This window comes from Biomphalaria glabrata, chromosome 14, assembly GCF_947242115.1.
Source record: "Biomphalaria glabrata chromosome 14, xgBioGlab47.1, whole genome shotgun sequence".
Taxonomy (NCBI): Eukaryota; Metazoa; Mollusca; class Gastropoda; family Planorbidae; genus Biomphalaria; species Biomphalaria glabrata.
In genome coordinates this window covers 17,847,733-17,967,937 of record NC_074724.1, presented here as the reverse complement: position 1 = coordinate 17,967,937, position 120,205 = coordinate 17,847,733, and the positions used below count along the sequence as shown (strand labels likewise).

At 35.6% G+C, this 120,205-nt stretch overlaps 5 protein-coding genes across 8 annotated transcripts; all 5 read left to right on the top strand.

Annotated features, from left to right (window-relative positions):
• The first annotated feature begins 6,332 nt into the window (after positions 1–6,332).
• Positions 6,333–26,318, top strand: LOC129922996 (histone-lysine N-methyltransferase NSD3-like). The gene is made up of 8 exons (XM_056011619.1): positions 6,333–6,940; positions 10,500–11,146; positions 15,053–15,281; positions 15,755–15,931; positions 17,133–17,318; positions 18,175–18,349; positions 23,888–24,016; positions 25,689–26,318. Exons 1-8 carry the CDS (start codon positions 6,541–6,543, stop codon positions 25,918–25,920), a joined length of 2,175 nt encoding a protein of 724 aa, XP_055867594.1. The 5' UTR covers positions 6,333–6,540; the 3' UTR covers positions 25,921–26,318.
• A 7,147-nt stretch (positions 26,319–33,465) lies between these two features.
• Positions 33,466–49,511, top strand: LOC129922985 (myosin-16-like). 2 transcript variants are annotated; one of them, XM_056011530.1, is made up of 5 exons: positions 33,466–33,750; positions 39,106–39,193; positions 40,309–40,373; positions 41,041–41,120; positions 48,354–49,511. In XM_056011530.1, exons 2-5 carry the CDS (start codon positions 39,118–39,120, stop codon positions 48,832–48,834), a joined length of 702 nt encoding a protein of 233 aa, XP_055867505.1. In that variant the 5' UTR covers positions 33,466–33,750; positions 39,106–39,117; the 3' UTR covers positions 48,835–49,511. The 2 variants fall into 2 exon arrangements, with proteins under 2 accessions (XP_055867505.1, XP_055867504.1); XM_056011529.1 differs by lacking the exon at positions 33,466–33,750 and adding an exon at positions 38,748–38,921.
• A 5,102-nt stretch (positions 49,512–54,613) lies between these two features.
• On the top strand, positions 54,614–64,307 carry LOC106052764 (uncharacterized). 2 transcript variants are annotated; one of them, XM_056011632.1, is made up of 5 exons: positions 54,614–54,758; positions 55,469–55,643; positions 56,942–57,021; positions 62,050–62,141; positions 63,554–64,307. In XM_056011632.1, exons 2-5 carry the CDS (start codon positions 55,577–55,579, stop codon positions 64,038–64,040), a joined length of 726 nt encoding a protein of 241 aa, XP_055867607.1. In that variant the 5' UTR covers positions 54,614–54,758; positions 55,469–55,576; the 3' UTR covers positions 64,041–64,307. The 2 variants fall into 2 exon arrangements, with proteins under 2 accessions (XP_055867607.1, XP_055867606.1); XM_056011631.1 differs by lacking the exon at positions 54,614–54,758 and having other exon boundaries at positions 55,311–55,643.
• Positions 64,308–77,450: 13,143 nt separating this feature from the next.
• LOC129922896 (uncharacterized) lies at positions 77,451–85,969 on the top strand. The gene is made up of 5 exons (XM_056011078.1): positions 77,451–77,620; positions 79,046–79,378; positions 82,154–82,420; positions 84,053–84,370; positions 85,252–85,969. Exons 1-5 carry the CDS (start codon positions 77,539–77,541, stop codon positions 85,467–85,469), a joined length of 1,218 nt encoding a protein of 405 aa, XP_055867053.1. The 5' UTR covers positions 77,451–77,538; the 3' UTR covers positions 85,470–85,969.
• Positions 85,970–91,797: 5,828 nt separating this feature from the next.
• LOC106051933 (uncharacterized) lies at positions 91,798–115,244 on the top strand. Of its 2 annotated transcripts, none has more exons than XM_056011546.1 (8): positions 91,798–92,135; positions 97,019–97,336; positions 100,657–100,923; positions 105,355–105,675; positions 106,090–106,434; positions 111,494–111,760; positions 112,846–112,965; positions 114,241–115,244. In XM_056011546.1, the coding sequence occupies exons 1-8, from the start codon at positions 92,066–92,068 to the stop codon at positions 114,510–114,512; spliced, it is 1,980 nt and encodes a 659-aa protein (XP_055867521.1). In that variant the 5' UTR covers positions 91,798–92,065; the 3' UTR covers positions 114,513–115,244. The 2 variants fall into 2 exon arrangements, with proteins under 2 accessions (XP_055867521.1, XP_055867520.1); XM_056011545.1 differs by having other exon boundaries at positions 106,090–106,440.
• The last annotated feature ends 4,961 nt before the right edge of the window (positions 115,245–120,205 follow it).

Here is a 120,205-nt window from a genome sequence, read left to right as displayed (position 1 = left end):
TTTTTTTTAATAGTGTTCTAAGGATGAACGTTGCTGCCAAGTCGTAGTGTATGTTCTCTGGACTGTTGACTCGATGGTCCTGGGTTCGAACCTGCCTGCTGCTAGTCTCCTCTGTCTTGAGGTAGATTTGGTTTAGGATTAATCATCTTACATTCTGAAGGAATATCCGAAACATGTAAAACAACCAGAACAAAGAAAATCCCTATTTTATAACAAATATATCAAGAATGAACATTTTTAATTTAAACATGGGGCGAAATGGATTTGGGGGAAAGAGAACATTGGGTCAACTGTACGACTAAACAAGAAAAATATTTTAATTAAAAAAGCTCATATAAAGCGTTGCTGCATCAATTAGTTTGGATCAGCCATGTAATTAAATTTGCCATAGATCTAGAATCTAGACTAACAATAATAAGTATGTGCGATTACAAATATTTGTACCAAATGTTTTTGTTTAGCGCTATTTCCTGCTTTGAGCTTTGTCACTATGTTATGATCGTAGCACTTGTCTGGACCAGTTGGAAAAAGAAAGGGATATCTGTGTGAATATTACCGTGACAGCTTTTGAAATGCATTTCTAAAAAAAAAAAAGAAGGAAAAAAGTTCAACGACCTGAATTCTATTTCAAGAGCTCAAGCCAATATAGGTACCACTGTACTAGTGAAATGTTTATGAAAATATAAGTCTTTATAGTTATCTATTGTTATTTTCAAACTTTAAAGCACCTACTTCTCAAAACAAGATTTAAAGGGGACTTATTCAACTTATACCACCACATCAGTCAAGTACAATTTCTTTCCCTTTTTCAATACCAAACAAAATAATTACCAATCGTTAATTAACTTAACTTTTTTTTTTTTTTTTTAAGATTCTTGCTTCGTCTAATAAAAGAGATAATTGTTCAGAATTTCAGCTTGACACGAGATGGGGTGTGGGAGAAATAACATGCACAAACTTTTACCAGACAGAGTGAGTTGAAATAAACTTTGTAAATATAGCTAGATCTACATAGTGAATTAATTAGAAACAATTTTTTTTAGTATTTTTTTTTAATTAGTAAAAAAGCAGTTACGTTTTTTTTCCCATTAAATTTACAGTGGGTCAATATTGGTTTATATCAGCATAGATAATAGCGGTAGATGGTGTCTGAAAGAGACAGTTGGAGAGCTCTCACAAAAAGCTTCGTGACACACATTTGAGACCCAAAGGAAAGCCGTTTGAGAAGACTGGCGCAAAAGACGGAAAGAAAATCGAAGACATTTCCATTATGTCAGCAATTAATATTTAAATGAAGTCCACGAAATGAGAGTTCAATATAGTGTGATGGATGACATGGGAAGGTTACAAGCACATTAACCTATCACCTTTACTCCCCACCAGGTACCCATTAGTGTTGGAGTTGGCTGGACAAAGAGGCGTATTAAAAATCCCCGAAATTCCAAATCAGTCTTCATCAAGATTTGAACTCGAGACTCGCTTTACAGCTCGTCAAACACGCTCCTGAACTTTGATTGTAAAACATGGAAGCCATCAGTGATTCGTTTGTTTTTTAATGGAATGCTTGATGTTTTAATAATGTATTTATACAAACTTAAACAGATTGCGAAGACATAAAAAAATAAACTATCTCTCACACAAATACAATCTTAGCCTTCACGGACACGCATAATCTTCTTCGCGGAATACCTGATAACCTAAATACAGTGAAAAAATCCTTTGAAATTAACTGGAACACATGTTATGATAATTTACCGGATGATAGTCTACACATCAAGATTATATATACGTGGCATGGGCGTAGCAAAGGGGTAGGGTTCAACCCCCCCTCCCAAAATGAAATCCCCCACCCCTCAAGGAGGGAGGTAATTTTGTGACTGATATTTTGCTTTGAATTTGTTTATTTTAGGTAAGATTTTAATGTTAAACTATCATTTGCCCCAGCGCAGCCAAGGAGGTTTTGAGATTAAAATCCCCTCCAGAGGTTTTTGAGGTTAAAACACCATTCTTCAATATAAAACTAAAGCATACAACAGTTAACGAATTTTATGAGTTTACCCTAGAAGGATTTTAAGTTTTAAAGTTAAACCCCACTACAGACGGCTTAAGTTTAACTCCTCCCCCTAGATGGTTTTGAGTTTAAACCTCCTTACAGAGTTATGAGGCTAAAAACCTTCTCTTCACATATCAATACGTAGTTTAATTTATATAGATATTCAACTAATTTTGTTCACAAACTATGATTCTCTATAAAAATAGGACCGCCCCCCCCCCCACTCAGAGGGCTAGAGTGGGGAGGACAGTACATGCAATCGACCCCCCCCCCCCCCAACCCTACCGAATCGGCCAAGATACCAGAAGGGGCGCGAAATATTATAAAATTTATATATTATTTCAACTAATTTTGTTCACAAACTATGATTTCTCCATAAAATTAAGACCGCCCCACCATCACTCACGTGGTTTAGGTAGGAAGGGCAGTAGAAGTATTCGCCCCCCCCCCCAATCGGCCAACAGGGGAACGACATAATATAAAGATTGGTTAAAATATCAATAACATGTTTTAATCATATAGATATTTAATTGATTGTTAGCAAGCTGTGATTTCTACAAATTAATTGGACCGCCCCCTCCACTCGAAAGTTTATAAAGGGGGGGGGGGGGCGGGATTGATACCATCGCCCCCTCCAGACCCCACCAAATCAGCCAACATACTAGAGGGGGGGGGGAAATAATCTAAAAATAGTTTGAAATATAAATAATTAGTATATATTATTAACATAAGTATAAATTCGTATACAAATTGTGTGAATTTATACTAAAATTCGTCCGCCCCTTTCTAGCTTGAAATCCGTTCTTTTCATCTTTAATTTTTATATACATTCCTCTCATGTCTCCCTCCTTTGCTAGTTCCTCAATTTGAGTAATCTTGGACTTTTCCCATTCCAGTTTTTTCTTTCTCACAACTTTTGTGGTCCTTCTTCTTGCTTTATTGTATTGCTGTCTAGTGTTTCTGGTTTCTCTCTGTAGCATTATCATCCGAGCATTGCTTTTCTCTTCTATAATTTGTCTGCATTCATCATCATACCACTCCATTCTCTCGTTCTTTTGTTTGAGTCCAACTACCTCTTCTGATGTTCTTTTGATAGCATGCTTTATTATTTCCCAATGTTCATTTATGTTATTTCCACTGTCCTCTTCTAATGTTGTTAGTTGCGTTTGTAGTGCAATTCTATAAGTTTCTCCCACAACTGGATCCTTTGTGAGTTTTTGACTATCATATTGCTGTGCTCTCTTTCTTTGGTAATTGTGTATGGTACTTATTCTTTGTCTAAGTTTAGCTTTTACTAGTAGGTGATCTGAGTCAGCATTTGCTCCTCTGAAACTTCTAACATTTAGTATATCTGATCCATGTCTCTTATCTATGAGTATATGATCTATTTGATTTCGGGTGTTTCCATCAGGTGAGATCCAGGTTACATTATGAATACTCTTATGTTGGAATTTTGTGCTGCAGATAGACATTACTTTTCCTGATGCAAAATCCACTAATCTTATGCCATTAATGGTGGTCTCTTCAAGTAAGCTTTCTTTGCCAATTGTTGGTCTGAATGCTGGTTCTTTTCCAATTTTCGAATTGAAAATATCCTAGAACTATTTTGATGTCATGCTTTGGTGCTTCATCATAATTTGTTTCCAGTCCATCATAGAAGGCATCTTTTGCGTTTTCATCTGCATCTTCAGTAGGGGCATGAACATTGATAAATGATATGTTGAAGAATTTTCCTCTCAAACGTATTGAGCAGAGTCTATCACTTGCAGGTTTAAATCCAATGACATTACCTACCATTTCCTTTTAAACAGCAAAACCTGTACCTAAGTTGTTAGTGCTTCCACCACTATAAAATATAGTATACCGGTACTCCTTGGTTCTGAGATTGTCCGAGTCTTTTCACCTGAATTCCTGAGTGATACGAGAGGTATCTTAGAATTCTTCAGCACTTCAGTGAGTTGGGCTAGCGCATCTGCTCTATAAAGGCTTAGCACGTTCCATGTCGCAAAACAAAAATCATGTCCTTTTCCAGGCCTATGTCGTTTTCCGTTGAGATCTGTCCGGGTTTTCTTGTGTGTAGAAGCTTTCGTAACAGTATTTTTTTTTATATGATAGAGTTGTTAGCCCTGTGCATAACCATCTGGGGGGCTGCCCCTCCCTTTCAGCTCTCTGGATAGCTGCCTTTATTTTCAGGTAAGGTGCCCTAGCCTTTGTGTATCCCTCCACTTTCTTCAAGGCAGCAGGTTTGATTTTGCTCCACCCCGAGTATTTTATTTCCCCAGTACCCACCATATCTGGAGGGAATTGCCCTATCCGTCACCTGGGGAAGCGCTCGATGGGAGATCAAAAACTTCAAACGATATTACATTGGTAACATCTTGTTAGAATTTAGTCGATTTATAAAAAGTGTATTTAGTATTCAAACAAATGATGAACAAGTTAAACTCTTATTTTACACTGAGGTTCGCTGGATTTCGAAAGGGAGTTGTCTTGCTCGTTTTGTTTAGCTCTTAATACGATACAGTTTTTTTTTTGTTTTTGTGAATCAGGAAAATTCATCGGTTGGCGATGACTTAAAGCAAGCTAAAAAAAGATTTGTTTTACATGGAAGGCATTTAACGCAAATTAATGAAACCATCTACCGACTGCAAGAGAAGAATCGACTTCATTGATTAAATAATTTTCTTTTATTGAGATATTAAATCTTTTTTAAAGGGCCTTACAATCTCACATAACTTGTTTGTTGACAAATGAGTTACTGCCCCAGTACATCGATGTCCATGCAATGGACCTTATTCACCAATCGTAAACAAACAACATATAGTCACGTGATAATATTGATAAAACAACGGAAAAAAAAACTGTCATTGTGTATTAAAAATTAGATCGTAAGTTGTATAGAAGAGAGAGAGAATCAAGTGGCTAAATATTGTTTGTTTACGATTGGTGAATGAGGTCCATTCACCTAACAATGCTATATAAAGAACTGACGATTCGCTTCTAGGGTGTAATAAATTTAAAAATTGAAACATAATTAACAATTTTTAAACATCAGTTATTGAGTTGAAGGGAAAAAAAATTAGATTTACAAAATTGTCTTCAGCAACAAGAATGTCAACACTGATGGAATAAATTCCAAAACTGTGGTCAAATATGAATTATTTTTAGCGTTTTCCCTCAACATACATGGTTAAACTGGATTTAGGGCTGCAAGAAACTTAATGAGTAGCAAAGAAATAGACTGGATGTAGCCACTAGAAAAGACCTTCGCCTTTCTTTGGATAATTTAAAGATTGACATTTCTAATATTTGTTAGAATGCATTAATAGGTAGATCTAAGCCTACAAGGTACCCATTAACTTCATTTCATTTTTAGTGAATTCATCATGAATAATATGTAGGCCTAGGCTACAATTAAACCTAAAAAAGTAAATCCAAATTTAATAATCAATAACTTAATAGGGGATTACTTAAATGACTTCAAAGAAAGTCATGACAATGACATAAGGATGGCTGCCTGGTCGTGCGGTTTGCTCGCTGGACTGTCGTTCGGATTTATCGACGGTCGAGGGTTCAAACCCTGCCCGCTCCCATCCCCCGTCGTCCTGCGGGAGGTTTGGACTAGGAAGTAAACTATCTTCAACTCTGAAGGAACATCCGAAACATGTAAAACAAACAAACATTTTACAAACAATTTTTGCATAATAATTATAAAATTAACGAGCTATTATTAAATAAATGACATTTTATTCAAATTTGCCTTCTCACGCTTTTTTTTATTAGTATTGTATTTTGGGGGGGGGGGGGAGAACGCGGACGGAAATACGGAAAATATGAAAAAAAAAGAGGGGGGGGGGTAGGGAAAAAAAAAGGTTGAAGGCCACTGATTTAAATTGTCTTTGCGACGTCTTCGTCTGTCCTCGGCTTCACAAAGACCGCCGGAGACATATTTGAGATTTAGCATAATTTTAACTGGCAATCCATGTAGGTAACTCTTTTCATTTCAAAGATTAAAAATAAAAGGAAGCTTACTTCTAGAGAGTAGATAAAATTATTAATGATACCAGATTAGTGACATTACAGATGAGATAGATCTAGATCATATTCATACTAGTCATACTTTTTAGACATCTGACATCTCATACTTACTAACTTAGTCTTAGACTGTCTTAGTCATAGATCTAGATCTAGTACTCATACTTTGATACTACTCAGTCATACTCATAGTCATACTAGTCATAGTCGTATATAATAATAATATTCATTGATGATTGACAGTCATGACAAAAATGATAATAATAATATGATTATTATATGACATCATAATATATGATAAATGATAGTAAGATAGTTACATCATAGTAGTCATAGGGTATACCAGTCATACTCATAGTTATCAAGTTATGATAGTTATCATAGTACTCCTAGACCTAGTAGATCTATAATTCTATAGTATAGAAGATAAGAGTCTACATCAGTATCAGCACATGCCCAAGTTGAAGTTGACAATGGAATCATCGAACACTGAGTTCAAGTCAAGTGAAGAAATTTCTAGATCTACAGCTTCCAATAGAAAAATTGACAAGGATCTTACACAAGAATCTCTGAAAGTTAAAGATGGCAATCTAATTCCAAGTTCAAGAAAAGTTGTGTATTTACGATTATCACAATTTCCTTCAAAAGCAAACTTGCACAAAATGATTCAAGATGCAGATCAAAATGAAGCTTCCCTTAGAAAGTCACAGAAACTGTGTTCCAGGAAAAAGGGCAGCAAATACCAGTTAGGTGACATGTTCTGGGCCAAAATTAGAGGTTATCCTTTTTGGCCATGCATGATTTCTAGAGATCCATTTAACAATATGCACACAAAATCTAGGCACACAACAGGTAACAAATTATTTTGTTTTCTTTATAATTATTTAATCCCTAAACTAGATCTATAGACAGGAATTGTAGATTTAGATTTATAAATAAGATCTAAAGTCTAGCTAGAATGTATTATATAAATAAATCTATAGATTTAAATATTTTGAACTTCTTGATATCAAAATGCTAGCCTGCCTAAAGCAGCAAATCAACTAATTGCCCTATTCATAGAATACATTGGAACCTGCTTAATTTGATGTGGCAGGGAACAGAGTGGTTCTTTAAATTTTAATCAGAATTTATTTTTTTTACTCTTTAACAAGGGAAATAACTTAATATTTTGATATTCTCAAACATTATTTTCCTTGATATTAAAGTCATAGAAATAGAGGGTATTTTATGTTTAGTTTTATTAGTGACAAATATGTTCTACGAAATATTCCTCTGTAATGATGCTTTTGAGCAGGTTTTTGTGGGGTTTTTTTTTGCTTTTTTTTTTTATTTCACTTGTTAGTGATTTGAACTTTTCTTTTTAAGTTTTTTGAATTTTAAGAAATTGAGGAGGCCTTTTTCAATTTAAAACTTTTAAAATATGGATATAGCAAGTGATAATTAGTCGAACAGATAACATATTTCATCTGGTGTGTGCATGATTGTAAAATAAGGGCTATTTAAATTACCAGGTAAAAGTGACTTCAAATCAACTAATTATTGATTATATTTATAAGATCAAGATTATAAGATTACAAGATCTTACTAAACAATGAAGGGAATTTGAATTGAGATGCATTTTATTTATGAATTATCAGTATTTCACAGTAAATTACCAGAACATGGTAAGACAAAAGTGCTTAAAATTTTTCAAGCTTACCAGGTCCTATCACAGTGCAGACTGTGACACAGATCACTCCTTAGTATGTTGTAAGATCAATCTTCTCCCCAAAAAAATCCACCATACCAAGCAGATCGGAAGACCCCAATGGGATGTAAGCAAGATGTGTCACCCTGATCTCCAGATACAGTTTGCGGAATCTTTTAAACGCGAGTATAAAAATATCTCTGGAAATACAGCAACAGAAAAATGGGAACACCTCAAGTCCACCATACAAAAGATTTCCCTGGAAATCTTCGGAAGGAAAATTACAAGCAAAATGATTGGTTTGACTCTTAATCAGCTATTTTAGGACCTGTCATCAGAGCAAAAAGAGATGCACTCGCTACTTAGAAGGCAAAACCTACCCAACGCAACCTGTTAACTCTGAAAGAAACTAGAGCCAATGCACAGAGGACATCAAGGATCTGTGCCAATGAATACTGGGTAGAGCTCAGTGAGAATATTCAGCTCACAGCCCAAGTGGGCAACATAAGAGGGATGTACGAAGGAATCAAAAAGGCTCTCGGATCCTCCCAAAACAAGACAGCACCTCTTAAATCAACAACTGGGGAAATTATCACAGACAAGTGCCAATAAATGCACAGATGGGTTCAACATTACTCTGAGCTCTACACCACAACAAGCTCAGTCTCTGACTCAGTTCTTAAGGCCATCATACAATTACCCACAATGAACGAGCTAGACGAAACACCCACCCTGTCTGAGCTCAACAAAGCCATAGACAACATTGCTGCCCGGATGTGATGATATCCCCCCAGATCTTCTAAAACAATGCAAAACTACTCTAATCCAACCTCTACACGAACTGCTTTGCAAATGTTGGCAAGAAGGTGCTGTGCCACAAGACCTGCGGGATGCTAAAATCATTACACTGTATAAAACAAAGGTGACAGAAGCGACTGCAACAATTACAGGGCAATCTCACTCCTAAGTATTGTAGGCAAAGTCTTTGCTCGAGTGACACTTCCCAAGCTACAAAAACTTGCTGATCGGGTCTATCCAGAATCACAATGCGGCTTTCGCTCAGGGAGATCCACGATTGACATGATTTTCTCCATCCGCCAACTCCAGGAAAAGTGCAGAGAACAAAGGATGTCTTTGTACATTGCGTTTATTGACCTGGCAAAGGTCTTCGATCTAGTTAGCAGAGATGGCCTCTTTTAAATTTTACAGATAATAAGCTGTCCACCCAAGCTACTAAATGTAATCATATCTTCCACCAAAATATGATGGGTACAGTGCAATTCAACGGTGACAGCTCTGAAAGTTTCAGTTTAAACAGCGGAGTTAAACAAGGATGTGTCCTGGCCCAAACCCTCTTTGGAATACTATTTTCAATGCTAATCCACGGTGCGTTTGACAAATCCACCGAAGGCATCTATCTCCATTCTAGATTTGATGGTAAACTCCTAAATATTGCCAGACTGAGGGCCAAAACTAAAATCAGAACCACCCTCATAAGAGATATGCTATTCGCAGATGATGCAGCGCTAGTGGCACACTCACAAGAGGAACTTCAGTCACTAATGTCCCGCTTCTCTCAGGCCTGTAAAGAATATGGCTTGACTATTAGCACGAAGAAAACAAATGTTATGGGACCACCTGCTACAGCACCACCCTCCATCCTCATAGACGATAACAAGCTGGCCCCGTAAACGAATTCTGCTATCTGGGATCCACAATTAAAGATGACCTGTCTCTAGAAGAGGAGATAAAAAACGCATAGGGAAGGCTGCCTCAACCTTCGCTAGACTCAGGTCAAGAGTTTGGGAAAACCACAAGCTAACTACGGTGACCAAAATGGAAGTCTACAAGGCATGCGTTATGAGTACACTGTTGTATGGCAGTGAATCATGGACCACCTACGCAAAGCAGGAGAGAAAACTGAACTCATTCCATTCGAGATGTCTCCGTAGGATTTTGAATGTCACATGGAAAGAAAAAGTGTACAATACTGAGATCCTTGCGCGATCAGGCATTCCCAGCATCTTTACAGCCCTCAGACAACGCCGTTTGCGCTGGCTTGGACATGTTCGCCGGATGGAGGACAAGCGCATCCCGAAAGTCATCCTCTATGGATAACTCGCGACTGGCACAAGAAAAACTGGTTGCCCCCACCTCCGTTACATAGACGTAATAAAATGTGACCTCAAATCAGTGAACATCAATGCTGACAATTGGGAAGACATATCTCTAGACCGCAACAGATGGAGAGAGACAGTGACCAAGAAAGCTATGGACAGTGAAAGTACATGGGTCTCAGCTCAGGAAGAAAAACGTACAATTCGAAAAACAGACAGCTCCTCTATCACCGAAGCAAAAGCCACCTTAATCTGCGCTATCTGTGGACGGGAGTGTCTCTCCAAAATAGGGCTCCACGGCCACATGAGGAAGTGTGCTCTGAGATGAAGCATAGTCGTTCTACGACTTAAGGAGGCCAATTCAGTAAATTAATTTTGAGATTCTAATTCACAGCTAAATATATCCAAAATCACTGGCATGGTTTGGTTTGTTATTGCTAATTAATGAATCTTTTTTAAATATATATATGGAATCTCTAGATTGAAATATGGATTGCATAATGGATTTTAGTTAAAACAGTGACTGCATGTTTCAAAAACATTTTTTTGTCTCAATCATAACATCATTATAATAAGAAAATAATTGCTTTCATTTCTTTCTTAGATGAAGAAAGATCTTCTCATGTTTTCCATGTGCAGTTTTTTGGTCGTGGCTATTACAGAAGTTGGGTCAATGAAACTTCACTTTTAGAGTATCATGGAAGAGAACATTTTTTTGAAATGGCTAAATATGGCCCTGAAGATATTTTAAGGAAGTGCTGGAGGCCTTCTGACTATAAGGTTAGTCCAGCCTGGTTTCCATCTTGGCATTTGGCAGTGATTGAAGCAGAGAGAGCTTTCAAACTATCAATAGAAGATAGAAGGGAGCAGTGCACCTTCCAGTATATGTACAGGATTGGGCGGAAAGAATACTCTGTCCAAAAAATGGTGGAGAGAGTTCGTAGAAAACTTTTTGGTTTACCAGAAGATGCCAGCTGCATAGATGAAGGCCAGCAGGTTACAGAGACTTCCAAGCAAGTCAGAATCAAGAGAAAGATCCCAAAAGGAAATTTTGATGTTTTTTATGAGCGTCGTGCAAGAATACTAGAAAACTTACACCCAGATTGGAACATGTTAACAGTGCTGAAACATTTACAAGAGGAATGGGCAGAACTGTCTGACACAGAGAAATGCCTGTATAAAGTTAGATCATCCATTGCATCTCATGTGCACAAGTATGTTACTGGTGGAATTAAAAAACATAAAGAAAAGGTTTGTTCGAATTTTATTTTAATCAGCATATATATATATATATAAGATCTGTTTAGATAATTTATCTTTCAGTTTTGTTAAAAAGGACATTTGCTTTTATTTTTCTCAAATATTTCACAATTTATTAATTAACATTAAAATTTATCATGCAGTGATGGGAATTTTCCGAAAATTTCATCTGATCCGATTTTCTAAAAAAAAAATTCGAAATTTCCCTGGCATTTAAAAAAAAAAATTAAAAAATCCAGATTTATTTCAATGAGAAAATAATCTGATTTTATTATTTTTCCATTTTGGGAAGAATGCAAAATAAGATTTTGATCTATGTTGAACATGCGCACATCCGGTCTTTTGACACAGTTAAAGTTCTATTTTTAGAAAAATCTCGTTTTGTCATATTGTCTTTTAGACTAGACCTAAGTCTAGACCTAGATTTAGTCCTTCAGTTACTAGAGTGGTTTGAATCAGTCTAGATAGATATCTTATCTTATATAATACAGACGTTACTTCAAAAAAGAAGATGACTACGTATATATATATAGGCCTATATATATATTCTAGATAAGATATTTAGTTTCTTTAATTTGAATACTTTTGATAGGTACTTCGATAAAAATTTCAAAATGATCACAATACAATGAAACCTATTTGGTTAGACGTTACTTCAAAAAGGAAGATGACTACGTATATATATATAGGCCTATATATATATTCTAGATAAGATATTTAGTTTCTTTAATTTGAATACTTTTGATAGGTACTTCGATAAAAATTTCAAAATGATCACAATACAATGAAACCTATTTGGTTAGACGTTACTTCAAAAAGGAAGATGACTACGTATATATATATAGGCCTATATATATATTCTAGATAAGATATTTAGTTTCTTTAATTTGAATACTTTTGATAGGTACTTCGATAAAAATTTCAAAATGATCACAATACAATGAAACCTATTTGGTTAGATAGAGCTTGAGAAATGCTTTCCAATGATACCAATTATATATATATATTAAATTTTTAGTGGCCAAAAATTAGCCTTCTTTAGCCTTTGTAAAGCGAAAAAAAATCTGTGACCGAAACAACTGACAGTTGAACTTTAATTAACCGTATTATAAAAAGTCTTAAAGATATGGCATTGAAACTTCACACTCTTTTTCATTAACCTGTATTCTGTTAAAACAAATTTAAAAAATAAGACCAAGCAATAAAATCTTTGAAAAAAAGTGAATTAATATATAAAAAAAGCCTTCGACAAAAAATTCAAATATATGTGATTTTGTCATCATATGAGCCCAAAAATCACAAATAAAACAAATCAGAGATCTGTAGTGTGTTTTATTTTGTTTAATTATAATTCTACTGTATTTAAATAGCTATTTATATGCATCAGATAGATAATTTTATAGATTAAAAATGAAAATAGCACTGCGCAGAAAAATATTTGCTAAAATTTTATGACTATAAGTTTAATAAACTTCATAAAAAACAGTTTAAACCTTTATGTAGAGCACTGGCAATTAATCATTTTAAAATGCCTGAATTTAAATGCTTTAAAAATTAAATTGTAAATGAAAAATTTCTTGCATCGGACAGTAAAATAAAAAAAAAACTTGCGATTTATTTAGAAGTTATTAAAAGATTTTTTACTTAAATTTTTGTGCAGTAATAGCTCATCATTTTAAAAATATAATGTACTCAATTATTAACTATTAATTTACATGTATAGGACTACTAATAGAAAAAAATAACACACAGAAAAAAATAATTAATTAATAGTTCGCAGAGCTAAAAATATGAAAAAAAAATAAATATTTAATATTATTATTTTAAAATATTTATTTTTACTTTAAAATTTCCACATTTCAAAGTCATTATAATAAAGACACATTTCCTCTCCATAATCTAGCATTTAAACATTATAAAAGTTAATCTAAAGGAAAAATTCCTATCTGTGCTTCTAAAAATAGGACGTGATAGATAGAAATTGACCATTTCCAGTAAATCAGTGTTGGTTGTTACTAAAAATAGATTTTAACCATCAACTTTGAAAATTAGTATCTAAAGAGTGCGCCAAGCTACAAAGTTCAAACTTAGCACACAGATATATGTTAACATGCTAAATTCAATAGAATTAGTGAGATTGTTGTAACTATAAACTTTTTATTTTATTTAAAAAATAAAATTTTACCCTTCTTTGTCTTTGTTAATTTTAATATCAAATATCTTTAAAGTGCGCCAAGAGAATTTAATGAAATTTGAAATATAGACATTTCATAATATGATAAATTATTGTAGCAAACAGCATTGTTGTAACTTTTATAGGAAAAAGTTGTAAAAATTTCACATAAACTTTTGTTAAGAAAAATTTAACAGATTGGCTTCAAAAGCAAATAAAAATGATCTCTGCTATCTTATGTTAACAAAAAGTAATCACAATTAGTCCTGAAATCAAATACAATGTGCTAAAACTTTGATGGAAATGACCACCCTTAAAAAAAGGGTAAAATGTGCTGACACACTTTATTTTCAGCCATTTTTTGGGAGAAAAAAAAATTGGATCTAGGTCAGTTTATCGAAGCACCTACTTTTGATCTAGAGCATCTAAACTTCAATTTCAATGGGCTGAATGGGTGCTTGCCAGCTTTTGAAAAGTATCGGAGTTAAGAGAGTTGCCTGGCCGCTATGCGCTGGCTTTGTCAGGCTTTGAATTTTTACACTGTTGTTACTAGATCTAGATCTAGTATGCCCACCATTCTCTATAATAGTTGAGTCTATAGGCCTATAGATGTAGGCCTACTTTACATGATTATAATATATAATGAGTTATTGAGTAGTATAAGTCTGATGGAATATAAATTATAATAGACTAGTAATATATTGGATCTAGAGTCACTAGAGATCTAGATCCAAGTTATTAGATTTAAGATGATCTAGATCTATAGTGAGAAATATGAACTAAAAGTTTTTTCTATATCTTACTAATAACTAATCATCACAAATTCTTTGAAAGCCCAGTGTAGTAAAGATCCCTCGTATGCTGAACAGGCACTCGATCACTTAATAAAATAATGACCCAGTATCCTATGAATCAGATGTCCTTTATGGTTCAAGATGACCGCATCCCTTTTATGAACCATGTGACCCGGGAAAGGCTTTTATCCTGTGACCAGGATGAGAAATTGGCTCTTCACCAACCCCTCTGTCAGGAGTCCCCTGGGACTAGGTGATCATGTAATCATACCTGGCTTGTCATGTTGCACGGTCCTCCAAGCCCTGACATAAGTTCCTCCTCTTATGCGGGGCCGGAGGCCCAAGCCCTACGTGGGGGCCCTCCTTGTGCCTATACTGTCCAATTGCACCTTTGGGGAGGACCATCACCATTGGGGAACAGGGCGATGGGGGTTTCAGTCTGGTTAGCAAGCCTTTTTCACATTCCCACCACGTGCAGGTACACTTGTTAGAGCATACATTGGTAGCTCACTGGGAGCCATGTTAGCTCTCGTTCTTGGCCTTCCCTGGGCTGACGTTTCCACGAAGGTGCCATGATGAGGCGATGGAAGCTGGTAATCCTCCGCCAGTATCCTATGAGATTTGTGGGATATGTCCTCAAACAGATAGAAGAGCACTTCCCAAGGATAGCAATAACATGGAGGACAATACTTGGCAATTACAGACAAGAACATCCTTATAGATCCTGGTGCCACATCTTCATAGAGGATCTCAAGGCATATGACACCAGATGAGAAAAGGCTGAAGACATTGCAGGAGACAGAATTCTAGGGGGTACAGCTTGCTACTTTTTGTGCTGAATGGAGTGGAAGTCTAAGTATTTAGTAAGTTATCTAAACATCTCAAATTTCTTTAACATTACAAATATAAATATTTTGTTCACTTTTGCAGGAGATTACAGGACTTAGACAAATTAAAATCAATCCTGACTCCTTGGATCTTCAGCTTGTTCAACTAGTAAATGTGTTGAGTGGCTTTGAAACAAAACAGGAATGTAAAGTTTGTAGAAGAAAGGGAAGACAATTACAGATTTGTAAAGGTGCTTGTCACCAATACATTCATTTAAGTTGTGGCATTCTTAAAGATACAGGAGTCACCTTTTGTTCAGAATGTTCAGCAGGTTGGTCATTTGTGAATTTTATGGTTAGTTCTATTATCATGTTTACTTCTTTTTTTTTTTAAATACAATAAAAAAATACAAAGCACACATCATAACACTACGCACATTAGATATTTCAGGTAAGGCTTTAATTGTAATTTAGCTATATTCAACATAGTATAGACAACATCATTTTTTGGATGATTATTTTTTTTTTCGACTGTTGTTTATTTTATACCCTTGAAAATCTAAGAGAATATTTTATTACATCATAAATAGAATTTCCTTCAACTTGGTCCTATATGGTTAAATTGTATGAAGTCCTTAACACAGCTCACCTTTAGTTATCTGACAGTTTCAGTAATCCCACACTCTCTGTCACTTAACCGTAGGACTTTCAAAAGTCAATTATAGTTAAATAATTTCAAAACTGAACTTTTAAAAATAATTCATATTCTTTATTATGTGAAATCAAGTTTTTGTTTGTATTTCAGTGGAAAAAGTTTGTTTTGCTTGCAAGAATCCAGATGGTACAACACTCAAGTGTAATGATATCAATTGTTGTATGTATTATCATGAAGATTGTGCCACTAAGTATCAACAAACTAAAGGTGCACTACCAGCATTTGTCTGCCTCTTACATAAGTGTTCAACTTGCTCTATTGATAAGGGTAAGGTTTTTGCCTCAGAAAGTGCAGTTTAAATAATTGATTTTTAAAAACTTGGTCAGTTTTAAATTTTAGGAAACTTTTCTATTCATGAATAATATTCTGTTTGAATTTACTATTTATTAATTAAAATGTTGCTTTAAAATATAAATGAATATTAAAACCTAATAAAACATAAAAACTCTAAATGTTAATAATTTTAAAATGATTTGTTGTCAAGTTTTTTTACAGTTGAGAATTAAAATACACCTTTAATGTTAATTTTTAGAAATATATTAATACATGTCTCTTGCCAGAAACATTTTTCATATAGTTACAATGAAATTTGAAACGCTCCATTTTTTTAATAGTAAAAATTCTTGATGAAAATCACCTTCACAATATAAACAAATACAAAAATAATTGTACAAATTTTAGCTTAAAGAAGATATCATAGTACCTGGTGCTCAGACCTTCAAATCAGTAATAAAGACCATTATTATAAAAGCATCATTATAACAGACCATGTTGGATGAAAATGAGCGTCTTTGTAGTTGCATTATTGGTATGGAGTGTATTTGCATGTTTAATTATGCTGTACCCACCAGGAAAGGGGAGCGATGTTTTGTTGTGTAGGCTGAGGAGTTTTTTACTTCAATATATGTCACAAGATAATTTTTGGTGAGATTTTCTTTAAATTGTCAATTCATTAGTGTTATTACTATATCCTAATTTAATCTATGTATAGTTATGAAACACAATTATATTCAAGTTTATTTCAAAGTTTTTTTTCAAGTCTATTTTACTAAGAATTTAATACGCCTACATTGGTTTACTAGCTGTTTGGAACCACAAAACAATGACCAAGCAACAATAACCTCCCATAGACTTAAAAGTAAAGTAGCAATTATACATATAACACTGAACCATAATCTTCATATATACAAAAGGAAAACGTATAAAATGCTCCCCAAGACACCAAGATAAAGGCATATTACTTGTTCCACATACTTCGACAAATCTTTACAAATAATCCTTATTCCCTAGTGCTATTAGATCATGGAATGGATTGCCTGATTCAGCCAGGAAAACCAATGACTTAGCAGATTTTAAGTCATTGACTAACATACATTAATAAAACAACAATAATGTCAACTTCTGCCATTACCTGCCAACTATTTTACCAGTGAGCTGTGAATTATAAATAAACTTTGTCTCGCTGCAGAAAATAGTCCGTTGGTTCGGTGTATCTTGTGCCCTACAGCATATCATGCTAGTGAGTTGTGCATTGCTGCAGGCAGTATAATGAAGACATCAAACACCATGGTGTGCAGTAAACACTACAAATCTGTTCAGCAAAGACATCAGCTGGATAAATTTAATGCAAACAGATGCTTGGACTGTCCTCAAGGTAATGTCTTGACTCAATCTAAAAGTTAGACTTAGTTTTGTTCACTGTTTCAAGGACAGATTATAACAGTATAGTTCTTTGACCAGCCTCCTTTTTTTTTCACTTGTTCAATCTAGCTAAACATACCAACAATTTGTCTGCCTCCTTCAGTCGTGAAATGACTATGGTTTATCTCGAACACTTTTTCATATGGCTGTGAAGCCCTATTTTGGAGAGACATTCCCGTTCACCTATATTGCATGTCAAGGTAGCTTTTGCTTTGGTGGTAGAGGGGGCTGGCTATTTTCCGTGTGGCACACATTTCTTCAGTCTAAGAGAGTAAAAAAAAAAAACCACAAAAAATCTTAGACCACTCAACCCAGAATTTTGAACTCAATCAGCCAGGTTTTCTATAAAAATGAGACCACTATATTCAATATAGTTACACAATAACTTAAAAAATGTGGCAGTGACCTCATCTGGAACAATCAGAAAAAGAAAAACAGAAAATTGGTTGGTTACATGACTCTAGCATGACATATCTATGTCAAGAATCATCAATAATTTCATTTGATACTACAATCCTTATTACTCCACTTAATACACCTGATTCTGAGAAGCTCAGAAAACATTACAATGTCTTTTCAATTGTAAAAATATTCAGTAAGTGTAGTTACAAACTACTTTTATTTTAAAATTAAGTTTTCTTTGTCAAAATAACTTGCAATTTCATGTTCCATTTGAATTAAGACATTTTTTTTTTTTCATTTTAATATTGTGTGTGTACAGTTTTCAAGTGATAGCGTTAGGGTTAGCTGCACATGCTCATCATTTTTAGTTCCTTCTTCTTCTAATGTATTTTGTGTGTATCAAATAGACAAAGTAGTCAACTGTTCCTTGTGTCCAGCTGCCTACTGTAGTGACTGTATGGGAGAAGGTCAAGCCTTAGCTAAGACCAAAAAAAGTAAAAACACATGGCTATGTTCTGATTGTAAAATGGACAAGAGACCTCTGTATGGAGACATTGTTTGGGCAAAAGTGAAATTTTTCAAGTAAGTTTTATTCTTAGCCAGTCAAGGGATTAATTTGTTTTTTATTTAATGGATAATAGCTTTAAATAAATTAAATATTTAGATTTTTTATTATTCTTCTTATATTTTTATGAATAAGATCAACCTTCAATGAATGTTATGTTTATGGTGACACAACAAAATAGCGCAAGACAAAATAGTGCGGACTTACATATGATGTTTATAAAAGTACCGGATTATTAGTAATTTAATGTCCTGGGATTTATTTTTGTTGATGTCTCTATCTTTATCAATATTAATAGATCTGAAACTATGCCATATTTGCAGAGAACGAGAGGACTTTAAATTTTATAGCATTTTCATTTTTCACCAATGTTTAAAATGCATAACTTGCTAAAGATAGGATTATGAAATGTGGTGACACTGTTCAAGCAGTGATGTCCACCTCAAGAATTATCAAAATAATGTTACATTATTAAGCAATTAACAATCACCTCTAATTTTCAGGTAAAATAAGAAACTAAAATGTTACAATCAAATTCGTTGAATTTATTAAGTATTCTTTAATGATAAGATGTTTGGAAACAAATAGTTTTTCGAAAATTTATGTTAAATTGAATTAGATGTGGTAATTTCGTTTATTATCTTCAAATTAGGCCTATTTTTCAAGTTATCTTTTAAGTTTATTGCTGATTTAATTGTTAAAAGTCACATCATAAATAAGCAATATGTTAGACTTACACAAAAATTATCAGTAGTTAATATTGTCATTCTATTTTATTTCAATAACCACTAGCTCCTTTTATATTCAGTTTATTCAGTACTTTCTGCCATCACATGACAATTTACACTAGTTTTCTGACAATTTAATCTCCCAGAATAATGGATTTTATAATGACGAAGAATCAGTAACTACAGCAGCAACTGCTACTAAAAGAAAAAATTAAGGACGGAAATAGATCACTGCTTAATTTGCAATTCCTGCATTCGTGTGTTTAAAGAGTACAATGTCTAACAACATGACGCTAATCACAAAAAGGCATATGATGCTTACACCAGAAAAATGAGAGATGACAAGCTACTTGAATTGAAAAATAGTTTTAAAAGGCAACATATAGTAGTTGTTAAACTGAAAAACAAGAGTGAGTCTGTATTGAAAGCCAGCTACATTTTGTCAAAAGTAATTGAAAGCTATAGCTAATCATTCAGTGAAGGTATTTTAATAAGGAGTGTGTCGTTAAAACTGCGGAAGTCCAGAAAAATGTGAAAGCATTCAAAGAAATGACGTTAACTAGAAACACTGTGGCAGATAGAATAAAGGACATGTCAGTCAGATTGCGTGAACAATTAAAGAACAAAATAGCTGATATAGAATTCTTTTCATTTGCTCTCTATGAGTCAACTGATGTAACGCGTGTAGCACAGGTGGCTATATTCATAAGGCAGGAATTTTGAGATACATGAGGAACTATTTGAGTTCTGTTCTATGCATAACACCACAACAAGCGAGGATGTTTTTGGAAAATTACAGGAAGTGATATTGCAATACAATTTACCTTTGTTAAAGCTAGCTAGTCTAGCAACAGATGGCGCAAGGTACGCACCAACCATGATTTAGTTAGAAATGTTGCTGATGCAAATCTGTTTGCAAAAATAAGAGAGACTGATGCTTATTTTAAATTTGATCATTTTCAGTGCATCATTCACCAATAAGCATTATGCCCATAGCAATTACAGTTCCAACATGTAGGGAAGGTGGGGCTAGTTGTCACAATTTTCAAGTTTTGATGTTTTAAACATATTTAGAATTCATTGATTCTCACCAAACTTAGCATTTTGTAACTTAAACATTCAGACAACAACTAGAGCAAATGAAATTAACTTTATCTCTTTATTTATCAGAATTATACAACAGAAACATGGTTGGGTTAAGGTTGTGACATCTTGCCCCACACCAGGGTAAGTTGACACAGGGCATGGGGTAAAATGTCATACATTAAAAAAAAATCGCCATATCTTGCTTTGTCTAAAAGAAATAACATATTTAGCCAATACTTTGTTCTTGTAGTAGTTTCCTTGACTTGTCGTCATGAAAGAATTATATATATGTGGAAATTCTTAAATGTTTTGGACCTAACATGGAAAGCTGTAGGTTTTTCTTCAAAAAATGTTTCATTTTTTTCTATATAATTTTTTAAAAATATCTGTTCACTTCTCCCTGCAATGCACCCCCAACCTATCTAAATAGTAGGACTAGAGAACTTTTTTCCAAAAATAATTGTTGTGCTCGGAGGACAGATATTGTCTGTATGTTGATGCTGGCATAACCTTTGTAAACAACATTTTTTACGGAGAAAGTCACTTAACACTGTTTAGGTAGCATCCATAAAAAAGAAAAAAAAAACAAATAATTATTAATAAACAAATATTAATATTAAAATTTGTTTCAAAATGCTTAATCTTCATTGGGGCAAATTGTCACAACTGTGACAAATTACCCCAACCTGTGTGACAACTTGCCCCACAACAATTTTCAGAACATTTATTTTAATAACATTTTATTGGGTCGAGCTTTAAGAAAAAAACTAATTTCAATGTGTAACTAATAAATAGAGACATGAAACAATGTAATGATGGACAATCATTTCAACAGTATAAGTGTTTACCAAGAAAATTACGAAAAAAAAATAAATTCCACTTTCAGAACAGTCAAAACGATGATTCCTGATAACTTTGAAATGCGAAAAGGTATCAGCTTCATTTTATAACTATTTGTATATGTTTCTGTAAACATCTCAAATGTAGTTTCACATTTTTTGATAGCGCATCAAATTATACCGATATAGTGTTTGTGACAACTTACCCTTGTGACATTTCGCCCCATCTTCCTAGTACTAAGACCAGTTCCAGTCGCTATCAATTTTATTCATCCCCGTGGTTTAAATCATTGCCAATTTTTTATGTTTCTGGATGACATTGGACACAAATTTGATTGTTTTTCCACTATGAAAGCTACAAAACACCTCACCTTTCAAGATTATCTGATTGAAATTTGTCATTAGTGATGAAAGTGTCAGTGACAAAAAAACTTCAACCTGAAATGAATAAACTTGTATCAAAGAAAAGATGTCAAGCATCATGACAACGAAAATAATGCGTAACCATAGTAATTTTTCATTAATACAGTAGCATTACAAATTTAGCTAACTAAGGGACAGGTATTCCACTTATTGCTGCATATTCTAATGTATTGTTTCTAATTTACATAAAATTAGTATGCAATGTTTTCCAACTGATTTTTGGCTGCGGCCCTTCAGGTCAGTTAGTTTTTTGTGCGGCCCATACACCATAATGAGTTTGACATGCCTGGTCTAGATCTATAGGCCTATCTTAGTTCTAATTTAGAATTATACACAAATGATAATGTTTTTTCGTTCTCTTCAGAATCAGTTGAGTCAGAATCATGATTGTGGTCCTAGGCCAGTTTTATTCACAGCCCATCCAGGACCAAAACTTGCATCAGTTCCAAATGTAAAGCCTATGTCAACCTTTTTTTGAGGGATGACATAGTAAATTTGGTTGTCAATGAAACCAATAACTCTGTGGCATTTTACGTTTCGAGAGACGATCTTTTCCCTTTGCAACTTCTTGTGTGACTAAAGAGGCCAATCCTTGATACACAGCTGCGATCGCAGATTGGGCATATATCACCAGGCGCCGTTGCATTTTCACCCTTCTTTCTGCTTCTGTTGTGTATGACATCTGCAATCCGAGACCCTTCCTTTATGCTCTCTCTCCATCTAGATCTATCCAGTGCCACCTCTTCCCAGCTGCTAGTGTCGATTTTGAAGAGCTTCATGTTGCATTTGCAGACATCTGTATAACGTAAAAGTGGGCGACCAGAAGCTCTCCTGCCTTCTATTAGATCCCCATACAGAATGTCCTGTGGAAGTCGACCTACTGGCATTCTACGAACGTGGCCAAGCCAGCCAAGGCGTCTGCTGCTGATAACAGAGCGGATGTCCTGGCACCCTGCTCTTTGTAGCACTTCCTCATTGGTTATCTTATCTTGCCACCTTATTTTAAAGATCCGCCTTAGGCAATTCATTGAAGACAACATAGAAACCACACCACCATCTCGTGTTCACAAATGGACACCTATCTCAAAGGAAGAGTTTAGGGCATCTATAGGAGTAACAATGAACATGGGAACATGAACAAGAAGCCCAACTATAATGCATATTGTGACTTGTGCAATCTGAGCCAACAAGCGCCATGGATCCCTGTACATATGAACTGAGATCACTGCCAGATCATTAAAAAATGTCTACATTTTGCAGACCACACTTTGTTACCACATAGCTTTATAAGGTGCAGGAACTCATAAAGCATGTCAATGGAAAGTTTAAATACTTCTACCACCCCCTCAGAGCATCAGCATCGACGAAAGCATGATTGGGTTTAAAGGGAAAACCCATCATTTCTGCTATTTTATGCCAAATAAGAGACATGCTAGATTCAGCATTTAGTTGTGCTGTCTGTCAGACAGTGCTAATGGCTATCTTTGCCAGTTTGAAATATATGGAGGCAGTCAAGGTAGAAGAATTGATAATGGCAGGACTTACACACATGAGCTTATTATATTAGACTTATGACTGTAGCAGATCTGTTGAACAAAGGACACCACCTAGGGAAAGACAATTTCTTTACCTCCATTTAGTTATTAGAAGAACCTTGTACCGGTACTGAAAACACCACAGCTACAGAACTGTTAGGTCAAACAGAAAAGGCCTACCAGATATTTTTGTTATAATATATAGGCCTAGTGCCTTTTTATATAAACCTCTTTTATTATTTTTTTTTTTTTCACCTTCTATCTTTTGCAAATGTAGGTGGCCATATCTCTATTTCTGAAGTTTGCTTGATACCCACCATAGTCTAGTTACTTTTGAACAAAATATACATATATATATATATATATATATATCATCCATGCTTTTGCCCATGGCAACTCAAAGATTGTATGTTACAATTTACAATTAATTTTGCAACATTAAAACCAGCATTTAAAGCCATATTACTTTTATCTTCACCTGTCCCTTAGACTGTGATCTTTTGACTGTCTTTCTTTCTTTTTATTTACTTTAACATAGCTTAAATAATATTAAAGTAGCAAATCCTGAAATAGAAATAAATATCTATCTATCTATGCCACTTTATACCTGCATCCTTCAAGTTTGTTTTTTGTACCTTTTATGGGTTACACCTTATTATAAAATCTTTGGGGGCTCGCAAAAACCTTCCTTCAGGGAACAGTACTAGTTAAAAGAAGAAGAGGCAGAAAGAGAAAGCGATGGAAAGGCAACATAAAAGAATAGACGGGCCTGCCTTTGAAAGATGTTCTATCCAAGGTAAAAGACAGGAATAGAGAAAGATCGTTGATAAATCATGCCTGGTGCCCCAACAAAGGGACAGGTGAAGGTGAAGCTGTTAATCATTGTTTGTAATACATTCTGCAAAGCTCAAGTAACTGCAAATGTACATTTTTTACATACACAGATGGTGGCCAGCTGAAGTTTGTCATCCAAGTCGCATTCCAGACAAGTTTCAATTAAAGACTTGCCAAGCTGGCAGATTTCCAATCCGGTTTTTTGGTTCCTATGATTATGCTTGGATACACCAAGGGAGGTAAGTGAAATGCTTTAAAAAATAAAAAAGGGTTATTAAATTTTACATGTCATTTGATACACAAAGGAAGATAAGTAAAGATTCAATTACTTAAAGGAAACTGTGATGGTTTTGACAATTTTTTATATAATATGTTTTTTGATTTACAGATAATATATATATTTTTTTAAAATGTTCAATAATAACTTAGTAATTGATGTTTTTCTGGCGTAATTTTCCTGCATATCCAAAATGGTCAGACTTTCACCGACTTTCTATATGACGTCACACAAACCTTTTAATTTAATCTATTGACTTACTGCAGTGATGCCCAACCTAATTCGACCTGCGGGCCATTTTAATTTCTGACACTCGTGTCGGGGGCCACATGAACGAAATTGTACACGTACAAAAAAAATAAAATTTACCTGAATTTGAAACTATTAGATTAGAAAAACTGTGGAGCTAGTACTTACATTAAGGAATTGGATATCTGAAGTGATTTTTTTTTCTGTACTTATAAAAAAGAGCAACATTGTAGCTAGCTTTGACATCGACTCATTTTCATGTTTCTTTTTGGTAAATATTTCCAACAATCTTCTACTAGGCGTAGTCTAACAATCTTTTTATTCGCGCCTCAAACCAAGAATATTTGTTTCATAATGACGTTTATATTTTGTTCTTTTTGGAAACAGATACCTTTTTTTTTTTATAGATCACATATGTAGGCTAATTATCATGATCCACAAAAAAAAAGTTAAGATCCGTTCTCTTTTTCAGGTAGATTCTCATTTCACAAACACACTAATATTAAAGGTCATGGTACAAATCAATTAAAGAAAAATTAAGGGCCTTAACGTAGGTAAAGATACATAAGTCAGCTTTTTTTTTTTCGATGGGCTTGTCTACACTTTATGCCGACATTCCGGTTCCATCCAGCCCGCGGGCCGTATTTTGGGCATCACTGACTTACTGTATAATGGAAAACCATGAACAGTATCAATGCGACTGTAAAAAGGTCCAAACTTTGATGGGCGGGACATGTAGTCTGCATGCCAGACAATTGCATTTGAGTTTTTCAGCTCCATTTCTGTCCTGTACTAAGCCATCTTACTTTCATGTAGTACAGCACAACACTCTTCAGATTTCATTAAATTAAGAGACTCTTGCAATGCTCTGTAAGCCACTAGAGAAAATACTATATACTAGGATTTACTTTTTTTTTATATTAACGCATTGGAAGCTTCAAAACATTTTGGTGTTGAAAATATTATTTCTTATTAATATTACAAAATATGTGGCATGTCAGAAAAAAACCTTTCAGCGGGCCGTAGTTGGCCCGTCACTGATATAGATTCTGGAGCTAGGTGACTTTCCCACAGTTTTCTTTTTAAATTTCATAATCTCTAAACATTTGTTAGTTTTCTATAAAAATGGCATGAATTTGTATTTAATTCTCTGATTCTATGATTGAATAAGAGTATTTTAAACATCTTTGTACATGTTGTTGTTTTTTTTGGAAGGATTTTAATGGTGTTAGAATTTGTAAACATGCAATCCTTTACTTCTCTCTATATATATTTCTTCTTAGAATGTTGTCAAAGCTAAGCAGTCTCTCTCTCTCTCTCACTATTTTTTTTTGCATTAGTATGTTGTCTTGTGGTAAGGAGCCAATTTCTATTTTTTGTCTTAGAATGTTACCCTATGGCAAAGTTAAGGAAGCATTGGATTGTGGCTACAACTCAGGTGACCTACAGTACATCTACAGAAGAGCCATTGCAGAAGCTGAAGTTGCTCATCAGTATTGTTTAACTTTTAGACAGTCTGGGGGCAATGTAGAGGCAAGTTCTACTCCAGATCTAGTGAAGCCTGAGAGTTCTCCTAACTCTTCTGTGCTGGAGGCTCAAACAGAGAAAAAGAAATAATAGAAAAAATTACTGATTCTGTATAGTTTATTTATTTAGCTTCATTAACATTTTTACAACTCATAATCTTTTGAGTGAAACTCAAAGAAAAAGAAAATATTTGTTTTTGATTAAAAATGACTAGGTTTCTAGTTACATGTTGTTATTGACAGCAATTACTATTTATCTATATTTAGATGTAGTAAGGCTTATGATACATGGATCTGCTGAGTTTTTCTTAGCCTGTGTAATTATACAAAGCTTAGATGTAGCAAGGACAATATTATTATTTCTAATGTTCTTCTTCTACTTCATAATGTTGAGATTTACATTTGTCTTCTTTCATCTTACATACAAAGATTATATTGCAATCTTACTTTTGATGTACACTAAAAGATTGTTGATTGGTATTAAAATGTTTTAAAATATTAATATATTTTTCATTAAATTTTAGAACTAGGCTAAATTACTTGTTTTGGCATGTTGAGCTGGTTTATTTATGCTTATAATATTATTGATATATTTACAACTAAGATTGTAGAAATGGTCAGTTTCTTTTTGTCTATTTGTTGTTTGTGAAATGAATGTTGAAACTTTAATACACAGGTACATGGCAGTTCTATTTGGAATGATACTGCTCTCTATCTAATGCAAAGACACAGAATTGTCTCAAGTTGTTTTAGAAAATAAGATATTTGAAATATTCAAGTTTTAATATTTTGTTTTCTATTTCCCCAAGTTTATTATTTTGTTTCTAAGATACACTTTTGTTTTTTGGTAACCAAGTTTAATTTGAAAGCTATAAAGTCTGGCTATAGGAAAATACAAAAACTTGACTCATACACACATTCACACACACACACTCATCTGTGATTTCTTGATGAAGCATGTGTCTCTCACTTAGTCTATTATTCTGAACATCACAGAGTCAAGTAAAGAAGTTCAACATTTCTTGAAATCTAAACTTTTATTTGACAGTTGACATTTTTTTTATCCACAAATTGGTAGCATCAAAACTTCTAAATTGGTCATTGTCTTACTGATAGTAATCTTAAAGTCATGAGTTTTTTATTTTTAACTTTCAAATGTTTATTCTGTTTCTATTTATAAATTATGCTTAACATGTGATCAAGTGATTGGTACATATATTATACATCAGGTTTATTATTCAGTATAAAAATTCCTTTAAAATTTATTTTTTTTTACATTTTTATTCCTTGAACACTGGTTTTATAATTTTTATTTTTTTTAAAATAAATATTGTGATCTGCATGGCTATTTGATGTTTTTTTTATTCTGTTTTTGATATAAATTATGAAACATTGTGCAATCATTTTTTAAAAAAACTTACATTTATTAAAAAATAAACATTTTAGTATTTCATTTTGTCTTGAATACTTTTACACTTTTATATCTATGTAACTGGTTCTAACTTGTTTTCATAAAAGAAAATCAAATTTCGTGTTTGCATTTTTTTCTTTATAACAATAAAGTCTCATAAAATATTTGTCTCTTGACCTCTGTGTTTTCATTATACAATTTAATTAGTTTTTAAGGGCTGCATTATGGGCCAGCATTGACCAACCAGCCATTTGTTATATTATTTACTAAATCTAATATACTTGAAGTCAAAACATCAAATATAAATCTTTCAAATTACTTAAAACAAAAATGTATTTTAACAGTCTTTATGGCTGTTTTAGCAACTTGTACTCAAGTCTTCCTTAGTGTAAACTAAATATCAAAGTTTGTAACTCAAGTTTGACAAACAGCATCACTACTATATTCAACAAGATTCTGGAGGAATTTGTGAGTTTTTATAGCTTCATATTTATCTTATATATATATATAATTCTCTTCATGGCTCAAGAGTTTGGACACCAAGTAATGAAAAGATCACTCTTTTATTTCTGCAAGTCGGATGGACTAGAGTTACCCCATGTAATTTAAGAGGCGAAAAAAAAGGGAGGGGGGAAGAACAAGTAGTATTCACCCGTCACCAAATAGCAGGGCCGGACTTAACCATTGTGATCAAGAAGTCATGGAAAGAGAACAAGTAATCTACCCTGTATTCACCCGTTACTAAATAGCAGGGCCAGACTTAACCATTGTGGGGCCCAATGCAAAACGGATTTCGCAGGGCCCAGTTAGGGTAGGGATATGGATAATAAGTAAAAATTTAGAGTTAGTATTATTAGAAAATATATTCGTCTTTGCATTTTATCCATTCTTTACTATGCACAGAATTATTACACGAGCCTTGCGTGTAGCGAAGTCATACAGTATTTCATAAGAATTATGTGTCCTACAAGGTAGCAGATCCATAACTGGGGGGGGGGGGGGCGATATTTTCCAAACCCTAACCCTAACGCCTTGTAAACCCTAACCCTATGCATAAATGTGCGTACAACAAATATATATATATATATATATATATATATATATATATATATATATATATATATTGTTACGTATTTCTGAATCTTCTGGCTAGATGTATTAGTTGGCACACAATTAAAAACACTTTAAAGAACTTGACGACTAAACTTTCAGTTTCATATAACTTTAATGACTATTAACTCTAACATTACTGTAACATGTAGCGTAGAAGACTGTACAATATCTGTCAGTTTACAGTTAGCTATACTTCGTTGCACTGCATCTCTTCACTTCGTTGCAATTCATCTCTTCTCAACTTGCACCGAGTCGTATTCCACAGAACAGACCAACGACACACTTCCCAGTGTCGCTCCAGGTCTCCCAAAGCTGAACCAAGTCGTCCTCAAGTCTATCGAATCAGAGCCGCACACGTCTTACATCGACTGTAACGGCTCAAGTCCACTGTAGTTCGCTGTATAGACTTTAACGACGTAGTCCACTTCAGTTAACTCTACCTTAGTTAACTTACGAGTCGTACACATCTCTCTTCTACTGTCTCACACAGTAGACAACAGTACCGACGATTCATTCACGACTCCATACGACTAACTTTCACATTAACTTTCTGGCTTATATAGAGTCCCTAATCGCTTCTCCAAAGTTGCACAAACAATCCTAGTATCCTCTGGAATAACATGTCAGGAAACGTCACATCCTGTCTTTATTTATACATGTAGATTCCAGAAAACACTCGCTGCAGTGTCATCAAGTCGGGGTCACACGTAGTGACCTTTATCTGTCACTGTTCATTAGTAACTGTCCCCCTACTTAGATCTGTTCGTCCCCTGGAACAACACGTGAGGACACGTCACATCCTGTCTCTGTTTATACATGTACATTCCAGGGAACACCCGCTGCTGTGTTATCTCGCCGGGGTCATATGTTGACCTCTACCTATCACTGTTCATTTGTAACAATATATATATAGGCCTATATATATAAGAGAATTAAAAAAAACTGTTTCTCAACCTTTAATCGAAAAAAAACAAAAACAGTCATGTTGAGGCCATTTTCTTGCAAGCTATGGGGTCTGGAGGAGCACTGTAAGCTTCCGCAGTGGGGTTCGGGGCGAAGCCACGACGCCAAAAGCGTTTTCTTGCATTCTTCACTGCAGAAACGCATTCTCTTGACCTAAAGCTCATTATTCATCCTATTAAAAAGGTATAAAAAGGACATTTTGAATAATGTTAAAAACTATTCCAATATGAATGTATAGGCCCTTTATACATTGCAAATAAAACCCATTTGTTGTTTGAAAAAATTAGATACCCTACATCGCCGAAAATAAAATTCGATAAATAATATTCAATAAAATTCAAACATGAATTGTGAGTTATAGTCCCAAATTTATTTAAATAGAAAAATATCAGATTTAGTAAAGGTTGGAAAAAGGCGACTAGGGAAAAGTTATCCGGGTTTAGAACTCATTTTCGTTTGATTTCTAACTTTTCCAAAGCAAAGTCTTTCTTTAAATAATTATGAGAAATTCATTTGAAATCACATAAACTCTGCCTGGAAAAGGGAGGGGCGGTAGAGTGAAAATGATTAATCCTCTCTCCTTTTCATAATTTCTACTAATGATTGCTTTAGGCATTAAAGAATAGGGGTGGGGAGACTCGATATAAGAATTTAATTTATAGTAGGCCTATATAGAAATTATATTAGTGACAGATTATTTTTATTTTGAAATTATTAACTATAATACAAAAAGAAAAAGTATTGTTTTTTTCCGATGCGGGGAAGGTGATTGCATGTACCGCCCCTCCCACCTGGTACAACCCTTTTTTATTTTATATTTACTAATCATAAAATCTGAGATTAGAGTGTGGTACGAATAATATACAATGAGCTCACATATCATATCAATACGTAGTTTATATTTTATAGATATTCAACTAATTTTGTTCAAAAACTATAATTTCTTCATAAAAATAGGACCGCCTTCCCACTCAGAGGTCTAGAGTGGGGAGGGCAGTACATGCAATCACCCCCCCCCCTTACCCCACCTAATCGGCCAAAATACCAGAAGGGGAGCGACATAATATAAAATTTATTAATTAATTCAACTAATTTTGTTCAAAAACTATGATTTCTCCATAAAGTAGGACCGCCCCCCTCCACTCAAAAGGTTTAAAATATCAATAACAAGTTTTAATCATAAAGATATTTAATTGATTCTGTTCGCAAGCTGTGATTTCTACAAATAAATTGGACCGCCCCCCCCCTCGAAGTTTAGTAGTCAAGAGAGGTTACGCATTTCTACCAGTGGTTGGGTTTCATTAATAAAGTGCAGTGAATAGTCATCTGTCAAAATTGAAAAACACTAAATGTTGTTCAACAAAGATGTCTAAGACAGATTTTAGAAGTCAGTCATAGAGATCTGGTCTCAATCAAGGAAATCCTATGCCGAACTGGGAGTCGACCCCTTAAGTAAGGTTGTGACAGAGCGTCGCATGAGGTTTGCGGGACATGTTCTCCGACAAAATGAATTACGCATAATAAGAGTTGCGAGACATCCTAGTACAACTTGGCGCCACACTTTCATGGAGGTCCTCAGAGCAGGTGGGAAGAGGCTTCAGACATTACCACTGACAGATTTTTGAGGAAACAGCTTGACGGCAAATGCGACGTCAGTAAGAATAGCACATTAGGTTTTTGAAATAAAACTTTTTAATAGCAGGAAAATGCACTGTAGATACCTCAGAATATGCATTTTGTTGGCTTTCAATACCAGAAATAGTGCTCCCAGCGCTCCACCTGACCCCTTCGCTTTCAAGTGCGGGTAGTCTAGAATTTTTCCACTGAGTCCAGGAAGAACCTATTCTAGTGCACAATAAACGTCTTTCGAAATCACGAAAGAATGAAGGGTCAGAATGTAATGAAGACTAATTATGTGTGTGTGTACACACACACACACACACATATTTGCTGGGGGGGGGGGAGAAAAATCTTTCCAACACCCCCGCCCCTCCCCCCCCCAAAAAAAAAATCCTCGCTACGCCCATGTCTAGGTATAATGACAGACTATTGAAATTTCTAGTGTCCATAGACCCACGGTACTGAGGTTTTCGAGCCGTTATAGCTCACATATTTTGTTTGAGTCTATAGACAATGCCAATGAAATGCAAATGGGCATTTCTTTCAAAGTAAATGCTGGAAATGGACCTGACTGCATTTTACAACTTATATAAGATTTAAACTTAAAAAGCACGTCAAACACCTGTTACATATTTTATATATATCATATAGTATTATGCATCAACTAGTTATTATCTGTGTACATAATGAAGACGTGGTCTATGAGTAGATTTGGTAGCGAATTTCATACATTTATTTGTTCTGAATTATATATATTTTATTGCTGCTGTCATTGATTGTCACTTACTAGAACTTTATAGGAGGGACGGAGCTGTACAGGTGTGAGTTGACCTTCTAGAAATGATCTGATAAACTTATTGCTTCTAGGACAAATAGAATATTGATTTCTTTTCGACTTTGCCTAGGCATTCTATCAAATACCTGGCCAATGGCGTGGACTGGAACTGCTTTAGGCAAAGTAGGAAATGCAGATTTAAAAGGTATTTTTTAATAACAAACTTTAGTTCCTTGGAATAAAATTTCAATTCGTCAATAATCTGAACAATTTTGTCCTGTTCTTAAGAGTGTTGAGTTTGACTTATGAACAGTGAAGTGTGTTGGTTGTGCTACAACTTTACTTTCCTGAGGTAAATGTGGATTTAGATGTTTCCTATTGTTTTGTTTGTAAGATGAAGAGAAAATTGAAATGTGAAGGTTAAATACTTTAAACACATTTGAAGTCTTCATATTCATAAACATAATTCAGTAAGTGGAGACCCCTAAACAGGATTTTGTGGATGCCCCAACATTTTTTCGAAAGCTTTAATAAAAATCTACTTATTAATAATACATAGTAGAGGTAGACCCATAGAGTGATACTACGTTATAAATTTACTTATGTTTTAAACTTTTTTCTCAAAACATTTGAAAATAATTTTTTGAGTATTGTGCGAGGCCCCCACCAATCGAAGGCCCTAGGCCAGGGGTTCTCAACCTGTGGATCGCGACCCCCTTGGGGGTCGATTGACGATTTGCCAGGGGTCGCCTAAGAGCATCAAAAATAAGGATTGTTATTGTCTATTCTTCTATTGCTGTGTGTGTCTATTGGGGGGGGGGGGTCGCGGCAGAGTGGTATATTTTAAAAAGGGGTCGCCGATCTTAAAAGGTTGAGAACCGCTAACCTAGGCGGCTGCCAAGTTTGTCTATGCTTAAGGCCGACACTACAAGGAAAGACAATTAGCGAAATTAATCAATAAGTTTTAAGCTTCTTGTTAAGTTACTTCAAAGAAGTTACTTCAAATAAGAAGATAATTAGGCCTACGTCCTTTTGACAATCTACAATTCTGTTGCATTATGTTAATATCGGAGAATCTATCTATCTATCTATCTATCTATCTATCTATCTATCTATCTCACTTTCTAGGTGTCTGGCTTCTTATATATTAATTAAGGATTTTAATCCAGCCTTCTATCATAGTTAATAAACATGCACACTTACACAATAGGCTGGGGTATATGTTGGATTGAACATTTCTTTTCTTGGTGCATCAAACTCCTCCATAATGTCAACACATTCAATGTTTGGCAAAGTCAAAACCTAACCCTATTCCAACATGTACACTATTGGCTCGTGAATTCTAGGATGCCTGTTGGTCCAAATAATATTAATATTCAAAATAAAATTAAAATGTCTATGTCATCAATTTGTTTGTAAATTGAAGTGTAAGTTTAAATAGAAAGAAATGTTAAAGTATTATTTTGTTACTGTCCACCAATTTTTGAAACTTTTTTTTTCTAAAGAGTTTTAATACACTATAATATAACCAATACATAACCCGATTCCACATAACGGCCACCTACTTTTGGACCACCCTGGAGAGAACTATATCTCTAATGTTTTATTGTATCTGTATACTCTCTAGGAGGCAAGACTTATTTGTCCAATCGATCTCAGGACATTCCTGTCTGAGATAAGACAATATCCTGTCTTTGAATCAGTTCAAGTTTGTTTAGGAAATAAAGTCCAGAATACAAAGAGTTAAAAATCTCCTTTCTACCTGGATGACTTTTATGTGTCAGTGACTACACGAAAATCTCTATCCAATGACGTCAGTAGACTTACGCCAGCTTTATATCCAGCCCCAAATAACAGACATTAGCAAGCACATTAGAACCTTATTAGGGATAAGAACTTGATGAACTGTTTGCTTTATTTCCCAAAGAGTTTGGAATAGTTTCTTTTATAAGAAGTCACTAATTGGATATTTTATTTCTTAGCTTGAGTTTAAAATTGTTGAATACAAAGTTGATTTTGTGTAAACCAGAGGAAGGGCGGTAAGTCTTTATTTAAATGAATGCTTTGTATGAGCTAGTTCTTACTTTGAACTTGAGACTGAGACAGCCAAGACGTAGAGCTATGTTTACTACGACGCCGCTATGTTACAAAATGATTGCAATTAATTCTCTACATCTATTATTAATTATGATTTTCTTTGTTTGACATTACATAGGATCCTATCCATTCAGAATATATGGTACACAAGATAGATACAGTATAAAAATCTGTTTTATAAGTTTAAAGCATCGCAGTCCAGTCTTTGATCAAGAAATCTCCTAAACTGTCGTACGGATTCGCATGAAATTTCGTACACAGGTTTCTTTTAATTCCTATACGCTAGCTAAAAACCGTTTTTGACGGATTCACAACATGGCCACTGCTATTCGCGAAAAAAGGCCAGCTTTCTATCAAACATTTGTATTTTATTTTCGGTATTTCCCCAAAAACCTTAGTCTGCATATTGTTATGGCACGATTAGAAATTAGTTATTTGTTTTGTAAACAGGAGGAGGTTTGATTTAGCGACACTGAAGCAACAAGTTAAAACTAGACGAGGTTTTGAGGAAGGATAGCGAAATATAAACAGATGTAAACAGACTACTTTTGGAGGGCTTTAGAGACAAGAAGCTTTTATGAACGTAGAGATTTAGCTTGACGACATTCGACGGTTCCCTTTGTTATTATTAAACTTATTCGACATTCGCTTCCAATACCCTAGAAGGCCTACTGTTGGCCTTTCGCCTCTGGTATTGGATTTCATTATATTTGTGTGTTACGTTTGGCTTAGCTGCATTAGACACAACGCGGAAGTACCTAACAAGCTGCATTAGACACAGCGCGAAAGTACCTAACAAGCTGCATTAGACACAGCGCGAAAGTACCTAACAAGCTGCATTAGATACAGCGCGGAAGTACATAACAAGCTGCATTAGACACAGCGCGAAAGTACATAACAAGCTGCATTAGACACAGCGCGAAAGTACCTAACAAGCTGCATTAGACACAGCGCGAAAGTACATAACAAGCTGCATTAGACACAGCGCGAAAGTACATAACAAGCTGCATTAGACACAGCGCGAAAGTACCTAACAAGCTGCATTAGACACAGCGCGAAAGTACCTAACAAGCTGCATTAGACACAGCGCGAAAGTACATAACAAGCTGCATTAGACACAGCGCGAAAGTACCTAACAAGCTGCATTAGACACAGCGCGAAAGTACCTAACAAGCTGCATTAGACACAGCGCGAAAGTACATAACAAGCTGCATTAGACACAGCGCGAAAGTACCTAACAAGCTGCATTAGATACAGCGCGGAAGTACATAACAAGCTGCATTAGACACAGCGCGAAAGTACATAACAAGCTGCATTAGACACAGCGCGAAAGTACCTAACAAGCTGCATTAGACACAGCGCGAAAGTACATAACAAGCTGCATTAGACACAGCGCGAAAGTACATAACAAGCTGCATTAGACACAGCGCGAAAGTACCTAACAAGCTGCATTAGACACAGCGCGAAAGTACCTAACAAGCTGCATTAGACACAGCGCGAAAGTACATAACAAGCTGCATTAGACACAGCGCGAAAGTACCTAACAAGCTGCATTAGACACAGCGCGAAAGTACCTAACAAGCTGCATTAGACACAGCGCGAAAGTACATAACAAGCTGCATTAGACACAGCGCGAAAGTACATAACAAGCTGCATTAGACACAGCGCGAAAGTACATAACAAGCTGCATTAGACACAGCGCGAAAGTACATAACAAGCTGCATTAGACACAGCGCGGAAGTACCTAACAAGCTGCATTAGACACAGCGCGAAAGTACCTAACAAGCTGCATTAGACACAGCGCGAAAGTACATAACAAGCTGCATTAGACACAGCGCGGAAGTACATAACAAGCTGCATTAGACACAGCGCGAAAGTACCTAACAAGCTGCATTAGACACAGCGCGAAAGTACCTAACAAGCTGCATTAGACACAGCGCGAAAGTACATAACAAGCTGCATTAGACACAGCGCGAAAGTACCTAACAAGCTGCATTAGACACAGCGCGAAAGTACCTAACAAGCTGCATTAGACACAGCGCGAAAGTACATAACAAGCTGCATTAGACACAGCGCGAAAGTACATAACAAGCTGCATTAGACACAGCGCAAAAGTACCTAACAAGCTGCATTAGACACAGCGCGGAAGTACCTAACAAGCTGCATTAGATACAGCGCGGAAGTACATAACAAGCTGCATTGAATACAGCGCGAAAGTACCTAACAAGCTGCATTAGACACAGCGCGAAAGTACATAACAAGCTGCATTAGACACAGCGCGGAAGTACATAACAAGCTGCATTAGACACAGCGCGGAAGTACCTAACAAGCTGCATTAGACACAGCGCGAAAGTACATAACAAGCTGCATTAGACACAGCGCGAAAGTACATAACAAGCTGCATTAGACACAGCGCGGAAGTACATAACAAGCTGCATTAGATACAGCGCGGAAGTACATAACAAGCTGCATTAGACACAGCGCGGAAGTACCTAACAAGTTGCATTAGACACAGCGCGGAAGTACATAACAAGCTGCATTAGACACAGCGCGGAAGTACATAACAAGCTGCATTAGATACAGCGCGGAAGTACATAACAAGCTGCATTAGACACAGCGCGGAAGTACATAACAAGCTGCATTAGATACAGCGCGGAAGTACATAACAAGCTGCATTAGACACAGCGCGAAAGTACCTAACAAGCTGCATTAGACACAGCGCGGAAGTACATAACAAGCTGCATTAGATACAGCGCGAAAGTACCTAAAAGCTGCATTAGATACAGCGCGGAAGTACATAACAAGCTGCATTAGACACAGCGCGAAAGTACATAACAAGCTGCATTAGACACAGCGCGAAAGTACCTAACAAGCTGCATTAGACACAGCGCGAAAGTACATAACAAGCTGCATTAGACACAGCGCGAAAGTACATAACAAGCTGCATTAGACACAGCGCGAAAGTACCTAACAAGCTGCATTAGACACAGCGCGAAAGTACCTAACAAGCTGCATTAGACACAGCGCGAAAGTACATAACAAGCTGCATTAAACACAGCGCGAAAGTACATAACAAGCTGCATTAGACACAGCGCGAAAGTACCTAACAAGCTGCATTAGACACAGCGCGAAAGTACATAACAAGCTGCATTAGACACAGCGCGAAAGTACATAACAAGCTGCATTAGACACAGCGCGAAAGTACATAACAAGCTGCATTAGACACAGCGCGGAAGTACCTAACAAGCTGCATTAGACACAGCGCGAAAGTACCTAACAAGCTGCATTAGACACAGCTCGAAAGTACATAACAAGCTGCATTAGACACAGCGCGGAAGTACATAACAAGCTGCATTAGACACAGCGCGAAAGTACCTAACAAGCTGCATTAGACACAGCGCGAAAGTACCTAACAAGCTGCATTAGACACAGCGCGAAAGTACATAACAAGCTGCATTAGACACAGCGCGAAAGTACCTAACAAGCTGCATTAGACACAGCGCGAAAGTACCTAACAAGCTGCATTAGACACAGCGCGAAAGTACATAACAAGCTGCATTAGACACAGCGCGAAAGTACATAACAAGCTGCATTAGACACAGCGCGAAAGTACATAACAAGCTGCATTAGACACAGCGCGAAAGTACCTAACAAGCTGCATTAGACACAGCGCGAAAGTACATAACAAGCTGCATTAGACACAGCGCGAAAGTACCTAACAAGCTGCATTAGACACAGCGCGGAAGTACATAACAAGCTGCATTAGATACAGCGCGGAAGTACATAACAAGCTGCATTAGACACAGCGCGGAAGTACCTAACAAGCTGCATTAGACACAGCGCGGAAGTACATAACAAGCTGCATTAGACACAGCGCGGAAGTACATAACAAGCTGCATTAGATACAGCGCGGAAGTACATAACAAGCTGCATTAGACACAGCGCGGAAGTACATAACAAGCTGCATTAGATACAGCGCGGAAGTACATAACAAGCTGCATCAGACACAGCGCGAAAGTACCTAACAAGCTGCATTAGACACAGCGCGGAAGTACATAACAAGCTGCATTAGATACAGCGCGAAAGTACCTAACAAGCTGCATTAGATACAGCGCGAAAGTACATAACAAGCTGCATTAGATACAGCGCGGAAGTACATAACAAGCTGCATTAGATACAGCGCGGAAGTACATAACAAGCTGCATTAGACACAGCGCGAAAGTACGTAACAAGCTGCATTAGACACAGCGCGGAAGTACATAACAAGCTGCATTAGATACAGCGCGAAAGTACCTAACAAGCTGCATTAGATACAGTGCGAAAGTACATAACAAGCTGCATTAGACACAGCGCGGAAGTACATAACAAGCTGCATTAGACACAGCGCGAAAGTACCTAACAAGCTGCATTAGACACAGCGCGGAAGTACATAACAAGCTGCATTAGACACAGCGCGAAAGTACATAACAAGCTGCATTAGATACAGCGCGAAAGTACCTAACACTATGAAGCATTTATACAATATCACGAATTCCGCATTTTTAAAGCAATTTTTTTTTTCCTGAGTCTACTTATTTTTAATGTACCATACGTCATTTCGGCTTCCTTTTAGAAGCAGTTTAAATAAAAAACAAAACCAATCATATTAGCACTAATAAAAGAGATATGGAATCTTTGTTTTTGGAGTGAGAAAGAGAGAGAGAGAGCTAGAGAGAGAGAGAGAGAGAGAGAGAAGAAAATAATGGTACTTTGTAACACTGTCAAGAACAACAACTAAATCCTAACAGCATTGAAAAGATAACTCTAGATCTTTTGTTCTTACACTACATTCAAAAGGGGTCAAAGAAACGACTACAATTAATAAAACCAAAATGATATATTTTTTGTATTTAGAGGAAACAAAATACCCAGAGAAATGTAGAAAGGAAAACTTGAATGTGTACAAAGGACTAACCTTTTGTTTGTTGGCCCGGGTGGGGGAGCTGATAAGTAGAAGTACTACTAAAATCAACGGAACCAAAATATGAGATCGTGTTTGTGTCGGCGGCGCATTTGGAAGCGGGTCTTTCCAAATCAAGTCAAAAGTCTATGTTGGAGAAATTACGATGCACAGGTAAAAACAACAACAACAATAAAACCCTAGGTTTTAAAGAGCGAAAAAGAGAGAGAGAGAAGGAAACAGAATAGGCCGTGAACATTTCATTGTAACATTTACGACATTAAAATATAAGTACTAATTAAAAAACGTTAATGATAAATTTCAAACCAAATTTTATTTGTGAATGATATTATTTCAGTTGACAGTTGCAATGGATGAAGCTCTTCACAATAAAGAAACATCAAACTTAGAAAATACAAATATCGTTTGTTGGAAACGTCTCTATAGTAAGTTTTTTTTTAAATAAGTCTTTTTTTTTAGTAATTCTTTTTTTTTTAGTAATTATTTTTTTTTTAGTAATTCTTTTTTTTTTAGTAATTCTTTTTTTTTTAGTAATTCTTTTTTTTTTTTAGTAATTCTTTTTTTTTAGTAATTCTTTTTTTTTTTTTAGTAATTCTTTTTTTTTTTAGTAATTCTTTTTTTTTTAGTAATTCTTTTTTTTTTAGTAAGTCTTTTTTTTTAGTAATTCTTTTTTTTTTTTTAGTAATTCTTTTTTTTTTTAGTAATTCTTTTTTTTTTTAGTAATTCTTTTTTTTTAGTAATTCTTTTTTTTTTAGTAAGTCTTTTTTTTTTAGTAATTCTTTTTTTTTTAGTAATTCTTTTTTTTTTTTTAGTAATTCTTTTTTTTTTTAGTAATTCTTTTTTTTTTAGTAATTCTTTTTTTTTAGTAATTCTTTTTTTTTAGTAAGTCTTTTTTTTTTAGTAAGTCTTTTTTTTTAGTAAGTCTTTTTTTTAGTAAGTTTTTTTTAGTAAGTATTTTTTTATGAAGTTAGTGTTTTTAGTAGATCTCTGTCTTTGTTAATCCCCCCGTGCTGGTGTCCGCCATCAAAGGTCTATTGAGGAACTTGGTGTGGCTAGTGGTATGGTTGTTGGGTCTCTTCCACTCCCACCAGTGTAGGTACCTCAACAGGGGTTTCTGTTTGGCTTCAGTATTGGCCTGATCGTCTTCTCTAACGAACGTTTCAACCCAGGTGCCACGTTTAGGCTGGGAAGTATTGCGCATCATTCACACACATAGCAAGTTTCCTTCATCATGAACCATTGTATTTCTCCCGATCCTCGTCGTTTTGTTTGTTTGTCTGATGTATTAATAATGAATTTTTGTCTGATGTATTAATAATGAATTTTGTGTGATGCATTAATAATGAATTTTGTTTGTGTGAAGTATTAATAATGAATTTTGTGTGATGTATTAATAATGAATTTTGTTTGTGTGATGTATTAATAATGAAATTTGTTTGTGTGATGTATTAATGAATTTAGTTCGTCTGATGTATTAATAATGAATTTTGTTTGTGTGATTACACGTGAGATATTCACAAAGAATGATTGTGTGTTCCAGGCAAAACCGACACGTTCTTAGAGTCTACGGTACTGAATCCTTCACCACAACATCTTTTTGTAACAGTAAGTTCTCATTGGATCACAATCTCAAACATTTTCATTCAATACATAGGCGATTCTCTCGATACATTTCACTGCAATTTCCCCCCTTTTTTTTACATTTTTTGTAACCAATATCTTACAGTCACATGGAACAATACAAAAAAACGAAGGAAAATCCATTTTGAGAATTGTGGAGGCAATAGAAGAAAACAAAAGCAGGGAGAGATACTTAGGAGGCCACATTGAAAGATTTCTGTTACCCAGAGGCGTAGTGAGCAAAACGTGCACCCGGGCCAATGAAATGAAGTAAATAATGTTGAGTTGAAAATGTTGAGCCTCTTGTCATTTAAGAACCTTTGAAGTGCTTATTAATTCAAAGTGCGTGGTATGGAGTAATTAGAAAGAAATTACTCTCTTAGAGAGTCAACATTGGAGACTTAGTAAAGAATCAATCAGTTGGTGAAGGCTTTGAATTCTTTAAATGTACATTATTTACTGTAACGTTTAATGCCAATCTTTTTCTCTTTTCTTGTAGACTAAAAAACATTTAGGTATTTTTCTAGAAATATTATGTATTTTCTCTTTTAACTTTTGTTTGTTTCATAACTTTTTAATTGATACAACTTTTAAACGTTTCTTTATTAACATACCTATTATTATTTTTTTTTTTTTTTTACCATTGTAATAGCAAATCTCTTTAAAAGAGAAATACTTACTATGCTCCCTTGAGGATGATTCTTCATTGACAGATGTAGAAAGCCTTAACAAGTAAGTCTTCTTCATTTTCTTGTTTTGTCTTGTTGTTCATCGTTTTTTCTGTGACATCAATGAAATCTAGATTTACATTACACAATCATTTGTTGATACAATCATATTGTTCACCATCAACTATTCATCCATCCATATATTCATTTATTAATAACAGTAAAACATGGCGCTTTGGTGTCTCCATTATGACACGGATCAGTTTGGAACTGGACATCAACTTTCTATTTGATTTTTATTCAATTCTCACCCTCAACATTTCTTTCACCACCTTTAATTGAACTTTTATCAAATGGAAGATTGTCACGTAATGTAGTTCTAAATGGTATCAATTCAAGAGTCCATTTGCTAATAATAATACTTCTACTTATACACAGACGTCTTTAACAACTTAACGCTGTCTCTCAATACCCTGACATTTTAACTTGCCCAAGCCACGCTGTCTCTCAATACCATGACTTTTTAACTTGCCCAAGTAACGATGTCTCTCAAAACCCTAACTTTTTAACTTGCCAAGATAACAATGCCTCTCAATACCATGACTTTTTAACTTGCCCAAGTAACGCTGTCTCTCAATACCCTGACTTTTTAACTTGCCAAGGTAACGATGTCTCTCAATACCCTGACATTTTAACTTGCCCAAGTAACGATGTCTCTCAATACCCTGACTTTTTAACTTGCCCAAGTAACGATGTCTCTCAATACCCTGACATTTTAACTTGCCCAAGTAACGATGTCTCCCAATACCCTGACATTTTAACTTGCCCAAGTAACGATGTCTCTCAATACCCTGACATTTTAACTTGTCAAGTAACGATGTCTCTCAATACCATGACTTTTAACTTGCCCAAGTAACGCTGTCTCTCAATACCCTGACATTTTAACTTGCCCAAGCCACGCTGTCTCTCAATACCCTGACATTTTAACTTACCCAAGTAACGATGTCTCTCAATACCCTGACTTTTTAACTTGCCAAGTAACGATGTCTCTCAATACCATGACTTTTTAACTTGCCCAAGTAACGCTGTCTCTCAATACCCTGACATTTTAACTTGCCCAAGCCACGCTGTCTCTCAATACCCTGACATTTTAACTTGCCCAAGCCACGCTGTCTCTCAATACCCTGACATTTTAACTTGCCCAAGCCACGCTGTCTCTCAATACCCTGACTTTTTAACTTGCCAAGTAACGATGTCTCTCAATACCCTGACTTTTTAACTTGCCAAGTAACGATGTCTCTCAATACCCTGACTTTTTAACTTGCCAAGTAACGATGTCTCTCAATACACTGACTTTTTAACTTGCCAAGTAACGATGTCTCTCAATACACTGACTTTTTAACTTGCCAAGGTAACGATGTCTCTCAATACCCTGACTTTTTAACTTGCCAAGTAACGCTGTCTCTCAATACCATTGTCTGTTTAGTCATCATCGTCGCTACTACTTCTTGACCTCTGTCCCTGTCTATCGCCTTGTCCACTTGCTACATTTCAGTGTCTTCCTAGTTCAACTCTTTATAATTTAAAATCGAGGACATTTAAAAAAATTCAATTAATTCTTGTTATCCAACTCTCAATTTATTTCAATATTTACTTTTCATTGAGACATATAAGAATGCAACGTATCTCCATGACTGAGAAGATGTCACTGTCACTGTCATTAACTTGACACATTTTTTATTCCTAAATGGGAAAAGTTAAGCAGCTAGTCAACTCTTGTATCCATTTAAAAAATTGAACTCAAAACACTTATAAAACATTAACGTTTCTCAATTTTCTAGGAAATATCCAAATAATATTTGTTAAAGCGTTTACCTCCAAATGTCTAACGCCAAAACGACCAAGCGACAAAGCGGACCCGCCACATCTATGGCAGAAAGAAAATATAATGTCCTTCGTATAAAGTACAATTTACTTTTGATTAGGGTAATAATAGAATATCCATACTCTGTTTGGGACCCCTAAAATTTTTATTTTAAGAATCACGAACAGACACAAAATAGAGCAGTGAGATTCATAACAAAGGAAGATTCACATTTGATTAGCGCAGTGTTTCCCAAACTGTGTTTCGAGGAACTCTAGTGTTCCGCGCGCGGCGTTCCAGTACCACCTCATCGTGGTCACCGCGTGAACACTCCGCTCTCCTGGAGTGGCCAAGGGTACTGGTTGCTTGCCGCTAATGAATGAGCAGCCGGCAAGTGTAAAAGGAAAACAAAGGAGTTATGTCCCCCCCCCATTGTGGGGCCCCGGGGCAACGGTTAGTAAGAGACTCACGGGTTCTCCGAAAAGTGGATAGCGCTGGACACAAACTCGAGGGTTGGTCGGGTTCTCCTGGGACTCGGCTGATTCGCGGGTCTCTCTCTATGGGCAAAGACCGGACTGACTGGCGCGGCCTTAGCGGGCTGCGTCGGACGGACTGGTTGGCGTCCACGAGCTAGGCTCTATCTAGCCCGTTCTCTGGCGCGCTAGTGGAGGAATACGCCGCGACCAATGGCAACTCTGACACTGGGAATGTCGAGAAATGCGCGCCGCCCCACTCCTGCCTTGCAGGAAACTTATATGCCAGTGTTCCGCGAGGTCTGAATGAGTGTGTCCACGAACTACTGGAATAATGAACTAGCAGGCCACCACGTGAAGTAATCGCTCTAAACAAAATAAGCAAAGTGTTCATCAAAATATTCAGAATGTGTGAAGTGTTCCGCTAAGGAAAAACTTTGGGAAGCTCTGGCTTAGAATAATACCTTGAGTCAAATCATTACATTTAGAAAGCTTTCAGGAAAGAAGACTCTAAAGTAAAGTAGCAATCACACATAAAACACTGGATTAGAATAATACCTTGAGTAAAATCATTACATTTAGAAAGCTTTCAGGAAAGAAGACTCTAAAGTAAAGTAGCAATCACACATAAAACACTGGATTAGAATAATACCTTGAGTAAAATCATTACATTTAGAAAGCTTTCAGGAAAGAAGACTCTAAAGTAAAGTAGCAATCACACATAAAACACTGGATTAGAATAATACCTTGAGTAAAATCATTACATTTAGAAAGCTTTCAGGAAAGAAGACTCTAAAGTAAAGTAACAATCACACATAAAACACTGGATTAGAATAATACCTTGAGTAAAATCATTACATTTATAAAGCTTTCAGGACAGAAGACTCAAAAGTAAAGTAGCAATCACACATAAAACACTGGATTAGAATAATACCTTGAGTAAAATCATTACATTTATAAAGCTTTCAGGACAGAAGACTTAAAAGTAAAGTAGCAATCACACATAAAACACTGGATTAGAATAATACCTTGAGTAAAATCATTACATTTATAAAGCTTTCAGGACAGAAGACTTAAAAGTAAAGTAGCAATCACACATAAAACACTGGATTAGAATAATACCTTGAGTAAAATCATTACATTTAGAAAGCTTTCAGGACAGAAGACTTAAAAGTAAAGTAGTAAAGTAGCAATCACACATAAAACACTGGATTAGAATAATACCTTGAGTAAAATCATTACATTTAGAAAGCTTTCAGGAAAGAAGACTCAAAAGTAAAGTAGCAATCACACATAAAACACTGGATTAGAATAATACCTTGAGTAAAATCATTACATTTAGAAAACTTTCAGGAAAGAAGACTCAAAAGTAAAGTAGCAATCACACATAAAACACTGGATTAGAATAATACCTTGAGTAAAATCATTACATTTATAAAGCTTTCAGGACAGAAGACTCAAAAGTAAAGTAGCAATCACACATAAAACACTGGCTTAGAATAATACCTTGAGTAAAATCATTACATTTATAAAGCTTTCAGGACAGAAGACTCAAAAGTAAAGTAGCAATCACACATAAAACACTGGATTAGAATAATACCTTGAGTAAAATCATTACATTTATAAAGCTTTCAGGACAGAAGACTTAAAAGTAAAGTAGCAATCACACATAAAACACTGGATTAGAATAATACCTTGAGTAAAATCATTACATTTATAAAGCTTTCAGGACAGAAGACTTAAAAGTAAAGTAGCAATCACACATAAAACACTGGATTAGAATAATACCTTGAGTAAAATCATTACATTTAGAAAGCTTTCAGGACAGAAGACTTAAAAGTAAAGTAGCAATCACACATAAAACACTGGATTAGAATAATACCTTGAGTAAAATCATTACATTTAGAAAGCTTTCAGGAAAGAAGACTCAAAAGTAAAGTAGCAATCACACATAAAACACTGGATTAGAATAATACCTTGAGTAAAATCATTACATTTAGAAAGCTTTCAGGAAAGAAGACTCAAAAGTAAAGTAGCAATCACACATAAAACACTGGATTAGAATAATACCTTGAGTAAAATCATTACATTTAGAAAGCTTTCAGGAAAGAAGACTCAAAAGTAAAGTAGCAATCACACATAAAACACTGGATTAGAATAATACCTTGAGTAAAATCATTACATTTAGAAAGCTTTCAGGAAAGAAGACTCAAAAGTAAAGTAGAAATCACACATAAAACACTGGATTAGAATAATACCTTGAGTAAAATCATTACATTTAGAAAGCTTTCAGGAAAGAAGACTCAAAAGTAAAGTAGCAATCACACATAAAACACTGGATTAGAATAATACCTTGAGTAAAATCATTACATTTATAAAGCTTTCTGGAAAGAAGACTCAAAAGTAAAGTAGCAATCACACATAAAACACTGGATTAGAATAATACCTTGAGTAAAATCATTACATTTATAAAGCTTTCTGGAAAGAAGACTCAAAAGTAAAGTAGCAATCACACATAAAACACTGGATTAGAATAATACCTTGAGTAAAATCATTACATTTAGAAAGCTTTCAGGAAAGAAGACTCAAAAGTAAAGTAGCAATCACACATAAAACACTGGATTAGAATAATACCTTGAGTAAAATCATTACATTTAGAAAGCTTTCAGGAAAGAAGACTCAAAAGTAAAGTAGCAATCACACATAAAACACTGGATTAGAATAATACCTTGAGTAAAATCATTACATTTAGAAAGCTTTCAGGAAAGAAGACTCAAAAGTAAAGTAGCAATCACACATAAAACACTGGATTAGAATAATACCTTGAGTAAAATCATTACATTTATAAAGCTTTCTGGAAAGAAGACTCAAAAGTAAAGTAGCAATCACACATAAAACACTGGATTAGAATAATACCTTGAGTAAAATCATTACATTTATAAAGCTTTCTGGAAAGAAGACTCAAAAGTAAAGTAGCAATCACACATAAAACACTGGATTAGAATAATACCTTGAGTAAAATCATTACATTTAGAAAGCTTTCAGGAAAGAAGACTCAAAAGTAAAGTAGCAATCACACATAAAACACTGGATTAGAATAATACCTTGAGTAAAATCATTACATTTAGAAAGCTTTCTGGAAAGAAGACTCAAAAGTAAAGTAGCAATCACACATAAAACACTGGATTAGAATAATACCTTGAGTAAAATCATTACATTTAGAAAGCTTTCAGGAAAGAAGACTCAAAAGTAAAGTAGCAATCACACATAAAACACTGGATTAGAATAATACCTTGAGTAAAATCATTACATTTAGAAAGCTTTCAGGAAAGAAGACTCAAAAGTAAAGTAGCAATCACACATAAAACACTGGATTAGAATAATACCTTGAGTAAAATCATTACATTTAGAAAGCTTTCAGGAAAGAAGACTCAAAAGTAAAGTAGCAATCACACATAAAACACTGGATTAGAATAATACCTTGAGTAAAATCATTACATTTAGAAAGCTTTCAGGAAAGAAGACTCAAAAGTAAAGTAGCAATCACACATAAAACACTGGATTAGAATAATACCTTGAGTAAAATCATTACATTTAGAAAGCTTTCTGGAAAGAAGACTCAAAAGTAAAGTAGCAATCACACATAAAACACTGGATTAGAATAATACCTTGAGTAAAATCATTACATTTAGAAAGCTTTCAGGAAAGAAGACTCAAAAGTAAAGTAGCAATCACACATAAAACACTGGATTAGAATAATACCTTGAGTAAAATCATTACATTTATAAAGCTTTCTGGAAAGAAGACTCAAAAGTAAAGTAGCAATCACACATAAAACACTGGATTAGAGTAATACCTTTAGTAAAATCATTACATTTAGAAAGCTTTCAGGAAAGAAGACTCAAAAGTAAAGTAGCAATCACACATAAAACACTGGATTAGAATAATACCTTGAGTAAAATCATTACATTTAGAAAGCTTTCAGGAAAGAAGACTCAAAAGTAAAGTAGCAATCACACATAAAACACTGGATTAGAATAATACCTTGAGTAAAATCATTACATTTAGAAAGCTTTCTGGAAAGAAGACTCAAAAGTAAAGTAGCAATCACACATAAAACACTGGATTAGAATAATACCTTGAGTAAAATCATTACATTTATAAAGCTTTCTGGAAAGAAGACTCAAAAGTAAAGTAGCAATCACACATAAAACACTGGATTAGAATAATACCTTGAGTAAAATCATTACATTTATAAAGCTTTCTGGAAAGAAGACTCAAAAGTAAAGTAGCAATCACACATAAAACACTAGATTAGAATAATACCTTTAGTAAAATCATTACATTTAGAAAGCTTTCTGGAAAGAAGACTCAAAAGTAAAGTAGCAATCACACATAAAACACTGGATTAGAATAATACCTTGAGTAAAATCATTACATTTATAAAGCTTTCTGGAAAGAAGACTCAAAAGTAAAGTAGCAATCACACATAAAACACAGGATTAGAATAATACCTTGAGTAAAATCATTACATTTAGAAAGCTTTCAGGAAAGAAGACTTAAAAGTAAAGTAGCAATCACACATAAAACACTGAACCATATATTTCAAATACAAAGACAAAACCTAATACAATACTCAGAAAGACACAAAGATTAAAGTAAATTCCTTGTTCTATATGCTGGGACAAATCTGTACAAATGCTCCTTCTTTCCTAGTGCTATTAGAGCATGGAAAGGGTTACCTGAGTCAGCCAGGAAAACAGAATTTAAGTCATTGATTAACATGCATGACTAGATTGCACCCTGGAAAACGTGTAGAACGTAATCATTTATTTTTTTGAGTAACGTCTGTATTTAATAAGATAAGATAAGAATGTTCAAATCTAGTACGCATTTTATAAATATATATGTTTACATTTGTATTTACTGTTTTCAATCTTATATCTTCTACACAATGAAGTTCCCTGGAACAGTCAATATCAGTAGCAGCCACAGCTCGGAGTCATGAAGAAATCTTTCAAGAGCTGGAAAGTCAACTTCAAAACATGGAAGCTCGCCATCAGAAAGAAATGATGGAATTAAAACATCAACACGAAATGCACATCATAGAATTGGAGAGCACGCTGACAACAAAACTCAAATCTCTGGAGACTGAAAGTTCACTTCGAGAACGTCTGCACGAGGAGGAAATGAAAGAATTGAGAAGACAACTCGAGAAACAGCAGGTACAGTCTCAGCTGGATTTAGGTGCAATGAAGCACAAATATTCACTGGACACTTCACACTATCAGTCGTGTATAGAAAACCTGCAGAGTAGACTGTTAGTCAAAGAACTAGAACATCAGTTACAAATGAAAGAATTAGAAAGTCAGTTAAGAAAACAGTTCGCACTGGAGAAGAAAAAACTACGAAAAGCAAACAAATCCAAGAACAGAAAATGATAGCAATTTATTGTTTGTGTAATCTGGACTTCTTTCTTTGAAATCTTCTATTCCATTTTAAATGTTCAGATTTGTGTGTGTGTATTATTCTTTCATCAGAATGATTTCAATGTTTCTAAGTCTTTCTTTAAATGATCAATTCACTGTTCGAAGCATTCTACTCTTAAATGTTAAAAGTTATGCATTTATTTTCACGCGTGAAGATCTAGTGTATACAACACAAAAAGCATTCAAAAATTATGTATCTTTTGAATGACTTTGATTGTTATTTGTACATTAACAAATGGATGCACTAAAGACGACTGTGTGAAATGTTTCTTGTATTTATGACTGTACATTTGTTTACAAATTGAAGGCTAGTCTTGGAACTGAATGACAGTTGAATGCTGAACTATTGTTGCCAATGCATATAAGTTAGGAGCTATTCTTTGTCATTACCTACTGGCAAGAATTTCGCCCTTAATTCCACGGAGCTTTCCTAATCAAATATTGAGATTGTCTTCCCAACACCTTAACGCCATAAAACAAAACATTTTTCATATATTTGTATTATTCTTAATTTTAGAGTCAATATGGATGTACAGTATGAGTGTACTAAGTTTTTAATGGTATGATTTCATTGGTTTAAATTAAATTTAATGACACCGAATTGTTGTGTTAATAAAGATTGTTATTCCTGCTAAAAGTGTTAACATCTTGTAGTTGACTTCAGCCAATACATTTGTACTACACTTTGTAAGTTTATTTCAATTCTTAAACTACGTCTGGCTCTGAACAAGAAGCCTGCTAGTATTTGATGAACATATATAGTTTAAGCTGTTGACATCGTCCATGAGTAGCTATTCTTGGACTCAATTCTAAACATGATAAAACAAAATCCTTTGGGGAAGCAAATAACAGGTTATAGATCAGATTTAGATGCCAGAAACTAAGAGCACAAAGAGTTAGATGTCACTAGGATATGTAGTGTTCTTAGTAAAGTTGTAGTATCTAATTTTAGTCATATGGGAGAGAAACTCAAAGTTACAATTACGAAGTAGGTGTATGAAATACAGAAAGGCGTGAAATGTTTCTATAATGAAGTGGGTGTATGAAATACAGAAAGGCGTGAAATGTTTCTATAATGAAGTGGGTGTATGAAATACATAAAGACGTGTAATGTTTCTATAATGAAGTAGGTGTATGATATACAGAAAGGCGTGAAATGTTTCTGTAATGAAGTTGGTGTATGAAATACAGAAAGGCGTGAAATGTTTCTATAATGAAGTGGGTGTATGAAAAACATAAAGACGTGTAATGTTTCTATAATGAAGTGGGTGTATGATATACATAAAGGCGTGAAATGTTTCTATAATGAAGTAGGTGTATGAAATACAGAAAGGCGTGAAATGTTTCTATAATGAAGTGGGTGTATGATATACATAAATGCGTGAAATGTTTCTATAATGAAGTGGGTGTATGAAATACAGAAAGGCGTGAAATGTTTCTATAATGAAGTGGGTGTATGAAATACAGAAAGGCGTGAAATGTTTCTATAATGAAGTGGGTGTATGATATACATAAATGCGTGAAATGTTTCTATAATGAAGTGGGTGTATGAAATACAGAAAGGCGTGAAATGTTTCTATAATGAAGTAGGTGTATGAAATACAGAAAGGCGTGAAATGTTTCTATAATGAAGTAGGTGTATGAAATACAGAAAGGCGTGAAATGTTTCTATAATGAAGTGGGTGTATGAAATACAAAAAGGCGTGAAATGTTTCTATAATGAAGTGGGTGTATGATATACATAAAGGCGTGAAATGTTTCTATAATGAAGTGGGTGTATGAAATACAGAAAGGCGTGAAACGTTTCTATAATGAAGTGGGTGTATGAAATACAGAAAGGCGTGAAATGTTTCTATAATGAAGTAGGTGTATGAAATACATAAAGACGTGTAATGTTTCTATAATGAAGTGGGTGTATGATATACATAAAGGCGTGAAATGTTTCTATAATGAAATGGGTGTATGAAATACAGAAAGGCGTGAAATGTTTCTATAATGAAGTTGGTGTATGAAATACATAAAGGCGTGAAATGTTTCTATAATGAAGTTGGTGTATGAAATACATAAAGGCGTGAAATGTTTCTATAATGAAGTGGGTGTATGAAATACAGAAAGGCGTGAAATGTTTCTATAATGAAGTAGGTGTATGAAATACAGAAAGGCGTGAAATGTTTCTATAATGAAGTGGGTGTATGAAATACAGAAAGGCGTGAAATGTTTCTATAATGAAGTGGGTGTATGAAATACAGAAAGGCGTGAAATGTTTCTATAATGAAATGGGTGTATGAAATACAGAAAGGCGTGAAATGTTTCTATAATGAAGTTGGTGTATGAAATACATAAAGGCGTGAAATGTTTCTATAATGAAGTGGGTGTATGAAATACAGAAAGGCGTGAAATGTTTCTATAATGAAGTGGGTGTATGAAATACAGAAAGGCGTGAAATGTTTCTATAATGAAGTAGGTGTATGAAATACAGAAAGGCGTGAAATGTTTCTATAATGAAGTGGGTGTATGATATACATAAAGGCGTGAAATGTTTCTATAATGAAGTGGGTGTATGAAATACAGAAAGGCGTGAAATGTTTCTATAATGAAGTGGGTGTATGAAATACATAAAGGCGTGAAATGTTTCTATAATGAAGTGGGTGTATGAAATACAGTAAGGCGTGAAATATTTCTATAACACGATAAATCAACGCTGCATGATGTTTACTTAAAAATCATTTTCTCAATTCATTTTTTGTTCACTAACTTGTTTGAAAATGTTTTTTGTTTTCTTATATTCTATTTATAATTCAGTCTCCTCTGTTTTTACGTTTGATATTTTTATAAGGCTTGGAACTCCAAATGGACTTCATACTATAAGAACAGCTGTAAAATATCATTGGAATGAAAACAAATAATGCCTTGATTTTAACTTCATCTCATGAGCTATAATGGAATGCGAACTATTTTCAATAATTCTAAAAGTAATAAAATATTGATTTTGACCTGCACTTACATACCAACCAGCTTGGCAATACTGTTCAACGTCACTTTATGACCAGGAAGTATTCAACGCACCACGTTCTGAGGTACGTGTAGATCTGATTGTTAAATACACAAGCACTGGACCGAGCAGGAATTAGTTCCCCTGTATAATTCATTCCATACCCCAAAGTCAACCAGAACACACGAGAAAGAATTCGATGACAATAGAAAGAATTCGATGACAACAGAAGAGTTTGACAAGAAGAAAGAAGGGGGGCATTCAATACAAAATGAACAGTCAGTTTTGGTCTTAATGTCATAAACTAGGATGTTTCCCTAAAATTAACCAGCATGTGCAGTGGCGTTACTAGGCAGACCTGCATTTACGTCCCTTGTATTACACGTTGTCTAGTTGAACAAATATATTCTACTGAGGTTAGACTTCACTCTCCATTTAATTAACAAAAGCTGGTCAAATTCAGCAGAATAAAGTAGGTTGGGGGGCACTACCCAATATTGCTGGGATAACGGTGGCACATATAGCGTAAGCAAGGCTTTAGTTGACGTTATTATTGTAAAGGTTATCTTCATGTGTAGTCAGAAGTCTTATAGCAGAAAATATATTATACACACACATAGATAACCCTGCCGGAAAAGTGAAAACAAAGGACATTTGCAAAATATATTAGTGCATACTAAACTTCATAACATTTCGAGTGAACCTGGCACTTGGCCCTGTTTTTAAAATGTTTGACATGTTTTGAATGTTCCTTCAGAGTTGAAGATACTTTACTTCCTAGTCCAAACCTCCCGCAGAACTACGGTGATGAACCCGGAACCATCGAAAAGTCCAGCGCGCTTACTGCACGACCAAGCAGTAGGCGACGTAACAATCAGACCATCAACCACACGCTTGCTACACTTGTGTTAAAATGACCCTTCTGTTTAGTGGTACATTTAACTGTAATAGGAGAGGGGTTATATACGCGATAATATGCACAAAGTGGCAAACGATTTACATTGAAAAGCACAGACAGGACCTTGAAAACACGACACCAAGAACATCTTGTGGAGACATTCGAAATCTTGCATTAAAGCTCGTTTTGATTTATTTAAGTAGCACACGACGCAGGGCTACCACTGATCTCATAATCACTGCTATACAGCAATGCAAATGACAAAACACCCGTCTTTAGATTGAACATAAACTTATTTACATACATGTCAGGCTAACTCCACCCGCACTGGATCAACAACCAACACACTTTTAATTTCAAATGAGATGGGGGGGGGAAATACTCCGCCCTTTTGCCACCTCTCTTTGTCCCACCACTTTTATACCAGCACAGTTCATTTGTTGCTGCCTTGATAGACAACATTGGACAGAGACGTTTAGTATAAGACTATTGTAAAGTATTAGTAGTTTAAATTTTAAACATTCTCTGTTTGTGTTTGGTCCGCCAGGGTTTTCTATATGTATGTTTATTGTATTTTCTATAAAGTGGTTCAACCCTGCAGCAGTGAATCTTTTTATAAAGCTTATATCAACTCACTCTGTCTGACTGGAAAAAGTTTGTACACGTTATTTCTCCCACACCCAATCTCGGATCAAGCTGGAAGTTTGTTCCATTATTTCTTTTACCTGACAACACAAGAATCGATTTTAACAAATTTACCAATTAGTTCATTAACTATTGATAATTATTTAGTTTGGTATGTCAAACAAGGGAAAAATTGTACTTGACTTTGGTGGTGGAATAAGCCAAATTAATCCCCTTTGTAGGTCACCGCGTTAAAGTAAGTTTGAAACAAACAACAGATAACTATAAAAATTTCTATTTTCACACATACTTCAGAGCATAGTGGTTAGAATGTTGGCTTGAGGAGGCTTGAGTCACGAGTTTGAATTCAGGACGTTCCTCCCTTTTATAGTTCTTCTAGCAGACAGGTTCGGTCAGAAGATGACGTCAACAGAACGATGGTTTGACTCTCCATTGGGAAACTCGACCTTTCAGCCTCGCACAGAACAGGTAGACTGGGTTTGGAGGATACTAATACAAATATAGACACTTCTGAATAGTGTGCTTTTTACTTGTTCAGTATATAAATAGGAATTTGTGAACTGCAATTGCAAATCCAGACGATTTTTTGTTCCTATAAAAATGCATTCTTAGTTTCAAACCCGCCCTGTCAGTAATTGAGTAAGAAATTGAAGAAAGTTTCTTTTTTTTTTTAGGTCAATGGATGTTTGGGGACGATAAACTTATAAAGGCCTATATAAATCTTCCAATAGATCTAGTTGTCTAAATATCCAACTCAGCTGTAAACTAATGTCAAAAGTTACTAACCCAATAGAATTTATCCCATAATCTTCTTCCGCACCACGTGACAATGCACGCGAGACAGTGACGTCACCAAGGGGTGATACCAAAGTAGAAAAAGTCCACTTTTGCAAAAGTAGACATTTTTTATCAGGAAAGTAAGTGTTTGGAGCTAGATGCCCAATTATTATTATTCACGTAATATAGAAGCTTAATTAGACTTGAAAAGGTTCTAAATTACTTGAAGTATAAGTTTCTGTTATGTTTTATCGATCAATACGCCCGACATAAAACAAAAAGACTGCAAGACTTCTTTACACATTATCAATAGCAACAAGAAAATCCAATCCTAGTCAGTTTCAAGTTGACAATTTATGAACTGATTGTTCAGTCTACATGAACACAACATGAACACAACAGTTTCTTGCGGGCACATACTCTGCTTGCTCAACTGTGAACTGATCAAACTAAACGTTATAATTATGACTATAATTAAAAGACCAGTCTACATTTCTACATAGACAAAGAAATATTCGTAATCTGTCAAGTGGCTTATTCAATTATGATATTGAAATTAACCAGGTCAGTATTGATTTTTAAATAAGTTTTTGACGAGTTTCTGTCTAGGTATGGCATCATTCGAAGTAATTTCCAATTGAACACCACGAGGAAGTCTCAGAGGATCTAAATATCGTATCCACACGAGTAAACCTAGATCTATCTATCGTAGCCACACGGGTAAACCTAGATCTATCTATCGTAGCCACACGGGTAAACCAAGATCTATCTATCGTAGCCACACGGGTAAACCTAGATCTATCTATCGTAGCCACACGGGTAAACCTAGATCTATCTAGTTTGATCGTTATTATTTGCAAAGTAAAAAAAAAAAGAAATGCATTTACATTTGAATATAGAATGAGAATATATTTATATTGAATGGACTGGACTATACGTCTTTGGGTATTTCCGGATTCATTGAAGAGTTTTATAAGTTGATGTTCAGGAATACTTTGCGCATCGTCTTCTAAATCTCCTTAACGTGGGCCACAGAAACAGATGTCCGTTACATCATCTGCTCTTAAGACAGCATCATTTTATATAAAGTTACGTCTACATTTTTAGAACCACTGTACTTATGCACTTCTCTAACTAAAGAAATCAAAGTTTCATTACATATTTGTATGATTGACATTTGTAAGGATTAATAATCAAACTTATACAATGTTCACGAATGTCAGTGTTTGTCAACATTTGTATACACAGCATTTTAAAGTTCTTTGTTCCATTAGATCACAAATATTGTTGAGACAGAATTCTTGGAAATGTTCTGACGCAGTCCTGCTGGTCGTCGTCGTTTTAAAGTTATTTTTTTGGTCATTGTGTTGAGAGAGTTGAAAATGAACGGGACAAATCCTAAGGAAGAAAATAACAACCAGACGCTGGTTTCACTGTCACCTAGATCAAGTAAGAAGATCTTGTCATTTTGTTTTAGATTATAAATTTATTAGGTCATTGTCATGCATTGCTTCATTGGTCCTGATTATCATCAACAGGTTTAAGTAAAGAAGTAAATTCTTCTTTTTAAAGCATCAGAGATTTCTCGGTTGCGAATATTAAGTGAATAAATCAAGACCTTTTCAATAGGAGTTTGTCAAGTCTGGAAAAGACATAAATAAAGTAGACTGTTTTTGACAGCAAAGCCTACGTCATTCATTCGCGTCTCATCCTGTGCGTTCTCTTTCCGAAAGAAAGTGCAATCAACATCGCAGAGCATGACGTCATCGTCCAGTCGGGTTTCTTGAAGAGCTGCAAATGTCAGCGTGTAGTCCTTTCAGGTCCATGTTTCTTGAAGAGCTGCAATGCCAGCGTGTAGTCCTTTCAGCTCCATGTTTCTTGAAGAGCTGCAATGTCAACGTGTAGTCCTTTCAGCTCCATGTTTCTTGAAGAGCTGCAATGTCAGCGTGTAGTCCTTTCAGCTCCATGTTTCTTGAAGAGTTGCAATGTCAACGTGTAGTCCTTTCAGCTCCATGTTTCTTGAAGAGCTGCAATGTCAACGTGTAGTCCTTTCAGCTCCATGTTTCTTGAAGAGCTGCAATGTCAACGTGTAGTCCTTTCAGCTCCATGTTTCTTGAAGAGCTGCAATGCCAGCGTGCAGTCCTTTCAGCTCCATGTTTATGGCTGCCGTCTTCCTGCCGACGATTCTCTGTGTGACCAGGACATGTTCTGACACGGGCTGTCTTTTTCATCTTAATTTTGTCTTCTTTTTGTTGACTGGAGCAAGTTTTCAACCTACTTATCGTTTAAGCTCTAGGCATCCATAAGAGCTGGCAGGCAGTGGCGGATTAGCACCTAACTGACTGGGCACTGCTCAGGGTGAGATGGGTGGTAGATGATGAGGCGCAAAGATTTCTCCCCATCCCCCGCTCAGAGAAAACCCATGGTGTCTATATCCGCATACGTCCCTTCACCTGTTAGCAAGAGCATCTTCAGTCTGGACAAATTATCTAAGTCACTCCGTCTGTCTGGTACAAATCTTGTACACGTTATTTCTGCCACTTCCTATTCTTGGATCAAATAAAACTTTTCGAAATTATTCAGTGTATAGTATACCAGTTCAAATATTAACAATCAGTTAATTAATTAGAGATTATATATAGAAAATGAGCAACACACATAATAGTATCAAGATGATTGTTAGCTCCTTATATTAGCTTTGTTTTTATAAAAGTAATTTTTTATATTTTGTTTGTTTCTTTTATCAGCCAACTCTGATTCTTTGACAAGTGAAACTCTAGATTTAACTGTACAGAATGCCTCCGCAATGCAGGGAATATTTCTCCAGGTAACCCAATAGACCAAGTTTGTTTTATTTTTTTTTTATTGTGAGACTGTCTTTTTTAAAAATCTTTTTACTGGCTTTTTATGAAAATGTCATACTGGTGTCTAAGCTGAATTGTATAATATTTAGTAGCTTAATGTGTTGTTGTTGACTTTTCTGGAGTGTAATTTATATCATTTTGTGTTTAAAATATTAAAACATTTGCTTAATAGTGAATTATAATATTTGTTGGATTATAGATCTAGATCTAGAATTAGATCTACACTTAAATCTAGATCTAGACTTATATCTAGTTCTAGACCTAGACTTAGATCTTGAATCTAGATTTAGATCTAAAACTAGGTCTAGATCTAGCTAGATCTATGTCTAGTTTGTATGACAAATGACAATGAAGATATTAATTTTTATTTTGCGAGGGGAATGTCTGGTCCAAGTAGACCTACTCCAAGTCTTTCAAGTCATTTCTATCTAGCTCACTACCTAACTAAAATAGGTCAAGAAGTTTGTTTTTCGTGTTACCAATTTATTTAATTTTGTAAGAAGAATAAATCTTTTTTAGCTTCTCTTTATTATTTCTATCATATTCTTAATTGTGAATGTATGAATAAGGTTAATAATTATTATTTTAATAATATAAGTGTACGCTAAATGAATATATAGAGATGTTGTGGCTGAGTGGTAAAGCACTTGGAACCAGAAGTCCCGTGTTCGAATCCTGGTGGAGACTCATTGTATACCACTTCGGGGGCCGATTTTGAGTTTGTTTTTCCACACAAACTGTCTTTGTAACCTTGTTGTTTTTTTTTGTTTTATTACATGTTTCGGATGTTTTTTTATAGAAATAACAGATTGTTACATCCAAGACGGCAGGGGATGGCGGCGGGCAGGGTTAACTCTGGACCCTCGATACAACAGTCCGGACCGCATACCACAAGTGCAGTCACCCCTCAATTATTTTAGTTTTCTGGAAAATAGTAAATTGTAGTGACTGTTAATGTATACATTTGCAGGCTTATAAGTAACAATTTCTACTGGTTGATAAATTGTAACTGTTCATGAATGGTTGTCACTTGCTGTAACTGTTCATGAATGGTTGTCACTTACTGTAACTGTTCATGAATGGTTGTCACTTACTGTGATTGTTCATGAATGGTTGTCACTTGTTTTAACTGTTCATGAATGGTTGTCACTTGCTGTGACTGTTCAAGAATGGTTGTCACTTACTGTGACTGTTCAAGAATGGTTGTCACGTGCTGTGACTGTTCATGAATGGTTGTCACTTGCTGTGCCTATTTGAGAATGGTTGTCACTTGCTGTGACTGGTTAAGAATACTTGTCACTTGTTTTAACTGTTCATGAATGGTTGTCCCTTGCTGTGACTGTTCACGAATGGTTGTCACTTGCTGTGCCTATTTGAGAATGGTTGTCACTTGTTTTAGCTGTTCATGAATGGTTGTCACTTGCTGTGACTGTTTAAGAATGCTTGTCACTTGTTTTAACTGTTCATGAACGGTTGTCCCTTGCTGTGACTGTTCACGAATGGTTGTCATTTGCTGTGCCTATTTGAGAATGGTTGTCACTTGCTGTGACTATTCAAGAATGGTTGTCACGTGCTGTGACTGTTCATGAATGGTTGTCACTAGGGGTGCACCGAATAGTACTTTTTGATATCCGACCGGAGCCGGATATAACCGGATAGTAAAATAAGATATTCGGCCGAAGCCGGAGCCGGAGCCGGATACCTACATGACTCAAACAGCTCGTTTTACTGAAGTTTTTGCAAGTCTTTTATATAACATACCTATATTCATATTATTTTGTTATTTACTTTCTTACTTTAAACTCTATCACTGATTGATAAATTAAAATGAACAGCATTTTTTTTTACAGATATGCTTATCATAAACTAATCTTTGTAACATGAGATGGTGTGTGCGTATGTATTGTAAAGTAGAATGTGGGATAACTCATGCAGAATATATAAACATATATGTAACTAATGTAAATCTTTCAAAGGTAAAGTTCACTCTTGGTTTTATAGCGTAAATCTTTCTTAAGTACAATCTAAGTTGTATAGTGGGTAGATGTTTGGGTTCATGTATTTGACACCATCAACTTGTCATTAGGCTCGTGTTTTAAAGGCCACAAACCGCTTCTGGTTTGTATCTAATACAGATAATGGCTTAGTAAATATCTTAAGTACAGCAAATTTGCAGCCGTATGCTGGTCATTAAATTTTGTACAATGCAAAACATAGCTGCTTCGGTCAAATGACTCATTCAACCAATGGGCAGTTAAACCAAAATATGATTCGGTGGTATTATCAGCTGTCCAAGTATCCGTTGAGAAAGCGATGCTTTTAGCATCAGATAGCATTTCACGAAGCTTTGAGGAAATATTGTCGTAGATATTTGGAATAACACGTTCTGTAAAATATTTGCGACTAGGCACAGTGTATCTTTTCTCCAGTACTTGTAAAAGTCCAATAAATCCAGGCTTCTCAACTACTTGGTAAGGTTCCATGTCAGTTGCAATCATCTTTGCTATGGCCAAGTGAATGCGTTTAGCATTATCACTATTAATATCCCACAAATTTAGCTTTGTCTAAGACCTCTTTAATCCCTGGTTGCTGCTTGTGTGTGAGGCTTGACGAATCACTGGAGCTCGTAGACGTACTGGCACAGGCAGTGATATTACTTGATGCTGATTTCAATGCAGTCATTTCGTTGAATAAGTCTGGGTGTTTCGAGCGTAGATGACTAATCATAGTGGTGGTTGAGAAGTCTTTAGGTTTGCCTGGTTTACCACGTGACATTACTATTTTACAAGCATTGCAAACTGCTTTAGAGTTGTCCATTGTTTTGACATTAAAGTAACGCCATATAAGTGATGACTTTTTATCAGCCATTATTATTAATATTTAATTTACTAAATGCCCTTGCAAGCCACTTTTATACCCGTGGCTTGTGTAACAAAATACTTGTAGGGGTGTGTCCTGTAGTTCAACGCTCTAATTTACATTTCTCTTCAAGTAAACAAACTTAGTGTCATCATCTAGTGACCTCTAGACAGTGTCAATATGTCTTAACAATTTGGTTTGTGGTCCAGACCCTTGATTGACAACCTATCTCATAATAAACAAACTCATACCAGATTAACCTTATAGAGATTTGGCTTGTAGTCCCGCCCCTAATAAAAATTCTACTCCAAGTAAACAAACTCAGTTCCCTCATAAGATGTGACCTCTAGAAAGTGTCAACACGCTGACATCTGGCTTAATGTGGTCAGCTGCCTATCCGTGAACTCAATGTTATGGACTAAACAAACAAAAGGAGGTCGGGGTGCTCATCTCTACCTCTGGAGATATACTCGCACATCTAGACAGATTATCAGCGTGACGTAGTTAAGGAATATTACGTGTTTACAAGACCACTCAAAGGTCAAGACAAGCTTTTAAAATGTGCCAGACATCGCTGCTACGTATGTAATACGAATTTATAATGTAAAGTCTAGTCCACCCCCCCCACCCCCCAATTAAGATTAACTACTAAGTAAACAAACCTAGTTCCCTAGTGTGACCTCTAGAGCGTGCTTACGTCCATCGTATCTGACTTGGGGTCACCTGTCAATCAATGAACTCAATGTGATGGGCTAAACAAATAAAAGGGGGAGGGAGTTGTTCATCTAGAAATATACCTGGTTACCTTAGAGGTGTGGCTCTTGTAGTCCAGCCCCCCCCCCCCTAATAAAGATTAACTACTTAGTAAACAAACTCAGTTCCCCCGAAAGGTGTGACCACTAGAGAGTGTCAATACGCTGACATTAAACCTACGTCCATCGTATTTAACTTGTGGTTACTGACCCATAAAAAATTCAATTTGATGGACTAAACAAATAAAAGGGGGTGGGTGTTGTTCATCTCTACCTCTGGAGATATACCCGCACAGCTAGACAGACGTCTGGTCAGCATGACGTAGTCAAGGAATGTAGCATTTTAACATGTTAACTAACTTACTCAAAGGTCAAGACAAATTGAAAAAAGTGCCAGCCATTGCTGCTCTGTATGTAAGCGCATTTATGATGTAAAGTTTCATCTCTATTTATATTAAGTTATTAACACGCCTTGTCTTTATAATAAACGATGTTTGGTGCATATTCATAATGGCTCTATTTTTAAGCACATTATTTTGTTTTCATATAAACATTAATACATTCTATAACAGACATTAATGGAACTAGGTCCACTTTATGCATATTAAATTATGTACTTTTTACTATCCGGTTTACTATCCGGTAGTGATATCCGACCGGAGCCGAATAGCACCGGATAGTAAAAAATGCCGGATATTCGGCAGAAGCCGGAGCCGGAGGGACTATCCGGTGCACCCCTAGTTGTCACTTGCTGTGCCTATTTGAGAATGGTTGTCACTTGCTGTGCCTATTTGAGAATGGTTGTCACTTGCTGTGACTGTTCAAGAATGGTTGTCACTTGTTTTAACTGTTCATGAATGGTTGTCCCTTGCTGTGACTGTTCACGAATGGTTGTCATTTGCTGTGCCTATTTGAGAATGGTTGTCACTTGCTGTGCCTATTTGAGAATGGTTGTCACGTGCTGTGACTGTTCATGAATGGTTGTCACTTGCTGTGCCTATTTGAGAATGGTTGTCACTTGCTGTGCCTATTTGAGAATGGTTGTCACTTGCTGTGACTGTTTAAGAATGCTTGTCACTTGTTTTAACTGTTCATGAATGGTTGTCCCTTGCTGTGACTGTTCACGAATGGTTGTCATTTGCTGTGCCTATTTGAGAATGGTTGTCACTTGCTGTGACTATTCAAGAATGGTTGTCACGTGCTGTGACTGTTCATGAATGGTTGTCACTTGCTGTGCCTATTTGAGAATGGTTGTCACTTGCTGTGCCTATTTGAGAATGGTTGTCACTTGCTGTGACTGTTTAAGAATAGTTGTCACTTGCTGTGAAACATGTCTATATTCTAGTCTAATGTTTTTTTTTGTTCTATCACTTGAAATAGGGAACCTTACCAGACACAAGTCCTACTTTCCAACATTTCCGCACTGCTGAAGTGAGAGGTTTCTATGTAGAACGACCTGAAAGCTATGCCAAGTAAGTAGAACGACCTGAAAGCTATACCAAGTAAGTAGAACGACCTGAAAGCTATACCAAGTAAGTAGAACGACCTGAAAGCTTTGCCAAGTAAGTAGAACGACCTGAAAGCTATGCCAAGTAAGTAGAACGACCTGAAAGCTAGGCCAAGTAAGTAGAACGACCTGAAAGCTATGCCAAGTAAGTAGAACGACCTGAAAGCTAGGCCAAGTAAGTAGAACGACCTGAAAGCTATGCCAAGTAAGTAGAACGACCTGAAAGCTATGCCAAGTAAGTAGAACGACCTGAAAGCTATGCCAAGTAAGTAGAACGACCTGAAAGCTATGCCAAGTAAGTAGAACGACCTGAAAGCTATGCCAAGTAAGTAGAACGACCTGAAAGCTATGCCAAGTAAGTAGAACGACCTGAAAGCTAGGCCAAGTAAGTAGAACGACCTGAAAGCTATGCCAAGTAAGTAGAAACTTCTTTTTTGTCTCTCCAGTGCGCTATCTTTCCAACATTAAAACACAGTTTGAAAGACTTTTTGTATGGAAACAAACTCTAAATTGGCCCCCGACGTGCTCCATCCAGGCAGATAAAAAGGCAGGTTTAAATATTTTCAGAAAGAATATCAGAATGAAATTCGATCAAAGGCAAATGACATAAAAGAATGGAAAAAGAATGTTGACAGATCATGTGTGGTGCCCCAAGTGTTCCATAGCCACTGCGTTGCTCTGCTGTTCACGCGATAATATGAAAACTACTTATTAATTGTTGTTTTAAATTATGTTCTACTTATATGCATACTAAAAAGATTTTATCTCTTTAAAAAGAAAAGTAAAATTTTTTTTTGTAAATGTAGTAGTTAGTATGAAAGAACTTACTTAACTTAGCAATTAAAAAAAAAACTAAAACCATTTGCATAAATGTGTTAAAATTATGGCAAATAGTCATCTCCCTTACTAAATATCCTCTCGTGCTTGTTACTATTAATAGTGAATAGTTTTTAAAAAAGTGTATTTTTATGATAAAACTGCTTGCATAGTTGGTTTTAAAAATTAGATTTTTCGCTTTCAGAAAAGAAAAAAGTAGCCGTTGCATTAGAACTTTGAATGGTCTAAAATATTGTGATGTCGGATTTTCACTATCTTTTTCTAGTTTACGAGAACTAAACGGAACAGACGGACGGACGTACAGACAGACCATACAAAACTAATAGCGTCTTTACCCTTTCCGGGGCCGCTAAAAATAAGATTTTTAATTCAATTTCCATTCAATCGAACATCATTCTAATTACCAATATACTCCTCATCTTTACCTACTGCTAACATTCAGTAGTTTCTCCAAATATCTCTTTGTTCTTCCATCTGTCCATCTATCCAACATTCCTTCATGGATATTTCAATCATTTCAATTTTCTGAACTCTCTTTAGCCACTTCAACCGACGCATGTCTTACCCTACACCGTCACCTTGGGGTCAAGAAAAGGTCATTAAAGAGCTACAGGATCAGCTTCAACGAATTGAGCTTAAGCATCAAAATGATCTGAAAGATATAGAAACTAAACACAAAATAGATCAAATGAAGCTTGAAAATAGCTACAAAGACAAACTACGTGAGTTGGAGAAGGGATGCTTAATTAAAGATTATGAACATCGCGATGAAATAAAAGATGTCAAACGACAACTTGAGATCCAGAAAACAGACTTTGATTTTCAAATCAATGAACTGAATCATAAATATTCTCTAGAAGTACGCACGCTAGAAGAGTCGATCAAATCATTAGAAGAACAATTAAAATGCAAAGACTTAGAGCATCAATTAAATGTGCAAGTTCTGGAAAACAATTTGTTGTCCCAAAAAATAGAAGAGATAAAAGGCAAAGGTAAAATTAAACCAAAACGAAAAAGTAAATCTTAGAAACAGTCACGCTGCAGTCATGCTTAAGTCATGTTTAAGTCATGTGCAACCTTTTTGCAACCAGTCAACTTGAAACAAAGAAACATTGTGTAGGACTCGAAAACATTCATTAGGACTTTTGAAAAAAAAAAAACAACAACTTTGTCTCTGTTTACTATTGGTAGGAAATATTGGACACTAACATTCAAAAGTGTTTGCAGACCTTAAAAAAAAGAAGTGTAAAAATAATATAAACTAAACTTTGAAAATAAAGCAAAAAAAAAGCTGATCTATCGTTTGTTATGATATATATATCTATAGTCCTCTTCATGGCTCAAGAGTTTGGACAAAAAGTAAAGAATAGATCACTCTTTTTTTTTTCTGCAAGTTGGATTAGAGTTACCCTATGAAAAAAAAGAGGGGGGAGAACAAGTAGTATTCACCCACCACAAAATAGCAGGGTCGGACTTAACCGTTGTGATCATGACGTCATGGAAAGATCACTCTTTTTATTTCTACCCGACGTATTTTTAGCGACGAAAAAAAAGGGGGTGGGGTAGAAAACAAGTAATCTGCTCGGTATTCACCCGTCACTAAATAGCAGGTCCGGACTCAACCGTTGTGGGACCCCTTATGCGAAACGGATTTGGCGGGGCCAAGTTTGGGTAGGGAAGCGGATAATAAGTTAAATTTAAGAGTTTGTATTAGAAAATAAATTCGTTTTTGCATTTTATTCATTTTTTACTACGTACAGAACTACTTACGAGCCTTGCGTGTAGCGAAGTCATACAATATATCATTACATTTTTATTTCCTACATACATCACTCTCAATAGCAAGAATTACCAAATGTTTCAATCTATCTACGAGAATTGTTGGTCTCAAGTAATTCTTCCTTAGTTTGAGTCGCGAGAAGCTTCATTCACCTGATTCCACAATTACGGGTATTGCATAATGCGTTGTTTTTTCATCACGCGTGGATTGGCGTTTTTCATTTTGAATGACACACCAAAATGACAATTTTTTCTCTATATATTTCAGAAATTTTTTTTTTAATTTTCAAAATTTTTTAATAATTCCCTAGGATTTCCATGACTTTTTCGTATATTGCAATTTTAGGAGATTTCAAGGAGCTCCTGGTAAATCAGAAGGCTGCGGAAATTTTGTTATAAGTTATAAAATGGTTTAATTTAATAATTTACACCTAGAATTAGAACGGGTCCTATGAAAGTGCGAGGCCCACTGCGGTCGCATAGTTTTCATTGGCCTAAGGCCTGTCCTGCAAAATAACGGCTATTGCTACGCCGCGGGTCCACTAATATATTATATTAACACTTTGTGAGCTTTACACAATCAACTTCTCTATGGAGTCGAATTTGGGAATTTTTCACTATAGCCAAAATGTTTTTAAAAAAAAATCTTTCATCGATAAATGTCGTAACCCAAAGTTCATTATAATAGGATTAGATTTCCCATCATTTTGGGGCTCGGAGGGCTTGAACTCTTTAGAGGCCCTCCATTTTGACATTCGACATCATGACATGAGAGGTTTCACTGGCCAATGAGCTAGTGATATTTTGTTCCCAAAGATTTATCTGAACTCTAAAGTTTGTAGATGATTGTATCGTTATTGAACTTCTATGTTCCAACTTTTTAAAACCCATGACGTCATTGTAAGGTTAAAGTAGGAGTTGTATAAGTGTGGAAGGAAGAGAGGATTTCCAATGTTAACAAGGTTACAAAGACAGTTTGTGTGGAAACGCAAACTCAAAATCGGCCCCCGAAGTGATCAACCCAGGCAGGTAAAAAGGCAGGCTTCAATATTTTCAGAATATCCGAATGAAATTCTATGAAATGCAAATGACAGAGAAGAATGGAGAAAGAATGTTGACAGATCTTGTGTGGTGCCCCAACGGTCGAGTAGACCAAGGGATAGGTGAAAGTGAAGGTGAAGCTAGATGTGAGCCTGGCCTAACTGATGTCACCTAATGATTATCTAATTGTTTTGTAAAAGGCCAATCTCTTATTCAAAGCATCAAGAAAAAAAAAGTTTCGTTAAAAAAATGTCCCTTAGTGTTGTATGTACCTTATCGAGCACTGCAGGTCACGCGATAATATGAAAACCTACTTATTAAATGTTGTTTCAAATTATTTTCCACTTATATGCATATTAAATAGATTTTTTCTAATAAAAAAAAACAATTACTTTGGAAAATGTAGTAGTTAGTATGACAGACCTTATTTAACTTAAGCAATACATTAAAAAAAATGTTAACAAAAAATCTAAAACCGTTTGCATATTTTTTTTCTTAAGTTGTACGGTACCTTGGGTAATCCTTTTTTTTAAATTTATTGTAATATACCTGCTGGAGTTCATCCATTATAAAGTCAAAGTCGCAGATATAGGAGCCTTAGCGAGTGGTCAATACAAAATCAGTTCTTTATGTTCATTACAAAGAGCGAAGATCCACAAATTATTCCCAGTTAATGATTTTGTTGGTGTGTTAACCAGCTGACAGATCAGCCTGAGGTCTTATTGAACTGATGTTTTTATGTCCAACACTTAATGCTGGGCTAATCAACAAAGTTCCTGGACATCACGTTGCGGACCTCCACAAGTGGACAGATCGGTACGGTTTCCAAATGTTAACTTGTCGTCAACCCAAGACTAAGGCCAAACAGATCATGAGGAGTTTAGAGGACTATATAAAATTTAAGATTGATTATGCTTTCCAGTATGTTTGGTCTGGCGATAATTTTTTCCCCAATGAAGTCCCGGGACAACTAGTCTGCACCAGTTGACACCAAGAGGTCCTGGAGTTCTGTTAGAATCACTACAGACTGAAAAGATAAAGTATAGTATCTGTGAGTAGCTTATATTTTTTTTTCTAAATAGTCCCCAGTACAAATAAAGCTCCATGAGCCGTTTGCATAAATGTGTTAAAAATATGGAAAATTGTCTACTTCATTACTAAATAGCCTCCCGTGTTAGTTACTATTAATAGTGAATATTAGTAAAAACGGTGTATTTATATGAAAAAAACTGCTTGCATATTTGATTTTAAAAATTACATTTTTCGCTTTCAGGAAAAAAAAGTAGCCGTTGCATTAGAACTTTGAAAGTTTTAATATATCATGATGTCAGATTTTCAGTATCTTTTCTAATTTACAAGATTTAAACGGGACGGGAGGGCGGACAGACAGACCACACAAAACTAATAGCGTCTATTCCCCATTTTCAAAGTTATTTTTTTTTTCAAAACTAAACAAAAAATGTGAACGTTAGAATTAGAAAGCTTTTAACTAGGCGAGGTGACGAATGGAGCACGACACCAGTGACCTGTCCCAGCCAGTCATTGAATGACTAATTACGTATCACACAAACTGACACTTAATTGGATTCACGGCTATTGCAAAAATAAAATAGTACTAACTTTATGTAGTAGAATATCCACAAGTTTGGAATATTCTGTTAACCTTGCAGTATATCGTGGTCATCTAGGAGAACTACACACGTGTCATGTGAAGCACACTCTAATTGACAAGCTTACGGCGGCGGAGTTTTCGGACGGAACACAAGCGGGAAAAGTTCTTGAAAAACAAAAACAAAAAAATACCTTTTTTTCACCCCCTTCGTTTTTTTTCTATTTGAAAATGAATGTCTGTAATTCCATCCTTCAATACCTTCACCTATCCCTAAGTAGAACGAAACGTTAGGTAACCACACATGAACTGTCAACCGTCTTTCTCCATTCCTCTCTGTCATTTGCATTGGATAGAATCTCTTTCAATGACAGGCCCGCCCATTCTTCATCTATTATTCCCATCGATTTCTATGTCTGCTTCTTCTTCTTTTCCTGACACTGTTCCCTGCAAGAAGGTCTTTGCGAGCCCTGAGGATCTTGTGATATGGCAATACATTTTTAGTTTATTTTTTTAGGTGATTTGAAGGACATTTATATTTTAACTGTTTAACATACTCATAGAAACATACAAATATAAACCTTATACATACTATATCAAAGTATCTCAATAGCGCAGTTAGTTGTTGAGCTCTAAGCTTGTCAGACACGCAGATGGACAGAGAGATTAAGTTAGTGGACAGACAGATTAAGTTAGTGGACAACAATAGCGGGAACGCTAAAATGTCAATTTCCAATTTTTGATGTTGTTTTTTAAATTGAGAAACAAACAAACAAACTTTGACAAACCAAAACAATAATAACAAAACAATAATAACAAAAAAAAACAACAAAGTCATCTTTAAATTATGACGTAAATTCTTTTTAATTAAATATTTTACCCACAATGTCTTTGACTAATCAGTGAAACGTTATTATTTTTTTGTAGGACATCTTAGGACATTTTAGGACATCTTAGGACATTTTAGGACATCTTAGGACATTTTAGGACATTTGTTCCTTTTATTATTTACATTCCGTCCATCGTTTACATCTCAAAATCTAGAATCTCCATTGGCCTCCTTCAGTCTTAGGACGACTAGGTTTCATCTCGAGCACTTTTTCATTTGGCTGTGGAGCCCTATGTTGGAGAGACACTCCAGTCCACATATATCGTAGGTCAAGGTAGCTTTCGCTTTGATTGCAGAGGAGCCGGCCATTTTTCTTCCAGAGCTGAGGCCCATGTTTTCACCGTCTCTCTCCAACTAGTACTGTCTAGGGCTATATGTTCTCAATTCTCAGTATCAATGTTCATTGTTTTGAAATCCGTTTTACTACATCCACATAACGGAGGTGGGGGCGACCAATTTTTCTTGAGCCAGACGCAAGTTGCCGTAGAGAATGATTTTCGGGATGCGATTGTCCATCCGGCGAACATGTCCGAGCCCGCGCAGGTGACGTTGCCTGAGGACTGTGAAGATGCTGGGAAGACCCGTTCGTGCGAGGATCTCAGTGCTGCACACTCTCTCTTGCCATGTGATTTTCAAGATCCCTCGAGGGCAGCGCAGGTGGAATGAGTTTAGTTTTCTCTATTGCTTTGCGTACACAGTCCACGACTCACTGCGTACACTAGCGTACTAAGGACGCTTGCCCTGTAGACCTCCATTCTTCGCTGTAGTGAGAATAGATATTGAAAATCCGATATCATGATATTTTAGATCTTGCCAAATTCTGATGCAAAGGTTACTTTTTTTTCCTTTTTAAAATTTAATTTACCTACTACCCTATTAACATACAAACAATCTTAATAACTAGCTTTTTCTTTTTCTTCTTCGTTCTCATTTGACATGTCGGAGAGTTCCGATTAGTAATCCTGAGATGAACCGCCCAGTGGTTTCCAGACCAGGCAGTCCTCTGTATAGTTTGTCTTCTGCAGGAGGGTTTTGGGGTCAGAGTCACGTTCGGCCTCTTAATATAGTATGCAGCTTTGAAGGACATGGCCAGCATTCTCTGGTGATGCTCCGCAAGGGCTAGTCTCGACATTTAGCTTCCGGAACAAATGTTGTCTCATTCTGTTGTGTTTGGTTCTGAGTCGAAAACTTATGCATTGGTCATGTAGAGATAGCTTATCATAGGCGTCCTTTATCTTGTGATTGGAATGTTAGCTGGGCCAATTCTAATTTATTCTACACTCTATCATTTCTTCTGGGTAGAGGAGGATTTTCAGTTGTTTGTTCCTTCATGACTAGCTGACTTTGTAGCTTTTAAGGGTTTGGCTTACTCAATTTCTAACACGAAGACTTATAAAATTCATTACTCACAGATGCAATCTTTTGTAAGCTCTTATCTACTTATTTACTGAAAAAATATATATATATGTCCTGATTCCCGGGAGATTTTTATAGATGGTGGAGAAATTATAACAAGCTACATTTTTGGTGTTTTTGGTGTACAAAGTAAAGAAGTTTTGATACAAATTTAAATGTATATGTTAATTATAGGACTTTTTTTTTTTCATTTTTAAGCATTGCAGAATCAAATATTTTGAGCTCTATGATGTAAAACATTTAAAAACAAATGGCAACGAACTAAATAGCGATAATAAAAGAGATATAATACGAAGATGAACTGCCGAGATATGTCAAGCGCTTCAATGCAAAGAAACCGACCCTAATTGGTACATCCTTTAAGAATGTGTGGGTATAGCATGGAGGTAGCTAGGGAGGAGGGGAGGTTCACCCCTCGAAATGAAATTACCCTTCCGCGATGGGGGGGGGGGAATTTTGTGATTGATATTTTGCTTTGATTTTGTTTATTTTATGTGAAATTTAAATGTTAAACCATCACTTACGCCAGCGCAGCCAAAGGGAGTTTTGGGTTTAAAATTCTCCTCCAAAGGGTGTTGAGGTTAACCCCTCCCTTCTATAAAACAAAAAATAATGCAATCGACTGTCAACCAATTCCATGAATATAGCCAAGGGAGATTTTGAGTCTAAAACCCCCTCAAATTTTTCTTCTTCAATACAAGAATAAAGCACTGAACAGTCACCAGATTCTATGAGCGTAGCCAAGAGAAGTTTTGCGTTTCAAAACCCCTTCAGTGGGTTTCAGTTTACCCCCCAACAGAGTTTGAAGCTAATTCAATATCAAATTAAAGCAAACTACAATAAAAAAAAATGCTATGAGCGTAGTCAAGGTGAGTTTTGAGTTTAGCCCCCTCCCTCCAGAGTTCTTTAAGTTTAATTTCCCCCCCCCCCCCGCCCCGAAAAAAAATCCTGACTACACCCATGGAGTGTAGTATAGAAATAATGCATACCTCATATTATATTTGTTTGTGGTGCGTACTCGGGTTTAGTCTTTAAAAGAAATCCAAAATAAGGGTTACGTCAAAAGCTTTACAATTAGTTATTATTAGCCTAATAAAAAGTTAATATTGTGGAATTAGATTTTATTTGATTTTGTTGATTTGTACTCATTTAGCAACATCAAGAAACTAACGATCTGGAACGCCGCGAAACTAACGATTAATATACGAATTGTAATTGCAAGCATTACCCGATATTTACCAATCCTGTGCCAAACTTCAATCCTCTGTAATCTCCTTCAATCCTGTGCCATCCTTCAATCCTGTGTCATCTCCTTCAATCCTGTGCCATCCTTCAATCCTGTGTCATCTCCTTCAATCCTGTGCCATCCTTCAATCCTGTGTCATCTCCTTCAATCCTGTGTCATCTCCTTCAATCCTGTGTCATCTCCTTCAATCCTGTGTCATCTCCTTCAATCCTGTGCCATCCTTCAATCCTGTGTCATCTCCTTCAATCCTGTGCCATCCTTCAATCCTGTGTCATCTCCTTCAATCCTGTGTCATCTCCTTCAATCCTGTGTCATCTCCTTCAATCCTGTGCCATCCTTCAATCCTGTGTCATCTCCTTCAATCCTGTGCCATCCTTCAATCCTGTGTCATCTCCTTCAATCCTGTGCCATCCTTCAATCCTGTGTCATCTCCTTCAATCCTGTGTCATCTCCTTCAATCCTGTGTCATCTCCTTCAATCCTGTGTCATCTCCTTCAATCCTGTGTCATCTCCTTCAATCCTGTGCCATCCTTCAATCCTGTGTCATCTCCTTCAATCCTGTGCCATCCTTCAATCCTGTGTCATCTCCTTCAATCCTGTGCCATCCTTCAATCCTGTGTCATCTCCATCAATCCTGTGTCATCTCCTTCAATCCTGTGTCATCTCCTTCAATCCTGTGTCTTCCTTCAATACAGAATAGACTTAGTGGTTGTATGGTAAGGTACTCAGCCGCCTATTTCGTAATGTTGATTGTATAACTCCCATCAAACTACTTTCTGTTGTTTTTGTATCTGTTTTTTGTTGTTGTTTTCTTTTAACATAAAACAATTTTCAAACTTTAAAAAAAATAAATACACAATGAAAACAAAACTACAAAAATCAAGAAAAATTAAAATTAATTTTTTATTTCTAAAACATTTTTCTTTCGGTAAAAAAATATGAATATGTCCTCCTTGCCCAAACATGATTTACTTAAAACCTGTCACAGCGATGCCTAAACTATGCCACATGGTCTTTATCAGGCCCGTGAAATGGAGCAATTCATGTCCCCTAGTTAGTTGCCACATTGCATAACTAATCTGAAGAGGATCGATACCATTGAAATGGACAAAAAGTTATGTGGCCCGTGACATGGGTATCGATACTTGAAATGGTCCCGAGCTTAGAAGAATGGTGAACATCATTGACTGATAACATTGTTGATTTATAATAGTTTCTTTAATAAGGTATATACTTTTTGAATTTAAACCCATAACTATGTTAAAAAACTTAAAAATAAAATATTGTGATTCCACTATGTGGTTTCAAAAGGACCTGGCTAGTGATGATTAAACTCTTGTTTAGATTCTAAGATCTATGACGCAGTAGTAAATACAAGAAAGTTCAAGGTGTCTTTTAACGTCGGAAGTTGACAAGATCAGACAACTCATTCTGAAGTTTGGAACAAATGAAACTACTCATCTTGAATCAGTAAAGAGGAAATGATTAATTGATAATGACGCCAAATTTGATATTTGATATTGAGTCATTAGCCAAATACCCAAATTTTGGTGAACAATTAGCAGCAAGTAATAACTGTGACTTGAAAGTACATCTTGATTCAAAGTTTCTTAACTTACATTTTAAACATAACAGACCAAATAGAAATAATCCTAATTGGAAAAGAAAGAAACACCACATCAGCCCACGGAGTCTTACAATAATGTGACATGTGATATATTAAAATCTAACGAGACTCGTAGGAAATGAACAGAGGAAGATGAAGATAAATTTTGAAAGAAATCAATATACTATTTCTTGTTAAGTTGACCATGTCCCCCACTGAATCAGAAGTGACTTTGTGTATACAGGCTAGTGTTATATATAGGATACACTTTTCACTCTCCACCAACATTCCGTTATTGTAAAGCTTCTATTACATCGTCACCACATTTCTTCATATCTTTTTTTTCCTTAAAAATGTTTTCTTTGCCTTAAAAAACTTAAACAAAATGTGAAAACAAACAGTAGTTTAATGGGATTTACTTTTGGACAACGAAATAAAAAAAAAATTGACATACATTTCAATAAAAAAATCCGTTAACAATTGCGTGTCAAACCATTAGGTTAAATCTGCCAATAGTTAAAGATGAGGTTAAATCTGCCAATAGTTAAAGATCTCTGATGCTCACACAGTTTCAGCCTAGGGACCATAAAAATAATTTCCAACACTTACAGAAAAAAAAAAAAACGGTGGAGATCAATGGTCCAGGTATAACTCGCGGTCCATATGTTGGTCATCACTGTTTTAGATCATGAACATTAATTAAAAAAAAACTCTGATGTACAATGTGAAAGAATCACAATCTGGATTTAAAACCCTTCGCACTAACATATATTCTTGTTCTGCTAACTTACATATCATAGCCCCAACCCAAAACTTACTAACCCTAACCTTTACTTTAACGGTAAGAAAGCCGCTATTGTGCACATTACCCAGGTGAAATTAGCGAATCAGTTTTTTGTAAATTAGCTAAGCTATTGTCGGAAATTATTAGCCTGGATGCCCATATACGTATTCCGCCCATGTTTCTAAATGTAAAGTAATAACAAAGATGATCAAAATGGCTATGACAAAGTCTGCCGATGTACCCACGCGTGACACTGAGAGGGAAATCTAATTTCAATAGTAATTATTTTTTTAAATTTAAATCTGTCGACAGACGTTTGCAGATTTGATAAAATTATAAAATTTGTTTAAAACAATTACTGAATATTTTTTTAATTGATCTTAATAATTAATGTTAAATTCGGTCAAACTTATTAATATAAGTTAATGTCTACTAAGTAGTCTAATGGCTTTCTCGGTCAATGACCCCATAGAAACTTCAGCTCTAGAACCAACTGTAGCTGTTACTTGACTAAATGGTTGACTTGTCAACTTGAAAATGTGTCAATAGCAAGATGATGTCATTAGGAAGTCAAGAGGAAATAAATCTTTAGTCAGACGCTTGTAAGGTACATAACTCATGCTGACTGTCTTCATGCATCAATGAGTCTAAACACATTTACTATGGTTCTAATGAATACAAATACTTGAACCTGAAGACTAGCCTAAATCTTTGAATAAAACAATCCCCGTCAGAACAAACGAAAAAATTCAATATATTGAAGCTATCCTACCTATCTAGCTGCCTACCTATCTAGCTGCCTACCTAACTAGCTGCCTACCTAACTAGCTGCCTACAAATCTAGCTGCCTACATATATAGCTGCCTACCTATCTAGCTTCAATAATGTCATATCTAGCTGTCTACCTAACTAGCTGCCTACATATCTAGCTGCCTACCTAACTAGCTGCCTGCATATCTAGCTGCCTGCATATCTAGCTGCCTACCTATCTAGGTGCCTACATATCTAGCTACCTGCATATCAAGCAGCCTACCTATCTAGCTGCCTACATATCTAGCTGCCTACATATCTAGCTGCCTACCGTTCTAGCTGCCTACATATCTAGCTGCCTACCTATCTAGCTGCCTACCTATCTAGCTGCCTATATATCTAGCTGCCTACATATCTAGCTGCCTACCTAACTAGCTGCCTACATATCTAGCTGCCTACATATCTAGTTGCCTACCTAATTAGTTGCCTACCTAACTAGCTGCATACATATCTAGCTACCTACCTAACTAGCTGCCTACCTATCTAGCTGCCTACATATCTAGCTGCCTACATATCTAGCTACCTACCTAACTAGCTGCCTACCTATCTAGCTGCCTACATATCTAGCTGCCTACATATCTAGCTGCCTACCTATCTAGGTGCCTACCTATCTAGGTGCCTACATATCTAGCTGCCTGCATATCTAGCAGCCTACCTATCTAGCTGCCTGCATATCTAGCTGCCTACCTACCTAGTTGCCTACCTATCTAGGTGCCTACCTATCTAGCTGCCTGCATATCTAGCTGCCTACCTATCTAACTGCCTACCTACCTAGTTGCCTACCTGCCTTGTTGCCTATCTACCTAGCTGCCTACCTACCTAGTTGCCTACCTACCTAGCTGCCTACCTACCTAGTTGCCTACCTACCTAGCTGCCTACATACCTAGTTGCCTACCTACCTAGTTGCCGATCTACCTAGTTGCCTATTTACCTAGCTGCCTACCTACCTAGTTGCCTACCTACCTAGCGGCCTACCTACTTAGTTGCCTACCTACCTAGCTGCCTACATACCTAGTTGCCTATCTACCTAGTTGCCTACCTACCTAGTTGCCTACCTACCTAGCGGCCTACCTACTTAGTTGCCTACCTACCTAGCTGCCTACATACCTAGTTGCCTATCTACCTAGTTGCCTACCTACCTAGTTGCCTACTTACCTAGCTGCCTACATACATAGTTGCCTACCTACCTAGCTGCCTACCTACCTAGTTGCCTACCTACCTAGCTGCCTACCTACCTAGCTGCCTACCTACCTATCTGCCTACCTACTTGTAGCTTGGTTTGTAATACAAATGTGAAACAGTGAATGATGTTACATACTATTTGAGATATATAAACAGTGAATGATGTTACATACTATTTGAGATATATAAACAGAGAATGATGTTACATACTATTTGAGATATATAAACAGTGAATGATGTTACATACTATTTGAGATATATAAACAGTGAATGATGTTACATACTATTTGAGATATATAAACAGTGAATGATGTTACATACTATTTGAGATATATAAACAATGAATGATGTTACATACTATTTGAGATATATAAACAGTGAATGATGTTACATACTATTTGAGATATATAAACAGTGAATGATGTTACATACTATTTGAGATATATAAACAGTGAATGATGTTACATACTATTTGAGATATATAAACAGTGAATGATGTTACATACTATTTGAGATATATAAACAGTGAATGATATTACATACTATTTGAGATATATAAACAGTGAATCATGTTACATACTATTTGAGATATATAAACAGTGAATGATGTTACATACTATTTGAGATATATAAACAGTGAATGATGTTACATACTATTGGAGATATATAAACAGTGAATGATGTTACATACTATTGGAGATATATAAACAGTGAATGATGTTACATACTATTTGAGATATATAAACAGTGAATGATGTTACATACTATTTGAGATATATAAACAGTGAATGATGTTACATACTATTTGAGATATATAAACAGTGAATGATGTTACATACTATTTGAGATATATAAACAGTGAATGATGTTACATACTATTAGAGATATATAAACCGTAATCTTTTTATAAGAGGGACCAAAACATTTTCACCACAGAGAAATACTAGACAGACCTGACGAGGGAACACCCCATGAACGCTCCAACTGCACTACAGCCATACAGGTCATGAAATCACTTGACTTTCAAGATTCTACATGCCTTCAAAAAGGAACGAAACTCTATTTGATTTTGTTTCTCTAGCCCAAGTACTTTGTCAGAAGATGTCAAACAGCAGCATAGCCAACCAAGTCCCGCTCCTAGCTTGCAATACCTTCACCAACAATCTTAACAGAGCCAACATAAATAGCCGTTACACTTTTATAATACATGATGTAAGACTTAAGTGTTAATCTCTTAACAGTAAAATAGAACCGTATGAATGGACTTTATAAGTAGCTATGAAGCTGTTCACGTACATACCAATGTGGCCCTAAACAAAATGGTGAAAGTCTTTAAGTGAACATGTTGTGGTTGGAAAGAGAAATGTAAAGGACAAGTAAAGAGACACTTTGATAAGCAAGCTCGGGATTTATCAAATCTCTATTTAGGACAAACTATTTTTTACCAGAACCCAGAACAAACAAGATGGTATCCTGTCATTGTAACAGAACAACAATGTCCAAGATCTTATAAGATCAAGGGAGATAATGAAGGTCACTACATAAGCAACAGATTTGATACTCGACCAAGGAAAACTGTTTTGCAGGGAATGTCTTTGATGATGATGATAAAAGACCAAATTTGTCTACAAATCGTCCACTACTAACAGCACAGTTTGAAGTAGTTACTTCTACACTAGACAATAATAGTGAAAGTAATAAGCCAACAAGAACTACTACTCGAGAGACAAATAGACCGTTGTGGCATAGGAATTGTGCTAAGAACTTTTATGTCAGCTGTGATATTATTTTAAATGTATCGAACTTTCAATGGATTTTCATTTTAATTTAGCTGTTGCAATGTTACAAAATAAGATGTGTTATTAACTTTGTTATTTTAATCGCAAAGATGATTCAATGAAACATTATTTTGGATATAGGGAGTAACATCCCTTGTGAATGTTGCTATCAACCAAGATGGCGATCATACAGACGATTTGTCGGTTACAGCCAACACTAAGCGTTTTGTGATTAATCATTTATGATAATTAACAGAGTGAGTCATATGATGACATTTCGAGTGGAAACAAAACCTTTTTGTTGTCTAACCCCGACATTAATTAATGCTCGTCGTCTGAGCCAAGACACAAGTCTCGTCTTGTCCTAGCAGTTCACTCCCTTGACATGTTCTCTTCAAGAACAGGTTGCGCAATGTCTCAAGTCATTTCATTGGCTCTTTCATTGATCTTACTTGTTGACAACTCTGGTAAATATTCATGCATGCTTTCCATTTCATGATTGCCAACAATTTATTCATACATAAAACACATGTAACGAATTGATTTCGATCTAACATAAATTGCAAGTGACTTTCAGTCTACAACAAGGGCCACTATGGCGATATATGCGAGTTTCTAATTGCACAAACCATTTTCAATCTAACCTAAATGTAGACAAGTTGATCTTGCTTGTACAATCTGGACACCCTGTAGTTCCGTTAACTAGTTTGTCTTGTGTGTTGTAGAAGTTCCAATAAATATGTAATAAAATAAAGTTAATGGAAATATATTTATATTTAATTCTGTATAAATCAAATGATTAATTGTGTACAACAAAGTATCCTATGTCACGCACCTCCTGTTCAAAGTAATATGTTTCTTTTACAGAGGGAAGTAACTGCCGAAATTTTCTCAAGTCTGGAATTTTTTTCAAACAAATCAAAGTTTGGAATGCTTAAAACAAACGAAAACTAAAAGAGCTAGGAAATCAAACTTACAATTTACAATTAAAACCTAAAGGAAAAACCGAAAAACAAATATTAATAAGAAATTACATGTCACATTTTCCTTGCTCCAGCCCTTAACAAATCTTGTTCAGATGAGTTGTCTGTTCTTAGCATCTCAAAGCGAACTCTTTCCTCTTTCTAGTTTTTTTGTTTGGGGTAACAATAGCATGTTTTGACTTTGTAGGTAATCCTAGTATCTCTCCACGTATCAAACCGATGACCCAGTGACCCAGTGACCTTATTTTGCACGTGTCTTTAAAAAAAAAAATCCACGTATTCTATATGACTGTAAATATACACAGTTTTAAAACGAAGATTTTTTAGGCAGTGTTTTATATTACTTAATGCTAGTCTGAATAGCAGTGCAAAAACCAGAATGTCTTTTCTTTAAATACTTGACAAAAGGAAACGACTTCTTCCACACAAATGAGAGACTGACCATTCACCATCTCATTTATCCATAGTTCAGCCATTAATTAGATTAATTATTTAACTACACCCGGGCCCACGCTGAACCAAATCTAAATAATCAAATGTTCATTCGTTACTATGTATTAATAATAATAATGAAAAAGTGAACCAACCAAACCATACAATAATATCGGCAACATTTTCAGCCCCCACCGATTTATTTTGTATGCAGAATAGTAAAAATGTAGCAGTTGGTAGTTCGTAGGTTTTAATATGTGTTCTAAAATATTGAAGCCTGCCTCTTTACATACCTTGCTTACGAAACATATGACTTATGTGTGGACCCTTCGGGTCGCATCCGAGTTTGTGTATCACATAAACTCTCTTTTAAATCTTGTTTTAATTTGTTTGTTTTAATTATAAAATATGTAGTTTTGTCTTTCTTAACATCTAAAGACAAATATATACATCTCATTATCAATTTGTTCATTTCAGAAACCGTCACTCTAGATAGTTTTCAACTGAAAATATATACCTCAGAAAAGTCTGAGATAATACATTTGCATTCACACTTACAAGATACTTTCTATATCAACAAATCTGAGTCCATTCAACTGACATGTTCGGCTAGTGGTTACTCTATCTACGTGGCTTTATTGAAAGACAATAGAGAAATCAAACGGGAGTTTGTAAAGGACGGCGTGACGTCAAATGTAAGTGTCCAGTATGTCAAGACTCAGATGGACTGTACAGATGCCGGCAAATACACGTGCAGAGCTGGTAACCACAGAGAATGGCCCAGCATTACAAAAACAGTCCTTGTTAAATGTAAGTTGATTGGGACTGTATTACATGAACAGTCCTTGTTAAATGTAAGTTGATTGGGACTGTATTACATGAACAGTCCTTGTTAAATGTAAGTTGATTGGGACTGTATTACATGAACAGTCCTTGTTAAATGTAAGTTGATTGGGACTGTATTACATGAACAGTCCTTGTTAAATGTAAGTTGATTGGGACTGTATTACATGAACAGTCCTTGTTAAATGTAAGTTGATTGGGACTGTATTACATGAACAGTCCTTGTTAAATGTAAGTTGATTGGGACTGTATTACAAGAACAGTCCTTGTTAAATGTAAGTTGATTGGGACTGTATTACATGAGGTCATGGTTAAATGTAAGTTGATTGGGACTGTATTACATGAACAGTCCTTGTTAAATGTAAGTTGATTGGGACTGTATTACATGAACAGTCCTTGTTAAATGTAAGTTGATTGGGACTGTATTACATGAACAGTCCTTGTTAAATGTAAGTTGATTGGGACTGTATTACATGAACAGTCCTTGTTAAATGTAAGTTGATTGGGACTGTATTACAAGAACAGTCCTTGTTAAATGTAAGTTGATTGGGACTGTATTACATGAGGTCATGGTTCAATGTAAGTTGATTGGGACTGTATTACATGAGGTCATGGTTAAATGTAAGTTGATTGGGACTGTATTACATGAGGTCATGGTTAAATGTAAGTTGATTGGGACTGTATTACATGAGGTCATGGTTAAATGTAAGTTGATTGGGACTGTATTACATGAGGTCATGGTTAAATGTAAGTTGATTGGGACTGTATTACATGAGGTCATGGTTAAATGTAAGTTGATTGGGACTGTATTACATGAGGTCATGGTTAAATGTAAGTTGATTGGGACTGTATTACATTAGGTCATGGTTAAATGTAAGTTGATTGGGACTGTATTACATGAGGTCATGGTTAAATGTAAGTTGATTGGGACTGTATTACATCAGGTCATGGTTAAATGTAAGTTGATTGGGACTGTATTACATCAGGTCATGGTTAAATGTAAGTTGGTTGGGACTGTATTACATGAGGTCATGGTTCAATGTAAGTTGATTGGGACTGTATTACATGAGGTCATGGTTAAATGTAAGTTGATAGGGACTGTATTACATGAGGTCATGGTTCAATGTAAGTTGATTGGGACTGTATTACATGAGGTCATGGTTAAATGTAAGTTGATTGGGACTGTATTACATCAGGTCATGGTTAAATGTAAGTTGATTGGGACTGTATTACATGAGGTCATGGTTAAATGTAAGTTGATAGGGACTGTATTACATTAGGTCATGGTTAAATGTAAGTTGATTGGGACTGTATTACATGAGGTCATGGTTAAATGTAAGTTGATTGGGACTGTATTACATCAGGTCATGGTTAAATGTAAGTTGATTGGGACTGTATTACATCAGGTCATGGTTAAATGTAAGTTGGTTGGGACTGTATTACATGAGGTCATGGTTCAATGTAAGTTGATTGGGACTGTATTACATGAGGTCATGGTTAAATGTAAGTTGATTGGGACTGTATTACATGAGGTCATGGTTCAATGTAAGTTGATTGGGACTGTATTACATGAGGTCATGGTTAAATGTAAGTTGATTGGGACTGTATTACATGAGGTCATGGTTCAATGTAAGTTGATTGGGACTGTATTACATGAGGTAATGGTTCAATGTAAGTTGATTGGGACTGTATTACATCAGGTCATGGTTGAATGTAAGTTGGTTGGGACTGTATTACATGAGGTCATGGTTCAATGTAAGTTGATTGGGACTGTATTGCATGAGGTCATGGTTAAATGTAAGTTGATTGGGACTGTATTCCATGAGGTCATTGTTAACTGAAAGTTTAGAGTATTACAAGACCAGTCATTATTAGATGTATAAATAGCGGGTTACGGGTCTGCTAAAGAATCTTACTCCACTCGCTATTTATTTTGTGCAGTCTGTTGATGTGTCACACTAAAAGCTAAAGAAAATTATTTTTCTTACAATTCCGGATCGTGCTATGTATATTATTCAATATTAGTCAATATTAGTCAATATATCTTTAACTTTGTAAAAAGAATCCTGTTTTATACTTAATATATTTAAAGAGCTCATTTGAATTCTTCTGTGTATGTACACACTAGTCTGTATTCTAATTAGGTCCAGTGCTTCTCTGTATGTACACACTTGTCTGCATTCTAATTAGGTCCAGTGCTTCTCTGTATGTACACACTTGTCTGCATTCTAATTAGGTCCAGTGCTTCTCTGTATGTACACACTTGTCTGCATTCTATTTAGGTCCAGTGCTTCTCTGTATGTACACACTTGTCTGTATTCTAATTAGGTCCAGTGTTTCTCTGTATGTACACACTTGTCTGTATTCTAATTAGGTCCAGTGCTTCTCTGTATGTACACACTTGTCTGTATTCTAATTAGGTCCTGTACTTCTCTGTATGTACACACTTGTCTGTATTCTAATTAGGTCCTGTACTTCTCTGTATGTACACACTTGTCTGTATTCTAATTAGGTCCAGTACTTCTCTGTATGTACACACTTGTCTGTATTCTAATTAGGTCCAGTACTTCTGTGTATGTACACACTTGTCTGTATTCTAATTAGGTCCAGTGCTTCTCTGTATGTACACACTTGTCTGTATTCTAATTAGGTCCAGTACTTCTATGTATGTACACACTTGTCTGTATTCTAATTAGGTCCAGTACTTCTGTGTATGTACACACTTGTCTGTATTCTAATTAGGTCCAGTACTTCCAATCAAGTTCCGAAGCTCTAACGTGAACAAAATGAAAGGTGCGACAGATCTGGTTTTTGTTTGTGACAATGATGAGGACCAGCAAACATCATCGCCCAAAATATCTATCAAGAAATTAGACGGAGCAATCCTAAAAGCTGATAGAGCTCCTTCAATCAACTTCACATTTCCTCCGCTTAGTTGTCAAGACATGGGTACTTACTATTGTGATACACAGACATCGAAGAGAAAAATTGATCTATTTGTACATAATTGTAAGTATTTGTTTGGCTACCCTAACTAGTCCACAAGACTTAAATGTCAACTAACGAGAACACCACATCCCACTTACTGGTACATTGTTATCTTAAATTCATCAAACGAGACCATCCTTATCTTTACCTATCCCTTAGTCTGTTAGACAATTGGGGCACCATGCAAGATTTGTCGACCGTCCTTCTCCATTCCTCTCTGTCCTTCGCCCTAGCCAGAACCTCGTGGCAGGCCCTTCCATTCTTTTATGTTGTCTTCCCATCGCTTTCTCTGTCTGCCTCTTCTTCCTTTTCCTGGTACTGTTCCCTAAAGGAAAGTATTTGCGAGCCTTGTAAGATAGCCATAGCTTCTTAGCTTGCGATTTTTTACGATAGTAAGCAGGTCATCATTGGGTCCAATCGCTGCAGTAACCCTGTCTCTAATCTCTTGGTTTGTGATGCGGTCTTTAAATATGATACCTAGGATCCTTTGTAGCATCTCAATTCCATTGCTAGGATCCTCCTCTCTAGCTCTGCAGTCAGTGTCCAAGACTCACAAGCATATAGGAATGTGGCCATGACCACACCAACACATCCCACTTATCGGTACAATGTCATCTTCTTAGGCTGTTTCGACAAATACGTATTTTACGTGAAAAAAAAAGACCCGCCACAAAACCTCATTCTGACAAGAGGGTACTCATAAGACGATACAAATCTATTCTAAAATACAAGCTAAAAGTCCATGACTGTTTCTCACACTTCACTATCGGCTCGTTTCATCCCTTAATTTACCTTTATTAGATCTGCTATTATTAATGGCATGGATATGCCAGGACAATGAATTTTTGAAGCCCAGATTGCCCTCAGCTGCTACTGAGGTGCGAACGTAAATTTGTTGGTCCAGAGGGCGTCATTAAATAAGGTTTGAGAAACACTTGATTAAAGTGTGTCTGGGAGTCTTGGTAAGTATAACTAAATTGACCCCAAAATCGGGCATTTAAAATTAAGTGTAGAAGTTTATTTTTTCAAGGCTTATTCTAATACACATTTTGAACACTTTTATTTATCTCCCACTACCCATTCTCGAGTTTTAATTTTCCATATTATTCATATTCGATGACAATACGCAAATCAATAAAAAATTAAGCAATTATTTAATCAATTAATGTTACTAAATTTTGTTGTATGGATAAATAGAGTTAAATCTTGCAGTATTGCGATGGATGGCAATGATGTTGTGGTTCTTCCCCTTAGAAAAGCTTGTTTTTTTTTTTTTTTAAATATTTATTTTATTTTGTTAGTTAAAATGTGAGGTACTAAGAAATTATCGAAACTTTGTACATTATTGAAACAAATCTGGAATGTCTAGTCACAGCGACATAAACATAGCTGAAGAAAGTCATTGAATTTTGTAGTGACACAACTCTGAGTCACAGTTCAAGGTCTTTGAATAATGTCTAGAACGAAATTGATTACTTCCTGTTCTCTGTCAATACATGTTTATACAATAACATATGGGATTCTGTTCTACTTCAGAATGACTTAGTTTCTGAAATGTTGTTTCATGTTAAGTAAGACAATACTACTAAGTACTAAGTACTAACACTACCTCAGTTTAGAAATAGAAACAATATGCTTCACTCCATTTTTCAGGTTCACCTGTACTAAGTCCAACGGAGGCAGTGCTAACAACAAAAATTGGGAAATCTCTGACTCTCAGTGTCAATGTCACTATGTCCAAGAAAGTCTCTGCAGTGTCAGTCTATTATCAAACTCACAAACAGAAGACTAAGTTATGTGGGCCCAAACTTTGTGTGAAGGAAAAATTGAACAAGAACTGGAGACGACTGATAACAATTAAGATTGCAAACATCACAGATCAAGACATTGGGAATCAAACGGTTCAAATTTGTTCTAGAAAAGGAGCTGAATTGTTATGTAGTAATTTGTCGCTGAAAGTAGTTCTGAGTGGTAAGTAGTTTTTGACATTTTCTTTGTATGTTTGCTATTCTGAAAGTCTCAAAATGTGTGTGAATTATTACAAAGTAATTATCACCTCATCCTGACTTTATGTATAGTCATCCACTTTGGATAATTGATTGAAGTTTCAACTTGATCCGAGAAGGAGAATGGGAAAAAAAAGATTTGTAAAAGATTTTGACCAGACAGACAGACAGACGGAGTGACTTGATAAAAGCTCGGTAAATATTTGGCAGTATAGGTTTCAATCAACGACATTCGCGTCATTGACAACTCACTCAATCAACTTTCAGATGATAAATGATTATATTTGTTTTTTGCTTTTAACCACTGTCCATGTTTTGACCACTGTCTATGTTTTGACCACTGTCCATGTTATGCCCAGCTAAAAGTAGGAGTCTCAAGAAAAAAAGAGCAAGGAACGAATAAACGGGAGAGGGCAAGGGACATAACTAGTGTCTAACCTGTTCTGGATACTTACATGTCAGACTCGCTAATTAAACGAAATTTTTGACTTTCTTAAAATATTCCCACGCACACATTTCTGTCCAAACTTTTTTAAAAAGTTATGAAATATAGTAGAGCGCATCCATAGTCAACGTCTACGAGAATGTTATGAGGCAAACACAACGAATAATGTCTTGTACTTGTCTTCTGTAGATTACTTCCCTTGAAGTTAATTATACCGAGAAACAAGTGAAGTCACAAATTAGCATTCATCATTTTTTATCAATAAGATCAAGTCCTTGTTTTTTTTTAGTTAAAATAATTTTAAAAATAAATTAATAATTATATAATAGATTCTTTTTTTCAAGTAAATACAAATTCTATTTTATTTATTGACTTAACAAAAGATCTCATTTTATTTTCAGAGAACAGACCGATAAAAACAAAGGCCAAAGTGCCCAGCCTCAATGTAAATCAAACTTCAGTCACTCGCCTTTCCACTTCTTTACCAGGGTTCAAAGTTCAAAAAGTTCATACACACAAATTTCGGAAAGAAAAGTTGAAGAAAAAAGAAACGAAGAAAAAAGAACAACGTAACAAGTTAAAACAAAAAGAACAAAAGAAAAGAAAAGTTGTTAATTAGAGTGTCTTCTTCAGGAGCTAGTTCGGTCTTAATTTTTTTTATAAGGGCATTTTATTTAATACGTAGTCATCCACTGTTAACACATGTTGTTATGTATATTTCAGTAATACTTAAATATCATTTTATTTAAATAAGTGTGTTTATGAAATGTTGATAGGTAGACTGAGAGAGAGAGAGAGAGAGAGAGAGAGAGAGAGAGAGAGAGAAAGGTGGAGAGAGAACGAAAGCGTGAAAGAAAAAAGAACAGTATTAGAAATGAGTGGCTAGATGTTGTGATCAATTGACCAAGAAATTTAGACTGAAGAGAATTATTTCAAGTGATTAGTGAGAATGTCTTTTTATTTGTATAATTTTAAACACTGCATGTGTTATGAACATGCATGTTTATCTATAGAATAGCTTGCAGTTATTTAAAAAAAATTGTTATACGTTGCTTAATAATGAGTTTCTCTATTGAGTTACTTCATTGCAGAGAATAAAAAAAAAACCCTTGTCAATCATTTCTACTACAAATTATTTTCCTCTTGTTTTCAAGACGTGGTAAGAAGTACTTCCGCTCTCACGTCTGCCGATGTATGTCAAGTGTTCTTTTCTATGCCAGTGAGACGCCATGTTTGAAATTACTTCATGCGTCTTTAGTCACTTCCTGTGCTGTGTCACTCATCTTGAAGTTGAATGTAAAAGTTCATTTTCAAAACCTGAGGAAATAACCGTTCATATAGAAAGCGTGACATCTATTGAAGATTTTCGCAATCAACTAAACAATCTAAATTAAAGAACTATATAACATTTAGCTACAAACGGAAGAGCTGATTTCGGAGGGCTAAATAAATGCACACAAATAATCTTATAACTTTTAAAACAAAATAAGCTTAGGAACAATTCTATTATTTTACACCGGAGACACAAATATCTATTCAAAGTTTTGTACGCAATAAATGGACATCTTGAATACTATGGCAATGAACGATTAGAAACACTATTGTACAATGGAAAGCAGACTATCACTATGTACAATCAAAATATGAAAATATCAAGATATCAAAACCATATACGTGGGTTCATCTGCGTAGCCGGGGGGGGGGGAAGGTTGGGTTTCAACCCCCCTCGAAATGAAATCCCCCCAGCGCAGACAAGGGGGCTTTGAGTTTAAAACTCCCTACAAGGGGTTTTGCAGTTAAATTCCCCTCTTTTATAAAACAAAAAAAAATATAATGCAAACGACAATCCCCATATTCCAAGAGCTAAGGAAGATTTTGATTTTAAAACCCCCCTCCGAAATTAAATATCAAACCCACTTTTCAATATAAGAATATGCATTCACCAGCCACCAGAATCTATGAGCGTAGCCAAGAGTGGTTTGTGTCCCCCCTCCCTCCCTTTGCAGCGGGTTTTCCAGATAAAAAATATTTTTAAAAAAAAATCTAAATGACACACATAAAAATCTATGAGCGTAGCCAAAGGGGGTTTTGAGTTTAAACGGGGTTTAAAGCCAAAAAAAATACCTCTTCAATATAAAAAAATTAAATGACTCAAAATTCTAATTCTAATTTAATTATATATATATATATATATATATTGGTAGGGATGGGGAGACCCCCCCGAAAAAAAAAAACTTGGCTACGCCCATGCGTGGCTTATAAAAACAGTGTATTATGCAGTTAATATTATCTTCTCCCCTATAATTAAACAAATAATAAAAAGTAACACAATCTTATCTAACCCGCTCTGTCAGGGTTAAAGAATAATATATGTTGTTCACTAGCTGAACAAACTGAAGGTCCCGAGGTTCAACCTGACAACAACATCATTCGCACACAGAGCAACCAACACAATTATGATTTTAATTGTAGGATACTTATATCTGTATATGTACAGAATGACCAATAAATGGCACCGGACTTTGTGACATAACAAACAATTCAAAACCAAAATGCATGACGCTCTTGCCCCGAACAAGGTTATACGAATAGAGAAAAAATAAAGTTAGCATAGTTGGGAGAAAGCAAGAGACACTAGTCACACGCCCCCTTGCCGGGGATTTAATTTCGGGAGACGGGGTTTTGAAACCTCCTGGCTAAGCCCATCCTGTTAGGTATAAATAGATGTCTGTTCAGGTTACATTCACTGCTTTCACCAAACTCTCTTGTTAATCCCTTCAAATAAATCAAAAACATCATTTCTGATGCATTATTGATTCATTTCAATATTTTAGAAAAAGTCTACATATAAAAGAGAATGTACAATCTTAAGGTTAGAGACGTTAATAAAATCATCCAATCGTGTATGGAAGATTTTCGGTTGAAAGGTATTTTTTTTGTTTTGTTTCTTTTTGGATTTTTTTAAAAAGTTGCTTTAAAGGCCACAAATGATATTTTAAAACAAATCTCTAAAAGATATAAACAAAAATGTAGCTCTAAATATCTTAGCTGATGTAATATTTAACAAGTTATTCCTTACAAATAAAATGATATATATTTTTCTCGCATTTCCTCCACAGAAAAATGAGTGTTTAAGATTATTTGTTTTACATTTTCGGACATCGGTACATTTCAGGTCATCTCGTGTCCATTCACCAATACCTCATGAAACCTTCTCAAGAGTTTCTTCTATCCCATGAATCCTAAAAGGGGGACGCTAAAATCAATGTCTGATATGTTTTTGAATCAGATGTTTCGTTTGGCTCAATCAAATGGATACGTTTTAGTAGAAGACTCAACTAAAGTGTCTACGCATTTCTCTACACACCGCCCTTTGTTTTGATTACATTCATTATTGAAAGTACCTGGTGACCGAGGCTCGCTCAGGTGAATAATTTGTTTCCCGAGCTCATTTCTTAAACATTCTTGTGTGTGTCTATTTTAGAAATTCAAAGCCAAAATTAATTTTACGTTAATGAAACTTGTTTAAACCAATATAACTGTCGAATTACTTCAAACAATTGACACACAAAAAGCGAAAGTTCAAACGGGAAATTTTTACTGGTACATGACACACTTCTAAGGTGATATTTTTTTTCATCAGAATAGAATATCGCACTACAGATTGAAAGAGAACATAATTTCTATATCTCTGTTCTATATCAGCAACTTAAAATATTTGGATAGTTTATGGTTGAAGTGGTAAATGAAGAAAGTACACAAAGGTTTGGAGGATAGTCATGCTTTAGACATTTAGGTTATCAAATAGACACCTCAACTTTTACAATCATAAACAAGTAAAATATAACAAAATAAAGCTTAAGTCTTTAAATTGTAGGACATATTTAGAATCTTAATGAAATTATTTTTTATTACTTCTAGAATCTAGAATAACAAAAATGTGTGGGTTTGGAAATATTTTATTAAATATTTTTGTTTGACGCAACATTCTTGCTTATAGAGCATGTTCTTTGCACTATGGTTCAATCATTTTTGTAGATCAGGTGGATTGGACATGAGGGGTGGGACTCGGTGGAACATGATGGGTGGGACTCGGTGGGACATGAGGGGTGGGACTCGGTGGGACATGAGGGGTGGGACTCGGTGGGACATGAGGGATGGGACTCGGTAGGAGTGAGTATCTAGGAGAAGGTTTCCGTGCTGCCTTTTCAAAAACAATTAAATTGAATTGCTCAAGTCTGAATTCAAACTCGGTCTTCCACAACAGAAGGCCGACTTGTTAGCCTCTGAGCTATCCAAGTACTTATAAAGCAAAAGGCTTTAATGTCTAAGTGTTATGAAGGATTTGTAGTTTCATAGAAAGTCAGTCTAGCAATTTGCTGGTGTCTCCTCTGCCATACATTTTGCAGATATCTTCTCTGTATTGCAGTTTGTGGATATCTTCTCTGAGATAATTTTTCAGCTATCTCCTCTGTCACTCATTTGCAGATATCTCCAAGTCCAAGGCAAGTCCAGTTCTTGTTAAACGCTAGTTATAAATATTCGAGATCCTTTCTTCGTACTGGCAGACAGACAGATGTCTTTAAGGTCGACAGCAACAGGCTTGGACGCAGACCCGGTTCATTGAAGCACTCGTAGTAGGGACATCAGGAGCAAAAGCTTCAGACACATAGCAGAACTCTTCCTTCACCTGTCTCGTTCTTTTCAAGTCAGTACATCCAGTTGAAATCGTCGCAGCAATCACTGTCACGTTTGTCGGCTTAAAAGTCGCACTCGTCAGACTTGCCCAAATCACAGGCAAAGACGACGCTTCCATAACCACTGTTTTTTGCAGCCACAGTCCCACAGTTCTAACCATGCAACTTTTCCTTCACTAACGAGTCTACGGAGCAACTGCTCCTTCACCAACAAGTCTCTTTGATCTTCCACTTGCGACACCATTTCATCCAACTTGTCCTGCATTGTACTAATCCTTGTATCAAGTATGCCAATCTTTTCAATCTTGTCCTGCTTCTTGACCAGTAGCTCGGTTCAATTTTAAATTGACAGGTCTTCGGGTCCTCGTCTTCCTGAATAAGAGCTTGCATGAGGCCTGCCCTTAGAACTTTTCTGTCTCTCTCGAAGCTTTTCAAACCAAGCCAACAAAGTTCTTCTTTCATTTCTTTCAATCTAATTGAAGCGACTAAACGAATACTGGTCTTTCTTTAGTAACATGACATCACAAACATATAACAGTGCCTTAAGCATAGCTTCTCCATTAGCTCCAGACTTGGGCGGACTCCCGTTGCTTCTAGTCATTCATTTCTAGTCTAGTCCTTAGCAGGCAGTGCACCGTTTGCAGAACGAGACATCATAGCGCATCACAGAGTTACAACAATATGAATACAAATTACCGTAATGAGGTGACAAATATTGTACTTACTATCACAGCAACCAAAGAAATAAAAAGAAAAGAAATAAAAAGTATCCTTACACCCACTCCATTCGTTGGCAATTAGTATACAGACTGTCTGAATGGTCCATAATGCTATCATGTCAATTAATTAAACATAAGCCCTCCCTTTATAACAATGTTAATTATAATTCTTTTTGCATAAAGGTTTAGAAGTATTTAAAAACATGATTGGGTTGGAATGTTAGTGTTACATCAAATCATCATTTTAATGTCATTTTGTTCTCACTTGTATTCTTAGATTTGAATGTTCAGGATTTTGTGGCTATTTCTATTACACTACAACTATAGGCTATTTATGTTGCTTCGACTCTCTATCTGGTTCACTGCTAACACTGTACATGACACAACTAATTTGACAATTAGGATACCAATAGCGTGCTACTTGATTGAGTCTAAGACTCCACACAAATGCCTTGTTTTCACGATCTTAAGTCATTGAGTAACACTGAAACAGTCTGACAGAGAGACACACAAGTTTGTGTACAGTTTGGTACTAGTCTTGATGAACAGAAGTGACCCATATCTAAAGGTAGTTTAATAGAGCGGGTGGGGAATATTTTTTTAAGGATTTTTTTTTAACTTCTTAGAGGCATTTTTTGTTCAGAAAGTTCATTTAAAAGAATTAGGGTTGTGTATGTAATCTTTGTATAAGGCAATCCAAGCTACGCACTAGTTGAGACGCCTTGTTACCTTGCAAACAAGTTATTGCAAATGTTATCAGATTTTGAATCGTCACACAGTAAATATGAACGAAAATATTATTTTGTAGTTTGACGCTATTATGTTTGTATAACGAAAATAGCCGCTGTATGATTTTTTCTGCTTATAATAAAGTAACAACATAATACTGTATAGTTGACAGCAAGAAACACTTTGTTTTCACTCTAGTAATTTTCCACTCGTAGTTGGCATATGTCACCTTTTCCAAAAAGTAGATTTTTATTTAAATGTGTATGCAGTGCTGGCAGTGCTGTATTTAGACTTTAATAAAACCTAAACTATTTCACATATTGGACATATTGGGGCGCTTAATAAACCCAGATACAATTTGTCAGTGCTAAATATTGTAGCGTGTGTTGCCTTATCTTATTCTTAAGTGCTGCTAATTCGTGGAGTTGTAGCATCAAACTTCTGGTAGACAAACACTAAAAGGTTTTATATTGAAACTTGCGTCACTTCTTTTGTGAACCAAACTAAATATAGAACATTGATTACAATCAAAATAAATGTTATTTGAGATCAATATGAAACTTGTGATTAAAACAAATCTATCTCATTTCCTTTTACTCTGGCATTATTGTGTAGTCTGACGTAATGAGCACAGCTTAGGACAGTGCCACTTATCTTGCATTACTCGCACTGCATAGCCACCAACCAATCGCTAACTTCTTCTCACCATCACCAAGGAAACACGTACACACTCCATAACAGACTGTAATGTATAAGACAAGACAATGCTCATGTCCTGTCATGTTCTTGTACATGTAATCAGAGCGCACAATTAAAAACTCGTCTTTTAATTAATTTTTCCAATTTTTTTGTTTCTTTAATCCACTTTTCGATAGTGTTTTGATTTTTAGAAAATGTCATTAACTTCATATATCGTCTCTGTTATATTTCTTTATCAACCAGGAAGTTTTATTTTGTATTATTAGTAACAGGGATAATCGATAATAAGATCCATTTAACTTGAAACGATGCAACCAATGTAAAGTATTGTAATAAGTAAGGAATCTTTCATTTACACGAGAGCGTAAAAAATGTTCTTCCACGATGTGACATTCAGGAGATTTCTCTTTGTGATCCATGTCATATCAAATTCTGTGCTAGGTGAGTGGGTCATTACAGAATTCAATACATTGCAAACGATTGCATTTTTAGTTGAAGATTAATAGTTTTTAAAATGTGTGGGGTCCACTTAGACTTATAGTTCATTCTTACTGATAGGTAACAACTTTAAGACGCTTGTTTATCTATCTATCTATCTATCTATCTATCTATCTATCTATCTATCTATCTATCTATCTATCTATCTATCTATCTATCTATCTATCTATCTATCCATCCATCCATCCATCCATCCATCCATCCATCCATCCATCTATCTATCTATCTATCTATCTATCTATCTATCTATCTATCTATCCATCCATCCATCCATCCATCCATCCATCCATCTATCTATCTATCTATCTATCTATCTATCTATCTATCTATCTATCTATCTATCTATCTGTCTGTCTGTCTGTCTGTCTGTCTGTCTGTCTGTCTATCTATCTATCTATCTATCTATCTATCTATCTATCTATCTATCTATCTATCTATCTATCTATCTGTCTGTCTGTCTGTCTGTCTGTCTGTCTGTCTGTCTGTCTATCTATATATCTATCTATCTATCTATCTATCTATCTATCTATCTATCTATCTATCTATCTGTCTGTCTGTCTGTCTGTCTGTCTATCTATCTATCTATCTATCTATCTATCTATCTATCTATCTATCTATCTATCTATCTATCTATCTATCTATCTATCTATCTATCTATCTATCAATCTATTGTTATGGCTCAGTAAACAACGGCAAAAGGCCGAAACAATCAAATTAGCTAGTCGACACGAGTGTTAACCAAAGAAACACATTTAATACTGAAAAAGGGATCCGTCCAATGTCCTTCATTATAAGCCGTCTGTTTCATCAAAAGACGTGATGTTTCTAGTGTCGAATAGAGCGTTCTTGTTGTTTAAAGATCTGTCATGTAAGTAAGTATAACTTTCCCCTTATTCCCGAAACAAAGAACTAAATCCTAATCATGTCATAACACTATCCAGGGCTGCCGCCAGGGTTGTGGCCGCTTACTTGCGAAATACAAAATGCCGCCACTTATTTTTTTCTAGAACTTCTTACTTTGGAGTTTCTTATTAGTTTTATGTAGATGTAGGATCTAATGGTGCAAGTGTTAAAAGCTGAACACTTGTTGCTAATCATTTCAATAATCAGAATATAGGTTCTCCATGTAAATATTTCACATCAAAAAATCAACACGTTTTCACTAGAAGTCCTTACCACATTAAACAATGAACATTTTATTTCATATTTTTAATTTAAGTCAAATTATTAAAAATTTTTTCCTTGCTTTCTGTGAAGCAAATCTTTGAATGAGCGATTCTAAATCAAGTGATTCATTTATCTGGTGTTCTATTGATATCATCGCTAGCGTCGATAGTCTTTCTTGTGACATGTGTTGATCTTAGGTAAATTTTTATCAGTTTTAATTTTGAAATTGACTTTTCGCCACTAGCCACTGACACAGGGAGATGAGGAAGAATTCAGTTACTAAATTTTGAGTAGGTTGAGGATAAATTATTATTACAAATATATTCAAGTACTTCAACAGGACCCAATTCAGAGTTTAAATAAATTTCGATGGCTCTTAGTTCTTCATACAGCTCCTTTCCATTTCTATCAGTACGGTTTGTCGAAGGATCAGTTTCAACTGTAGATTAGAACAATGCTTTTGTAAATCATTGTTGCTCATATTTTTAATGTTACTTATTTTATATACAATTTAAAAAATGTCTTTCAAAATGATCTTTCAATATCTCAAATCTGTCATAAAATAAGAAAATTTTAAAAATGTTTTCAAGGTCATCACAATGTTTGTCATTAACACTTTCATTACAATATTTGTCATTAACACTTTCATCACAATATTTGTCATTAACACTTTCATCACAATACTTCTCATTAACACTTTCATCACAATATTTGTCATTAACACTTTCATCACAATACTTGTCATTAACACTTTAATCACAATACTTGTCATTAACACTTTCATCACAATACTTGTCATTAACACTTTCATCACAATACTTGTCATTAACACTTTCATCACAATATTTGTTATCGAACATACGTTTTCCTTTTCTTATCCGAGAAATGTGTGATCGTGGAAATTCTGTATCAGAGTCTATTACAGAAGCCAGTTCTCTTGCTTCCAATATAATTTTAACGAAATTTTCATCAGATCTTAGGTCTATAAAATAGTTTTTTACTTTTCCAATGCTTCCAATGCTGATAAAATCTTCCATTAGGCTGCTGCAACAATTTACTGACGATGTTGATTCGATTTGAAATAGTATGCCATATAACAACAGAACAGACTTATTTGAAATCCTTTCGTTTCGTGCCAAGACCATTCGCCAAAGTTCTAGTATTCATGTCTTTCGAATCATCTTCCCTTATCTCCACCAATGTATCATAACTTTCATCCATTAGAGTTGTGAGAGGAAGTATTGCTTCTTTTCGACTTCCCCCTCGTGTTCTAGATAAACGTTTCAAAGTGAATTTTTATAATTTTGTTGTCAAAGCGTCTCCATCTTGAATTGGATGCAGAGAAAAACACATATAGCTCATGAACAATGTTACACAAATGTACGGTTGCAAATGATATTTTTGCGATCCATGGTACAAAAAACGCCCTAGGACCATTTTTTTTCTTTTCATATTCACACCGTTATCGTATCGCTGTCCTCTTAGATTTTTTATTTCCAGTTTTAACTTTGCAATTGTTTCTATTATGAAGTCACAAAGTCTTCTCCAGTTGTATCATTAATTGGGCAAAACCCTAGAAAATGTTTATGTATTTCTACATGAGGTGTACAAGAAACAGAACGAATACTAATTGTAATCAGTTCGGTATAAAACACATCTGGTGTACAATCTAAAATTATGGAAAAGTATTTGGATTCTCGCACGATTTAAAAGATTTTTTTTTCCTATTTCATTTGCTATTACTAAAATAATTTCATTTTGTATTTCTGATCCAATATAATGAGTTACAATTTTATAGCTAGAATGTTGCATACGTCGAAGATGTTCTGCCATAATAGTATCAAATTTGGAAATTGTCTGTATTCATTGTAAAAAAATTTCATTGTTTTTTTCGATGTCATATAAACGATTGGAGGATCCTCTTCAAGCGAGACATTGCCGAGACAGATACCGGTACTTAATTCGTTTCATAACAGATTTCCAATGATGCTTTTAAATATCATACAATCTTTGCAGAGTTGCATCTTTGTCCTATACGCACTGACTAGGAAAATTTCCACCAAACACTAAAAACTTCAATCTATCACTTAAATATATAACGAATTAGGAAACGTGAGCCACTATACCCACTTCATACAGTCCACTTTGTCACTACACCATTTTTTCAAATTAAAAAAGATAATAAATTTAAATGCTTTAATATTGGAATAATTGGAATGTGTATGACGTAATGCTTTTATAAAATAAATAAGTTTTCATTGATTTAAATAAAAGATTTAACATGAAAATATTAGAGTTTCGTAATTGATCTAGATCTATATTTAAATGTAGATTTCGATCTACATTGGAAGATATACTATCCAAGGCAAAAGACAAAGAGGGATGGAAAAAGACTGTCAACAGATCTTGTTGTGGTGCCCCAACCGTCCAACTAAGGGATAGGTGAAGGAGAAAAGATGAAGATCTCGATTTAGATTATTCTAGATCTATAATGACCCAAAAATATTCTGCTTTATTAGTTTGAGATCAATAACTCATTTAAAATGAGAATTTGATAATTTAAGACTATACAAATGATATACATTCAATTACTACTTACGGGTTAAGGCTACTCGACTTAATAAAAATATATTTATATTTATCTGTAGTAGATCTACGTACTTTAATTTTTTCAAACATGTAGACTGGTCTATTTCAATACATATTAAAATATTATAAACTACCCGCAAAAACTCAAGGTCAGGAAATGAGTGGCATCTCTAGAAAAACCAGTGGGAATCCCTCGCTTGCACGACTGATTTTGTTTAAAAATCCGAAATAAGTTTCAAGTACGAATGTCATTGCTGCTGTTGTATGTTTTCAAGGGAAATAATAATTGAACTATGCAATAAATTCAATTAATTTATAAAAATTAAATTAAAATATAAAAATAAAATAAACAAATATTTACACAAAAAAAAGATAACTTTGAAGTAAGAATTTAGCCGCCCCTTGCCTTCGGCCGCCTGCTTGCGATGCTCACATTGCACAATAGGTAGCGGCGGTCCAGTTATCTATCTATCTATCTATCTATCTATCTATCTATCTATCTATCTATCTATCTATCTATTATCTATCTATCTATCTATCTATCTATCTATCTATCTATCTATTATCTATCTATCTATCTATCTATCTATCTATCTATCTATCTATCTATCTATCTATCTATCTAATCTAATCTAATCTAATCTAATCCAATTTATCTATCTATCTATCTATCTATCTATCTATCTATCTATTTATCTATCTATCTATCTATCTATCTATCTATCTATCTATCTATATATCTATCTAATCTAATCTTATCAAATCTAATCCAATTTATCTATCTATCTGTTCATTTTTTTAGAGCTTGAGTGGCACGCAAACTTTATTGCTGTGTGAAATTTAAATTAGGCCTTAAGACACATAGTAAGAAACCCATTTCAGATGTATATGTAGACTCAATATTAAAAAATATTTTTACTCTTATGAAAACTAGTACCGGTAATCAAAAAAATAATTTCTAAAGTGTAAATTAATTATATTAACAAAAGAAGTATTAATAAAAGTAAGAATTTTTAAAAATGATAGACAACGTGAATAGTATTAATGAGTTTTTTTTTTCTTTCTGGAAGGTTTGAGAATGTGTAAACACTATTCCAACATGACCAAGATTTACGCTGAAGTGAACACGTCCACTAATTGTACATTTTGTGTGTCAACTTTCGCTCAGAAAATCAATGATTTATTTCTAATTGACAATGATGTGTTTAGTTTTCATGATTCATCAACAAATGTAAGAGTCACAAAACATCCAGGACAGATTTTCATGGAATATTACATAAACTTCTTTATCACAAATATCACCAGTAGATCTTTTAAAAACTATGAGATAACTCTTTCTGATTCAGAAGAAAACACACTTATCTTGTTCATTGAAGTCCTGCACTCAGGTAGTATCACATTCCAATTGCCAACTCTTTATTGGTCAACATTATATGTGTTAAAGTCATTGATGCAACTATTTGTTTCAATCGGTAGAACTTGGTTCCATTTTGTTTGTGATTGATTGCCAGTTATTCATTTTAATAGTCTAAATATTGTAACAAAATTTACTATCAAGGCTCTGTGCAAACTGCACCACACGACACCACCAACTTTAAGAACTTGACAACTCAGGGCTTCAAATAACGTAACAGTTTAATGTCAAATACATCACAGACAATATTATACAATTGGCAACACGTAACACAAGACTATACTATTGGCAACACGTAACGCAAGACTGTACAATTGGCAGCACGTAACACAAGACTATACTATTGGCAACACGTAACGCAAGACTGTACAATTGGCAGCACGTAACGCAAGACTGTACAATTGGCAGCACGTAACGCAAGACTGTACAATTGGCAGCACGTAACGCAAGACTGTACAATTGGCAGCACGTAACGCAAGACTGTACAATTGGCAGCACGTAACACAGGACTATACAAATATCTCTCCGTGAACTCTTGCACTGGCCTCTCTGTCTCGTCCCGAACTTGTACTGAGCTGTCGTACTGAACCCTGTTCTGAACCCTTAACTGTGACACCGCCGCTCTTTATATAGAGTCCTTGCTGGCCTTCTAGAAGCGGGCAGAACGTCACTCGACCAGTCTGGTTAATCAGATTCATGCACATCGCGTGTTATTTGAGTGTGCAAGCTGGACTCTCCACCGACTGGGTACCAATCCTCAGGAGAGGTACTTGCCCTCCATGGAGGGGTCTGCCCAGCTATCCCCTAAACCTTACACTAGCGGGACTGGAGGGGGGCACTAGAAGACACTCGGACATACTCAAAAAGATGGCAACATATATATAGTAGTCGAAGATGAGCACATTTCTCATTTCCTATGGACTCGAAGATGACTGTAAAGTCCAATCATTCCTTGAAGGAGCTCTTGAGAGTGTCTTTGTAGCGCTTGTATTGACCTCCTTGGGAGCTCTTTCATTCACACAGATCCCCGTACAGAAGTCGTTTGGGAAGGCGACTGTCTGGCATTCGGACTACATGTCCCGTCCATCAAAGTTGGGACCTTTTTACTGTCGAATTGATATGACATATGACATGTTGGACAGCTTTAAGATTTCTGTGTCTGGTATTTGGTCGGACCAACGCTACTTATGGACACCTTATGGCAACATATACACTTAAATCGTACCCATGAGATGCCATCTTCTGTTACATAGATGGGTCCTTACTGCAAAAGCCGGATCTCGATCCAGACAAGCTGTCAGGCGCATGTAGTTGGTGGTGGGGAGGGGGGTAACGAGGTGGCTGATGGTCTAGCACGAGAAAGAACGCTGGCCGTGCCCACTTTCGAAGCCCCCAAGTACGTTTAACCAAGCTACGATATTAATCCGAGAGTGGATACATGACAAGTGGTTGAAATCCTGGGATGGCTCCAACAAAACCTATGGAGTCTGGCAGCATTTGCGTCGCCCGCATCGCGACGACCCATGGTGGAGGCTAAAAAGGTCGGAACAATCCATTATTGCTCAGTGTAGAAAGGGGCACTGCCCTGTTGGTGCTTCCGGCAAAATTTTGATGCCCGTTTCCGACACGAGAGTCAGTGGAAACAGTGGCGCATATCTTGCAGGAGTGTCCGCAGCTCTGAAAGCTGCGGGATGGTTTGTCTGCAGAGTCACTTGACTTGTATGGGATCTTTAAGGCACTACGCATAACAGCAGAGTTTCTTGTCAAGGCTCTACGGGAGGACTAATCTTTCCAGTCTAGCTACCAAATGGAGTTCATCTCAGGTTAATCAGATGACTACGTTTCTCGTGACGCTCCGGAGCTCTATTCACAACACCGATCCTTCCCGAACTGTCTTGGCTGACCGTCATAACTCGTCACGGTTGACCGCTCGTCTGGCCTGGGGCTATTTGCGTCGGATGTCTACACACATACCACTACCCCCATCTGTGTCACCACCAGGTTGATAACACTATAAATATGTTAATGAGCAAAAATATAAGATGCCTGATGTTACAGGAAGGGATTAACTTTTAATAAGTGCATCTTATTTAAGCTAAACAATCAATTATCATCGGGGACGTCGAATTAGGTCTTCAACAACAAATGGTTACCCCAGCGGTGAACTATACATGCAGCTCTATGGAAGGACTAGGAAAGGTCGTAAAAAGGCATACTGTGTCTCAGCAGCAATGGCAGAGACAGTCTAAGAAAGGCATACTGTGTCTCAGCAGCAATGGCAGAGACAGTCTAAGAAAGGCATACTGTGTCTCAGCAGCAATGGCAGAGACAGTCTAAGAAAGGCATACTGTGTCTCAGCAGCAATGGCAGAGACAGTCTAAGAAAGGCATACTGTGTCTCAGCAGCAATGGCAGAGACAGTCTAAGAAAGGCATACTGTGTCTCAGCAGCAATGGCAGAGACAGTCTAAGAAAGGCATACTGTGTCTCAGCAGCAATGGCAGAGACAGTCTAAGAAGGGCATACTGTGTCTCAGCAGCAATGGCAGAGACAGTCTAAGAAAGGCATACGTACTGACTAGGAACACAAATTAAATTGCTTAATTATGAAGAACAAATGTGACCAAAGTTTAAGCAAGTAAAATTACGAGTTGTCTTTTCTTCTTCTAGGTAAAATCTTTTTATTTTCTCGAAAAACGTTAGCAAATAAGGTCAATTTTATCAAAGTTTTTTCGATGCCATTGAGTTAAAAATCTAGATCTAGTCTAGATTTACTTCTAGATTTAGAATGTAGGTGTCATCTATATTAGATTTAAGTAAAAATATAAGCACCTATATAAACTTCAATAAAATTGAAACAACTTTAAATTTACTGTTATCGCATAATTACAGTAATACTGCGGACTATGCCATGTTGTAGACCTAGATAGATTTGCAAGTCTCAAGCCAAATTTACATTTAGAAATTTTTTACATTAAAAAGTTATAACGGTGAAATTAGAGTTTTGCCCCTGTGGCCAACGAGTAAGTAATTCTTTTCAGGTTATTCATCAACTGTTAAATTTCTAGGACAATCGTTAGAGCAGTGTTCGAGATCAGCGTACACCCTACATGGAGGAGTGACTAGAAACAAAAAAAACAACAACACAAAACATGTTTAGTTGATGTTACGTCTGTTTCTAATGTTACCAAGCTGACTAGTCTCAAGAAGACAGGACTAGAAAAGACATTGTGAACTGTTTGTTTTTGTGTGAGTAAAAGATTATTTCCTCGTCGTTTTCCGTTTCTACTTTCACAGAACTTGTTTTAAAAACAGAACCAAAAGTTGAAGCTCTGCATGAAGGTTTAAAAGCTGATATTATTTGTCACTCAAGTCATGAGAGAACAATGAGTCTACATTTGTATAAACAAGGGATAAAGAAAACCTTGATGTCGTCAAACAACAACACACTGACCTATACATTAAAACCTTTAAAATGTCAAGACATGGGCTCCTACACATGTGTGTTACATCTGACAGGAGGAAACAATCAAATAACACACTTGGATGTCAGGCTAAATCATTGTAAGTACTCAGTGAGCAGTTAATGACTTTTATAAAGGTAACTAAGTCTAAATGCGAGGTGCACAACGCCCTTTTTATGTTACAATCATTCTAGAGTTGTCAATCATTACTTTTTGTTAGACATTTTAGAATAAGTAGGGTTATCAGACCTGTAACAAAAGGAGAGGACAAATCCTTCTTTTTCTGAGATCATGTCTTCCGTCTGGCCAACATTATCCTAATGTGTAAAATTTCCGGCTTTCTGCATATTTTGTACAATGTTGTTTATAACATTTGCATATTATCCTTCAATAGAATTCAGACTTTCCCATCTTCTGATTCAAACACATAAACACCCCTAAAAAAAAGGGATACTACTAATTTAAAAAAAAACTGTTTTCAGGGCTACTCCAGATCTACACTGGCCACAGATTAGCCAAGTGCTAACGATCAAAATGCGTTCTCGTTGACCAGTGAACAGAATAGAGAAATGGATTCCTACAAACTTTTTTTGAGTCATTTTTTCGAAAAGTGAATGTGAAAAAATTCGTTGATGGAGTTGCAGGACGCTGCTAAAAGTCTCTTTGTCTGAATAAAATAATTAGATCTGATTGTGTAATCGTACAGTTAATAGTCACTAAAGGAAATGTTAATCTAGTTTTTAAAAGTTCAATTGGACATTTATTTTTCTTCCTTTTTACACTTTTGTCTTATTTCTTCTTCTCTGGGTATGCAGTAGTCTGACGAGGCTAGGAATGAGGGCAATGTTTCAGAATTTTAAAATTAATAACTCTTAAATTTATGCCGTTATATTTTTCTTCCCACAAATCTTCTTTCAAATTACCTTGACATATTTTCATTGGTGTCATGTGCGAAGTTAAAAGGAGGAAGATCATTATTCCTACAAATAGCATGTTGAACATATTTTCGGTTCCTCGACAAAAAAGCGCCGACTAAATAGCGCGAACATAATAGCGCAGACAAAATAACGCCGACAAAATAGCGCGAACAAAATAGCGCCGACTTTTTCATCGAGAGTTAGACAATCGGCGTGCGTGCGTGTCCCGCATGGTTGGGCGAGGAAGAGAATTATTGTGACAGGTGGGGAAATGTGACGTGTGTTTGGCGCGTTTAATGTCTAGGGGATGATTATTTTAATGCTATCACACCCCCACTTATCAGCATATGAATCGGGAGCAGACACGCAACGAGACAAAGCAATGAAAGATAGGTACAAAAGTTAAAAATGAAGAATATTTATTTACATAAATATACATATAAGAATAAAAAGGGGGAGGGTTTGCATCTATCTCTAGTATATTCTATGTTTAATCATCACTCTTGCACCTAATAAGAGTATGTCACTTTGTCCTCTGACTTAGCTGGTATTCCTGTTGATGTCGCAGCTGGCTGTGTCCTGGCTTGAGGTTCTGCAGCTGGAGGTGGCGCTCTAGCGGATAGAGGGACGCCGGTGATATAGTTCTTGTGGAGTCTCAATCCCCAAAATCTAATATCTGTAGCGGGCACAGTAGGGCGGGTGGCCGGCTACCGTGGGCACAAGGTTACTGCGGGCAGAGCTGATCTGCCGTGGGCAGCGTAGTTGACAGGATATGTCCAGTGAGTTGCAGAGGGTTGGCGTAGCTATGACGTCTCACACAGATCTGAATCTATAGGGACGTCGCACCTAATAGCTTGACAGGTGGACTGTCGAATAGGCGGGCAATGCCGATAGCGCCAAGTGGTAGAGTAGAGTAGATCTCAGTAGGCAAGTGCAGTGCTGAATAGCACTAAGCACTAAGATAGTAGGTGATTCTTGATATCAACCGAATAGGTGATTAATCCGGTAGATAAATAGGCAATAGGCAGACACCTGAGGCTGCGGATAAATAAAGACAAGTTAGGACATGTCTCTCATACATCTTATCGATGCCCTCGACTGAGGTGCATTCGTCAGATTGGTAAAATTGCTTTAGAGCACAAGGGGGAGGTGATGACAAATGGGATTTGGAAAATAGATGGATGATAGTAGCAATATCAAAATGTACATAAAAGGGAAAGTAATAATATAAAAATGTACATAGAAGGGGAAATAATAATCTCAAATAAACAACACAGGTGGATAGAGAAAGAAAAAAGGGGGGGGGTTGAATTGGGCGGTGGTCAGCGACCCAGATGATTGTTTACATATGACCGTGGGTCGAGAACAATGGAGCGCGCTTGAATGGTGTGTCCGTTCAAGCGGCGCAACTCTCATTAGAGTAAAATGAGTAAAGGGGAGATAATTCAATACAGGGGAGATAACTAATATCTCCTTTCTAAGCGCAGTATAAGTGCGATAGTAAAATCATCAAGGCGATCAACCGAGATAAAGGAAATAAAATAAGGTGTACAAATATATACATACATGGTTGCACCAACGATCAATTGAGCAACGTAGCATTAATAGATTAATGCAATACAAAATAAATACATAGGACATGTTTATGTTTTCTACTTACGCCAGTGAGAAATACACAATGCACTAATTAAATATAAATGAAATAATAAGCTACACATGATAAAATCCAATGGAAATATACATAGAGTAATCAAGATGGAACTTGTGATTAAGTTCGGCTTACCACCAGGTATTCCTCTAGGAGGGAGAATAAATGATACAGTCCAGACTCGATAGCTCAGCTCGAATGAGAAATGAAAGAGAGTCTGATTTGAGTTGGTTTACTTTATATAAGCCTGGAAAGGGCGGGCGGACACAGGAAATGCCCTAGGCTAAGATTTATCTTACACGTGGGTGGATTTGACTCGAGGTGGGAACCGCACCTTGGAATATCACGCGGTGTGTTGACCAGGGTAATCCCTTAGATCAAAGAGAGACGTGAGAGAAAGGGGGGGGGGGAGAAGGATTAGCTTGCATTCAAACCAAGGTGGTGTCAACCGCGACCGTCCTTCAGACATCCGGCGGGCAAGACAAAAGAGATTGTGTGTTTACCTTTCCCCGATCAAGGGCAGATAAATGAAAGGACGCGCCTTAGCTATCTCCAAGGTGGTCAACTAAGTCTAGCCTGGAGCGGAAAAGGTGGTGCGGGTGAAGAAATTGGAGGTAGGATGGGGAAATAATTAAAATAAAATAAATAAATAAGGAAAAATGATAATTAATGCTGTGATAATTTAGAGTGACTCTGACAGCGAGTTTTTGACTTGTCACAATTATACATATCAATAGATAATTCAAGTAGCCGTTGCATCAGATCTTTGAAAGATCTAAATATCATGATGTCCGATTTTCAATATTTTTTCTACCTTCTGTGATCTAAACGGGAAGGAAAGACGTACACAGACCACAAATAAATATAGCTTCTTTTTCACTGACTCTTAATTATTTAATTGCTTTAAGAATGCTTACTGAATCTTCATTAAGAACTTGTTAACAAAGAGCAGATTACTGCGTTTAAATTAATCGTGAAAATCTGAACTAAAGTGTCTTGCTTGTGAGATAATCAATTAGAGATTGAGGGCACTAGTACAAGAAGGGAGTTGTCACATTTTAATGAAAATTGAGTTATTCACACATTTAGTCTCCAGTACGTCCTGTGCATCTTCTGACAAGACTTACCATGTGCATAAGTATAGATAAGTGTACATTGTCTCATTGAAAAAAAATGTAGTACAGGTGGGTTATGCCCTATGTACAGGTGGGGGCTATGTCCATCCACCCATGACACTGCATGGACATGACCAGACCACCTTGTTATACAGAATGGTGTTAACAAAAAGAACACAACTTACCCGTCAATTTATTTGTCCAACTTCTGCATTGGTTTTAGCCTTATAATATCATAACATAGCACGTTTCAATAGTTTAGCTCAGAATAGAACCCTATATAGAATAATCATGAGCATATGATCTCTGCCCATCTAAGAAGGGGTCAAGCCCGATCTTTTTCAATAAACAAAGGGGTGAAAACCAATGAAATTGACCCCCTTCTTAGATTGACAGACGAGTAAATTATGGAGAATCGCACCTGATACCTAAAAGAGCATAGTGGAACATTTCTGATGAAGACTGGAAACATTCAATTTTAGTGGATAGCTCACAAGAACCAAACATCATGGGAACATACTTTTTTTTTTTTTTTTTTTACAGTTTTTCCAAAATGACCAAATAATCAGCACGCTGATTTGACCGCCTTCTTTATTACGGTCCTTCAATTATAAAACTTTCCCAAAAAATAAAAAATACTTATGTTGGCTACGTTGATACGTCGCAAACTAAATCTCATTCTCCCCACCCCACCCCTGTTCAGCCCACACCTGTTTCATACCCCCCCCCCCCGGGCTCAGCTCACCCATATGATGCGTGTAAAACAAAAAGCTTGCCATGAATATATCTTGATTTCACTGTTAATCGATAAAAGATTGCTTATTAAGTCTATTCTATCCTATGATGACCAGGTCCGCCCGTGTTATGTAACGGTCAGTTGTCCAGACAAAGTCATCAAGTAGAACTTGGGGGGACAGTGACCATTAACTACTGTGTTGTGTCACCAGACCTGACTGACCAGATCAGCATCAACAGACAGGTGTATATTTTGAACCAGCCAAGTGATGGACACATCCAGGTGATGTCAAATAACAGTCTGTCTCCCTTGTATCGTAATGTTAGCATACATGTCTCTCATATCGGACCTGGAGATGACCAAGTCTATACTGTCATATTGAACACATCAACAGGCAGACAGCTACATCTACAGTTTGAACTGGTTTCACAGTCAGGTAATAGAAACTATTTGAAGAGTTAGACTGTCATTTCTTGATTGATCTCTCTGCGATACTGCACTAATGAAATAAATCAAACACATTTACGTTATAACTTTGCAATACCTATACTTTCATTTATTTAGATACATTTCTTTTCTACCACATTGTTTGTTTGACTGCACAGAGGCTCAAGGCTAAAGGTTCATTAAGATTTATGTATTTATGTTTAATCCTAGCTACTATCATGGCTTTATTTTGCCTCACAACTTAATTTCTTGGACTGTTACCATTGACAAGCATGTACTGCTAGTCACTGCAATGCATGGCCGAAACTCTTTGAACTCAATATAGCGTTTTGGAACTAAATAGTAGGATATTAACATAAAGACATGATAAAGTAAATTATTTTGTGTTGTTCTTTTTTCACAGATTATCTACACTTATGTCAAGAAGAACTGAAAGATCAAAGCGTATCCATAGCGGAAGGACACAAATTAACTCTATCAAGATGTATCAATGTATCTCTACATAATGATCTTCATCGTCTTTACGTCATTGTAAATGGAACTACTTTCTATAAGAATCAGTGCATCGACACTAAATGTGTTGTTTGGTCTAGACAAAATGTGAACACTACATTGTACACAATATTTATAGTCATTGAAAGTATTACGAGTCTAGACTTTGGAGAGTTGAATGTGACAGTTGGTACCAAGTATAACCACAGTCAGACTATCTCAGAAATACATTACATTTTCAACATTATCAGACAAGGTCAAGGTAGTTCTTTTATTTTTACTTTTTAAAGATTGGGTTTTCATAGATAATCTTTGCGATATATTTTATCAATAATAAGTAAGAATATCTAGTTCTTACTTATGCCGCCATGTTAAGGGAAATAAGTAAAAAATAAGCGATTTTTTCAAAAAGTGTATTTTTTTTCTCAATTCCTACTATCGGCTCTCACTTTCTACTGGTCAGAAATTTGGATCATTAATTAGACAACTTTTCATCATCATGTGAGGAAATGTTGCAATTAAACTCGTGCTGCCTGACAACTTATTTTATTAAATTTTTATAAAGATCACTTGACTAATTATCGAACAACCCAATGTGGATTTGTTCATTATGTGGTTAGTTAGTTAAAGAGTCATGCTAATAATGCGAATGTCGTGGCTCGAGACCAATCACCATAGAGGTCCTGATTACTGACCTGTAACATCGCAACTTGTAGTCAGTTTAAACCAGTGATTCCCAAAGTGGTCTATATGGACCCCCAGGGGTCTACGACGACCTCCAGGGGGTCCACGGAAATTAAAAAAGAAATTGGGGATCTATGAGATGCTTTTGGGGGTCTACGATAATGGATTTCATTTAAAACCGTTACACAATTATAGTCACCGGGCTATGCCTGCAATCGCCGATTTTTAATTGTTTCGTTGACGAATGCACTGCTAATTTTTTTATTGTTTTAACATTTACTAACTGTGACCTAAGAGTGGATATAATTATATATGAATAAATAAAATGTCAATAAGACTTAATACTAATGCTTTAATTGTAGAATAAGGATTGTGGTAAGTGATTACCAGTTGTTTGAGTCTGATGGTAGAGATAGCGATTATTTAGTTCAACTGGAGAGTGGAATGCAACTAAATGTGGCATTTGAAGGTTATTAAGCTCTGTAGAGTAAACCATTTCAAGACTTCAAGATTCTATTTCAAACATGATAATAGTAATAATATATTATAATAATCTGTATTATCCGTGAGGAAATTCGTTTTACATTTGTGCCTTACATATTACAATACATTATAAGAGCAAACAATTTGTAGGATATTGCACAAACTACACATTCGTACAACAGTTTCTCTTTAGCATTACATGTAAAATTTTGTTGAATGAGTTTTTGTGTCTATTTTTATTTTTGTGATCAGTGTCTTATATCTTCTTTGCGATGGTCATAGATTACAATCATGAAACAGAGATGGTTGTTTTTTGCTTAAAATCTGTATAGCTTACCTATCAATGTCTTTTTTTTCTTGACTAATTGTCCAAGTGTGCGCTTTGTTTGTTGGCGATGATCTTGGTACAAAATTGAACGTTACTATCTTATAAAGTATATTTTATTTTTTTATGTTCAGATTGCCAAGATGTTGAAACTTAAAATAATGCAGACGTTAGCATGGTAAAACATCGATGCTTATCCTATTAGGGCTATTTTTCACTATAATAAACTAAATATTTTTTATGATGTTATTAGTTTTATTTTATGTGCATTGATTTCTTAGAATGAATAATACGATGCTATACATCTGCTCTCATGGATGGGGTAGTTATTTCCTGACAACTGCAGAACCTCACTTTTATTTTATTTTATTTTCAACACACATGATACTTTATGTGTACGCCTACCTTGATACTTTATGTGTACGCCTACCTTGATACTTTATGTGTACGCCTACCTTGATACTTTATTTGTACGCCTACCTTGATACTTTATTTGTACGCCTACCTTGATACTTTATTTGTACGCCTACCTTGATACTTTATTTGTACGCCTACCTTGATACTTTATGTGTACGCCTACCTTGATACTTTATTTGTACGCCTACCTTGATACTTTATTTGTACGCCTACCTTGATACTTTATGTGTACGCCTACCTTGATACTTTATTTGTACGCCTACCTTGATACTTTATTTGTACGCCTACCTTGATACTTTATTTGTACGCCTACCTTGATACTTTATTTGTACGCCTACCTTGATACTTTATTTGTACGCCTACCTTGATACTTTATGTGTACGCCTACCTTGATACTTTATTTGTACGCCTACCTTGATACTTTATGTGTACGCCTACCTTGATACTTTATTTGTACGCCTACCTTAGCTAATTCTTTAACTTTCAATCCTGGTGAAATCCTCTTGTGCGAATCGAAAGTTTTTATTTTAATAACTTTTTAAAATATCCTAATTATGTCTACAGGTAACTGATATTTAACATGGTCAAATCTAGAAAGAAATGTAGACAGTATAGTATTGAATATTTGAAATTTGGCTTCATTCCTTCCTCATCCAGCAAGCTATTACCTATGTGCCTTTTATGTAACAAAATTTTGTGTAATGACGCCATGAAACCATCTAAACTGGAGAATCATCTGAAACGATGCCACCCAGATAAAATCGATAAAGACTTGAAGTATTTCCAAACACTTAAAGATAGATCTTAGAATAGACCTACAGTGGACAAAATGTTCACTTCGACATCACAAAGAGAAGATGATGGTTTACGAGTATCTTACAATATTTCTTTACTGATAGCAAAATCCGGAAAACCTCACACTGTAGGTGAAAAATTGATTTTGCAGAAGTCTTACAAACTGTTTTACACAAGTCTGCTTCTGATATCATTAAAAGAATTCCTTTAAGTAACAACACAGTTCAAAGACGAATAGATGAAATGAGTTATGACACTGAAAACTTCTTGTGTAAATATTTGCAAACTACATGCTTCTCTATATAGCTGGACGAGTCAACCTTGCCTAGTAATGAAGCATTGTTGTTGGCATATGTTCTTTTTATTATGGATCAAGAAATCCACGAAGAACTATTTGCAAAAACTTTGGCCATTTAGAGAAAAGGCGAATCAATACAGAAAGTTTTGAAGGACTACTTTAAAGAAAAAGAGATCCCTTTAGGAAATAGAATATCAGTAGCAACAGATGGAGCGCCTGCAATGGTTGGACGCTACCGAGGATTTGTGAGCCTTTTAAAGGAAAAATGTACCCGGCGTGTTAGCAATACACTGCGTTATCCATAGACAACATTTAGTTGCTGAAAATCTCAGTGTCAGATTGCATGAATCTCTTCAGTTTGTCATTACTGCTGTTAATCGAATCCGAGCCAACGCTTTTGAATACTCGATTATTTGCTCAACTGTGTGAAGAAAATGACGAGAACTTTCACCAACTGCTCCTTCACACTGAAGTTCGATGGTTGTCGAAAGGCTTATGATTGACTAGATTTTTTTCTCTTTTTGACACTGTTTCAGAGTTCTTGTGATTACAAGGACTCGTTTCTCATATAAAGACAACACAACAGAAAAATACACATTAATACAACAGACAACATAAAGAGTTCATTCAGCGACTACAAACAGGTATCTTGGTGCATTTCATGTTCCCTGATCAATGAGTGGCGGTGATAGAGTCTGACCGAGTGAGGTACGAACGAGTTTTTGTACCGCTCCGTTCTTGTTTTGATTGACAGCAGTCGCCCACTTCGCGACGACCTAGCGTAGTTCTGATGGAGCGGGTGGCCGTTGTCTTCCAAGATTTTTTCGATTTTACTTAGGCACGTTTGTTCAAAAAGTTCCTTTAAATGTGGTAATGTTGTGAGTGTAATTTTTGATGCTTTTTTAATGATGTTTTCTAGACTTTGCAACAGTTTAGATGAGGCGTTGCCTTGCCAACAACTTATTCCGTATGTTAGAATTTTTTTGTACAGTCGCGCCGTAAAATGTGTCAAGGATCTTCTTGTTTAATTTAAAACTGTTGAGTTTGTATAGAAAAAAGAGTCGCTGGGCTGTTTTCTTTGTCAGAGTTCCAAGGTGGTCTTCCCATGAAATCTTGTTGTTGATGATAACGCCTAGATATTTATATGCCTTTACTTGTTCTATAGGGGATAACCTGAATTTGATCAAAACAAAGTCCATGATCTCAGCATTTCTTGCAAGAATAAAATTAATGAAGCAAAACATTGGTCGTGGCGAATTTTCCCAATTTCCAAATTTAGAACACAAAATGTCAGGAGGAGGACATTTTCATTTATGTTGAGCATTTGAATTCCCTATATTCTGATTTTCAAATTAGATTTGAGGATATTCTGAATATGGTAATATCTCAGTGGATTATCGATCCATATGTTGATATTATAGAAGAGGATGATGTAGCATTGCAAGAAGAACTTCTAGGAATAAGTACTAATGAAGAACTGAAAGTACAATTTAAAAAAGGATATCAGCTCTTTTGGCTTCCAAAAGATATACCCGATACTTATCCCATATTATGGAATATCGTCAGAAAGTTTCTAATTGCTTTTCCATCTTCCTATCTTATGGAAAGAGGGTTCAGCACTGTTACCAATCTTCTACTAAATACAAGAAACAAACTGGACATCACTAACTGAGGAGATTGAAGATGAAGCCTAACGAAATGGAAGCCCAACATTGATATGTTAGTATCAAAGCATCAGGCCCATCCTTCCCACTCATGTGCTTTGTACAATTTTTTTTTACTTCATACTTTCATGTAAAACTTATTAAATTTTATTTTGCTTCGTTTTAATTTGTATATATACCAATTAACATGTGCTTCATGATAATTTGTTTTACTTTTATTCACATAAATACAGTTTAAAAACAGTTTTAAAAAATTGAGTTGTTACATTTACAAAATTAAAATAATAGTTAAGCAGGGGGTCTACCGAAAACCAGAAAACATGTTAGGGGGTCTACGAGACAAAAAAGTTTGGGAACCACTGGTTTAAACCAATATATCGTAGCTACGTATCAGGTTTGTATGAAAGTGGTAACGAGATATAGGTCTTCACTGCTATAGGTTGCGACATTCCTGGTTAGTGTTGAGGCTTACTATAACGCTTGGTGTGTTTAATCTCATTCTATCCATTTTATTGAATGTTTAGTTAATCACATTAGTTCTATTGAATGTTTAGTTAATCGTATTAGTTCTATTGAATATTAAGTATGATTTTAAAAACAAATTACATAATTTAATACTTGATGCCAACGATATCTTCTTTTCTTATAGTAAATTGTTCTATGAAAGCTGAAGTTACTTCCCCAAATGCTGATTACCTGAACATATCATGGAGCTCGGACTTGTGTCCAACTGTCCATCTTCTGGTCACTGCCAGCAATAGAATAATACAGAATGTCAGCTACAGCTCTGATACAAGTTATGTACATATTACAGGCCTACAGCAAGAAACAATTTACAAAATACAAATTCAGTGTTATAAGACACACGACACTTTTGGAAATCCATCTTGTCATCCAACATTGTATCATCACACAGGTTTGTCATTGCTAAGAATACAATCTTCCTACGAATAAAACAGTGTGAGGCGCTTAATTATCGTACAGGTCAGGCAGTGGGAGGAATCATTGTTTAATTATGGTTGAGGTTTAATTACTACAATACCTGTCAAAAACAGTAACAAATATCATGGAAGAGTTTGATGACTTATCTCTCATAGATACGGCATGCAATATAATCACACAGCGGTCAGATCATTGGTAAGCTCTCTAGACATTGTGTCACTCAGCAGTCTCGTCATTGGTCAGCTCTCTAGACATTGTGTCACCTCAGCAGTCCAAGTATGTGTCAGTTTCTTTCCATACCATTAGCTTGTCTGGGCCTGCCTCAAGTGTGCCACTGTTATGATCATCAAACTCCCATAGCGCTCTTAAATGTCACATACTTTCTGTTTGATCTTTGAAATGTGAAGTGACAATGTCTTCCTGACACAATTAGTTTTGAAATTAGTTTATAATAGGCTCCTTTACATTTTCAAGCCAAATAATTATAATAACAGTCAATATATTTTGATTAAATCGCGTTATTTAAATCAATGTTTTAAAGCTTCAATTAGCTCAATTCAAGTCTTTTGTTGATGCGACTTGGTGAATATTCATGTTTCAAACCTACTTATTGTGATTGTTATGTTTTTTTTCTGCTATGACACAATCAGGTAACAAAACAATTTATTCAGACTTATCGCATACTTTACTTAAAATATGTTTTCTGTATTTAGGGTTATGGATCTATTCATTCAGTCGCGGTTGAATTCCCGAATTTTAAATATTTCTTTGTGTCTCAGTTCTCAACATGTGAAGTGCGCCCTCAAGGAGCCTGATTTTCTAAGAAATGGGGGCAGACATTGTTATTTCTTCTAGATTATCTCATATCTGTATTAGTGAAAGTAGATTGTATTATAAACTTTAATCATATAAAGCTAGTATTTTTAATTTTTTTTTTCTATTTAAATAAAACTAGATTTGTAGTTTCAGCCGAGACATGAGTTGAAGTTGGTGAAGTGTGGCGGTACACTTATTTTTGACATCCTATATTTGACTTTCAATGTATTTTGAATCCTACAGTTCAATCATATGCATCAAAGTCTAACCAAGGGTTGATCGTTCTTATAACAACTATTGTTGTCTCCCTTGTACTTCTGTCCACGTTGGCTCTGCTCATTGTGATCCGGACAAAATTTCCAAGTAAGTCCTACGACAAAGTGTTCAAACAGAAATGTAAATATGCTCAAAACAGTTGTAATTTACAAAATGTCTTAAACTAAAATATTTTGTTGATATCATTAAATCCCTAATCATAATTAAAACATTAAAACATGATTGTTTTAAACTGTAATCGTTGGAAATTGAATATTTCTTATTTGCACCCAGATAGATCGGTTTACTTGTAAATGCAGACTTAATAACATTAACGTCACTCAACCAATGTGTTGAAAGGGAAAAGTACAAATATAACATTTCAGTGAAACAAATGACACGATGTCAAGACAGCAAAGAAAACCGGACGGTGTACTTAATAATTCTGGAATACCGATGGCACTTCTATTCATTGCTGCATGATCAAATGTGTTTCAATCTGTAAGATTAATACACTTTGAAAGTATTACAAATAAAAATCCAATAAGATGTACACTTTCATCAACCTTTCTCTACTGTTAATATGTATCAATCAATCGGTCTTGTTATTTTAAAACATCTGTTTTATGGAAATACTTATTGTAAGGCACATTTTTTTTTCATTTTCTTTTGAAAACTGTCACATTCTAATCTCTATTGATCCTCAGCAATTGTTAGACTTATGCATAAATTTTCCTGCGGCGTTCGGCGCATTGCGCGTCAAGCTGTCCCCAAAGATATTGTTCTCCAGCAAAGCTTGTAGCCAACTCCCATATTGCGTCCACTGCACTGAGGTTCTCCATAACATGGCGGAGCCTAGCTAGACAAGACGCCCCTGTTTTTGTATAAGCCATTGCTATTGAGTCATATTGGGCATTCTCTAGACTTTGATGGTTTCTCTGTCTCGCATGCAGAAGTCGCACACAACGATGACTAGTGTGTAAAAATGTGGATTCCGTCTTAAGACCAATAGCTTGCATTTGTTATAGCTTTTATAACGCAACTTTCATGCTTACAGCATTCTCAGAGCTCCTCATTTGTGGACCAGTGGGGGAGGGAGAATCTGGGAGAAGGTTTTTCGTGCTGCCTCTAGGCGCTCAGTAAACGCAACTCTGCTCGAGTCGGGTGTCGAGCCTCGATCCCCCTTGATTGGTAGCCAAGCTAATTCAAGCTACTTAGCCTTTCGACCACATATCCAAATTTTCAAATAGGCCGCAACCTTTGAAAAAGGACTCTGACTTCCCTACACGCAAGCCAGGAGTTCTGGTATATAATATAAATAATTCACTTTATAGCGCTGAAGAAATGTTATTTATAGCTATTTTTGTTTTCATTGGTTTCTAGGTAAATTGTTACCTCCAACAGATGACAACATTTACGACAGTTTGAATGCTGAAATGAACGCATCATCAGAGGTCAGAGGTCAAAATAGGAGTGACTATTATTCTACTGTTCTGTTTCACTCAAGTTTAGAAATAACATACGTAAACTTGGCACCACGAATGTTGGAAAACGACTATAGTAATAAAAGTGTGTTTTCTGTTGAGACGCACACTGGTACTGAGGTAGATTCAGGCGAGCCATTAAATCTACATGTATATGAACACTTGGACTAAACCACCATGTATTAGTTTGTTGAATCACTGGACAATATCAAGTTAAATCTGTAACAAAGTGACGGCTGTCGATGATGTAATAAATGCATCTAATACAACAGTTTGATTAAGTTGAGTTGGAAGCTTCAGCCCTTGTCGGGGAGGGGGGTGCTATTTTATCCTATTTACTGCAACTTCCCCTCACACTAACCATTGTATTCTAGTTCTATTAGCAGACGTGTTCATTTATCAGTTTCACTAGCAAGTAGACTCAGCAATACAATATGTAAAGGTTACAAAGTTAAATCTTATTGTCCGTAAGCTAGAGTCTAATGAGTGAATAAAACTTATGAAGTAGATAGTAATTTCGGTAAGACGAGTGTAACATCTGAAATACTATGGATAACCATTAATGAAAGTTTATAATTCTTGACTTCTAAAATGTTCTAATGATATGACAAAGTCAAGTTTTAAACAGTATTTTAGTTTTAGCTGTTTATTTCTTTATTGTATTTATATATTTTAGGTGCCCCGGAGAATATTTTTTGATATCCGGCCGGAGCGGATATGATCAGATAGTACGGACGCCGTACCTTCATGTCTAGTAAATACTAAAGAGCAATAAACTGAACATTTGGCAACAATTCTTAATAGCATATCTAATTACTTTTGTAAATTTTATTTTCTTTTTTCACCCTTTTGTGTTGATGAATTAACGTTGATGAGAATCTATTAAAGGATATCACAAACTAATCTGTGTAACTTGGTTGTCAATGTAGAAGGTATACATGTATATTGTACTAATGTTCTAGCTCTTAAAGGTACAGTCTGGGTTGTATGCTGGGTAGATGTATGTGCTCATGTATTTCAACTGGTCATCAGAATTGTGTTTCATAGGCCACAAACCGCTTCGTGTCTTGGTATTTATGGCCTGATACATAGTGCCTAATTGCCTAATAACATTAATAACGATGAGTTTTTTTTAGATGTGTGGGATGTGTGACTGAGTGATATAAACCTCTGTGAGGGGGGGGGGTTCAAATCCTGAGCTTAAGTCAGCACGGAAACCTTTTCTCAAATGACGATTCTCCCCTTTCCCTGAATGGGTCCACAAAAGAGCTCGAAGCACAAGGAGCATGACAGATGTGCTGTACAGAAACAATTTGAACAAACTGCTTATTAGGTCTAGTCATGAACACCTAGTCATTAAAACAAAACAAACCGAATTGGGTACGGCTGCCGCAGAGATCTTCCGACCTGGAACAGTCATTGTTGTAAAAAGGAATAAATAAATATTAATAACAGGTTAATGAAAAATACATCATTAAAATTAAAATATTCTAAGGATATTAAAGAATAAGCTTATATAATCCGAGTGCACGTGACTGATGTAATTTAACTCAAGATGATTAAACTGATGTTTTTTTCGCTTTAATTATAAATGAGATAAATCAAAATACCTCTTACGAAAAAAGTTAAATATAGGGCTGAAAATTGAAATAATCACAAATAGCTTCACTTTGTCATGGTATTTAAATGTATTCCTACCATTTAAATTGAATGGTGTCAGGAAACAGCTGGTACAGCTGTAGCTGTAAGTATGGATAAGTCCAGTGACATGGTTCGCTCTACAGGAAGTTAGGGTGCTAAGGGATCGAGTTCAGAAGAAAGCCCTGTCCAACACCGTTCCTTAATGTCCTCTTTATGGCGGACAAACGCTCGGCTGATGTGGTGCAGAGAAAGTAAATGTTGATTTCTTCAGTTAGTTTTAGTTGATTGTCTCAGGGACGAATTGGCATCCGTTTGGATCCTTCTCATAAAAATTGTTCATACTGTGGGGAGGTTCTGTTGGCCTTGACCTTAAAGAGACTTACTCTCAACTTCGATTTCCTTGACACGCGGCGAAAGTTCACATTTATTATTGAATGGTGTAAATGCACGTTTTAAGACGTGGCGTTGATATTGTGTGACGTGTATTACTATTACACACATGAGGGACTGGTCACTACCACTGTGTCGCAAATGCGTAGAATAATGGGTTTGTGCTTCATGGAGTACTCTTGACACGTGACAAACATAGTCCTTTTCAGCAGACAAAATATAAAGTTTATTTGATGACAATAATAATACTGCACTCCTTGTCAGTTACACAAGTCAAGAAACAATCCTACCCGCATAACAGCAGTATCAAATATATCCAGTACGTTAAACTCTCCAGAGTAGATTACAAATCACGTCCCCATCTCAGCGGGTAACACTGTACATAATAATACAGAATAACTACTAGAAATACATGTCTCAAAAAAGACCACTGGCATCAACTGACCTAAAGTTACTACCTAACTGAAATTACTACTCGACTTTCTAAGTCGCTACTGTCCGTCCCGGAACAAAGATACTACTTGACTGTCCGGTCCAAAGGATACCACTTGACTGACTTGACTGAACTCAAAGTCAACTTTATTCATTCTACTTCCTGTTTTCTACATCTGGAATTCCACGTGTCTTTTAAACGTCTTAACCTGAGGTGAACCTTAAATCAGGCAATGTCAACTGAGACTGTGACAAATGGACAGAACTATTTGATCAACTGGACATTTGTAAAATTGACCACTAATGTCGAGCCAGCTTAGTTTCTTCTTATCTTGTGTACGAATTGAAGACAACACTTGTACTACCACTTCTCTGTACAAATGTGAATCTTTCAATATTGAAAGCACTTGCCAGGATAACACACAAGTTATTTAAATGTACGCATAGTCCTCATCTCTTGGGCGTAACCAAGACTTTTTTTTAGGGGAGGTAAAAGGTTATTTGTTATTTTTCCTTCTATGAAAACAAATACATAAACTAAAATTACTTAATGAATGTTCAATACACAATATTAGTTTTTTTTTTCGGAAGTAGTGCTTCGTAGATACAGTTGGAGTTTTTTATACATTAAAATAGACTGTATCTGAAATCAGCTGAAAAGCAGTAGGTAACTCTCCTTAATTTTGTTTTTAAATTGTATTCTGAGGTTCAGAAATACATTGTTTAGAGTTGTGTCTGCGGTGAATTATCCTACTCACCAAAATAACAGTGCTGGTTAAATATCAAAGAAGATGACGTCACAGACCAATTCTGAAACATAATGGACAGTCGAGGCACATACAGAGTAAGGGTCGACTTTTGTTTGAAAACTTGTGTATGAGGTGAGCCGCATTGTCTGCTACTCACGGCACGAGGGAGACACTGGGTAAGACAGAAGCAGAACCAGACTTACGACATGGTGAACATAAATATGTGTACTTCCTATAACAATACTGACTGTTACCTGCAGTTCAGTTTAAGTATAATGCACGATAATTCTTTTATTACGGTAAACAAAGTTCAAAATGATCCGGCGATAGAACTTGAAATACATCCCGGCGTTCCATTGAAAGAATAGAAACACAAAGTCTTGCGAATGTTCGAATAAGGATAAAAGTAATATTCAATCACGTAGTGCTCTACAGCCCTTCAAAACTTCTGCTCAAAGAAACTAAGGAAGGATCTGGGCAATTCTAGTCTTGAAATGTGACCAAAGTTTGATATTTCTCTTCCCCCCTGGTTGATAAAGGTTAAACACCATATCATATTGAACTTGCTTAGTGTTGAAAGGAAGAAAAATAACGCGAGAAGTTTATTAATTTTATTGTTTGTTTCGCTAAAAAAAACATGGTTTTTATTTTGTAGCTACTCGCATTGTAAACAAAATATATTGGCGATTTTCATAGCTTGACTATTGCGTGCTGGACATTGTTTGCTTTATCTAATTGTTTCAACATCTTCCTTTTTTTTTTACGTTATTCATGCTCCATTTATTACCATTCATGCTTCTAAATATTTCTTTTTTTCTCTATTGCAATTTAATATATATATATATATATATATATATATATATATATATATATATATACATATATCATGGGCGTAGCCAGGATTGTTTTCGGGGGAGGGGGTTTAGGGGGGGGGAGATTTTTTCTCATCCCTCCTCGCCCCCCCCACCGAAAAAAAATATATCTATATATTTATGTTTGTATGGATGGATGTGTGTGTGTACATAATTAATCTCTATTACATTCTGACCATTCATTCTTTTGGAAGACGTTTATTGTGCCCTAGAACAGGTTCTTCCTGGAGTTAGTGAAAAAACTGTAGACTCCTCGCCCCTGTCAGCAAGTGGCCTGGGGGAAGCTGAGAGCACTATTTCTGGTATTGAAAGCCAATTAAATGCATATTCTGAGGTATCTACAGTGCATTATTTTCTATTAAAAAGTTTTATTTCAAAAACCTAATGTGCTATTCTTACTGACTTAGACCCTTCCGAGCCATTCGGCGCATTTGCTGGCAAGCTGTTTCCACTAAAATCTGTCACTGGCAATGTCTAAAGTTTCTTCCCACCTGCTCTGAGGACCTCCATGAAAGTGTGGCGCCAAGTTGTACTATGATGTCATCGCAACTCTTATTATGTGTAATTCATTTTGTCGGAGAACATGTCCCGCAAACCTCATGCGACGCTCTGTCACAACCTTACTAAGGGGTCGACTCCCATTTTGGCATAGGATTTCCTTGATTTAGACCCGATCTCTATAACTGACTCCTAAAATCCGTCTCAACCATCTTTGTAGAGCTACATTGAGTGCTTTTCAATTTCATTTCACTTTATTAATGGTAGACATGTGTTACTTCACTTGACTACGATCTTGGAATTAGGTGACTATTTTGCTTTAGATGTTATATTGAAGTTGGTGGGGTTTTAAACTAAAATATATTCAAAACCACATTTAGCTACGGTCATAGAATTTGGTAACAGTGGATTGTTTTAGAAATAATATTGAAGAGAGAGGCTTTCAACCTTAAAATGCTCTGTATGGGGATTTTAAACTGAAAACTATCTTGAGGGGTTTTAAACTTTTAAAAAAGCCATCTGGAGGAGAGGGGTTGAAACTCAAAACCCCCCCATTGGCTTGGCTACGCTCAAAGAATTTTAGTGTGTAATTTGCTTTTTTTTTTATATTGAAGAGGTATTTTTTTAGCATCAAACTCCTCTGAGGGGAAATTAAAATTCAAAACACCTAATAGGCTTGGCTTTGCTAATAGCATTTTGATTGCGATTTTTTATTTTTTTTTTATTTTGAAGATTTATTTTTTAGCTTCAAACCCCGCTGGCGGGGGGCTTAAACTAAAAACCCCTTTGGCTATGCTCATAGCATTTTGAGTACGTAATTTGCTTTTTTATATTGAAGAGGGGTTTATCGTAAATTTTGGAGAGGGGTTTAAAATAAAAATCTTCCTTAGATGTGCTCTTGGAATTTGGGGATTGTCGTTTGCATTTTTTTTTTGTTTTATAGAAGATGGGGATTTAACTGCAAAACCCCCTGGTAGAGGGGTTTCAACTCAAAACCCCTTGGTAGTGGGTGTGACAAGTCAAAAACTCGCTGTCAGAGTCACTCAAATTTATCACAGCATTAACTATTATTTTTCATTATTTATTTATTTTATTTTAATTATTTCCCCATCCTACCCCTAAATTCTCCACCCGCACCACCTTTTCCGCTCTAGGCTAGACTTAGTTGACCACATTGGAGATAGCTAGGCCACGTCTTTCGATTTATCTTCCCTTGACCGGGGCAAAGATACGCCCAGACTCTTTGATCTTATCGGTAGGATGTCTGACAGCCACAGTGGAC

Bases quoted from the DNA above. Each gene is read 5' to 3' on its own strand.
- LOC129922996 (XM_056011619.1), top strand. From the start codon at position 6,541: ATGCCCAAGTTGAAGTTGACAATGGAATCATCGAACACTGAGTTCAAG. The intron at 15,282-15,754 runs GTTGGTCATTTG...TTTGTATTTCAG, and splicing joins TTGTTCAGAATGTTCAGCAG to TGGAAAAAGTTTGTTTTGCT. The intron at 17,319-18,174 runs GTAATGTCTTGA...TGTATCAAATAG, and splicing joins ATGCTTGGACTGTCCTCAAG to ACAAAGTAGTCAACTGTTCC.
- LOC129922985 (XM_056011529.1), top strand. From the start codon at position 38,832: ATGAGATCGTGTTTGTGTCGGCGGCGCATTTGGAAGCGGGTCTTTCCA. The intron at 38,922-39,105 runs GTAAAAACAACA...ATATTATTTCAG, and splicing joins GGAGAAATTACGATGCACAG to TTGACAGTTGCAATGGATGA. The intron at 41,121-48,353 runs GTAAGTCTTCTT...TACACAATGAAG, and splicing joins GATGTAGAAAGCCTTAACAA to TTCCCTGGAACAGTCAATAT.
- LOC106052764 (XM_056011632.1), top strand. From the start codon at position 55,577: ATGAACGGGACAAATCCTAAGGAAGAAAATAACAACCAGACGCTGGTT. The intron at 55,644-56,941 runs GTAAGAAGATCT...TTCTTTTATCAG, and splicing joins TTCACTGTCACCTAGATCAA to CCAACTCTGATTCTTTGACA. The intron at 57,022-62,049 runs GTAACCCAATAG...CACTTGAAATAG, and splicing joins TGCAGGGAATATTTCTCCAG to GGAACCTTACCAGACACAAG.
- LOC129922896 (XM_056011078.1), top strand. From the start codon at position 77,539: ATGTTCTCTTCAAGAACAGGTTGCGCAATGTCTCAAGTCATTTCATTG. The intron at 82,421-84,052 runs GTAAGTATTTGT...TCCATTTTTCAG, and splicing joins TGATCTATTTGTACATAATT to GTTCACCTGTACTAAGTCCA. The intron at 84,371-85,251 runs GTAAGTAGTTTT...TTTTATTTTCAG, and splicing joins GCTGAAAGTAGTTCTGAGTG to AGAACAGACCGATAAAAACA.
- LOC106051933 (XM_056011545.1), top strand. From the start codon at position 92,066: ATGTTCTTCCACGATGTGACATTCAGGAGATTTCTCTTTGTGATCCAT. The intron at 106,441-111,493 runs GTAGTTCTTTTA...CTTTTCTTATAG, and splicing joins CATTATCAGACAAGGTCAAG to TAAATTGTTCTATGAAAGCT. The intron at 111,761-112,845 runs GTTTGTCATTGC...TGAATCCTACAG, and splicing joins AACATTGTATCATCACACAG to TTCAATCATATGCATCAAAG.